Raw genomic sequence first — 128,480 nt, 5'->3', positions numbered from 1 at the left:
CCCGGCCAATATGTCGGCGTCAATATTTTCGCCTTGCATCGGAACCCGCACGTTTGGGAAAATCCAAATGTAAGCCATTTTTATCTAGCATCTGATTGCTATTGCACGACGCTCTGTGTCGTGTACTCTTTGCAACTGTGACGGAAAATTGCATAACAAAGAAGATAAGGAATTTCTGTATTAGAATGTTCGCTTTAAGATAGGGTGCAATATTTTCCTCTCGGAATTCTACCTGCGACATGTTTTTGCCTTACCAATTATATTCGTATTCTGATACCAATATCCGATATTTTGAACGATTAGTATGTCTATACGATCCGATTCCACTTGACGTCGTAATTATTTTCGAATAAGCAAAATATAAAAATGTATTTCTTTCACGTTTTTAGGCCAAAATTTGGTTTAGCGTTAAACAGTTACTTGTGGTTAGTAGGCCTACCGCTAGTACTCTAATACGCAACTAGTATTAGTAATACATCACCGGTGGTATGTAAGCAAAATTACCCAACGTGTGCCAATGTTATATATTCTATCTTTCCATAACAAATCGACGTAAAATCTGCGTCGACATCAGTCGGATCGAGGTTTTTTATTAGGCCTTAACAAATCTGAAAAACCAATTACTACAACCAGACAATAAAAACCTAAAAGAGAACCATTTGTATTTGAAAAGGGGCAAACATGGCAAGGTTGAAGAGGTTTATGAAGTGGGTCTATTGATACGTCAGTATTTATGTTTTTTGTAGTGTGTTTTTCTTATCTTAAAATGCAATGTTTGTTTCTTGAAGGAATTTGATCCTGAACGTTTCAATAGCGATCGATCGGCTAAAAGATCGTCTTTCGCGTTCATTCCTTTTTCCGCGGGTCCACGGTAAGTTAACTCCATTCTAAACATTTTAACTTTTTGTTTTTGTGGCAAGCAAAATATGACAACCACCTTGTTCCGCTTCAACCGACCTTTTATTGCTTGTTATTCCAATTCTTTGCTAATGTAAAAATAACTACCTTGTTACGCGGCTGCTATAGTGTTATCTCGGCAAAAAGCGATTGATAAACGGCTGACTTAGACACATAAATGAACTTGTTTCTTTATCCACCTATACATTTTTGCTGTAAATTTTAAGTGACCAACATTTTTCCGTTGGCTTTCCCGCGTAATTTTGTATAGGTTTTGAGTTGCATTTTTATTGTTTTGTAGCAACTGCATCGGCCAGCATTTCGCCATGCATCAAATCAGGGTAGTCCTTGCTCAGATTTTGCGAAGGTTTGAAATCTATGTGGATTCAGATTGCAAAGAGCCCGAAATTACCCCAGGGACTACGTTGTCGTCGAAAAATGGCATCCAAGTGAAACTCCGACATGTTTGATCGTCTGTGGAAACGCCCTTAACCACACATTTACAATGTTTGTCAAAGTAGATTAATCCCATTAGGATTGGCTCGGTTTTACAAGCCTTCACATATTTACAGTAAAACTCTTTTAATTCCGCTTTATGACGCCATTAAGTTGATATTTGTCTGTTTCGATAATTTAAATGTGTTTTCAGTTCGATTTGTACACTTCCATTTGAGATGCCTCTTAAATTATGAATAAATCAACACTGTTTTGAAACATTTTGGCATTATTTTTGTTTTAAGTTTTAAATGCATGAACCTTGTAATACAAAACCAACAATGTTAACCCAAACTTGTTTTAATCATTAAAACTGATTTAAAGACTCAAATTGAACATGCGGGAAACCATTGTTTGATTTATTTTATTGCAAACGTTTACATTACATTCGTTTTAAACGTGCCATGAATAAAACAACAGTATCTGATGTAAAGAAAGATACACCCACACAAATGTGTACAACATTGTGATCTAATGGCTTCCGGTGTACAAGTTAAGAAAGTTTTTATTAACTTTTCACTGGAACAAATTACTGGACAAATCAAAGTCACGCATGTGCAACAATTAAGCATCCCTCGGGTTTTTAAACAGAGCATTATTAAAGCAATTAAACAACTAACATTTGTTTTCAGTGCGATGCTCATCAGCCTGTAAAAATAATCAGACTGATGATGTTGTTTCGATGCAACAAGCAACGAAAAGAGTAAATGTGATGAGATTTGTTTCTAACTAAACATAAGTCGAAAGGTTTAAATGGCGTTCCTATGAGAAGGGTATTTGTTTTGCTTTTAACCGGTAGGGCATATATAATAATGGTTGGTCTACTTACAACTTTCGGTATTCTCCAAAGAGCTACAACAAGTCATCAAATATACCTGACGAGTGACTATAGTCTAACGCAGTGATTCTCAACCTTTTATGGCTTGCGGCACCCCTCCGAAATAATCAAGAGATTACGACACCCTTACAAGATTTCCATAGGTAAATTTTCCATAGGTAAATCACTAGAATGTCACAATAAACGGAACTGAAACAACACACATCAACTCTACACAACGTAGAACGCTTTAATTGATTTTATTCCACTGTATTCTTTCACGAAACGTGGTAAGAGTTGCGAAAAAATCAGATTCCCAAAGTTTTCAAATATCTCTCGGCACCGTTAAGCATTAGAAATTGCACCCCAGAATGCCGCATCACTCCAGTTAAGAACCACTGGTCTATCGCGTTCATTGACATTTTCTGTAGCAAGGCGTTTTGTGATTCTTGCTTTAAAGCGTTGGCTTTACTGAGCACGAGTAAACCTGTCCACAGCAGTTCTCTTAGTTTATCTCTTAAACCCACATTTCAACAGACTGTTTTTTTAGTATTATGTTTGTAGGAGCCTCTGATCGTTTGACCTAAATGCCCCGAATCTGCCCTTGAGAGTCGACTCACTCTGATTAGTTGTCAAAAGGACTGCCAAGTCCCATTTTATGATTAAACGCTCTATGTCTTCGAGCTGGTGACGTTGAAGAAACTAAAAATATCGTATTGAAAAGGGGAAAATGCGTCAGAAGTTTAGAGACAACTTTGACGAGTAATGCGGCCATTAAATGCGCAAAACATTGTACCAGCCTAAAGGTTTCTGCCATCATATAAAACAGCGCACGAACGTCAATGCATACATTCAATTTTAACCAGCGTCGTGAGAGCAAGTGTAAAACTAGCTTATCGTTGGCAATTGTCTGTTTTTTTTAACAAGAACGATATACATCGCCATGAGCAGTATTCGTGCGCCTATACTTTTGCTTGTGACCTTCGCCGTAGCTGTTATCGGCACTAACTTCATAACTGTAAAAAGTAAGTGAAAAATGTACGTTGCCCTACTTGTGGTTTTTGGGAATTAAGTATAGGGATAAGGCGGTTAGAGTTAGACGGATAACTGTTTAACAGTGACGTTGTCAGGTACGAACTATAATATACAGAAGGTTTGTTTAGTCGCAAAACGTTCAACTGACATCATAATACAGACAAAACATTTTAACTGGGATGTCAAGAATCAACATTCAGTTGGCATATATTTGATATACTGTTATCGTCGAGAAAACCGTTTTGCACGCAAATTATCGAATGCCAATATAGCAAAGTCATAATATAAAGCAAGTGTTTGGTTTCGCGTTTAATGAAAATGTGGTAGTCTAGAAATTTGCGAAAACTTAGAGATGACCAAGTAAATTAACGAATTGCCTGTATTTTCAGAACTGTCGGATTTTCCCTGGAGAGAGTTACGAGCGTTCAACTTCAACTGCAAGGTATGAGTTTTATTTTATGAAGAGTCAATTTTAAGTCCGCACAAACTTTTCGTTACTTCGAAATCGAAATTTGCCAATTCAAGAAAGACGGGATTATGACGTTGGTGTTTTAATGGTTTGCGACATACTTCGTTTATTTGCAGGAACAGAGTTTTTTCTGTAGACGTTCGTCCCTCGGAGGAAATCAGAACAAACGTTTTTGGTAAGATAAACTGTGAAACAGTTTTAGGCAACGGAAGTGGGCCTAAATAAAAACGTTGATTTTGTCCATTAGTATTTAATTAATAAAAAGAGTACCATGCTGCCAGTAAACACTACTATGGTGTTTGGGTTAACCTATTTGAAATGACAGTTACAGGGTCGAGAACAAAAGCACGGCCTTTGTGAAAGGACTCACCTAAACTTGAACTGTGCGAAACTTGTTTAAATGAAAAAAAAACATGTCCTACACATTAATTAGATTTAACAGGTCTTCGGTTCAAACTAAAAAAAAACGTTTCAAAGGCTAAAGTAAACAAAGCAATTAGGTATAGACTGGTTAAAATCTAAATTCGCCAAAAGTAAAAAAATACGTATTCCAATGTTTTGCACATGGACTGTTAATTTGAAAGTTTAACTTATATCTAATGTTATTAGTCAAGAAAAAGTGAACGAACTTATGGAATTTAGGAATGTTTTGTATATGATAAAGCCTATCTTTTATATATGATAAAACCTATTGTGGTTTGTTGTGTTGAATTTCTTGACGCCTATTCGTTTGCAGCTGCGAGGTGGAAGGCATTCGTCTCAAGTGCTCGTGCGCGAAATTTTTTAACGGAACTTGGAATTGTCCCAGATGGAACTAATAGTGCATTCGACAATCATTTGATAGGGACGTTGTTTATCTTTTTTGGTAACTTATTACTTTTTCGCCGGATGTCCTAACCTATAAAAAATCACACCGACGACGAATTGCAGAACGATATTTACAGTTACGCGATTTAAGCGATGTTTTCACGAGGTTCTTAAAACACGCAAGGTAACAATTCGTTTCGCATGGTGTAGGAATAAAATTTAACCATTTATTTGTTTCAAAGCTAAATAAAAAACTTCTACAACCTTGCGCAAATCTCGTCTGTTCATTTTAGCATTTGTTTCGCAAATGCTATTGCTTCATAAGCATGTCGTTGGTGCATTTCGGCGAGCAACCCATGTTCGCTCGTTGTTTCGATTCGCCTTCCGCGTCAATTTGGCAATTTATTTACGTCGCAAAATCGCGCCTGTTGCGCATTTCGCAATGAAATGCGTTTGCCCTTTGCGCCCGTATTTCATTGCTCGCGGTAAATACAATAATATCCCTTTGGAAATGGTTTCATGCCTGGCAGTCAGTGCTCAGATGTTGATCAGAACAAAATCAATAGAATGTGACAAAATGTAACCACTTTGTCCTTTGTGTAGAGAACCAAAATTAAATGTTTTGCGTTTTTGCATATTGACACAACGTCGTTAAACAAAAGTTATTTTTTTATTTTATTTAGTGCACTTACAGATCTCAACATTTAAATTTAACCTTCTGTAAAATATTAAAAAGTGTGACCTGACCATTAGGAAATATTGTATGGAAATACTTTTTAGTTGAATATATCTAATCAATACAGGGCAGACTAGATAAAACATAATAAACTATAGGCGAGTCACTTACATTCTTTCAAAGCAAGGTTTATTAGCTGATACCTATAGTTTAACAATAACAAACAACACAGTATCTCAATGGTTAATTTTTACCAAAAACAAGATTTCACCAAAAATATGAATCACCAAAAACACTCGTCTTGAGTTGATTTTGACCACTTCTTATGTAAACTAACCATGTTTGAAACAGAATAAATGATAGGTCTAGAGGAATTGTTTAGTTCATTTGGAAGCGCCGCCTTAATATTATAAATCGCTAAAAAAGAATGCCTCACCTATGCAAAACATACGCAACCTAACAAGTATTTAACTTGTTCCCAGCCTTTTTTACACAACCTTTTGAAAAAAATAGAAAACGCCATTCTTATTAAAAACTGGTGTATAAAGTACCCGGTAGTTAGAAATTTAGAATGATAAAATGATATAAAAACAAGACACAACAAACATGATAGTACATTTATTGGTTATGACATATTTTAGTGGTAAAGGGCCAGCCGCATGTCGTATTGAATATACAATGCACTGCGCTGCTTTGTCTTTACTAATAACATTGTTGAAAACCCACATTCACAACGTTATGTTGATGGGAAAGGCAACAGCAATGGCATGACAATTCCATTAGGGTACGAATTGTTTAGTTTTGCCCAAAATGTGGTCAAACTATCTTTCTCAAAGCTCAAACGAGTTGCCGTCTCTTCTCTCAGCTTCAAGAGTTCATTAAATTTTAATTGATCTCTTTTATTATAGTGGAGTAGACTTAAAAAAAACACCTAGGGGCCATAGCCCACAGGTTGGGAACCCCTGATTTAACTGATCCGACGGTGTACATAAGCGTTCTATAATAATTAAAGATTTTATAATAGGTAAACTTACCTTAACAAAATGCTTTATAAACGTAATTAAAATAAAAGGCTCTAGTCATTAAAAGCTAGTCATTAAACTATAGTCTCTCCGGCCAATAGGTTCCTTTAAGTTTCACATTTTCAACGGATCAAATTTTACAATTCAACGCTGCAGTTGCTTACCTTATATTAGCATAAAAACGTTTAGCTATTTATGGATTTCACTTTGTAAATGATTCCGTAACTACGATAAACAATTATAAAGTGGTTCTTCTGACAAATATGTATTCAGCGCCGACGTTTCGATTACCTATACGGGTAATCTTCTTCAGTCCAATAAACTTGTAGCTTTACAGAAAGGTATATATACAGTGAGTCAAAAGACAAAAAACAAGGTGGCAAAACAAAGCGAAAAAAGGAATCAAGGCGTGAATAACAGGAGAACGTGATAACCGGCCGCAGCCTTCTACTGCACAAAAATTTATAGGAAGGTGCAAGAAATGTATCTTGCTTAACGTTCATGGTTAGCATGATTGTGTATCGCCAAGGATTCTAGGAAGACACGGCGGTGGTAATCTCATTCTCGAGTTACAATAGATGCACCTTCAAAGTCGATGTCATGACGTTGCTTTGTCGCGTGACTGGACAAAGCAGATTTCGACGAATCGTGTTGCCGGACATCTTGTATTGAATGCTCGTCCCGTCTCCCCAATGCACACTGCGGGTCATTCTGCACAGGGAATGCAATAAATCACCCACCTTGTGTTGAATATAGCCACGGGCTCTTTGGGTCGGGAAATCATCCTACCCAGGACCCAGGGTCTGATATTTTGTTACCGCCACTGTCAAACCAAATTCACGTAAAACTCTGTTAAATTTGGAATGTACAGTATCACAATCAATCCATCCGTTTGGCGTCACAATAACAAACAGCACGCGAAACGGATAGATTGATGGTGATACCCGAGTTCAATCCAACGTGCACAAGTGCAGTAATAAATTTCGAACATACCAAAAACTGTAACTTTTAAAGGTGGAATACCATATTGTGAAAAATTTTCCAATAATGTATTTATATGTTTGTCACCCCTATGAGTGAATTTCTGAATATACATCTTATTTTAGTTACATAATTGGGTTTGTAAAGGCTGGTTCACTTTTTGGCCGGAGTTATACTCTTGGGATATATTGGTGGCAGCAGGCTTCAGGTCGCGCACCCCGCATCTTTTTCTTTACTGATACAAGCTTTTTTCCTACTCTGAGCGACAAAATCGCGCTATTCTTTATCGATTGAACCGGCGTGGCCAAGAATAATCGAATTGTTTCGCGCGCAAATGACGCGTCGGTAATGCGCGCAATGCTGTCCGCAATGTTGTTAGCGCGAAGCAAATTGAAAGCAGCCGCGAATGCCACGAAGGGCGAACCTTTTCGCACCTCGTTTTGTCGCGACGGATGATTGAGGAGGGTGAGGCCTTATTAAAACCTATAGAGCGCCGGAAATGTCGCTAAACCTGAAATGTGTTTCGCTGCCATTTGGGCGCTGTCAACGAGTCACGCACTTCAGTATAACCTGACATGAATAGGCCCCTTTGTGTTGTGCTTTGTCTGAAATTTTTTTGTGATACCAGAAGAATCGCATTGTACGTGCAAAGCGTTAACAGCACTCCAGAAACCAACAAATAAAGAGAACATGAAATTACTTAATCTCATTTAGCTAATAACAGCACTACCATATCAGCATTTTGGGGAAAACTATCTCAAAAATCTTTTATTTTGGGCAAACTTATCTCAAAAATATTTTTTGGTACTGGTGTTGCATATTTAAAAATCACGATTTCACGTAGCACTATTTTTGCAAAGTTGTGACATTTTTAATCTCAAAAAAATGTTTCAAAATTACACCTGGATGCTTTATAGAGAACAAATATTCTAACCCAATTCAAACATTTAAAGTTTTATAATAATTCACATGCCAAAATTGTTTGACGTTATGCCAAAACACGTAAGAAGGTCATGACCTGTAATTAATTTTTTGAAAATCTATTTCCTATAATTTATTTATCAAATCGCCCTGAATATTAGTCACTTATGGTTTAGATTTTAAACGTTCACAGAGTTAACATCAAATTCGTAAAGCCTTTTTGTCTATTTGTAAAAAGGCTAAAACAAAATATCGCTTATTTTAACATGTTCGAACGATAATTAAAAAAAATAACTTGATAACTGCAAATGATGGAACTCTGCAAATCATTTGGAGGAAGAATTTTGGTTTTAATCCATTGATCCGTTTGCCTTAATGTACATTTGTGTTTAGATTTGTTCAATGTTTTATTTTGTTAGAAAGACGAAGGTAAAACACTCATTGGAACACAACATCTGAAACCATATAAATGTTTTTAAGGCATTTTGGTCGAATTTGTCTGTTACAAATTTACGCCCAACTGCCAAAACTGATGTGATTTAGGATTCCTACATCATTCAGAAACAACAAGGTTAGTATAAGATATACATTTGTTAACCTAAATACAGCTTCTTGAGATACATATTTGGAATAGCTATAATAATCAAGCATTGGTTTCGTTTGTTTAGTTCGTAAAACAACTAAGCATGGCGCTAAACAATTCATGAAAACAAAATATAAAAAATAGTGTTAAACAAGAAAAAAGTTTTAAAAGTGCATTCAAGAAGCGTAACAAATGCTTTCTACAAACAGACAATTCCTTTTTGATTGTATAGCTATTATCGGATCAGAGCCGACACCCGATGCCAAATTGTATATCTGTTTCTCGTCCAATAATCGGGCAGTATCGGTACTGATCCCGTACCAAAATAAAATGGGTATTTTATCTCTGATTTGCGATCCTACGCAGAAATGAATTACAATTACCAGAGGATCTGTTTTTTTAATAACAATACGCAAAAATTTTCCACCTTTGAAGGTGAATTCATTAAAAAAGGTCAACAACTGAAGGCAACAAAACCTAGAACGCGAAAGAATATTTTGACTAAAAAAAATGTCTAAAAAAATACCTTTAAACGCTTTAACGTCCTATATTTTGTTTATCTGGACGATACTATTGACGTCATTTTCAGCGGATCGCGGTACATTTGATTTAAAATGTGAGTATCCGTGTCGAAAAAATCAATATAGGAAATCTCGTTTTGCGGCGTTCATCGTCTACATTGGATGGTTGTTGTAGCCAACTGACGTGGAATAGCTCGGGGGGAATTGCCCAGGTGGTGCTTTATCGGCCGTGTAATAAGGGTTGGTTGGGGGAGGTTGTGGGGGTGCACTCGGCGAAGACGCGTATCCGTAGTTTGTGTTGGCCGCTGGTGCCGGAGCTGTGTGGATCGTTGCTGGAGCCTGTGGCAATTTAATTCAAGATCAAATATTGAAAAAAAATTTAACAATTCTTGACTAATAAAGTTGTTCCCCTGCACTAAGATCATAAAAATAAAGAAGTGACAACCAGGCTTGATTCTGACGAATTCCTTCAAAATAGCATGTGCCATTAAAACTTCTCATACCGTCGTATTTTAAAGTGTTGCAACTATAGCGGGTTATGAAATTAGGCCATCAAAATGATCACTTTGGATATTGTTATACGAACGGATTATTTTGAAGAATAGAAAAGGTAAGAAATACTTTAAAACTTTTGTTCACAATAACAAGTTAATGCCTGCGACGACTGTTATTTGTGAAAAATGGTTGACGATATAAACACTGGTACGACAAGTGGTTTACTAAGCAGCCCAAATTGTGTATAACTGCGAAAGTAGCATGTGATAAAAAAAGGCAGTTAACATGGTATGGTTGTGGTAAAGACCATAACTTAATTTAATGAGTTTATGGAAAGACAAATGTTTATGTTGTTTGCGATATTATTCGATGACATTTTTAGTAACAATTGGTCTTCTATACTTAGTGTCTTCCAGAGGAATAATTAGGAAATCTGTTGCTGACCATTCCCGTTAACTAAAAAAAATATTTCGGTTTTCATAGCGAAGTATGTTTACTTCTGTTTACCCGGCCAAGTAAAGTTAATCTGCACAATTCTTATTGAATGCACAAATACGTTCTTATATCATCGTTTAATGCAGAGGTTCCCAACGTGGGCGGTACCGCCCCCTTGTGGGCGTTGGCGAGTTCCAAGGGGGCGTTTTGAGTCTTTTCATGATTTGGGGGGCGCTGAACGCACATAAGGGGGTGTTACATGAAAGTTCTTATATCAAAATTTGATAAAATGTTCACATAAAAAAAGTAACAAACAGCACTGTAGGACGTAGGTAACTTTTAACCTTAAATGGCTACTTCCGTACTGCGAACTTGTAGTAGTTTTCCGACCATTGTTACGTAATAATTGGCTTTCTTATGTAAAGCTGTTGGTTGTTGGCGCGTTTCACCGTTTTATACGCGGCAAAATGTTTGTATATTTAAAGTAGGGGTCGCCAATCTACGGCCCTCGACCCGCCGCCTCTTTGACAACTAGACACGAGTCCATTTTAAATACTTTTTGACTATTTTAACTTAGTACGGGCGAAAAATTTTCGCGCTGCGCGAATGATCTTTCTACGTCCAGTTTGTTTACGTTTTGATGCTGTCTTTGGACTAGATCAGCGCTTCTTTACCGTTGGGACGTGGAAGGCTGCCAAGTGTGTCGCGGACAAACGGAAAACGTATTCAAAAATATTAGACATATATTTTTTAACGGTAAATAAAAACTAGCAGGAAATTTAAAAGAAATGCCGTTATACCCCAAAAAATCGCGCTCGCTTCGATCGCCAGGTGCGCCCGGACTTCAAAACATTAACAAACACTATTACACTTTTCATTATTAGTATGGATAAAAAAAATCCGAGGCCCGCCTGATTCACAGTTGTTCTAACATTTTTCTAAGTTAACATTTTGCGCGGCCCACAGAGACATTTATGAGTTTGGTTGCGGCCCGCGACTAGAAAAGGATTTGAAGTCTTGGTGCAGAAAGATATGAATTTTTCCTGGTAATGACATAACCTGGTGAAATAATGTATGTATAAATTCCAATAGTGAATGTATGTTAGGCAACCTAAAATATCACTGACAGCTTATCGAATCGAAAGTGAAGACAATATGATGTTAGACAACGATTAATATAATACTTTACTGTAAAGCAAGATGAGGGGGGCGATATGAAATAATATTGAGCCCAAGGGGGCACTAGTGTAAAAAAGGTTGGGAAACGAAAAATTTTGTTCATGTAAAATTTGTCACGATTACTCAGCTCAAGGATTATTTGTACAAGTGTATTTTTTACTATTTCAAGTGTAAACTGTCACTGAAGTAAATAGTAATAGTTTTATGTTCTTACCGAACGTCCAACGGAAGCACCGCTCTTCCACTACCTGCAGCACATGAAGATGATTGCAAGCAAAATCAAACCCACCACGACGCACACCACAATAATTGTGATATTCGTGGATTGGCCGCCGGCATTGGCGGTGCTGTTTCGGGGTACGGTAAAAGCAATGTTGTAACACTTGCCAAGAGTGGTTAAGTCAACTGGAGGTGTACCGACTTTTGTAAGATCGACCTGATCCGGGGTGCACGGCGGGGGTGTCGAACTGAAAAAGGGGAGCAGGTTGTACGGTTAAAACAGAAATCGCTGTAAAACCATGTATGTATCGAAACCGCCAATTTTGTCAAAAGTCGAAAGAAAATATAGCAGATACCTACTACTTTAGAATAGTAGGATATTTTGAATTTAATATTGAATATAGTTACATTGCCCCAAATTGTGCGTTATAGCGGCATACTAAATTCCTAGTGTGCATTTGTCACATGGTCATTCTATATTTTATTATTTTGTTTAGATCCTTCGTGACACAAATATGTCAACTTCAGGTTGAATAAAAAAGCGTCATACATTGAGGCCAATTATTTATCCCCAAACAGGCAGAAAAAAATACCTTCGTGTTTTGTATGAATAAATGAAATTGATTTTATATCGACTTTCATCCAGATATTAACAGAATTTAAAATGAAGCAACAAAGCTTTCCTTTTTAGAAGAAGTAAAAATCCCCGCCTTTATGTTTAGTAAAAAATTATAATTAAAAATCAGTACAGTGGAACCGCGATCTTGATAAATATTTTATATGTGAAACAATAACTGTTTTACTACCACAAGGGTGTTATACTAGAAACTATTTATCAGGGTTGCCTATGCAAACCTAATTAGTTTTGGCCTCGTGGATAATCCGGAAACCTGGAAGTAACATGAATGGTTATAAAACAGTGGCTGTCTTAGTTGGAAGAAACAACAACTTCAAATGTGACAAAGCGTGTATTTCTTACCCGTCAATTAGGTATTGGTTTTCGCACGGGTGAAATGCTCCATTATAGGTGGTGCATGGACATGAGCAGTTAGTGTAAGCAGACGATGAGCAGGTTGGCGTCTGGAACAAAAAAATTGAACTACTATCTAAATGAACTCCATGTAATTAAAAAAAAAATTTTTTAAAAAGCTAACGCAGCTTTGCAAACATATATTTTAAAGAAGTTACTTACATCCGCGTTGTATGATTGAGTGCATCTACAACTTGATATGACAAAGTTCGAACATCGCTTTGAAGATTTGTCGACCATGAGCATAAGCGCGTTGGTGCCCTCTACCGGCTTCAACTCGAAATAATAGCAGTCGGGGTAGAAGGTCCGACCGATGTACGTGCTTTGGTTGGCAGAAATCTTAAACAAGCGGCAAGTTTTAAAAATACCAAGATATGATAAAAAGTCTACATTGTAAACGAACAAACTGTAAGATACAAAATATGTAAATTTCATTCAATTATTTTTAGTTCGAAATGAATATCAACCTATCGTTTTACTGTGATCTGTGGTCGAAACACATTATCCATGTCACCGTGTGTTACATAAAATACTTAGCAGATCCCTGATTAATATACGAGCGTTTTACCGTAAAGGTTTTTTGAATCAGGCCGTTTTCAATATTAGAGCATTGAGCCGGCTTCAGAATGTTAGCGGCGAATAAGGCGGCGGCCAGGTTTTTGTCCTCTGCAGCGATATGTCTGTTAAATGCTGTTTCAGGAGCTTTCAGGAAAGAAGGCGAAGCAATCACGAATCCGGAGTGATCAATCACCAAACACCTGCCGAACGAAGAATGTTTGAAATAATATGTTTAATAATAAAAAAGTTAAGGTTAAAGTTTTAGTGATCGCACTCACGAGTATCGACTTGTTTCGTTGCAGAATGGATAGAGCTGTGAGAGAATCTGGATGAAGTATGGCGTCACAATGTCAACTCCCATTGCTCCAATCAGCTTATCCTTGATTGGATCATGGACACCACCTTGTCTGTTTTTTAGTTTTAGTAAATGTGTTATTAAACAGCAACATGAATAAACAATACAGCCAAAAATGTTGTACAATTTGGATAGATTATATTATCAAGAAACTACTGAAAAATGTTTTTGTTTTTAAATAGGATAGCAAAACAGGAAAAAAGTAAAACTGTCAAGAGTAGGCGCGAATTATAAATGCGTTTTATTGCATCAACTAGCAGCTGTGGCTACTGGGACACATTATTATATTGTTTGGCTTATCGTGAGGGTCGCGGTGCATTTCGCTTACCTTCCCTCAAACAGAGCTCGACAAAGAGAGATCACACTGAGTGTACTGGCCGCGTCACGGTACGGTGGAGTTACAACGTACTTGTCACGGTTTGCTAGCGTGTATTCGTACCTGGATTTAAAGAAATAATTTTTATTGACTAAAACGATAAACACTCGGGGGGGCATAAAGCAGGATATGTTTGATAATATAGGCTGGGTTATATCTCAACGTTCACAGCAAATTGATAAGTGGCTACTTTGACAAACAAAAGTTGAAACACAGTGAACCTTTCCAATATTATTTAGACTTTCCTGTCTTGGTCAAAGTCAGTCATTAATAAAATCTAGTCATTTAAAAGAGAAATATGTATTTCGCCTTAAAATAAGGCATCATCGCCGTCTCTTAATTAGAACGAAGACCATGGCAGGACAGTCTGAAAATATTTGCTCCCTTATGAAGTCATTGTCGTCATTTACGTGTACGGGCGGCAAATATATCTTCATTTTTTACACATCAGTTTGCCACACTGACACCTTGCTTCCTAAAATCCTTTAGATTATTATTGATGAGAATCAAGCCTATGAATTAACTCACCAGGATCGCGTGGTTGGATCAAAATTGCTGGGCAACTGAGTCCCCGGAAAGATGCGGATCATGCCTTCCTTTGTGGCTACGTATCTCCAGAAGACGTTTTTACTCAAGTCGTCCTCATCAATCTTCTTCCAAAGTTCCTCTGCTTTGTAAGTGGCCACCACCTCATTTTTCACGCCAGCCTGACATGTAAAATTAGTGATTTCATAATTCACTTATATAAATCTACAAAACCAAACGGGTAGGTTATATTCCATGCAGTGATGCAGTGATGCAGTGATTATTTTCCAATTGAATAACATATTTTAGTTTTACAATTGATAAAAACTAAATAGACTATTTTGTTTTAATGAAAAAAAATTGATTTTTTGGTAAGAGTAAAAAGTATTCTTAAAATTATTCCTTTTAAAAGGCTTTGAGAGTGCAAGCCAGACAGTAATTGGAGAAAGGTCACAGCTGCTATAGATTTGGAATAGGCATTAAACGCTTTTCATAACGATGTACCTAAGTTAAACGAACCGACAACCGCATACCTTTAAAACGGTACTACTCGTCTTTCCCTCCATGTAGTTTTCCATTTTTGTAACGTCATTTACCGTCTCAGGAACAGAAATATATTGCTCAGGGTCTTTGAAGGCCCTCGCTGCCAGAGCAACTGAGCTTTGGTCTGCAGCAAAATGATAAAAGTTGAAGAAAAACTCAACAACAGATTGTTTATTTTGTTTCAAAGCTAATTGTGGCCCGATAAATTTTCTTAGGTCCTAAACGTTATAAAATGCACATTGTGACGTTTTAAGGAGCAGACATACATGTTGGATATAACATAGCGAACAGTGAGAAATTTTGGCAGATCCGAAAAGCTATTAACATTTTGGCTTTTGGCACCATATTGCAGGAACGTACTGTATATTTCGTTTCAGTCATGGCATAATCACGCCGTTCTACTGGGAGAGGTTACCCGCCGTCCCTCAGCCACGTGCTCTGTAGTCACATGTCTCTAACTATCTATTGTGCTGTGCGTTAATCTTATACTAATGTAAATAAGCGACTACTCCAATAAATGCTCGACCTAACCCTGATATGATAAATATACTTATGTCCTAAACATTACATTAGATATAACAGCATGCATTTTGTTATTACTAATTTCGACAAAATCCATGTGGGAAAAAATGTTTAAGCCGAATCAGGCGTGGAATAATTGACTTATTTCCGCATTACATGCATTGAACACTCTAACCCTTTGAGCAAAAGTTGTTTCCATGATAACACTGTTGCTTAGGTTGAACCAGGTCGAGTCGATGATATAGAAAGGAATCTGAGGGAAGAGAGCCGAGATTTTGAAGCAAGACTTGTTGATCGTTGTCAGCCAAAACCAGGCAAAGCGAAAATTCAGTTCCTGAAATCTAAAAACATCGATATAATAATTCAACAGCATGGCAAACCAAAATACCACGTTGGAAGTCGTAAACAATTTTGTACAACGATAACAAACCCAATATTTAAGACAAGTACCGGTACGCCAAAATAGAATTAAACCGATACTGAAAAACTACAAACCCGAAGATTTACAAATGTTATACGTTTCACGATTTAATGGCAGCAATATATATATATGGCGAAACAACAACCGTCAAAAATTATTGATTTTCAAACCTGTTTCCAGTAGTATGTGGATTGCACTCGAACCTTCCTCACCGGATAATTTGTGCTGTCGCCTTGGGGAAGTATTCGGGTGGACATGAAGGTTTTGTTACCTGACCCGCCGCTGAATAGGATTAAACATGTTGTAGAACAGGGGTCGGAAATCTTTTCAATTGAAAAAGCCATAAAAGCCGAATATTTTTTGGTTGTATTTCCATGAGAGTCTTGTTATGTATTTCAACATCTAATTCTAAAGTAAACGCGAAAAAGTACTGTGGCTAAGTTTGCAAAACTTCGGTTACTGAGTTTCATCAAATCGGCTAACAGCCACGAAAAAACAGACCGAGAAAAATTTTGCTATTACCCATAGTTTGAAAGGGTTCATGGTCGCGTGGAGTTTTATTCAAGTGTTATTAAACTTGTTAAAAAAATACAGTTTGGAAGGAGTCATGGCCGCGTGGAGTTTTATTCATGCCATGATAATAAATGATAGCTCAGATCTATTTGCGAGCAAGATTACTTTATCATAAGAGCCATATGACGGTATTCAAAGAGCCCTAAATGGCTCGAGAGCCAAAGCTTCTCTACCCTTGTTAAAGAATGAGTGTACAATTTAAAACAATGAACTGCGGTAAATTAACTTCGTGAAACATTGAACTGCGATAAATTAACTTTTGTTGCTGGATCCCGGGCTATAAATATGGTTAATTAGGGACCCTTCAATATATTTGAATGTGTTCACGTATGAATGGGATCTGACAAAACGGTGACTCGTCAGTATATTGTGTATAATATAGCCTACGGCCCAAATGAAACTTCTCAGTGTAGCATAACTTGTATGAAAAATGCTAGGCGATAATTGCCCAGGTTTGCAAGACGTTATGCCTTTCATTTCTTCTACCAGTTATTATATCCTTTCATTGGACGAACTTTATCTTTTATTGGGCAAACTTTGGAACTTCATAAATCTTTGTTTTCACATTCTGTTTTCTGACAGCTGTACGTTACCAGGCCAAACTGGGCGCAAAATAGGTAAAAAGCCAACAACAATGTATTTTTGGTTTTGCACTGTTGCTATGAGGTATCGGTTCCTATTTTATAATTTCTGATAAACCTACATAGTTACACGCGTTGCAGATAATAGTGGAGATAATTCAATAGTATTTATAATGGTTAAATCATTTCGTGTTTTTGTGGGTAAATTATTCGACATTAAAGGTTTTGTGGCGCTGGGTTAGCGCAAGGTTCGAAATATTAAAACATTCGTAACTTTTATTGGCTTCCTAACCAAACTCTAATACTCGTTTACCTCTTCATTGATGAAAATACAGAAAGGAATTGCGGGTCCGACTCAAATGCGGTTACTTCGACAAACAATGGTTCGCCCGTGGTCACGGTGGGAAATAAGGGATGGTTGATGACCAGACCTAAAATTCAAGTATACTTATCTAATAAATGTATCGTAAAACAAAACTGTCAATACCGAGGTGATTACTAAAATATATATTTTAATATTATACAGTTTCACTTAATTTTTACATGTTTACATAAATGTTAGCTAAGCAGTGATTGACTGACAGCCACCCGCTGCTTTTTTAGATTCCACTAGTTTTGGATTCCACTAATATAAATTGAAACCTATAACGGAACATGTGTTTCAGAATTTGGAATTTACTAATAAGTTAAAAACGCAATGTTAGTTATATGGCACTTCTCATGCCACTAAGATAAACTTAGAAACCCATGAATGTCGATAACGAGTTATGGACGATATAAAATGAAATCTGTTAAGCTACGTACGGTGGGCCTGCAAATTTACTGTAAAATCCTAAACAGTTAACAATTCGAAAACTTAGGTCTCAGGAACATCTTTCCTTACTATAAGCATACATTACCTTTCTTATTAATAACAAATGAGTAAAAGAGTTCAGTTGGTTTAAAGAAACTTGATTCGGCCAACAGCTCTTCGATAGTTATGTCCACTGCGGCAACTCCTATTAGATTGCTTGTATAAACTGGCAAAGCTGCCGTGATCATCAACCCTGGTAAAACAATAATAGAATAGACTAATAGACAAAGTAAATTGCCTGGATTTATCCTGTACAATGAAGTACAGGCCTACAAAAATGCAAATATTTAATAAAAACATTTCCTAATATTGGTTGATAAATAATAATAATCAAAAAAATAATATGACATTTCAATACATTATTCCATTACCTAAACCCCAGCCATCAAGATAAGGTACTGTCCACACTGGTTTTGTAATTCGCTGTCCTTGAATTGAAAAGAAATTGTAATATGACGCCATTTTATTTCGCAAATTCGAAGGTGTTGAAATTGCTGTATATTGGCTTTGCTGCAAATAGCACGGAAATAGTTATTAAAATCATCTTTATTTAATGAAATCAAAACAATAACCCAATGTTTTAGAGAAACCCGAACTTTAACTTGTTAAAAAGCGGTTAACTCCAGCATGACCTTACAACTTGTGTTTAATGCAATGTCCGAATTTTCCTTCTTTGATTAGTATTTAAATAAAAAGTTGTTTGGCGATTAGTACAATGAAAAGCATAGGATAACTTTTATTCGTTAACTCTATTTTATCAGACTTGTAAATTATTTTTGAATAAATGTAAAATCATAAAAGTGTTTCGAGATAAACTTTATATCTCAGATAACTCACAAAAAAGTGACATACGTTACAACAGTGCAAAAAATGAATGAAAATATGTTCATTTCAGTAAGCAAAACGTTTTTTTGAGATATTTCAATAATGAGCGGTTTGGCATTTAATACGTCACGAAACTTAGATGAAATACGGGTTACAGTTCAATACAATCATTCTCTACATTTATTAAACGATTTTTTAGGTTTAACGCAACTCTTATTGTTTCCGAACCGTAACTTTTTAATCGGTTTTGAAAATAAATTTAGTCGAACCGGAACTGAAACGAAAGTTTTAAATTCACCCTAATCGAAAAAATTTAATAAATGAAATTTTTCTATACATATATAAAATTAGGAAAATAATGCAACAAACCTTCATTTTTTTTAATAGAGTTTCAGATCCTATTTTGAGTAAATTTAGCCTACCATGGTCTTTTATAAATAACAATATATTCTATTTTTACTTGTGGTCGAAATGAGTAATAGTGCAACCTAACGTGTTACGCTGGAGTCACCTGCATTTCTTTATTGAATTTTTTTTACCACCATCAATTCAAGCTATAACAGACATCAAAGATGAAACAAAATATCCATTATGCTAAAAACTTTCAACAGATTATCATCAAAACAATGGAATAGTCAAACCTTGTTATCGGATCCAACCTCTATCTCCGTGGATTTTGCCATATTCTGCAAAACTGTTGAGTCTGAAAAAAATTTAACTATATTTAAGACAGATGAAATAAAATACCGTACTTTTGTTTACTTTTAATTAAGAAAATTCAAAACGTTTAACTTATAAAAGAAATAAATAACAAAAGTTTATTTAGAGGGTTGTAAAAAATTTAACACATGGGATGTTATGCCACACGTTTGAAAACAAAAATAAACACGAACCTACGCCAGATCCAAGACCATACGTCATTATAATCACTGAATTGTTAAGGTTCCGGTTCCTATAGGTTATGGTTTGGTAAATGTTGCTTGTTGAATCGCTTGGTTTCCCGTCCGACATAAACAGCATAACCTTATCTGCTGTAACAAATTGCGCTATTAAGCAAAATCGTGAATAGTTTGAGAGGAAGGTTATCCTAGATGACACGTTACCTAAGCTGGTCCATTGCGAAAATATTTTACGAAATTAGGGAAGTTTCTGTCTCAAATTTTTCTTATTCTATGTAATTCAGTATTTATTGCTTTTGTAAACAAATCATTTTACTGAACGTTTTTTTAAACATTTTTTAACACGGTACTTTCATTACCAGACTTAGTAATACAGTTGTTTTCAATTATCCTGCACCACTTAACGTATGCACACCATATCTTCTTTAAATGATGATGAAATTGTCCAAACCCAAACGCAACCCCGAAATCCCCAAACCACTGCTATAAACAGTTACATATAAATCATTAATTTTTTTTTATTTTTAGTTAATTGCCGGCAGTTGATTTTTTGTCCTTTTTGTTAATTGTTTGTGTTGCTAATTAAGTGTTAGGGCCTAATAAAAAAGTTTGGGTTTATTAGGATTTGCAGTTAGTTTCAATTTATAAACGCACATATTCTGTTAACTTCCGGATGGTGTTTCATTTGGTGGAAACTTATGGAAAAATTAATGAACCCTGAATTATAGAATAGGCTAATCCCTAAAAAACTTAATAATAGGCTACGCATTAGGCACAACAAAAAGCAATTGATGTATCAAAAAATAGTACGCTCTATAAACCATCTATTTTAGGTTTCACAAGTTTTTTCAATAAAAAAAATCCGGAAGTAGTTAATTTGAATTTTTTGACGCATTGCACAATAAGCCCTTGCTTTGTTGCACTTATAACCACGAAATACGTTTTGAATATCAGTCACCCGAATGAAAGGGATAACCATATTAAAACTTTTGTTGTTAATTTACACTTATTTCAACACGAACTTGTTTATATAAACGTAAAAAAATTGGTGAGAGACGTTTAACTGTATTTTAATTAACTGTTTTGTTCCTTGACAAATTCAGGTTATTTTCTTATCGTATTCATCTAAAAACGTATATATTAAAGCATTGTTTCTGTCCCATGACAAATCATGTTGTACACAGCCCAGATTTTTATCAAACTATTTAACAAAAAAGTAAAAAAAGCTATAGGCAAATTTAAAAGTTTTGCTAAAGTATTTATCAAAGAGTTATGAGGCACAATATTACTTAAAATTATTGTTATCCTTTTTTGGACAATTTGAAAAATTATTGATAATTTGAAGAAACTCCTCCATTACAGGCAATCTTTCTTTTTAACAGTTTGCCCGGAAGGAAATTGTGGAATTCTATACATTGTCACCAGTGTAGTCAACAGCCAAAACCATAGTGTAAATTATCCATTAAATTGTCCAACCTTCAGTGTCGTCTTTGACCAGATCAAAAAATGTGAATGCTGCTTGCAATGCTGCCACAAATCTTGTTCCACCTGAAATATATACAGGAAAGTTTTAAATTTGCATGACAAAGTCTATCAAACGTAAATATTGTTTACGAGACACTATTTCCAGCATTACATAATTTGCAGGTTTAATAAAACGTTACGATAGACATATTTATACAACAAAAAATTAGAGTTAAATAAATTCCAATGATTTGCGGACAACATTGAAGTTTACCGCTTGGATAAATATCGTCGATGTGCTCTTTAACGAGCTTTTTGTTCTTTGGCGTTGCCTGGGCGAAGCTTGTTCTGTAACAGGTGCCGTTTGGGATCTCACTGGCCGTGAAGAGTTCAGCACTCGACGAAAAAGCGATAAAAGCAAACTTAAAAAAATTGTTTTCATTAAAGCATTAAATTCAGCTATCTGGCTTAAATGTATACATCGGAATTCAAAGTAACGCATAATAACGTTAGGTTTGTTTATTTGACACATTTAGACTGGCATCCATTCAACGAACCCAGAAACAAACAAAAACAGTTAGGATTCATTAAAAATACAATAGTTTTGTTTATTTTTACAGTATTTTTACATTAACACAAGTATGATATTCATTTACACAAAAATCAAGTATGTACAGTATCCTACAACAAACCTTGTCATAGGGATTTAAAGTGTCTATCACTGTTTTCGCAGCTTCTATTGCAAGTTTCATGTACGACACTCCTTTATATTCTTGACTCATTGAACCGCTTCGGTCTATAACGATGACAACTTGCTTCGGTATTGGAACATTGGCTTGCACGTACCACGGTCTGCATCAGGAAAACAAATATTTTGTTAGAAAATACATCTTCAAATTTGTTTGCCAAACGATGCATGGTGTGTTTCAAGGCTTTAACCCGGACGAATGCCCTATAAAGACAGGTCGTATCACTTTTAACATTTTATCGTTCACAATTTAAACAAGTTCCGGCAGTCGGAAATGAGAAAAACACTTCTAAAAATTTACAATAGAAAAAACAGAACATTTTTACGACTGCAGCAATAAAATGACCTGAAAATTTGCTTGATGTAGCAATCCTCATTAAAAGATATCAAGCAAAATTATATTTCCTAAATCACCATTAGACCTGAAGCGATTGTCAAAGTTTCCGCATTTCGTCGCTTTGGTGGCGGGAAATTGTGTTGTGACGCCCTGCTCACTTCCGAAATACTGCCACTTCATGGAAGGGACGCTGGCAAGATTGTCCATACAAGCCCTGCTGAAACCACTTTGCAATCTAGTGGACGAGCTCGGTGCGTTGGACGAAATCAACTCACAAACTTGAGAAGTCGAAACCTGAAAGAAATGAAACTACTGTCGTGCTCTATGGTTATTTACAGGGGAGCACAACCCCTGTGATATTCTAAAACTTCATTTTATTGAATTTGCTGACATACGGTGTCCTTGCTTACTTTTACGTATTAGATTAAAATAAAGTTAAAAATTCCAATGGTGTTGTTACGTTGCAAAAACAACGCATTACACAGCACTAATGCATTGTATCAGTATTTAATATGATACTTATTTAATGTCTGGGGTAAGAGAGTAAGGCGACGAACCAATACGAAAAGGGGCTGTGGAAAGAAAAGTTTTGAAACACTGATGTATAAATTATTTTACAATGAAGGTATGAAGCAGTCTTTACCAGCCCAAACGAGAAATTTTGACCACTAAGTAATCTCACGCTTACAGGTTGTTTAAATCGCGTATCATGTTCCAGTTGTCCTGATGGTATTAGGCAGCATTTATAAGAAGGTGAGCTCGTTCCACTGTACGACGACCGAACTGCAGTTGCCAATTTCTTCACGGCCTCTGTCCGGCTTTGAAACTTGCGCTCGAAAGCGCTGCTCATCTGAAATTTGGAAATAAATAGCAGCGAATGAAATGGTGACACTTGACAAATTTTAACTGTCATTCTTCTTTTAAAACTCCAAAAATTAGTAAAACCAAATTTGTTTTTCGCAAATTAGCAATGTTGTTTTGTAGATCTGATTAATATCGAAGTATAAATTTTACCTAATAGGGCATTTATCAATCAATGCGAGCAACTTCTAAGAAATACAACAATTATGTGGATTATTATTAGAGATATCTGATAGAATTGTATATGAGCCGATACCCGATTCTATAAGTGGTAGTATTGACATTCATTCGACACCAGTACGTTCCGCTGATCGATTACCAAATAAAAGCTGCATTTCGGCCGTTGCGGTCCAATGCATATAGCTGTCTACCTTTCCGAGGATTTTCGCCGTAAATTATAAGATTACGAGAATACTAACAATAACAATACGCTTTTTATGCTTACGCAATAGCCTAATATCTTTAAAACCTTTAGGTTAACGTTAACCTATTGTCATATTAAGAACTTTGCTTACTTTATAACAGTAATGACAACTTTGGTAGGCTATGTTATCGGACGGTTGTATTTCACTGTCAAAATTTCGTATCGGACATCCCTAATCAACATGTTAAACGTTAGTGGATGGGAAACAACGTCACTGTTAACGCAATATGTTCACCAATAACCCATTTTATGTATAGCACTCAACTACGATTAAACGACAAAAGGCAATGACTTCTTGCCATCTGGCACGCCAACAAATAAAAGATTTCCCAATTTGCGTTTACTGGCATCAAGTGACTTTTTCTTGTTGAGGTGTCAGTTAAAAGGTAGAGATAAGCAGGTTGCTGATTTGCTGATGAGTGCTTAACTGCTGGAGTTTCGCATGACTTGCTGTCGATCAGGTTACTTAAGCAACCAAACCAACGGTTCGTATCTGACGTTTGCCTAAACTCAGTTAGCCATGCGGTTAATTTGTGAACAATAACGTCCTTTTGGCTTAGGGCAAGTGATATGAGGTGTTAGGGTTGATATTTCTTCACATCAAAGTCAAGAGGCAAATAATATAAGGCTATCACCCACTGTAGTTTTATACAATTGAAACCTTATTTAACGTCCTGTCTTGCAAATACGATTTAACTAAATTGCTTGTCATTATCACTACATTACGCATTTAAAGAAAATGCCTACAACTTGGTTAGAGGTGAGTCATCTCAGATTAAATGCGGACGGTACTATTGTGTAGCCTAGAATGACGTACCTATTTTTAACTGCGTCAGGTAAATGTTCATGTTTACAACCTGCTTTGTTGTTGCGTTGGGTTACACGGTAGGCCTAAAATAAAAATCCACTAGGTATTGTCGCCTGTCGGTAAATTTCAATTGATAAGCCAGCAAAAAAAGCTTTCAACGCAAACCAGATTAGGGCAATGTTAAGCAACAAACACAGGGCATATAAATTATTTAATCACTTCACGTTAGCAATGCTTTAAACATATTTCGCCCTTGGAGTTATAAACAAGCACATTTAGGACACAAGATGTTTACTAGTTTAGTTGCAGAAAACTATTTTTTTTCCTAACCACAATTAATTAGTTAAAAAATAGTTTTTGCTTGTACTTACCGCGTTTAGCAAATCAAATCCCAGCAGGTCAATGCGGTCGTAAGGCAAAGTATCAAGATAATTCTGAAATAAAACGCGTGCATAAAATATTTATGGGAACAGTTAACATCTAACTAAAGGTGAAAAATAAATGTCACCAGGACGAACAAACACATCTCAACTCAAACCAAAAGAGCAAAAAATTAGGCATGATAGCGTATATAGGTAACTATCGCATAATTGAAGCCCACCTGCAATTCTTTAAACTTCAGTGATTGTTCAGTCAATTCTTTGACCTTTGTGGACAACAGGTTGGGATCAGCCTGACTTATTACAGTCGTGGCAGATGCAAACCCTGTTAGAAAACAGATGAGCAGTGCAGCTTGCGCCCGTGCAATCATTAGTCTGACAATCGAATTTTGCAACAATAAATAAATATAAATAAATAAAAAATCTATAAAACAAAATGTGTTTAGAATCATGCGTAAAGCGGCAACGCAGACGACAATGCTAGCTCCAAAGAACTTCTACATGCTGCCTGAACGCACAATCCTTGAATGAGCGTGTTTACCAAAATTTTGGGTGATATACGTTGCTCGTGACATGCGTAACCGTGGGGAATCACCCACAAAAACGCAAAACAGTCATGGGCACTCAGTTGTAAAGTTCTAAGTAGTTTTCCACTGTCGCCCTGATTCAGGCCGAAATATCTGGGTAAACTTTCAGGTTTTTGTTGAATTTAAAAGGTTAATGGAAACACACATATTTAGGTGAAAAAATATTTTTATTTTCGATCTATTCGCGAGATTAAAGCTCCATTCAGTAAATATTGCCGTTGCCACAATACTGAGGAACACATAATTAATTAAGAAACCCTTGTTTGTACAGGTTTACAACTTAAAAAATAAATATGCCTAATAATGAACTGTATAAGTCCACTGTAGCATTATTCGTTCGATATTTTGGGCAACCCTTTAAAAACAAAAATACTTTTTATTCAAAAACACTAATGTCGGCCTTTTACATCGATTGAGATTCTTAAATAAAACGACAACTGTTCGCTTTAAAGTTCATTCTCCACATTGTAGCTTGTGCTGTATAATTGCTGGTCGCTCGCCAGTCTGTAACAGGGACAACTGTATAACCACACTGCGTGTACACTGCTTTGTTTATGCGTGCTTCTGATTGCTTTGTTTATGCGTGCTTCTGTATTTTTACATTAACACAAGTATGATATTCATTTACACAAAAATCAAGTATGTACAGTATCCTACAACAAACCTTGTCATAGGGATTTAAAGTGTCTATCACTGTTTTCGCAGCTTCTATTGCAAGTTTCATGTACGACACTCCTTTATATTCTTGACTCATTGAACCGCTTCGGTCTATAACGATGACAACTTGCTTCGGTATTGGAACATTGGCTTGCACGTACCACGGTCTGCATCAGGAAAACAAATATTTTGTTAGAAAATACATCTTCAAATTTGTTTGCCAAACGATGCATGGTGTGTTTCAAGGCTTTAACCCGGACGAATGCCCTATAAAGACAGGTCGTATCACTTTTAACATTTTATCGTTCACAATTTAAACAAGTTCCGGCAGTCGGAAATGAGAAAAACACTTCTAAAAATTTACAATAGAAAAAACAGAACATTTTTACGACTGCAGCAATAAAATGACCTGAAAATTTGCTTGATGTAGCAATCCTCATTAAAAGATATCAAGCAAAATTATATTTCCTAAATCACCATTAGACCTGAAGCGATTGTCAAAGTTTCCGCATTTCGTCGCTTTGGTGGCGGGAAATTGTGTTGTGACGCCCTGCTCACTTCCGAAATACTGCCACTTCATGGAAGGGACGCTGGCAAGATTGTCCATACAAGCCCTGCTGAAACCACTTTGCAATCTAGTGGACGAGCTCGGTGCGTTGGACGAAATCAACTCACAAACTTGAGAAGTCGAAACCTGAAAGAAATGAAACTACTGTCGTGCTCTATGGTTATTTACAGGGGAGCACAACCCCTGTGATATTCTAAAACTTCATTTTATTGAATTTGCTGACATACGGTGTCCTTGCTCACTTTTACGTATTAGATTAAAATAAAGTTAAAAATTCCAATGGTGTTGTTACGTTGCAAAAACAACGCATTACACAGCACTAATGCATTGTATCAGTATTTAATATGATACTTATTTAATGTCTGGGGTAAGAGAGTAAGGCGACGAACCAATACGAAAAGGGGCTGTGGAAAGAAAAGTTTTGAAACACTGATGTATAAATTATTTTACAATGAAGGTATGAAGCAGTCTTTACCAGCCCAAACGAGAAATTTTGACCACTAAGTAATCTCACGCTTACAGGTTGTTTAAATCGCGTATCATGTTCCAGTTGTCCTGATGGTATTAGGCAGCATTTATAAGAAGGTGAGCTCGTTCCACTGTACGACGACCGAACTGCAGTTGCCAATTTCTTCACGGCCTCTGTCCGGCTTTGAAACTTGCGCTCGAAAGCGCTGCTCATCTGAAATTTGGAAATAAATAGCAGCGAATGAAATGGTGACACTTGACAAATTTTAACTGTCATTCTTCTTTTAAAACTCCAAAAATTAGTAAAACCAAATTTGTTTTTCGCAAATTAGCAATGTTGTTTTGTAGATCTGATTAATATCGAAGTATAAATTTTACCTAATAGGGCATTTATCAATCAATACGAGCAACTTCTAAGAAATACAACAATTATGTGGATTATTATTAGAGATATCTGATAGAATTGTATATGAGCCGATACCCGATTCTATAAGTGGTAGTATTGACATTCATTCGACACCAGTACGTTCCGCTGATCGATTACCAAATAAAAGCTGCATTTCGGCCGTTGCGGTCCAATGCATATAGCTGTCTACCTTTCCGAGGATTTTCGCCGTAAATTATAAGATTACGAGAATACTAACAATAACAATACGCTTTTTATGCTTACGCAATAGCCTAATATCTTTAAAACCTTTAGGTTAACGTTAACCTATTGTCATATTAAGAACTTTGCTTACTTTATAACAGTAATGACAACTTTGGTAGGCTATGTTATCGGACGGTTGTATTTCACTGTCAAAATTTCGTATCGGACATCCCTAATCAACATGTTAAACGTTAGTGGATGGGAAACAACGTCACTGTTAACGCAATATGTTCACCAATAACCCATTTTATGTATAGCACTCAACTACGATTAAACGACAAAAGGCAATGACTTCTTGCCATCTGGCACGCCAACAAATAAAAGATTTCCCAATTTGCGTTTACTGGCATCAAGTGACTTTTTCTTGTTGAGGTGTCAGTTAAAAGGTAGAGATAAGCAGGTTGCTGATTTGCTGATGAGTGCTTAACTGCTGGAGTTTCGCATGACTTGCTGTCGATCAGGTTACTTAAGCAACCAAACCAACGGTTCGTATCTGACGTTTGCCTAAACTCAGTTAGCCATGCGGTTAATTTGTGAACAATAACGTCCTTTTGGCTTAGGGCAAGTGATATGAGGTGTTAGGGTTGATATTTCTTCACATCAAAGTCAAGAGGCAAATAATATAAGGCTATCACCCACTGTAGTTTTATACAATTGAAACCTTATTTAACGTCCTGTCTTGCAAATACGATTTAACTAAATTGCTTGTCATTATCACTACATTACGCATTTAAAGAAAATGCCTACAACTTGGTTAGAGGTGAGTCATCTCAGATTAAATGCGGACGGTACTATTGTGTAGCCTAGAATGACGTACCTATTTTTAACTGCGTCAGGTAAATGTTCATGTTTACAACCTGCTTTGTTGTTGCGTTGGGTTACACGGTAGGCCTAAAATAAAAATCCACTAGGTATTGTCGCCTGTCGGTAAATTTCAATTGATAAGCCAGCAAAAAAAGCTTTCAACGCAAACCAGATTAGGGCAATGTTAAGCAACAAACACAGGGCATATAAATTATTTAATCACTTCACGTTAGCAATGCTTTAAACATATTTCGCCCTTGGAGTTATAAACAAGCACATTTAGGACACAAGATGTTTACTAGTTTAGTTGCAGAAAACTATTTTTTTTCCTAACCACAATTAATTAGTTAAAAAATAGTTTTTGCTTGTACTTACCGCGTTTAGCAAATCAAATCCCAGCAGGTCAATGCGGTCGTAAGGCAAAGTATCAAGATAATTCTGAAATAAAACGCGTGCATAAAATATTTATGGGAACAGTTAACATCTAACTAAAGGTGAAAAATAAATGTCACCAGGACGAACAAACACATCTCAACTCAAACCACAAGAGCAAAAAATTAGGCATGATAGCGTATATAGGTAACTATCGCATAATTGAAGCCCACCTGCAATTCTTTAAACTTCAGTGATTGTTCAGTCAATTCTTTGACCTTTGTGGACAACAGGTTGGGATCAGCCTGACTTATTACAGTCGTGGCAGATGCAAACCCTGTTAGAAAACAGATGAGCAGTGCAGCTTGCGCCCGTGCAATCATTAGTCTGACAATCGAATTTTGCAACAATAAATAAATATAAATAAATAAAAAATCTATAAAACAAAATGTGTTTAGAATCATGCGTAAAGCGGCAACGCAGACGACAATGCTAGCTCCAAAGAACTTCTACATGCTGCCTGAACGCACAATCCTTGAATGAGCGTGTTTACCAAAATTTTGGGTGATATACGTTGCTCGTGACATGCGTAACCGTGGGGAATCACCCACAAAAACGCAAAACAGTCATGGGCACTCAGTTGTAAAGTTCTAAGTAGTTTTCCACTGTCGCCCTGATTCAGGCCGAAATAACTGGGTAAACTTTCAGGTTTTTGTTGAATTTAAAAGGTTAATGGAAACACACATATTTAGGTGAAAAAATATTTTTATTTTCGATCTATTCGCGAGATTAAAGCTCCATTCAGTAAATATTGCCGTTGCCACAATACTGAGGAACACATAATTAATTAAGAAACCCTTGTTTGTACAGGTTTACAACTTAAAAAATAAATATGCCTAATAATGAACTGTATAAGTCCACTGTAGCATTATTCGTTCGATATTTTGGGCAACCCTTTAAAAACAAAAATACTTTTTATTCAAAAACACTAATGTCGGCCTTTTACATCGATTGAGATTCTTAAATAAAACGACAACTGTTCGCTTTAAAGTTCATTCTCCACATTGTAGCTTGTGCTGTATAATTGCTGGTCGCTCGCCAGTCTGTAACTGGGACAACTGTATAACCACACTGCGTGTACACTGCTTTGTTTATGCGTGCTTCTGATTCAAGCCAACTTAAATGTCGCGTAGATTTGGTAACGGTTTGTCAAAGAACAACTTAATATTAATAACTGAATATTGGTTTCTGTTGAACACTAAGCTCAAAACTTTGCAATCAGTAAACAAGGTTTTGATTAACCCTTGTTCCTCAGTGTTTTCCTACGTGATACAGCGTTTATGTACGCGGTGCAAGGCGTCATTTCCGGACACTAACCAACTGTTGCAATGTCCACAATAAACGGCATACACATCAGCGTTACGTCTAATAGGTAACACAACAGAGTTGATTGGTTTCCCTCGGCCAAATGTCGCCTTCTACCTAATGCTTCGACAATACTATTTCTTAATTATCCTTACGGGGAGCATTACTGTATAGCTGGCTAAAAGATTAGCGCCACGCAAATGTTATCTAACGCAACCAATGTTTAGTGCAAGACCCCGAACTGTATTTTCAGACAGTAAAAACATGTGTCAAACAAAATTTTTTTTTTCGGCCACATAACAAAATTAATGTCACTAAAATCAATTTACTTTGGCAGTGATCAAATGCTATATAAGTTTCTGTATTAGGCTTTGTAGCAGATTAACAAGCACAGTGTACATATGTCTGTAAATTGTTCGCAGTGTTGCAATACGTGTGTTACGTTTGTCATTAAAGCAAAGTGGTACTAGTAGTTTTCCACGTCACATAATTCCGCTCATTTTGTGCCCCCAGGCAACTTTTCGCTCAAAGCAGTTTCATTTCCGCTTTTTATAAATTTTTGCCTTGACTTTGAATAACGCTGTCGACTTACTGACATAAATCTGCAATAATTCATCTAAAACTTACTTGCAGCGGTAAACTCTATAGTTTTTATAGTTTAAAAGGCCTATTTTTTAATAGTCTTGTGTATTTTGTATCACATTTTTCTAATCGTGCGTCTTATTGCCCCTCGATAATTAGAATTTGAAAAACTTAACAGTATAAAGGCGTTTTTGCTTTGCGCGAATCGATAAAATCTTCATAATATAGCTTTTGTATTGAAAGTAGCATTTCTCTAACCTATATTTTACCATAATAAACGAACGGAGTAGAAATGAACAAACTGCGTAGAGATAACTTCTTTCTAGTTTCACGTTTAAAAATAACTTTGTTACGTCAAATTTTGATGTTTTAAAAAAACAAAAAACAACAGGTCTGTAAAACAAAAATTTTTAGAATAAACCATATACAAGGCGGCACTTCATAGTAATCCATTCTAGCTCCAAACACTTCTATATCCTGCCTGAATGCACCATCCTTGAATGTCTGAAAATTTTGGGCTGATATGTGTAGCTGTAGCACATAAAACGCGTCATTGGGGGGGGGGGGGAATCTCCTACTCAAATGCCTGAATTGAATGCTAAAGTTGTAAGTAGTTTTCCACTGGGGCCTGCTTAGAGCAGGACGAACCAACCCAAAACATTTTCAGATTCTTTACAAAACTTCATCCAAAAGGTTGCGAAAGGGTAAACTGATATGCGGAAAAATGTTGTTTTTGCGAACTTCCGAATTTCGTCAATCCAATTATTATCTATAGACGTTGTGGTAGTAAAGGTGTGTTGATGTTTTTGTAATAATCGGCAAGATGGTATCATGTTTCGATTCATTGTTGTTACTTCTATTCTTCCCCTTGTTGGGTGTGCCACGTTTATTGACGCGTTGCAATGCGTCATTTCCGGGAAAGCCACCATCTGGTCGAGTTACTATAAAAATTGAACACACATAAACAAAAGCAACCAATACCTGGTTAATTACAGGACAAAGTTTAGTGTGAGCCAGTTTACATGGAATTACAATCTTAAGAGTTAATTTACTGTGGTAGTTTGATGCAATCTGAAATGCTTGCTTGTTTAGCATATTCATCTATACATATGTAAATTCCCGCCTTGCCTTTGCATCTTATATATACACACAAACACAAGTAACCATTATCGTTTAAAGTCATTTGGTGTGCCATTTGACATGTAAGCAACGTGATGCTATAGTTTTTTTTCGGTTAACCCTCAGTTTAGCCGACTAAAGGCATTTTATAAAATGCATAAGCTAAATTACATAGCGAATTTAGTGTCGCACACGAATCATACATGACGTTTTGTGTCGTCATCAGACATCGTGATGTGGCCACACACTTTGGTAGTGATCTTGTGATCAACATCAGCGCGTTGCTTACGTACTGTTATCAGTATTAATAGCAACATTATGAAGTATTGAAGAATGACGTTTGTTCTATCATGGTTTATAACAGTGGACCTCGACCATTTTTTCTTAATGGTGTGGCTGTTTTGGATGTCCCGCCCAAAACTTCTCATTTCAGCGTATACCTTAATTTAAAACAAATATGCAACGGCAGTATATAATTACGCGCCTCAGAATAAAAAGCAGGGGAGGGTAATAGGACCAGGATTAGTCGTTTATCATGAAATTGGGCGGCTGTAGTACACCGAAAAGCCATCGCAGACTCACCGAATCTGTCGATCAACGATGCAAGCAAGGCTACATAAACGATTGTCAACATAACGTATAACGGCCGTTATCATGATGCCACACACCCGGATGCTCGCATAATGTCACATATCCCGCCGTTCGCGTCAAATATACCGTCAATATTGTTGCGTTATCGCTTATATGTCGGTGTACATTGCTCGTATATAGAAATAAATTAAAAGTGTGTATATTTTACATTTAGACGCCTAGTAATGCGACATCGGTTATGACTAAACCCCTTCTATAGGTAAGTCTCCTTAAACGTTTTTAGCAAACTTCATGTACTTATCTAAAACGTATCACTGAATATATTACATATATTATAGTTTTTTCCCACGCCTGTAAATCCCGATCATTGAACCCATGTATTGACTATTTTGTGACAGGGGCGGCAAATGACGGACAGAAAATACCTTGGAGTGCCGAGTCAAAAAGGTGATTTGAAATACACATCATAGTGTGATTTATATTGAAAGAAAGCTGAATTTTTCCTTGTTTTAACAAGTTGGAATAGGTGGGGATGCCTTGCAGATGTTTTACTTTAAGATAACATTTTAAAACAAAGAAATAACTCAAAGGCCTATTATTGCTTAAAATGTGTTATGGAAATTGCTTCGCGGGCTGGCCCACGGCTATATTTTACCCAGGTCTTATGAAACGAACGTCGGTATAATTTATTCACGTTTGGCTAAAGCAAACACTAACCGAACTTTGCGTAATAATCGGTTTTCAACTAAAAACTATTTAACACCTTGTGAACTATTTAACACCATGCGAAACTTTTTTAAACCTTATTTGTTAATCCTCCCTTATTTTAGTTCAAGGCATCCGGTGTACTATACATTGTGTACAGTTTGTATGGGCTGGTGGAACTCCAGAAAAACTTGATCACAGAATATACGCATTAAAAAATATTTTGTATCCGTTAATTGCTACTTGTTGGCCCGTGTCTTGGGTTGATTATATATAACCCCTGATCAAACTAACCGCAACGATATAGTTCAAAAATACAATTGCTTTACATATTCTTTCAAATTTGACCAATGAGGTAATTTACCTTTTTCTGGTTATAAACGTTGTGATTGATCGCTTATCGTAACTGAGTTGTGCAAAAGTGGGAAAAACAAAAGTACAAGCAAAATCACATACTTGTGGATTAATCAACAAGAAAAAAATGATTTCCTGGGGTAATAAATTTAGGAATCTGCTTCGTTCGATATAGGTATGCTGTACATGTTGGTATTCCAACGCATCCAAGTTACAGCAACCTGAAAAATGTCTAACAATAGCTGTTTTGTTATCGCTGCACTCGGAAAAATTGTATTGGAAAATTTCTGGAAAGTGATAACGCCTAGGGCGGAAAAACCTGATTGCGTTATGCGTACGTGTAAAACTCCAAGTCCAGGTATTTAATAATAATCTACCGTATCAAAAATAATTCCAGGCATAAGTAATACAAGCGTGCAGAATGATCAGGAAAGTGCAAGTTGCATTGTTAGTTTGTTTTTTAAGTGGATTCGTCTGTTCTTCCACCTTAATATCCCGAGCCGATTCGAATCTGCTAGCTAACAAGGTCAAGGAATTGACTGAACGTTCGCTGAAGTACAAGGAAATGCATGTAAGTTACACTTGATTTCGAAACTAAAGTAATCAGTACGCTTGCTCAAAGCATCAAAATAAAAGGCAGGTAAATATGCTCTGTAAGTCAAATCAGCTCAATATTTTCTTCACGCTTAGACCTGCGATCAGTGGCTGGCTTGATTAGGTTTTTGTAGCTTGCAATAGTATATACATTACAGTTTAAGTTTATAATAAAACATGGCTTTAAAGGTAAATGTATCCTGAAGAGATACAGCCTTGCATCTGTCATATTCGCGTCGCAAATCTTTAGCATGTTTTTATTTTTTCAGGATTATATGGAAACTCTGAACTTCAGTGGTTATGATTTACAGGGTGTTGAATTGCTGGACACAGTAAGTGCATACCAAACCAAGTACGGTAGGTTTTTTCCAACCCTGAGACCTATGTAGGTTATATCAAGTATAGTCGAGCAGCATAAGCAGATCTCGTATAATATATATAAGCAGATCTCGTTCCCTTCCCTGGACTTTTAAAACGCGATTATTAGTATTATTTGTTAAGTGTAGTATGTATTACCAATGGAGGTTAAAATTTATATATTAACCATTGCCCCCAGTGGCGTATCCAGGGAGGGTTGATGGGTTCTTACCCTCCTTTTTTTAAGTGATATTATCGTTTTTTGTTCTTGTTTGTTACGGTTTAACAAACTGTTCGAAGCGACGTACTTTTTAAGTAGTTGGGTCACGCGCCTTCATCTAATGAGAAACCAAAATCGAGCGCAAAACGCCAAACTTGGCAGATATCTCTTGGAAAATATGGATTAATTAAATCATTTCGTGCTGCTTTCCGAACTAGCCCAATAGAAGCCTAAGGATTCTAAAACATTTTATTAAAGAATCTGTATACGTTTTAGTGTAGGCCTACCACATAACTTGTTTGGCTAACATTAAGTAAAATAACATAGCAGGGAAATTGAAATATTGTACAACAAATTATTTAAATAAAACGTAAATCTGCTAGCGTTGTTTAAAGACAATTTAAAATATGACACAACCCTGCTTCATTAGGTTAAAGTAACTATCCAAATGTAATTTACATTTATAAGTGTCGCCTGGTTTAAAGATTTTTGAATTGTCGACGATAAAATCTTTGTATTGCACAACATTTTAGGTGGAACTAACTACCTCGTTGCACTAAACGCAGCATTCGATTTTTTTGAGTTTGGCAAAAGCATTAAAAAGGGTAAGTTTACTTTTAAAAGACATTTATTTTCAAAATATTTTAGCGCAAGTATTGTTGACATCTTGTTATACGAAATATAGATATTCTTCACATTTCAGTCTCTTGCGTTTAAAACGTCTTTTTCACAGCGGATAAAGTCATACTGTTTATGTCGGACAGCCAACCAAACAACGCGGTTCAGGATATTTACAACACCATTACCACAAGAAATGCCAACAATTCAGTTCTGATACTGACATACGGTCTTGGAAATAGCTTTGGTATGACAATTTGTTTTTTCTCAACTTTGTTTCCCATTATTAGTTGTTCTCCTACAAAACAACTCTCAGTAATACAACAACATTACAAAGGTTATAAATGTGTAGATTTATCACCTTCCATGTATTCTTTTTTGAAACGTTTTGTCGTACTTGCCACACACCAAGCAATAAACTTTTATTAGTATTTATTCGTTTAGTTATTTTATTAGTATCAGCAACCCCCAATGTCAATTGCTATATTTTTTGTTACAATGATTTTAAAAGCTCATGTCAAGGGACGGGGGGCATATATCTGCAAGTGTATTAATATCGCTTTTGAGTTCAGATATGAAACTATATTGTTGTGCGACACCCCTGGAAAATTTAAAATGAGGCACTACTCCGTCACTAAGCAGAATTTGAACCATCGATTGTCGTGATAATCCACACAACAAGTCGAAAATCTTGCAGTGCCAATAATCTTTGGTTTGGAGCCGGGATTTCGAGCGGACACGTCTTTAAGCTCTAAGTATTGAAGTGCTGCGGCTCGCGATTCGTAGTCGATGTGATGTAATTTATTGTTTGGTTAAGATCTAAGTGCATCTGCCACAAATTTGTTTTCTTTCTGCGATGTGCTGTAGGCTGCATCCGTACTTGAGTTGGCATTTGTAAAAATATGCCGTTTTCGCTTTAAAGGTTTGTGGTCGGTAAATGCTGTAAACCTACGCCGTTCGGAAATGTACCCGAACATGTCGGCCATCAAGATGGCAGGAATTGAATTTCTTCGGTTTTAAAACTCCACTAAAATTCTTCGGTTTTAAAACTCCACCAACATGCTGTTGCAGAACGCTACCAATAACTTATTTTCGGTACATCCACTGTAAGTGCTGCTTCCGAACTAGCCCGAGGGTTTATTACCGAAAAAGCATTGGCGAGAGCGTGCATGGCTGCAAAATGCGCATTACACTGGAGCGCTCCAAGCAAGGGTGTTTTGGGAGGGTTTCAATCGTTTGCGATTCATAAAATGTTGTCATAACGTTGACATGTGAAAATATAAAGCGATGATAAAAATGATCATTATTACAAATTCGTGCAGTCCTTGAACAACGTACAAAGATTTCTAGATAAACAATTTTTACACTTAGAGAAAGTGATGCTGTTTCCTTCTTGTTGATGTCTTTGAAAGTCAAATTATGGAATTCCGAACATGTATTTGTTTGCCATATTCACTAACTAATGTTGCACGGAGAAACAGTTGTTGCAAATTTTATGTGTATTAGGATAGACGAGCTAGTCACTATTATAAAAGACGACGAATATAAGGTCTTCCCAAACCGTATTCATGAGTAGCTGAAATGTATTTTGAGCTTGAAAATGCTTATAAATTCAAAAAACCGATGGACGTTTTGATTGCTGTTTTTAGAACTCTTTTTGTCCCTGTAAGTTGATGATAGCCGAGCACTAGTTTATTTGTTGACAATATATTTCCACCAGACAAAAGCGCATAAATATCTTCAAATGACCAATCCGGCTATCTCGTGTATACTGGGTTCTGGGAAGGATTTAAGTCGACGAAAATCCTTACAAAGGCCCCGTCCACCAGATGAATGTAATGACGATCAACAGCTTGAAGAACGCCAACTGATTTTCATATCAAACATATTGCAAAGTTCAGATTTTAGTATGTGGTGCTCCACATGTCAAAGTGTGCTTCCAGTAAATTGTGGACTGCAAGTCTGAAAAACTCTATTAGTATGTCACTGTTGCGTTTCAGCTTTATTAATGTGTTTTACCATTTGTTATTGTGTTCAACCCTGAAGGCGCTTGTGACGATGTGTCCATACTAGTGACAATGTAAAATTTGCGTCCAAAAAATATTGAGTGCTGCGCTATAAGGATATCATGCAGCTCCTCAAAGATGGTACTTTCATTTGCTATCAACAAATAAGATCCTTATTATTCATGTCGACGCTTGTCTTGTTGGCTCAATTCAATACTTCCGTGGACCAGAAAATTGTAGCAAAAAAAAGAAAATTGTAGCCCTAAGGTTTTTCAAAAACTTCCGGTCGCCGACTTGATCGTGCACGTTATATGTGAAGGGGATATATGTTGTTGATCTTTTTACGAATGCTACTGTGGTACAAGCAAATAGCTTTATTTTATTTGTGAGGTTTTCCGAAACGACGAAGTAGTATCATTATAAATTATTCGTTTCAGAGAGAAATTTGCTTCGGCCTGCTGTAACCACATGCAATGGTTTACAGTCCAATGTTAACATTTTCAAATAACCAGCTTTTAAATCCCGTCATCTACGTGCATTACTTACCTTGTTACAAATGTGATTTGTAAGAGTTTCGGGGTGACCAGTAAGGCGATGACATTTATTACACGACCGCCGTCCGGTCGTATGCCGCCGCAAAAATACCGCACTATAGAACCGATTAAAAAGGCACGATAAAAATGAGAAAACGGCACCCAAGGAGAGCTTCAATAAATCCTGTTTGGTAAAGTGTGGCTACGCCTACACATATCATAAGGCAAAACTCTTAATGCGTTTTAAATATCAACCGTGTGGAAACTGCTTATTTAAAATCAGTGCCTAATGGAAGATAACAGTGCCATACTGCCATTCTTTTCAGATCCGACCACTTTTGTATAAAATGGCGCGAATGACAGAAGCAGAGGTTGATGTGATTTAGGATTCCTACATCATTCAGAAACAACAAGGTTAGTATAAGATATACATTTGTTAACCTAAATACAGCTTCTTTAGATACATATTTGGAATAGCTATAATAATCAAGCATTGGTTTCGTTTGTTTAGTTCGTAAAACAACTAAGCATGGCGCTAAACAATTCATGAAAACAAAATATAAAAAATAGTGTTAAAGAAGAAAAAAGTTTTAAAAGTGCATTCAAGAAGCGTAACAAATGCTTTCTACAAACAGACAATTCCTTTTTGATTGTATAGCTATTATCGGATCAGAGCCGACACCCGATGTCAAATTGTATATCTGTTTCTCGTCCAATAATCGGGCAGTATCGGTACTGATCCCGTACCAAAATAAAATGGGTATTTTATCTCTGATTTGCGATCCTACGCAGAAATGAATTACAATTACCAGAGGATCTGTTTTTTTAATAACACTACGCAAAAAGTTTCCACCTTTAAAGGTGAATTCATTAAAAAAGGTCAACAACTGAAGGCAACGAAACCTAGAACGCGAAAGAATATTTTGACTAGTCTCAAAAAATACCTTTAAACGCTTTAACGTCCTATATTTTGTTTATCTGGACGATATTGACGTCAATATAAGAAAATCTCGTTTTGTCAATATAAGAAAATAAAATCAATATAAGAAAATCTCGTTTTGCGGCGTTCATCGTCTACATTGGATGGTTGTTGTAGCCAACTGACGCGGAATAGCTCGGGGGGAATTGCCCAGGTGGTGCTTTATCGGCCGTGTAATAAGGGTTGGTAGGGGGAGGTTGTGGGGGTGCACTCGGCGAAGACGCGTATCCGTAGTTTGTGTTGGCCGCTGGTGCCGGAGCTGTGTGGATCGTTGCTGGAGCCTGTGGCAATTTAATTCAAGATCAAATACTGAAAAAAAATTTAACAATTCTTGACTAATAAAGTTGTTCCCCTGCACTAAGATCCTAAAAATAAAGAAGTGACAACCAGGCTTGATTCTGACGAAATTCTTCAAAAATAGCATGCGCCATTAAAACTTAAGCTTCTCATAACCTCGTATTTTAAGGTATTGCACCTATAACAGGTTATGAAATTAGGCCATTAAAATGATCACTTGGGATATTGTTAAACGAATGGATTATTTTGAAAAATAGAAACAGTAAGAAATCTTTTTTTGTTCAGTAAAACATTTAATGCCTGCGACGACTGTTTTACTGAAAATTGTTGACGATATACCGGTATACACTGGTACAACAAAAAAAAGTTGGAAAGTGGATTTATAAGCACCCCAAATTGTGTATAACTGCAAAAGTAGAACGTGATAAAAAAGGCATTCAATATGGTATGCTTGTGGTAAGGACCATAACTTAATTTGATAAGTTTATGAAAAGACAAAGGTTTATTTTGTTTACGATATTATTCGATGACATTTTTAGTAACAATTGGTCTTCTATACTTAGTGTCTTCCAGAGGAATAATTAGGAAATCTGTTGCTGACCATTCCCGTTAACTAAAAAAAATATTTCGGTTTTCATAGCGAAGTATGTTTACTTCTGTTTACCCGGCCAAGTAAAGTTAATCTGCACAATTCTTATTGAATGCACAAATACGTTCTTATATCATCGTTTAATGCAGAGGTTCCCAACGTGGGCGGTACCGCCCCCTTGTGGGCGTTGGCGAGTTCCAAGGGGGCGTTTTGAGTCTTTTCATGATTTGGGGGCGCTGAACGCACATAAGGGGGTGTTACATGAAAGTTCTTATATCAAAATTTGATAAAATGTTCACATAAAAATAGTAACAAACAGCACTGTAGGACGTAGGTAACTTTTAACCTTAAATGGCTACTTCCGTACTGCGAACTTGTAGTAGTTTTCCGACCATTGTTACGTAATAATTGGCTTTCTTATGTAAAGCTGTTGGTTGTTGGCGCGTTTCACCGTTTTATACGCGGCAAAATGTTTGTATATTTAAAGTAGGGGTCGCCAATCTACGGCCCTCGACCCGCCGCCTCTTTGACAACTAGACACGAGTCCATTTTAAATACTTTTTGACTATTTTAACTTAGTACGGGCGAAAAATTTTCGCGCTGCGCGAATGTCTTTCTACGTCCAGTTTGTTTACGTTTTGATGCTGTCTTTGGACTAGATCAGCGCTTCTTTACCGTTGGGACGTGGAAGGCTGCCAAGTGTGTCGCGGACAAACGGAAAACGTATTCAAAAATATTAGACATATATTTTTTAACGGTAAATAAAAACTAGCAGGAAATTTAAAAGAAATGCCGTTATACCCCAAAAAATCGCGCTCGCTTCGATCGCCAGGTGCGCCCGGACTTCAAAACATTAACAAACACTATTACACTTTTCATTATTAGTATGGATAAAAAAAATCCGAGGCCCGCCTGATTCACAGTTGTTCTAACATTTTTCTAAGTTAACATTTTGCGCGGCCCACAGAGACATTTATGAGTTTGGTTGCGGCCCGCGACTAGAAAAGGATTTGAAGTCTTGGTGCAGAAAGATATGAATTTTTCCTGGTAATGACATAACCTGGTGAAATAATGTATGTATAAATTCCAATAGTGAATGTATGTTAGGCAACCTAAAATATCACTGACAGCTTATCGAATCGAAAGTGAAGACAATATGATGTTAGACAACGATTAATATAATACTTTACTGTAAAGCAAGATGAGGGGGGCGATATGAAATAATATTGAGCCCAAGGGGGCACTAGTGTAAAAAAGGTTGGGAAACGAAAAATTTTGTTCATGTAAAATTTGTCACGATTACTCAGCTCAAGGATTATTTGTACAAGTGTATTTTTTACTATTTCAAGTGTAAACTGTCACTGAAGTAAATAGTAATAGTTTTATGTTCTTACCGAACGTCCAACGGAAGCACCGCTCTTCCACTTCCTGCAGCACATGAAGATGATTGCAAGCAAAATCAAACCCACCACGACGCACACCACAATAATTGTGATATTCGTGGATTGGCCGCCGGCATTGGCGGTGCTGTTTCGGGGTACGGTAAAAGCAATGTTGTAACACTTGCCAAGAGTGGTTAAGTCAACTGGAGGTGTACCGACTTTTGTAAGATCGACCTGATCCGGGGTGCACGGCGGGGGTGTCGAACTGAAAAAGGGGAGCAGGTTGTACGGTTAAAACAGAAATCGCTGTAAAACCATGTATGTATCGAAACCGCCAATTTTGTCAAAAGTCGAAAGAAAATATAGCAGATATCTACTACTTTAGAATAGTAGGATATTTTGAATTTAATATTGAATATAGTTACATTGCCCCAAATTGTGCGTTATAGCGGCATACTAAATTCCTAGTGTGCATTTGTCACATGGTCATTCTATATTTTATTATTTTGTTTAGATCCTTCGTGACACAAATATGTCAACTTCAGGTTGAATAAAAAAGCGTCATACATTGAGGCCAATTATTTATCCCCAAACAGGCAGAAAAAAATACCTTCGTGTTTTGTATGAATAAATGAAATTGATTTTATATCGACTTTCATCCAGATATTAACAGAATTTAAAATGAAGCAACAAAGCTTTCCTTTTTAGAAGAAGTAAAAATCCCCGCCTTTATGTTTAGTAAAAAAATATAATTAAAAATCAGTACAGTGGAACCCCGATCTTGATAAATATTTTATATGTGAAACAATAACTGTTTTACTACCACAAGGGTGTTATACTAGAAACTATTTGTCAGGGTTGCCTATGCAAACCTAATTAGTTTTGGAAGAAACAACAACTTCAAATGTGACAAAGCGTGTATTTCTTACCCGTCAATTAGGTATTGGTTTTCGCACGGGTGAAATGCTCCATTATAGGTGGTGCATGGACATGAGCAGTTAGTGTAAGCAGACGATGAGCAGGTTGGCGTCTGGAACAAAAAAATTGAACTACTATCTAAATGAACTCCATGTAATTAAAAAAAAATTTTTTTAAAAAGCTAACGCAGCTTTGCAAACATATATTTTAAAGAAGTTACTTACATCCGCGTTGTATGATTGAGTGCATCTACAACTTGATATGACAAAGTTCGAACATCGCTTTGAAGATTTGTCGACCATGAGCATAAGCGCGTTGGTGCCCTCTACCGGCTTCAACTCGAAATAATAGCAGTCGGGGTAGAAGGTCCGACCGATGTACGTGCTTTGGTTGGCAGAAATCTTAAACAAGCGGCAAGTTTTAAAAATACCAAGATATGATAAAAAGTCTACATTGTAAACGAACAAACTGTAAGATACAAAATATGTAAATTTCATTCAATTATTTTTAGTTCGAAATGAATATCAACCTATCGTTTTACTGTGATCTGTGGTTGAAACACATTATCCATGTCACCGTGTGTTACATAAAATACTTAGCAGATCCCTGATTAATATACGAGCGTTTTACCGTAAAGGTTTTTTGAATCAGGCCGTTTTCAATATTAGAGCATTGAGCCGGCTTCAGAATGTTAGCGGCGAATAAGGCGGCGGCCAGGTTTTTGTCCTCTGCAGCGATATGTCTGTTAAATGCTGTTTCAGGAGCTTTCAGGAAAGAAGGCGAAGCAATCACGAATCCGGAGTGATCAATCACCAAACACCTGCCGAACGAAGAATGTTTGAAATAATATGTTTAATAATAAAAAAGTTAAGGTTAAAGTTTTAGTGATCGCACTCACGAGTATCGACTTGTTTCGTTGCAGAATGGATAGAGCTGTGAGAGAATCTGGATGAAGTATGGCGTCACAATGTCAACTCCCATTGCTCCAATCAGCTTATCCTTGATTGGATCATGGACACCACCTTGTCTGTTTTTTAGTTTTAGTAAATGTGTTATTAAACAGCAACATGAATAAACAATACAGCCAAAAATGTTGTACAATTTGGATAGATTATATTATCAAGAAACTACTGAAAAATGTTTTTGTTTTTAAATAGGATAGCAAAACAGGAAAAAAGTAAAACTGTCAAGAGTAGGCGCGAATTATAAATGCGTTTTATTGCATCAACTAGCAGCTGTGGCTACTGGGACACATTATTATATTGTTTGGCTTATCGTGAGGGTCGCGGTGCATTTCGCTTACCTTCCCTCAAACAGAGCTCGACAAAGAGAGATCACACTGAGTGTACTGGCCGCGTCACGGTACGGTGGAGTTACAACGTACTTGTCACGGTTTGCTAGCGTGTATTCGTACCTGGATTTAAAGAAATAATTTTTATTGACTAAAACGATAAACACTCGGGGGGGCATAAAGCAGGATATGTTTGATAATATAGGCTGGGTTATATCTCAACGTTCACAGCAAATTGATAAGTGGCTACTTTGACAAACAAAAGTTGAAACACAGTGAACCTTTCCAATATTATTTAGACTTTCCTGTCTTGGTCAAAGTCAGTCATTAATAAAATCTAGTCATTTAAAAGAGAAATATGTATTTCGCCTTAAAATAAGGCATCATCGCCGTCTCTTAATTAGAACGAAGACCATGGCAGGACAGTCTGAAAATATTTGCTCCCTTATGAAGTCATTGTCGTCATTTACGTGTACGGGCGGCAAATATATCTTCATTTTTTACACATCAGTTTGCCACACTGACACCTTGCTTCCTAAAATCCTTTAGATTATTATTGATGAGAATCAAGCCTATGAATTAACTCACCAGGATCGCGTGGTTGGATCAAAATTGCTGGGCAACTGAGTCCCCGGAAAGATGCGCATCATGCCTTCCTTTGTGGCTACGTATCTCCAGAAGACGTTTTTACTCAAGTCGTCCTCATCAATCTTCTTCCAAAGTTCCTCTGCTTTGTAAGTGGCCACCACCTCATTTTTCACGCCAGCCTGACATGTAAAATTAGTGATTTCATAATTCACTTATATAAATCTACAAAACCAAACGGGTAGGTTATATTCCATGCAGTGATGCAGTGATTATTTTCCAATTGAATAACATATTTTAGTTTTACAATTGATAAAAACTAAATAGACTATTTTGTTTTAATGAAAAAAAATTGATTTTTTGGTAAGAGTAAAAAGTATTCTTAAAATTATTCCTTTTAAAAGGCTTTGAGAGTGCAAGCCAGACAGTAATTGGAGAAAGGTCACAGCTGCTATAGATTTGGAATAGGCATTAAACGCTTTTCATAACGATGTACCTAAGTTAAACGAACCGACAACCGCATACCTTTAAAACGGTACTACTCGTCTTTCCCTCCATGTAGTTTGCCATTTTTGTAACGTCATTTACCGTCTCAGGAACAGAAATATATTGCTCAGGGTCTTTGAAGGCCCTCGCCGCCAGAGCAACTGAGCTTTGGTCTGCAGCAAAATGATAAAAGTTGAAGAAAAACTCAACAACAGATTGTTTATTTTGTTTCAAAGCTAATTGTGGCCCGATAAATTTTCTTAGGTCCTAAACGTTATAAAATGCACATTGTGACGTTTTAAGGAGCAGACATACATGTTGGATATAACATAGCGAACAGTGAGAAATTTTGGCAGATCCGAAAAGCTATTAACATTTTGGCTTTTGGCACCATATTGCAGGAACGTACTGTATATTTCGTTTCAGTCATGGCATAATCACGCCGTTCTACTGGGAGAGGTTACCCGCCGTCCCTCAGCCACGTGCTCTGTAGTCACATGTTTCTAACTATCTATTGTGCTGTGCGTTAATCTTATACTAATGTAAATAAGCGACTACTCCAATAAATGCTCGACCTAACCCTGATATGATAAATATACTTATGTCCTAAACATTACATTAGATATAACAGCATGCATTTTGTTATTACTAATTTCGACAAAATCCATGTGGGAAAAAATGTTTAAGCCGAATCAGGCGTGGAATAATTGACTTATTTCCGCATTACATGCATTGAACACTCTAACCCTTTGAGCAAAAGTTGTTTCCATGATAACACTGTTGCTTAGGTTGAACCAGGTCGAGTCGATGATATAGAAAGGAATCTGAGGGAAGAGAGCCGAGATTTTGAAGCAAGACTTGTTGATCGTTGTCAGCCAAAACCAGGCAAAGCGAAAATTCAGTTCCTGAAATCTAAAAACATCGATATAATAATTCAACAGCATGGCAAACCAAAATACCACGTTGGAAGTCGTAAACAATTTTGTACAACGATAACAAACCCAATATTTAAGGCAAGTACCGGTACGCCAAAATAGAATTAAACCGATACTGAAAAACTACAAACCCGAAGATTTACAAATGTTATACGTTTCACGATTTAATGGCAGCAATATATATATATGGCGAAACAGCAACCGTCAAAAATTATTGATTTTCAAACCTGTTTCCAGTAGTATGTGGATTGCACTCGAACCTTCCTCACCGGATAATTTGTGCTGTCGCCTTGGGGAAGTATTCGGGTGGACATGAAGGTTTTGTTACCTGACCCGCCGCTGAATAGGATTAAACATGTTGTAGAACAGGGGTCGGAAATCTTTTCAATTGAAAAAGCCATAAAAGCCGAATATTTTTGGTTGTATTTCCATGAGAGTCTTGTTATATATTTCAACATCTAATTCTAAAGTAAACGCGAAAAAGTACTGTGGCTAAGTTTGCAAAACTTCGGTTACTGAGTTTCATCAAATCGGCTAACAGCCACGAAAAAACAGACCGAGAAAAATTTTGCTATTACCCATAGTTTGAAAGGGTTCATGGTCGCGTGGAGTTTTATTCAAGTGTTATTAAACTTGTTAAAAAAATACAGTTTGGAAGGAGTCATGGCCGCGTGGAGTTTTATTCATGCCATGATAATAAATGATAGCTCAGATCTATTTGCGAGCAAGATTACTTTATCATAAGAGCCATATGACGGTATTCAAAGAGCCCTAAATGGCTCGAGAGCCAAAGCTTCTCTACCCTTGTTAAAGAATGAGTGTACAATTTAAAACAATGAACTGCGGTAAATTAACTTCGTGAAACATTGAACTGCGATAAATTAACTTTTGTTGCTGGATCCCGGGCTATAAATATGGTTAATTAGGGACCCTTCAATATATTTGAATGTGTTCACGTATGAATGGGATCTGACAAAACGGTGACTCGTCAGTATATTGTGTATAATATAGCCTACGGCCCAAATGAAACTTCTCAGTGTAGCATAACTTGTATGAAAAATGCTAGGCGATAATTGCCCAGGTTTGCAAGACGTTATGCCTTTCATTTCTTCTACCAGTTATTATATCCTTTCATTGGACGAACTTTATCTTTTATTGGGCAAACTTTGGAACTTCATAAATCTTTGTTTTCACATTCTGTTTTCTGACAGCTGTACGTTACCAGGCCAAACTGGGCGCAAAATAGGTAAAAAGCCAACAACAATGTATTTTTGGTTTTGCACTGTTGCTATGAGGTATCGGTTCCTATTTTATAATTTCTGATAAACCTACATAGTTACACGCGTTGCAGATAATAGTGGAGATAATTCAATAGTATTTATAATGGTTAAATCATTTCGTGTTTTTGTGGGTAAATTATTCGACATTAAAGGTTTTGTGGCGCTGGGTTAGCGCAAGGTTCGAAATATTAAAACATTCGTAACTTTTATTGGCTTCCTAACCAAACTCTAATACTCGTTTACCTCTTCATTGATGAAAATACAGAAAGGAATTGCGGGTCCGACTCAAATGCGGTTACTTCGACAAACAATGGTTCGCCCGTGGTCACGGTGGGAAATAAGGGATGGTTGATGACCAGACCTAAAATTCAAGTATACTTATCTAATAAATGTATCGTAAAACAAAACTGTCAATACCGAGGTGATTACTAAAATATATATTTTAATATTACACAGTTTCACTTAATTTTTACATGTTTACATAAATGTTAGCTAAGCAGTGATTGACTGACAGCCACCCGCTGCTTTTTTGGATTCCACTAGTTTTGGATTCCACTAATATAAATTGAAACCTATAACGGAACATGTGTTTCAGAATTTGGAATTTACTAATAAGTTAAAAATGCAATATTAGTCATTTGGCACTTCTCATGCCACCAAGATAAACTTAGAAACCCATGAATGTCGATAACGAGTTATGGACGATATAAAATGAAATCTGTTAAGCTACGTACGGTGGGCCTGCAAATTTACTGTAAAATCCTAAACAGTTAACAATTCGAAAACATTAGGTCTCAGGAACATCTTTCCTTACTATAAGCATACATTACCTTTCTTATTAATAACAAATGAGTAAGAGAGTTCAGTTGGTTTAAAGAAACTTGATTCGGCCAACAGCTCTTCGATAGTTATGTCCACTGCGGCAACTCCTATTAGATTGCTTGTATAAACTGGCAAAGCTGCCGTGATCATTAACCCTGGTAAAACAATAATAAAATAGACCAATAAATAAAGTAAATTGCCTGGATTTATCCTGTACAATGAAGTACAGGTCTACAAAAATGCAAATATTTAATAAAAACATTTCCTAATATTGGTTGATAAATATTAATAATCAAAAAAATTGTATGACATTTCAATACATTATTCCATTACCTAAACCCCAGCCATCAAGATAAGGTACTGTCCACACTGGTTTTGTAATTCGCTGTCCTTGAATTGAAAAGAAATTGTAATATGACGCCATTTTATTTCGCAAATTCGAAGGTGTTGAAATTGCTGTATATTGGCCTTGCTGCAAATAGCACAGAAATAGTTATTAAAATCATCTTTATTTAATGAAATCAAAACAATAACCCAATGTTTTAGAGAAACCCGAACTTTAACTTGTTAAAAAGCGGTTAACTCCAGCATGACCTTACAACTTGTGTTTAATGCAATGTCCGAATTTTCCTTCTTTGATTAGTATTTAAATAAAAAGTTGTTTGGCGATTAGTACAATGAAAAGCATAGGATAACTTTTATTCGTTAACTCTATTTTATCAGACTTGTAAATTATTTTTGAATAAATGTAAAATCATAAAAGTGTTTCGAGATAAACTTTATATCTCAGATAACTCACAAAAAAGTGACATACGTTACAACAGTGCAAAAAATGAATGAAAATATGTTCATTTCAGTAAGCAAAACGTTTTTTTGAGATATTTCAATAATGAGCTGTTTGGCATTTAATACGTCACGAAACTTAGATGAAATACGGGTTACAGTTCAAAACAATCATTCTCTACATTTATTAAACGATTTTTTAGGTTTAACGCAACTCTTATTGTTTCCGAACCGTAACTTTTTAATCGGTTTTGAAAATAAATTTAGTCGAACCGGAACTGAAACGAAAGTTTTAAATTCACCCTAATCGAAAAAATTTAATAAATGAAATTTTTCTATACATATATAAAATTAGGAAAATAATGCAACAAACCTTCATTTTTTTTAATAGAGTTTCAGATCCTATTTTGAGTAAATTTAGCCTACCATGGTCTTTTATAAATAACAATATATTCTATTTTTACTTGTGGTCGAAATGAGTAATAGTGCAACCTAACGTGTTACGCTGGAGTCACCTGCATTTCTTTATTGAATTTTTTTTACCACCATCAATTCAAGCTATAACAGACATCAAAGATGAAACAAAATATCCATTATGCTAAAAAACTTTCAACAGATTATCATCAAAACAATGGAATAGTCAAACCTTGTTATCGGATCCAACCTCTATCTCCGTGGATTTTGCCATATTCTGCAAAACTGTTGAGTCTGAAAAAAATTTAACTATATTTAAGACAGATGAAATAAAATACCGTACTTTTGTTTTCTTTTAATTAAGAAAATTCAAAACGTTTAACTTATAAAAGAAATAAATAACAAAAGTTTATTCAGAGGGTTGTAAAAAATTTAACACAGGGGATGTTATGCCACACGTTTGAAAACAAAAATAAACACGAACCTACGCCAGATCCAAGACCATACGTCATTATAATCACTGAATTGTTAAGGTTCCGGTTCCTATAGGTTATGGTTTGGTAAATGTTGCTTGTTGAATCGCTTGGTTTCCCGTCCGACATGAACAGCATAACCTTATCTGCTGTAACAAATTGCGCTATTAAGCAAAATCGTGAATAGTTTGAGAGGAAGGTTATCCTAGATGACACGTTACCTAAGCTGGTCCATTGCGAAAATATTTTACGAAATTAGGGAAGTTTCTGTCTCAAATTTTTCTTATTCTATGTAATTCAGTATTTATTGCTTTTGTAAACAAATCATTTTACTGAACGTTTTTTTAAACATTTTTTAACACGGTACTTTTCATTACCAGACTTAGTAATACAGTTGTTTTCAATTATCCTGCACCACTTAACGTATGCACACCATATCTTCTTTAAATGATGATGAAATTGTCCAAACCCAAACTCAACCACGAAATCCCCAAACCACTGCTATAAACAGTTACATATAAATCATTAATTTTTTTTTATTTTTAGTTAATTGCCGTCAGTTGATTTTTTGGGCTTTTTAATAATTGTTTGTGTTGCTAATTAAGTGTTAGGGCCTAATAAAAAAGTTTGGGTTTATTAGGATTTGCAGTTAGTTTCAATTAATAAACGCACATATTCTGTTAACTTCCGGATGGTGTTTCATTTGGTGGAAACTTATGGAAAAAATAATGAACCCTGAATTATAGAATAGGCTAATCCCTAAAAAACTTAATAATAGGCTACACATTAGGCACAACAAAAAGCAATTGATGTATCAAAAAATAGTACGCTCTATAAACCATCTATTTTAGGTTTCACAAGTTTTTTCAATAAAAAAAATCCGGAAGTAGTTAATTTGAATTTTTTGACGCATTGCACAATAAGCCCTCCCTTTGTTGCACTTATAACCACGAAATACGTTTTGAATATCAGTCACCCGAATGAAAGGGATAACCATATTAAAACTTTTGTTGTTAATTTACACTTATTTCAACACGAACTTGTTTATATAAACGTAAACAAATTTGTGAGAGACGTTTAACTTTATTTTAACTGTGTTGTTCCTTGACAAATTCAGGTTATTTTCTTATCGTATTCATCTAAAAACGCATATATTAAAGCATTGTTTCTGTCCCATGACAAATCATGTTGGACACAGCCCAGATTTTTATCAAACTATTTAACAAAAAAGTAAAAAAAGCTATAGGCAAATTTAAAAGTTTTGCTAAAGTATTTATCAAAGAGTTATCAGGCACAATATTACTTAAAATTATTGTTATCCTTTTTTGGACAATTTGAAAAATTATTGATAATTTGAAGAAACTCCTCCATTACAGGCAATCTTTCTTTTAACAGTTTGCCCGGAAGGAAATTGTGGAATTCTATACATTGTCACCAGTGTAGTCAACAGCCAAAACCATAGTGTAAATTATCCATTAAATTGTCCAACCTTCAGTGTCGTCTTTGACCAGATCAAAAAATGTGAATGCTGCTTGCAATGCTGCCACAAATCCTGTTCCACCTGAAATATATACAGGAAAGTTTTAAATTTGCATGACAAAGTCTATCAAACGTAAATATTGTTTACGAGACACTATTTCCAGCATTACATAATTTGCAGGTTTAATAAAACGTTACGATAGACATATTTATACAACAAAAAATTAGAGTTAAATAAATTCCAATGATTTGCGGACAACATTGAAGTTTACCGCTTGGATAAATATCGTCGATGTGCTCTTTAACGAGCTTTTTGTTCTTTGGCGTTGCCTGGGCGAAGCTTGTTCTGTAACAGGTGCCGTTTGGGATCTTACTGGCCGTGAAGAGTTCAGCACTCGACGAAAAAGCGATAAAAGCAAACTTAAAAAAATTGTTTTCATTAAAGCATTAAATTCAGCTATCTGGCTTAAATGTATACATCGGAATTCAAAGTAACGCATAATAACGTTAGGTTTGTTTATTTGACACATTTAGACTGGCATCCATTCAACGAACCCAGAAACAAACAAAAACAGTTAGGATTCATTAAAAATACAATAGTTTTGTTTATTTTTACAGTATTTTTACATTAACACAAGTATGATATTCATTTTCACAAAAATCAAGTATGTACAGTATCCTGCAACAAACCTTGTCATAGGGATTTAAAGTGTCTATCACTGTTTTCGCAGCTTCTATTGCAAGTTTCATGTACGACACTCCTTTATATTCTTGACTCATTGAACCGCTTCGGTCTATAACGATGACAACTTGCTTTGGTATTGGAACATTGGCTTGCACGTACCACGGTCTGCATCAGGAAAACAAATATTTTGTTAGAAAATACATCTTCAAATTTGTTTGCCAAACGATGCATGGTGTGTTTCAAGGCTTTAACCCGGACGAATGCCCTATAAAGACAGGTCGTATCACTTTTAACATTTTATCGTTCACAATTTAAACAAGTTCCGGCAGTCGGAAATGAGAAAAACACTTCTAAAAATTTACAATAGAAAAAACAGAACATTTTTACGACTGCAGCAATAAAATGACCTGAAAATTTGCTTGATGTAGCAATCCTCATTAAAAGATATCAAGCAAAATTATATTTCCTAAATCACCATTAGACCTGAAGCGATTGTCAAAGTTTCCGCATTTCGTCGCTTTGGTGGCGGGAAATTGTGTTGTGACGCCCTGCTCACTTCCGAAATACTGCCACTTCATGGAAGGGACGCTGGCAAGATTGTCCATACAAGCTCTGCTGAAACCACTTTGCAATCTAGTGGACGAGCTCGGTGCGTTGGACGAAATCAACTCACAAACTTGAGAAGTCGAAACCTGAAAGAAATGAAACTATTGTCGTGCTCTATGGTTATTTACAGGGGAGCACAACCCCTGTGATATTCTAAAACTTCATTTTATTGAATTTGCTGACATACGGTGTCCTTGCTTACTTTTACGTATTAGATTAAAATAAAGTTAAAAATTCCAATGGTGTTGTTACGTTGCAAAAACAACGCATTACACAGCACTAATGCATTGTATCAGTATGTAATATGATACTTATTTAATGTCTGGGGTAAGAGAGTAAGGCGACGGACCAATACGAAAAGGGGCTGTGGAAAGAAAAGTTTTGAAACACTGATGTATAAATTATTTTACAATGAAGGTATGAAGCAGTCTTTACCAGCCCAAACGAGAAATTTTGACCACTAAGTAATCTCACGCTTACAGGTTGTTTAAATCGCGTATCGTGTTCCAGTTGTCCTGATGGTATTAGGCAGCATTTATAAGAAGGTGAGCTCGTTCCACTGTACGACGACCGAACTGCAGTTGCCAATTTCTTCACGGCCTCTGTCCGGCTTTGAAACTTGCGCTCGAAAGCGCTGCTCATCTAAAATTTGGAAATAAATAGCAGCGAATGAAATGGTGACACTTGACAAATTTTAACTGTCATTCTTCTTTTAAAACTCCAAAAATTAGTAAAACCAAATTTGTTTTTTCGCATATTAGCAATGTTGTTTTATAGATCTGATTAATATCGAAGTATAAATTTTACCTAAAAGGGCATTTATCAATCAATGCGAGCAACTTCTAAGAAATACAACAATTATGTGGATTATTATTAGAGATATCTGATAGAATTGTATATGAGCCGATACCCGATTCTATAAGTGGTAGTATTGACACTCATTCGACACCAGGACGTTCGCTGATCGATTACCAAATAAAAGCTGCATTTCGGCCGTTGCGATCCAATGCATATAGCTGTCTACCTTTCCGAGGATTTTCGCCGTAAATTATAAGATTACGAGAATACTAACAATAACAATACGCTTTTTATGCTTACGCAATAGCCTAATATCTTTAAAACCTTTAGGTTAACGTTAACCTATTGTCATATTAAGAACTTTGCTTACTTTATAACAGTAATGACAACTTTGGTAGGCTATGTTATCGGACGGTTGTATTTCACTGTCAAAATTTCGTATCGGACATCCCTAATCAACATGTTCAACGTTAGTGGATGGGAAACAACGTCACTGTTAACGCAATATGTTCACCAATAACCCATTTTATGAATAGCACTCAACTACGATTAAACGACAAAAGGCAATGACTTCTTGCCATCTGGCACGCCAACAAATAAAAGATTTCCCAATTTGCGTTTACTGGCATCAAGTGACTTTTTCTTGTTGAGGTGTCAGTTAAAAGGTAGAGATAAGCAGGTTACTGATTTGCTGATGAGTGCTTAACTGCTGGAGTTTCGCATGACTTGCTGTCGATCAGGTTACTTAAGCAACCAAACCAACGGTTCGTATCTGACGTTTGCCTAAACTCAGTTAGCCATGCGGTTAATTTGTGAACAATAACGTCCTTTTGGCTTAGGGCAAGTGATATGAGGTGTTAGGGTTGATATTTCTTCACATCAAAGTCAAGAGGCAAATAATATAAGGCTATCACCCACTGCAGTTTTATACAATTGAAACCTTATTTAACGTCCTGTCTTGCAAATACGATTTAACTAAATTGCTTGTCATTATCACTACATTACGCATTTAAAGAAAATGCTTATAACTTGGTTTGAGGTGAGTCATCTCAGATTAAATGAGGACAATACTATTGTGTAGCCAAGAATGACGTACCTATTTTTAACTGCGTCAGGTAAATGTTTATGTTTACAACCTGCTTTGTTGTTGCGTTGGGTTACACGGTAGGCCTAAAATAAAAATCCACTAGGTATTGTCGCCTGTCGGTAAATTTCAATTGATAAGCCAGCAAAAAAAGCTTTCAACGCAAACCAGATTAGGGCAATGTTGAGCAACAAACACAGGGCATATAAATTATTTAATCACTTCACGTTAGCAATGCTTTAAACATATTTCGCCCTTGGAGTTATAAACAAGCACATTTAGGACACAAGATGTTTACTAGTTTAGTTGCAGAAAACTATTTTTTTTTTCCTAACCACAATTAATTAGTTAAAAAATAGTTTTTGCTTGTACTTACCGCGTTTAGCAAATCAAATCCCAGCAGGTCAATGCGGTCGTAAGGCAAAGTATCCAGATAATTCTGAAATAAAACGCGTGCATAAAATATTTATGGGAACAGTTAACATCTAACTAAAGGTGAAAAATAAATGTCACCAGGACGAACAAACACATCTCAACTCAAACCAAAAGAGCAAAAAATTAGGCATGATAGCGTATATAGGTAACTATCGCATAATTGAAGCCCACCTGCAATTCTTTAAACTTCAGTGACTGTTCAGTCAATTCTTTGACCTTTGTGGACAACAGGTTGGGATCAGCCTGACTTATTACAGTCGTGGCAGATGCAAACCCTGTTAGAAAACAGATGAGCAGTGCAGCTTGCGCCCGTGCAATCATTAGTCTGACAATCGAATTTTGCAACAATAAATAAATATAAATAAATAAAAAATCTATAAAACAAAATGTGTTTAGAACCATGCGTAAAGCGGCAACTCAGACGAAACAATGCTAGCTCCAATGAACTTCTACATGCTGCCTGAACGCACAATCCTTGAATGAGCGTGTTTACCAAAATTTTGGGTGATATACGTTGCTCGTGACATGCGTAATCGTGGGGAATCACCCACAAAAACGCAAAACAGTCATGGGCACTCAGTTGTAAAGTTGTAAGTAGTTTTCCACTGTCGGCCTGATTCAGGCCGAAATAACTGGGTAAACTTTCAGGTTTTTGTTGAATTTAAAACGTTAATGGAAACACACATAATTAGGTGAAAAAATATTTTTATTTTCGGTCTATTCGCGAGATTAAAGCTCCATCCAGTAAATATTGCCGTTGCCACAATACTGAGGAACACATAATTAATTAAGAAACCCTTGTTTGTACAGGTTTACAACTTAAAAAATAAATATGCCTAATGATGAACTGTATAAGTCCACTGTAGCATTATTCGTTCGATATTTTGGGCAACCCTTTAAAAACAAAAATACTTTTTATTCAAAAACACTAATGTCGGCCTTTTACATCGATTGAGATTCTTAAATAAAACGACAACTGTTCGCTTTAAAGTTCATTCTCCACATTGTAGCTTGTGCTGTATAATTGCTAGTCGCTCGCCAGTCTGTAACTGGGACAACTGTATAACCACACTGCGTGTACACTGCTTTGTTTATGCGTGCTTCTGATTCAAGCCAACTTAAATGTCGCGTAGATTTGGTAACGGTTTGTCAAAGAACAACTGAATATTAATAACTGAATATTGGTTTCAGTTGACCACTATGCTCAAAACTTTGCAATCAGTAAACAAGTTTTTGATTAACCATTGTTCCTCAGTGTTTTCCTACGTGATACAGCGTTTATGTACGCGGTGCAAGGCGTCATTTCCGGACACTAAGCAACTGTTGCAAGTCCACAATAAACGGCATACACATCAGCGTTACGTCTAATAGGTAACACAACAGAGTTGATTGGTTTCCCTCGGCCAAATGTCGCCTTCTACCTAATGCTTCGACAATACTATTTCTTAATTATCCTTACGGGGCGCATTACTGTATAGCTGGCTAAAAGATTAGCGCCACGCAAATGTTATCTAACGCAACCAATGTTTAGTGCAAGACCCCGAACTGTATTTTCAGACAGTAAAAACATGTGTCAAACAAAATTTTTTTTTTTCGGCCACATAACAAAATTAATGTCACTAAAATCAATTTACTTTGGCAGTGATCAAATGCTATATAAGTTTCTGTATTAGGCTTTGTAGCAGATTAACAAGCACAGTGTACATATGTCTGTAAATTGTTCGCAGTGTTGCAATACGTGTGTTACGTTTGTCATTAAAGCAAAGTGGTACTAGTAGTTTTCCACGTCACATAATTCCGCTCATTTTGTGCCCCCAGGCAACTTTTCGCTCAAAGCAGTTTCATTTCCGCTTTTTATAAATTTTTGCCTTGACTTTGAATAACGCTGTCGACTTACTGACATAAATCTGCAATAATTCATCTAAAACTTACTTGCAGCGGTAAACTCTATAGTTTTTATAGTTTATAAGGCCTATTTCTTAATAGTCTTGTGTATTTTGTATCACACTTTTCTAATCTTGCGTCTTTTTGCCCCTCGATAATTAGAGTTTTGAAAACTTAACAATATAAAGGCGTTTTTGCTTTGCGCGAATCGATAAAATCTTTATAATATAGCTTTTGTATTGAAAGTAGCATTTCTCTAACCTATATTTTAACATAATAAACGAACGGAGTAGAAATGAACAAACTGCGTAGAGATAACTTCTTTCTAGTTTCACGTTTAAAAATAACTTTGTTACGTCAAATTTTGATGTTTTTACGACGTCATCTCTAAAAAAATGTCATGGCCACCTACAAACAAAATTAAAATCCAAATCCAAGCAAATTAAACGCGTGTCGTGTTTGTTTTGTCGTTTATTTTATTAACAACTAACAACGGCGCAGAGAACGCAAATAATAGCAAAGAAAATAGTACTAGCAAAGACTTTAAACAGAAAAGATTGAACTAATGTAGTTAAACGCTCTGCAAAATGACAGTTTATTTGGCAATGCAACTTGGCGATTGTTAGTTGCTGTCTCCACTTTCGTTTTATTAACTTAATTTAGTGGGGCAAAGTGATTCAAATAACAACAAGAGCACAACGTACAAGACAAATAAATGTTTACTGATTAAAACTGCATTACACAGTTGGATGAAATGAGCCACGAACATAGGCGGTTTGAATTATTGAGTCATATAATTTTCATATAATATAAAAGTGTTGTAAACTTATGTAGCTTAGAGTTCTAAACATGCAAATTTCAGACAAAGACGTTAACGATTTGGATACCGATTCTTTTCTCAACAATAAATAGATTACTTTAAATTATTATTCGCTATATATTTACCGCGTTAAGCAAATTAACCCCCAGCAGGTCAGTCCGGTCGTAAGGCAAAGTATCCAAATAATTCTGATAAACATGCGTGCATAATATACTTACAATAATAGTACGTTTTTCGCTGTCGTTGTGGTATAAATTTAAACCTTACCTACATTTATTTCAGTGATTGTTCAGTCAATTCTTTGACTTTTGTGGACAACAAGTTGGGATCAGCCTGACTTATTACAGTCGATGCAGATGCCAACCCTGTTAGAAAACAGATGAGCAGTGCAACTTGCGCTCGTGCAATCATTAGTCTGACAATCGAAATTTGCAATAATAAAAAAAAAACAGGTCTGTAAAACAAAATGTTTTAGAATAAACCATATACAAAGCGGCACTTCAGAGTAAACCATTCTAGCTCCAAACACTTCTATATCCTGCCAGAATGCACCATTCTTAAATGTCCGAAAATTTTGGGCTGATATGTGTAGCTGTATAGCACATAAAACGCGTCATTGGGGGGGGGGAATCCCCTACTCAAAGGCCTGCATTGAATGCTAAAGTTGTAAGTAGTTTTCCACTGGGGCCTGCTTAGAGCAGGACGAACCAACCCAAAACATTTTCAGATTCTTTACAAAACTTCATCCAAAAGGTTGCGAAAGGGTGATATGCTTAGCGGAAAAATGTTGTTTTTGCGAACTTCCGAATTTCGTCAATCCAATTATTATCTAGACGTTGTGGTAGTTAAGGTGTGTTGATGTTTTTGTAATAATCGGCAAGATGGTATCATGTTTCGATTCATTGTTGTTACTTCTATTCTTCCCCTTGTTGGGTGTGCCACGTTTATTGACGCGTTGCAATGCGTCATTTCCGGGAAAGCCACCATCTGGTCGAGTTACTATAAAAATTGAACACACATAAACATAAGCAACTAATACCTGGTTAATTACAGGACAAAGTTTAGTGTGAGCCAGTTTACATGGAATTACAATCTTAAGAGTTAATTTACTGTGGTAGTTTGATGCAATCTAAAATGCTTGCTTGTTTAGAATATTCATCTATACATATGTAAATTCCTGCCTTGCCTTTGCATCTTATATATACACACAAACCCAAGTAACCATTATCGTTTAAAGTCATTTGGTGTGCCATTTGACATGTAAGCAACGTGATGCTATAGTTTTTTTTCGGTTAACCCTCAGTTTAGCCGACTAAGGCATTTCATAAAATGCATAAGCTAAATTACATAGCGAATTAGTGTCGCACACGAATCATACATGACGTTTTGTGTCGTCATCAGACATCGTGATGTGGCCACACACTTTGGTAGTGATCTTGTGATCAACATCAGCGCGTTGCTTACGTACTTTTTTCAGTGTTAATAGCAACATTACGAAGTATTGAAGAATGACGTTTGTTTTATCATGGTTTATAACAGTGGACCTCGACCATTTTTTCTTAATGGTGTGACTGTTTTGGATGTCCCGCCCAAAACTTCTCATTTTAGCGTATACCTTAATTTAAAACAAATATGCAACGGCAGTATATAATTACGCGCCTCAGAATAAAAAGAAGGGGAGGGTAATAGGACCAGGATTAGTCGTTTATCATGAAATTGGGCGGCTGTAGTACACCGAAAAGCCATCGCAGACTCACCGAATCTGTCGATCAACGATGCAAGCAAGGCTATACATAAACGATTGTCAACATAACGTATAACGGCCGTTAGCATGATGTCACACACCCGGATGCTCGCATAATGTCACATATCCCGCCGTTCGCGTCAAATATACGGTCAATATCGTTGCGTTATCGCTTATATGTCGGTGTACATTGCTCGTATATGGAAATAAATTAAAAGTGTGTATATTTTACATTTAGACGCCTAGTAATGCGACATCGGTTATGACTAAACCCCTTCTATAGGTAAGGCTCCTTAAACGTTTTTAGCAAACTTCATGTACATATCTAAAAGGTATCACTTAATATATTATATATATTATAGTTTTTTCCCACGCCTGTAAATCCCGATCATTGAACCCATGTATTGACTATTTTTTGACAGGGGCGGCCAATGACGGACAGAAAATACCCTGGAGTGCCGAGTCAAAAAGTTGATTTGAAATACACATCATAGTGTGATTTATATTGAAAGAAAGCTGAATTTTTCCTTGTTTTAACAAGTTGGAATAGGTGGGGATGCCTTGCAGATGTTTTACTTTAAGATAACATTTTAAAACAAAGAAACAATTCAAAGGCCTATTATTGCTTAAAAAGTGTTATGGAAATTGCTTCGCGGGCTGGCCCACGGCTATATTTTACCCAGGTCTTATGAAACGAACGTCGGTATAATTTATTCACGTTTGGCTAAAGCAAACACTAACCGAACTTTGCGTAATAATCGGTTTTCTCTTATTGCACGTTCAACAATTCCTTTGCTGCACCTTCGGTTGGATAATACATTTGAAAGCATTTATAACTTTAATACCCCCCCCCCCCCCCAATATACTTAAAAAATAAGTTTGTGAGGCATTTTATAAGATTCTTTCCTTCGCTATATAACAAAGTAGTTTTGTAATTACTCGTTGAGAGTAAAAGCTAGTTGACCAATATTATGGATCTAATAAATTTTCTTTACTCATCCTGAACGTAGATTTTTTACACGTATTGCTATACAAAATGTGGTACGTTACCAATGTGTGAATTGAATCAGGTATGAACTTTGTTTTTTGATCGTTTTTGAATGTCAATTACCACAGACAATATAGCCTACGACATTATAAAAATATAATTTAAAACAATATAATGATTTTAGGTTCCTACATTTCACTATTTAACACCATGTGAAATTTTTTAAACTAAAACTATTTAACACCTTGTGAACTATTTAACACCATGCGAATTTTTTTAAACCTTATTTGTTAATCCTCTCTTATTTTAGTTCAAGGCATCCGGTGTACTATACATTGTGTACAGTTTGTATGGGCTGGTGGGACTCCAGAAAAACTTGATCACAGAATATACGTATTAAAAATGTTTTGTATCCGATAATTGCTACTTGTTGGCCCGTGTCTTGGGTTGATTATTTATATAACCCCTGATCAAACTAACCGCAACGATATAGTTCAAAAATACAATTGCTTTACATATTCTTTCAAATTTGACCAATGAGGTAATTTACCTTTTTCTGGTTATAAACGTTGTGATTGATCGCTTATCGTAACTGAGTTGTGCAAAAGTGGGAAAACTAAAAGTACAAGCAAAATCACATACTTGTGGATTAATCAACAAGAAAAAAATGATTTCCTGGGGTAATAAATTTAGGAATCTGCTTCGTTCGATATAGGTATACTATACATGCTTGGTATTCCAACGCATCCAAGTTACAGCAACCTGAAAAATGTCTAAAAATAGCTATTGGAAAATTTCTGGAAAGTGATAACGCCTAGGGCGGAAAAACCTGATTGCGTTATGCGTACGTGTAAAACTCCAAGTCCAGGTATTTAATAATAATACACCGTATCAAAAATAATTCCAGGCATAAGGAATAAAAGCGTGCAGAATGATCAGGAAAGTGCAAGTTACATTGTTAGTTTGTTTTTTAAGTGGATTCGTCTGTTCTTCCTCCTTAATATCCCGAGCCGATTCGAATCTGCTAGCTAACAAGGTCAAGGAATTGACTGAACGTTCGCTGAAGTACAAGGAAATGCAGGTAAGTTACACTTGATTTCGAAACTAAAGTAATCAGTACGCTTGCTCAAAGCATCAAAACAAAAGGCAGGTAAATATGCTCTGTGAGCCAAATCAGTTCAATATTTTCTTCACGCTTAGACCTGCGATCAGTGGCTGGCTTGATTAGGTTTTTGTAGCTTGCAATAGCATACGCATTACAGTTCAAGTTTATAATGAAACATGGCTTTAAAGGTAAGTGTATCCTGAAGAGATTCAGCCTTGCATCTGTCATATTCGCGTCGCAAATCTTTAGTATGTTTTTATTTTTTCAGGATTATATGGATACTCTGAACTACAGTCGTTATGATTTACAGGGTGTTGAATTGCTGGACACAGTAAGTGCATGCCAAATCAAGTAGGCTTTATCCAACCCTGAGACCTATGTAGGGTATATCAAGTCTAGTCGAGCAGCATAAGCAGATCTCGTTCCCTCCCCTGGAATTTTAAAATGCGACTATTAGTATTATTTTTTAAGTGTAGTATGTATTACCAATGGAGGTTAAAATTTATATATTATCCATTGCCCCCAGTGGCGTATCCAGGGAGGGTTGAGGGGTTCTTACCCTCCTTTTTTTAAGTGATATTATTGTTTTTGTTCTTTTTTGTTACGGTTTAACAAACTGTTCGAAGCGACGTACTTTTTAAGTAGTTGGGTCACGCGCCTTCATCTAATGCGAAGCCAAAATCGAGCGCAAAACGCCAAACTTGGCAGATATCTCTTGGAAAAAAGGAATAATTAAATCATTTCTAAACATTTGGTTTGCGCAATTTCGTAATGTTAACTTCACATAGAGCAACAACTATATTCAACAACTTATTAACTTGGAAATATATTTAAGATGAGTAACGCATTGAGGAAAAAATTTCAAAGACTGACAAAGGCGCTAAGGAATTTGGAAAAAGCTGTACAGGAATCGTTCTCTGGTTTGACATCGGATGAGTATCAATGTTGCCAAATTCCTTTAGGAAAACTGGAATACAACCCTAAGTTTCGACGAAATGTAAGTACCTGATCTTGAATGAGATAAACTATTGTACTGTATATCATATGTGGGTTCCTTTAACACTTTTCCATGTTATTTTAGGTGTAATTCTATTTATCGAAATTATTCAAAAGTTATAAGATAATTTGTAATAGTCTAAATCGTTTTTTTTTACAGCAAACTTGACAGTCGTGAGTCGCAACGAAGGCTATAGTTGTAGTTTGGGAACAACATCATTCTGTATTTCAGGTTTCGACTTCTCAAGTTTGTGAGTTGATTTCGTCCAACGCACCGAGCTCGTCCACTAGATTGCAAAGTGGTTTCAGCAGAGCTTGCATGGACAATCTAGCCAGCGTCCCTTCCATGAAGTGGCAGTATTTCGGAAGTGAGCAGGGCGTCACAACACAATTTCCCGCCACCAAAGTGACGAATTGTGGAAACTACGATAACCGCTTCAGGTATAAGGATCCATGTTTTTCTTTGTAGGCCTATATACAGTCAATTTGATTGTAAAGTAGGAAAAACTTGTAAATGTTTCCAGTAATTCGTTGTAATCGGTCGCGAGCAAATATAATACTCTCTAAATATTTAATTTCTTCGTCGAGCCACGATTTGGTTCATACTGGTAAATTAAAGAAAGAGCTAATTGTTGCGTACAATTATTTGCCATCCACTTTCTTAAAAGCATATATAACTTATCAAAACGAATGTAAGTGATTAGCAGTTATTTATAGTTTGGTAATGTTACTTCTAATATAATTGGAAAGATTGGAGAGCTCTAGTTTTTTATTTAAATTTAATTTCATTTGATCCCTACATCCACTTGCTTTACAATATACTTCAAGCAAGTATTAACTTATTAGCAGAATAAATACAATATTTCAAGATAAAACAAGAACAATTTTATCCTTCAACTTTCAGGTCCTGGTACGTGCAGGCCATTGCCCCCAAGCCCAAACAAGTTGTGATCGTTTTAGATAAGAGTGGTTCGATGAACCAGCGGTTTGGTAGAATAACGTTTATGGAGCATGCAAGAAGAGCGACAAAAACAGTGATTGACACCCTCAACTCTTATGACGAAGTACGGTTTAATGTGAAGTTTTTGCTAAAACACGTTGTTACTAAGACGGCCTTGTACGACAACACTTTTGTTTATTATATAGATATAATGTTTGTACAGTTAGTTTGCCCTAATTAGAAAGAAAACCACTGAAACTCTTTAATAAAAAAATACGTTAGTGTTCCGGATTGATCGAAATATCTCCTTAGACGTAAATTTTGTTTCATTCTTTTTACTTTGTTTTAAGTTTGCATTGGTCGCGTTTTCCACTAATGCAGCATTGTTTACGGACAACCGCATTCCCAACGGCACCTGCTTCAAGTCGACCTTCGCCCAGGCCACCCCACAAAACAAAAAAAGGGTGAAAGAACATATCGATACAATATACGCCATTGGTAAGTTTTAATCAAACTAAAAACAGATCTTTAGTTTTTTCCGGTGACATTGTTTCCATATTGTTTCGCGTTTATAATACATGATTGTCCAACACAAGTGGGTATAAATGGAACTTATTTATTTTCGATGTGTTTTATTCACCATTTTCTTCCTCGCATGACACACGGCATATCATGAACGATAATAATAAATTCACCCTGCTTAAAAGTAAAACGCTATGCGATAATTTGAACTTCACAGTAACTTTATACATGGGCCTTCGTTTGTGGCTCGTATCCCATTTTTTAAAGTTCGTTTTGTTCAATAGAAGCCTTTTCGGTAAAGGATCCTAAAACATTTTATTAAAGAATTTGTATACGTTTTAGTGTAGGCCTACCACATAACTTGTTTGGCTAATATTAAGTAAAATAACATAGCTGGGAAATTGAAATATTGTACAACAAATTATTTAAATAAAACGTAAATCTGCTAGCGTTATTTAAAGACAATTTAAAACATGACACAACCCTGCTTCATTAGGTTAAAGTAACTGTCCAAATGTAATTTACATTTATAAGTGTCGCCTGGTTTAAAGATTTTTGAATTGTCGACGATAAAATCTTTGTATTGCACAACATTTTAGGTGGAACTAACTACCTCGTTGCACTAAACGCAGCATTCGATTTTTTTGAGTTTGGCAAAAGCATTAAAAAGGGTAAGTTTACTTTTAAAAGACATTTATTTTTAAAATATTTTAGCGCAAATATTGTTGACATCTTGTTATACGAAATATAGATATTCTTCACATTTCAGTCTCTTGCGTTTAAAACGTCTTTTTCGCAGCGGATAAAGTCATACTGTTTATGTCGGACGGCCAACCAAATAATGCGGTTCAGGATATTTACAACACCATTACCACAAGAAATGCCAACAATTCAGTTCTGATACTGACATACGGTCTTGGAAATAGCTTTGGTATGACAATTTGTTTTTTCTCAACTTTGTTTCCCATTATTAGTTGTTCTCCTACAAAACAACTCTCAGTAATACAACAACAATACAAAGGTTATAAATGTGTAGATTTATCACCTTCCATGTATTCTTTTTTGAAACATTTTGTCGTACTTGCCACACACCAAGCAATAAACTTTTATTAGTATTTATTCGTTTAGTTATTTTATTAGTATCAGCAACCCCCAATGTCATTTGCTACATTTTTTGTTACAATGATTTTAAAAGCTCATGTCATGGGACGGGGGGCATATATCTGCAAGTGTATTAATATCGCTTTTGAGTTCAGATAAGTCGAAAATCTTGCAGTGCCAATAATCTTTGGTTTGGAGCCGGGATTTCGAGCGGACACGTCTTTAAGCTCTAAGTATTGGAGCGCTGCGGCTCGCGATTCGTAGTCGATGTGATGTAATTTATTGTTTGATTAAGATCTAAGTGCATCTGCCACAAATTTGTTTTCTTTCTGCGATGTGCTGTAGGCTGCATCCGTACTTGAGTTGGCATTTGTAAAAATATGCCGTTTTCGCGTTAAAGGTTTGTGGTCGGTAAATGCTGTAAACCTACGCCGTTCGGAAATGTTCCCGAACATGTCGGCCATCAAGATGGCAGGAATTGAATTTCTTCGGTTTTAAAACTCCACTAAAATTCTTCGGTTTTAAAACTCCACCAACATGCTGTTGCAGAACGCTACCAATAACTTATTTTCGGTACAGCCACTGTAAGTGCTGCTTCCGAACTAGCCCGAGGGTTTATTACCGAAAAAGCATTGGCGAGAGCGTGCATGGCTGCAAAATGCGCATTACACTGGAGCGCTCCAAGCAAGGGTGTTTTGGGAGGGTTTCAATCGTTTGCGCTTCATAAAATGTTGTCATAACGTTGACATGTGAAAATATAAAGCGATGATAAAAATGATCATTATTACAAATTCGTGCAGTCCTTGAACAACGTACAAAGATTTCTAGATAAACAATTTTTACACTTAGAGAAAGTAATGCTGTTTCCTTCTTGTTGATGTCTTTGAAAGTCAAATTATGGAATTCCGAACATGTATTTGTTTGCCATATTCACTAACTAATGTTGCACGGAGAAACAGTTGTTGCAAATTTTCTGTGTATTAGGATAGACGAGCTAGTCACTATTATTATATCAATATAAAAGACGACGAATATAAGGTCTTCCCAAACCGTATTCATGAGTCGCTGAAATGTATTTTGAGCTCGAAAATGCTTATAAATTCAAAAAACCGATGGACGCTTTGATTGCTGTTTTTAGAACTCTTTTTGTCCCTGTAAGTTGATGATAGCCGAGCACTAGTTTATTTGTTGACAATATATTTCCACCAGACAAAAGCGCATAAATATCTTCAAATGACCAATCCGGCTATCTCGTGTATACTGGGTTCTGGGAAGGATTTAAGTCGACGAAAATCCTTACAAAGGCCCCGTCCACCAGATGAATGTAATGACGATCAACAGCTTGAAGAACGCCAACTGATTTTCATATCAAACATATTGCAAAGTTCAGATTTTAGTATGTGGTGCTCCACATGTCAAAGTGTGCTTCCAGTAAATTTTGGACTGCAAGTCTGAAAAACTCTATTAGTATGTCACTGTTGCGTTTCAGATTTATTAATGTGTTTTACCATTTGTTATTGTGTTCAACCCTGAAGGCGCTTGTGACGATGTGTCCATACTAGTGACAATGTAAAATTTGCGTCCAAAAAATATTGAGTGCTGCGCTATAAGGATATCATGCAGCTCCTCAAAGATGGTACTTTCATTTGCTGTCAACAAATAAGATCCTTATTATTCATCTCGCCGCTGGCTCAATTCAATACTTCCGTGGACCAGAAAATTGTAGCAAAAAAAAAGAAAATTGTAGCCCTAAGGTTTTTCAAAAACTTCAGGTCGCCGACTTTATCGTGCACGTCATATGTGAAGGGGATATATGTTGTTGATCGTTTTACGAATGCTACTGTGGTACAAGCAAATAGCTTTATTTTATTTGTGAAGTTTTCCGAAACGACGAAGTAGTATCATTATAAATTATTCGTTTCAGAGAGAAATTTGCTTCGGCCTGCTGTAACCACGTGCAACGGTTTACAGTCCAATGTTAACATTTTCAAATAACCAGCTTTTAAATCCCGTCATCTACGTGCATTACTTACCTTGTTACAAATGTGATTTGTAAGAGTTTCGGGGTGACCAGTAAGGCGATGACATTTATTACACGACCGCCGTCCGGTCGTCTGCCGCCGCACAAATACCGCACTATAGAACCGATTAAAAAGGCACGATAAAAATGAGAAAACGGCACCCAAGGAGCTTTAATAAATCCTGTTTGGTAAATTGTGGCTACGCCTACACATACCATAAGGCAAAACTCTTAATGTGTTTTAAATATCAACCGTGTGGAAACTGCTTATTTAAAATCAGTGCCTAATGGAAGATAACAGTGCCATACTCCCATTCTTTTTCAGATCCGACCATTTTGTATAATATGGCGCGAATGACAGAAGCAGAGGTTGGTCCCGAACACAAGGTAAGACTTATACAGAAAACGATTCTGTCGCCTGACAAAATGTTTAACGTGTTAAACAGGCTATGGTACAACAAAACCTACATCTGGTGAGAACAATTTTTGTGTTAGCCGACTTCGAAAAAATTAAGGATAAGGAAATACATATACTAAGGCGAATATAGTACAAACAGGATAATATATAAAGTTATACAGAAAATTAACATAACCCAGCACTGTTTTGGTACAAAAGCAAATTACAGCTTAAAGCGCTTAATTAGCTTATTTGTAGTCGATTGTCCGATCAAACTATAGCGATAAAACAAACTAGTAAAGATAAATCATGGCAAAGAATACTAACGTGGGATAATTAAATTCATTATTACGTAGCCTAATACCACAACCCCAAACGTCTGCTGAACCTAAAACTTAACAAAATTCTCAAAGTGGGAGTGTATCGATTTGTTCCTCCAATAAAGTTACGTCCAGAACTTAAAGATTGTTATTATATTTAAAGCTACATTTTTTGTGGATTTATTTTTTACTGATATTTAAAGTGTTCGCTGTTACCTTATCAGTTTTAATAGTTCTAAATGCCAAAATGTGGTATTTTTGACGTAAACCACCTATTTTTCCTAATTTTAGCAACGACCGTTCTCTTTCAAAATCGATATGTTCTTTACATTTTTGTTTTCTAATAAATAATAAAATTGGTCTTCCGAACGCTATACTTTTTGGGCAGTTTACTTAAAATATCTTGTCATACTATTGCTTCATCTAGTTTGTGTTGTTAAAAACAAATTAAAAAAACAACGTGTGTGAAAAAATAATTTTATCAAAAAGTTGTTCGTCTATTTTGGCCTTTATTTGCATTTTAAAATTAAAATGTTTATTAATTATATTTATCCAAAACTTTGGGAGTTCAACGATTTTATTTGAAAACTCCTACAGAAGGGGATCTTCACAGGCATTCGAACGCCTTCAAATTTGCGAAATCAAATGGGATCATATTACAATTTCTATTCAGTTGAAGGACAAGGCTTTGCGGAGCCTGTTTGGACAGTGCCTTATTTAGATGGCTGGGGACAAGGTGGTAGATTTGCTTTATAATTTTGTGAAACTTCTGTTATACAAAAATTTTCGTGCAGGGGTGTTACAGAATAAAACTAAAAAAAAATCTACCGCACGAATCTGCTTACCCATTGTTGAGTAGATTTCGTGCGGAGTAATGCAATGTAAAACTAAGCAAATGCGATAGTAAATAGCTGTTATTCGTTTAATTCACGTGTTAATTGTTAACCGGATAGTGGATAATCCATTTTTTACCAGGTACCGTGATCACGGCAGCTTTACCGGTTTATACAAATAGACTAGTAGGAGTTGCTGCAGTTGATATAGGCATCGAGGAAATGTTGTCCGAATCAATCTTTTTTAGGCCAACTGAACTCTCCTACTCTTTCGTTATCAATCAAAAAGGTGAACTGTACATTACAGCATATGGAGATAAATTCTACCAGATGTAATAGCTAGATGCTTACCGGCATGTCAATTTCTACAGAACCTTAACATATAAAGAATATGTTGTCACAGATTACCTACCTTAAAGTAAAAACTTTTAGAGGGTATATTTTCTCGATCCTACTGTGTAAACTATAGCATAGACAAAGAATTTAAACTCCATCTGAATTAAAAAATCTTTATAGTAAATAGCATAAAATATTAGTCTAAGATAAAAGATTAAACAGGTGACACAAATTTTCAGTATGTTCTGTGGCTTTAAATTTCAGGTTTATTAATTGCTCACCCTCTATTTTCCACGGTGATCACAAGCGAACCATTGTTTGTCGACGTAACCGCATTTGAGTCGGATCCGCAATTCCTTTCTGTTTATGCTTCAATGAAACGGTACATGATTAACTATTTCGTTTACTTAATTGTTTTTCTCAAGTTATTTTATCGCAGTCAAATTTTCAAACTAAATACTTCAAAGCAAAGCCCTTTAAATGTTTAATTCGATTATAAATTAAACTTTATTTTAGGGGTGAATCGGGGAGCAAAACCTTCATGTCCACCCGAATACTTCCCCAAGGCGACAGCACAAATTATCCGGTGAGGAAGGTTCGAGTGCAATCCACCTACTACTGGAAACAGGTTTGTAAATCTTTCTGTTTGGGTTCGAAAGTGTTTTATTTACTGTATTAAAATACGTAACGTTCAATCCGATAACGTATTTTTAGCGTTGATTATAAACTACGGCAAAATTGACCAAAACAAGATCGTGTACAAATTCAACAATTTCCAGTCTTTTCGTTTTTCGGCCGTGATTTATATCACTTTTTCTTCATGTTGACGAAGTAAAGAAAAAAAAATCAAAAAAATTATGTAATCCTAATTATGTTTTAAGATTCCGGGAACTGAATTTTCGCTTTGCCTGGTTTTGGCTGACAACGATCAACAAGTCTTGCTTCAAAATCTCGGCTCTCTTCCCTCAGATTCCTTTCTATATCATCGACTTGATCTGGTTCATCCTAAGCAATTGTGTTTTCATGGAAAGACTTTGTGCTCAAAAAGTTCGTTCAATGACCAACATAAACTAATTGCGAATATATCGAGAGACGTTGGGATCAGAAGAATGCTTTCTACCTAATTCGTCTATACAGTGAAATGTTGTTTACTCCGTTGTAGAAATACTGCGCGTTTGGCATAAACTTCGATGTTTTGTTTCCAAATATGTAAAAAACGAATTTATTCTCACAGCTCTGGATAACTTAAATACAGTCATCATTAGCAAAAGCAAAGTACCCCATTATTTATTTACTGAAATTACTTTTTAGGTTTGCTTCTTGGATGTTTAGCCATTGGTCTAACATACAAAACCAAATTTCCGTACTTGAAAAAACTATTTTAAAATAATGATAGGGCACATAACTTGGATGGGGTTATGTAAACGTTTTTTAGTTTTCTCTCTGTTCATAGATAGAAGTTCAGTTGCTCTGGCAGCGAGGGCCTTCAAAGACCCTGAGCAATATATTTCTGTTCCTGAGACCGTGAATGACGTAAGACAAATAACAAGTTACTTTGAAGGAAAAACAACAAAAACCGTGTTAAAGGTATGGAGTGTTTTTATTTTTTAGATACTTTTTTAAAGGTAAAATGAAATATTTAGTTTATATCACAGTTTTTGGCCAAGTTAGTGGTTAACCCGTCATAAATACTTTTCGTCAGAGGGCTATTAACGCTGTTATACTATTATTTATTACATAGGATGCTCTTGATAAATTGTCTCTTGTCAGGTTGGCGTAAAAAACGAAGTTGTTGCAACTCTTAAAGCGGAGGAACTTTGGAAGAAGGTCGAACATAACGATTTGACTGAAAACGTCTTCTGGAGATACATAGCGACAAAGAAAGGCGTAATGCGCATCTTTCCGGGAACTCAGTTGCCGAGCAATTTTGATCCAACCATGCGATCCTGGTGAGAAGGCGTAATTTTCTCCAATAATCTAAAGACTTTTAGAAAACAAAGTGTCATTGTGAAAAACTAAATGTGTAAAAAATAAAGAAATCTTCTGCCCGTACATGTAAATGGTGACATTGACTTTATACGGGAGCCAATCTTCTTCAGACTTTTCTGTCTTGGTCTAAGTCAGTCATTATTAAGTTCTAATCATTTAAAAGAGAAATATATTTGGCCTCAAAATAAGGCATCAACAGTCTCTTAATTTGAGGAAAGTCTAAACAATATTTACAAGTGTCACTTTGTTGCAAGTTTGCTTGTCAAAGTACACTTATTAATTTACTGTGAACGTTGAGATTACACCCAAGCCCACTTTATCAAACATATGCTCCGACTCGGTTGCCGAACAATTTTCACCCAACCACGCGATCTTGGTGGGTTGAAACATCAGTACATTTTATTGATTTATTCTATGCCAAACGATCCTGATTTCTTATAGTTTTAAGTTATGCTATGTCGAATTGGACTATTTGCCTGTGTTTTAATATTAGGCTTAAAACATTATATCTTCATCTATCTGAATTACTAAGAAATATTTAGTAAACAGTTACAATTCTGAAAGAGAAATTGAACGCGACTGGTTTTGTAAGAGGAAATTATTATCTAAATTCAGCTTCATATCTTTTAAATACAGGTACGAAACTACGCAGGCAAACCGTGACAAGTACGTCATGACGCCACCGTACCGTGACGCGTTGAGCGGACTGAGTGTGATGTCTTTTTGCAGAGCTCTTCTCGAAGGAAGGTAAATAAGTATAACGCAAATTACAGTACTTGCACACAATTTTTTTAACACAAGGACTCTTAAGAAAGGCACTCTATATACGAATATTACACATCAACTGTTGAATGCCCAATCATAGAATTGAGTTAAATCGTATAAATTTTCTAAACCAGTGTTGGTCACCAACAGGAGTCATATTCTTATTGGTTCTGAACAAAATTCTCTGAATTTGAGAAAATTTAGTAGGCAGTACATAATATATTAATTAAATTCCAAATCGATTATTCTGTTATATACTTTGTGTTTTGCTTACTTTGACCTTACTTACTAAAGTCCAGACAAATTTGGCCGTCAAGTATTGCTGTTAAAGTTATGCTTAGTATCTTGGTTGCCGCGACAAAAGGTATAGAAACGAATTCTGAAAACAACAAACAACCACTAAATCTAAAGCAAAAATACGTGAAAAAGTTTTGATCAGTTTTTCGTTCATGTATGTATACAACCGATGAAAATAGCCCTGGTGGTATCCGAGATCCAGTTAAGAATAAGATGTTTGGCGCTATGGGAGTTGAAATTGTGACGTCATACTTCTTTGAAATCCTTACCGAGCTCTATCCATTTTGCAACGACACAAGCCGATACTCGTAAGTACAGTCCTTCATTCTCGTCAAATCATAACTTTAACATGTAACTTTGAGTCCATATTAATAACGCCGCAGTTGTTTGGTGATTGATCACTCCGGATTCGTGATTGCTTCGCCTTCTTTCCTGAAAGCTCCTGAAACAGCATTTAACAGACATATCGCTGCAGAGGACAAAAACCTGGCCGCCGCCTTATTCGCCGCCAACATTTTGAAGCCGGCTCAATGCTCTAATATTGAGAAAGGTTTCATTCAAAAAACCTTCACGGTAAACAGTGTTAATCATATTTTTAGAAGTATGCAAAGGCTGTTCAGCTTAGCAACCCAAACTATTGCATACTGAACCATTTTAAAAGGACTTAGTTTTTTGTAGTTTTTTAGCATTTTATACCCATGGGTCTTCAATAAACTTCTGTTTATTTTATTCAAGATTTCTGCCAATCAAAGCTCGTTCAGTGGCCGAACGTTTTACCCAGAGTGCTTTCATTTCGAAGTTAAACCCGTAAAAGGCACTAATGCACTTCTCATTATGGTGGACAAAACTTCTAAGCTGTGCTCTAACTTTATGACTCCAGACTGCTATTGCAGGCACAATTCATTTGTAAGTGTTCTTTAGAACGGCAGCAAATTTTTTTCTGCAAACTGTATTATGCAATAACAATTGAACATCGCATATTTTTGGAGAACATATACGACTAATTTATATGTAGGCTACGAATAATTGATTAAACGTCTTTGTGGTTTCAACTATTCAGATTCCGACGTGTCCAACCAATCATTTTACATGTTCTTGTCCATGCACTAAGTACAACAAAGCTTTCAATCCTTGCGAAAATCAATACAGGATCAACGGGTAACATTTATTTGTGCTTTTTGTTAGGAAATATGTAAGAAGCCTTTAGTTCTTATTTCTGATTTTACCCAAAATAATTTTTCGTTTTGTTGGCAAATGAATAAATCAACTCATCAGAATAACTTCTATATCATCCCGGTATACAAATCCTAAATACAAAAATAATTATTGATTGACATGGTTAACTCAAGTGATCGTCTTTGTACCTTGACCTAACAAAGTTTTACTCTAATTTTTATTTTCAGATTAACGCCACCACCATGCCCTCCGCCTAAACAAATCTTAAATAAGATCAAGCCACTCACGGTTGACCTGAACACTCTTGAAAGGTGCTACAACGTCTCGTTTTAGTCAACTTGGAAATGCATCGGCGAAATTTAAAATTATTATTGTACAGTTTTTGTTACTTTATTAGACAGGACTTAAAACGCTAATTACAGAAAAATATTGATGCGTACTACTAAATAAATTTATCGCCAAACTAACAGTTTATACATATATACTTTCATTTAAAGTTAAAACTGTAAATACAACTTTAATTTTTTTTTAATATTCCTTTTATAACATAAAAATATCTCGGTTTAAAAAAATTCAATAATATTATGATCGAAAGTTTGGTTAAGTACAGCTGGAATAATGTACTCATCCAAAATAAATGTTACTTTTGAAATAAACCGAACGATGGCTGTTCGAGCAATGACGATTTGTTTACGAAAGTATATGTGTGTCTAACCAAGGGTAGGATAATTGACATTGTGTGAAAAATATATTTGACCTTTCAGCGATATATTTGAAAATTAATTAAATTTTATATTTGCATTTGCAAACAGCCAAAATCAGAAACCACTACGTTTTTCAAAATATAGTTAAATTTTCGATCTAGTTTTTTTTTTATTGGTTTAAGGACAATCAGATGGTCTTCATCAGCATTATGTATATTTGTACTGATTTTAAGGGGTTCTAGTTAGTTGTATTGCTTCCCAGGAGGCGCACCAGGATTTTTGTTTAGGAGTATGAACATATTTAGAGGTGACATTACAAAGTCACGTCATAGCGTTACATCCTAAATCGGTTAGTCTTCGAAACACCTGTTTTTCTTGACCGAACTCATGCGCAAATCGGAAGGTAAAATGCAATCGCGAAACAATGCATTTGCGGTACATAACAAAGGATGTCAAAAAATATAATAAAGTGGGGACATGGCCTGCTTTCCTCGCCCCACCGTGATGCACCCCTGTCTCTCACTTATAACAACCGCGTTCCAATTAAAACCCACCACTTCCCGAAACCAGATATATGCAGTATGCACGACTAATAAACAAATAAAATAAAACCATATTGATATTTTCAGTTGTACAAATAAAATATATTTCAGTTGTACAAATAAAAGCCTATTTTATTACGAATATTCAGTCAACTGTTGCAAACCTGACTGCCTTCATACATCCAATCTTTACTAAAAGTCTAAACAATAAGAAAAAGTTGTGAATTGCCAACGATAAGAAGGTGTCAAAGTAAAACGTGAAAAGATAAGAAATAAAACAGGTGAAATGCAAGGTGTCGCAAGAGTGAAGATAAGTAGCAAAGCAAGTGAAAATGCAAACAACGCACACAAACGAATAAACTTGAATAAAAAAGATTCTGGTACATTTCCGTTATGTCACGGAAAAAGGTTTTTGTTTTCGGCTCTATGTGTACTTTATATATTTTTCGTGAAGAATACAAGAATAGATAAGTATTTTTGTCTATTTTAATAACGCATCTGTACAGAATTACGTGTTGTTTTGCTTTAAATATATTTCACGCGAACAGCACTTTCTGAGAGGACTGTTTTGTTAACTTATTTCATATAAAATGGCTTTTACACTTTTTACGTGGTTTTTGTGCAGCGGTAGGCTACAGCTTTGAAAAATATATCCTAGCAAACTGTTTGCTAAAGGTATGGATTTGTACACTGGAAGTTTGTTGGATACAAAGCAAAACTGGCACAGCAGGGTGATTTGAATTAACATTTAAGCTATCACTTTTTGCTTTTGTAACGGCGACCTATAAAGACGTGTGCATTTCCGTCTGTCTTCTTTTCACCATCGGCTTAAACTGGGTTTTTGGGTTCATTCTAACCAAATTGTCTTCTAAACCCGGGACTACAGTGGTCGTTGTTTTTAGCGCATCTAACCCAACACAAAGGGCGGAAGATAAATCGTTTAATTAAATTATTTTTGTATATGTTGGGAAATGTAACACGTGATGCCTAAAATACAAATTTAGATATTGTAAAGTTACACTTCATATTTTATAGACACTTTGTTTTGCAAACAAGGTATAATCACCTAATTTGTTTACAACGCCATAGGCGTATCTTAGGAATGTTGTGTAGAAGATCTCTTCTTTTTTGTAAGGAAAGCTTCACGACTTAGTCTATTATCTTAAAACATTTTTTTTTCTTTTGAGGGTTCAAGCACCTCAGGGTTGGTGGGGTTGGCAATTTGTTGAGTAAAAAATCTCTATCGAGATTCCAAAAAGTAACTTGACTTGAACTAAATGGGTTTAGGATTGTTCATATTCCTAATATTTGTGGTAAGGGATTACTAGACACGGAGTGATATATTTTTGAAGCAGATTAATCAAAAGGCTAATGTGTTATTTCATTGCAAAATAAATTGTTTTAAATAAGTGTTGTCATCGGGGTAATGGCTGCCTATTAAAGTCACTGCCTGGGGTGGTAGGCTGGACAAAGTGCTTCGTTTTAAATGCACGGCTTTAATTTTAAATTCCATCAAAATTAAGTTTGGATTTGCATCCGCCAAAATTTCAACTGTACTTCATCTTTAAATGAAAGAAATATTTCACGGGCCAGTAGAATGCATTCTGTTGTCCGTAGTTTGGTGAACCCGGATTTAAAGCAACAATTAAGGGTTTAAGAATGTATTTGTTTTATCTAGGTCACCATTTGCTGAGTGTAAAACCATCAGAAAGCAGCATTTAAAAAATATTTGTTTACAACATACTTCTGGCCTGCCTTGCTTGCACTACAATTCTGTTCAGGCCGACTGATTTCAGTAAATCTTTCCAAAGACATCTTGTATCTATCTCTCTATTATATAGGCCTATGGGTGCTGTTATCGTTGATCAGTACGACTTCACAAACGGCTTGATCACAGAATACGTATTGTGTATATTAACGTTTTAGTTGCACAATAAACCTTTATTTATGTCAGTCAGCATCTCGAGGTATTTATTATTTTTGGAAAGCAAAATTAGTATTAAAAATTGCGCTTATTCATCTATGCACTTAAAACTATCTGTGTTAAATTTGAGTTAAGGTCTGTAACACGGACTGCTTGCTTTTAATGCTGCCGTGCAATGCGGTGTCAGCGTTTTTCGTGCCACCAATCACTTCCCGCTAACGCTTACTGATATGGAAGTGTCAATCAAATGTTTGGACGAGCGGCTTATGTGAGTAGTATATAATGCTGAGATTTAGCAATTTGCTTTATTGCGTTTAGTTGCAAAATTAACATTGTATCTTAATACGCGCTGGTGGTACTGGTAACTCAAGGTCTTGCAGCTTTATAGGCCAATATTCGTCAATGTTACGCAGAGCGCAATTGTCACTAATGGCTACGCGTTACTGGATGTAGTAACTTTGTATTCTTTGTTTTACTTTTAAAAGACGCTTTTTATAAGGTATAACTAAAATAAAGGCATCAACAACAAGTAGTGTTTTTTGTAAGCTGCAAATAGGCTGCCACAATAACTAGCAAGTATGAAAATTACAAAGTATTTTAACTACTGTATATGCAAATGGCATTTCTTTTGAGATTTTTTCGATTTTTGTTTGACGTTGAATTCATGGGATTGCGTTAAAAGGTTTATTTATTTATATTTTGCAAATAAAAATATGTCAAACTACCAAAGCGATTTTATTACGACGGAACTGAAAAAAGAGAGCGACGATGAATTTTCTGATGATTCTGTTGCGATGATTGCAGATTGGTCACAAGAATATCATGTGGGTGAGGGGTCTGATTGTGAAGGACAGGGTCACTTGGATCAAATGAAACGGCTGGAATACAAAAGAACGGATCTTACAACTGTAAAAAGAAAATACCAACAAAAAAACAACAACATTGAGTTCCGTTGTCACATTTGTGAAAAGTTGTTCACAAAGCAACATTTGCTCAATTACCATTTTTCTAGGATTCATTTCAAAAAACTTAAATGTGAGTTTTGTGGAAGGATTTTCAGGATAATTTCTACACTTGAAATTCACTTGAGAATTCACACTGGAGAAAAACCATATAAGTGTAAAGATTGTGGAATATGTTTTAGCCGGGCTGGAGACGTTAAACTTCATCAAAGAACCCACACTGGAGAAAAACCATACAAATGCAACGAATGTGGAATAAGTTTTAGCCGGACAGGAAATCTTCAAAGACATATCCTAACTCACACTGGAGTGAAACCTTACAAATGCAAGAATTGTGGAAAATATTTTAATCGGGCATGGAATCTTAAAATTCATGAAAAAGCTCACACTGGGGATAAATAATATGGAAAGAATTATTGCAAATAATTCATTTCTTGTGATCTCGGAATGCAGATATTGTGTGATGGAACACATATTAAAGTAAAACCCGTATTTTATTTTATTTCAACTACATATATGCTGGCTGATATTTTGCTAACATAAGAGAGATATCTTATCTGATTAAATTTATCTGATTTAAAATTGTTTTTTTTTTGTCGTATTTTTAAAGTTGTTGAGATAAAGAAGTCTTATATAATCATTTTTGAGAAACATTTTTTCTAAATATTCAACTGTGATTTAGTGAAAGATGTTTCTTTATTTGAATTTTTTGCTTCTTTTCCAAGGGCTAATATTTAAGAAGAACATTTTAAAACGCTTTTGGTAAGAAAAAAAGAAAATTCAATTTATTTCATGTTTAGCACAAATCGTGTTATCATCTTTCAGGCTTAACTTTCTTTACCAATTCCGTGGGTATTAGAAGCGAGTTTTAAACGTAGTATAAATTGTGTTTGTCTCTCGCCTCTATTAATAAAGCACAGAACTAAAGAACCGAACAGTAATTTGTTAAATCACAAACACAACTATGTTAAGCATTTACTCCAAGGCAGACTTTTAACAAAAGGCATTCTATAAAAGTAGAACTTAAACATTCTATAAAAAGTTAAATCTTTAAAATGATTTACCACAAAATACAGTTAAGCAAAGTTGTTATTCTCATTCGGCGATATTTTCTCGGAGAACTTAAGTTTAATACTCCTTTATTTTACACAACACCAATGTACAAACTATTTATTCCCTGCATACGAAATATCTGTTCACCTTACCACGTTTTAGTCATGAAATCCCGAGTTTATTTAATTGTCGTGTATTAACAATTTTTTTTCAGAAAATTTAGTTAAGATAAAAATATTTAGGTTTCGTATTCCAAGCATAACACAACAAGTCGTTTTGTAGTTCAAACACAGAAAATACCAACTTTGCTTCTGATATCATTTTATAAATAAAATTCTAATATTATCATTAGAAAGATAAAGAATATTTAAAAATTCAAACACTTCATATAGTTCATTTGAAAATACCATTATTCAAGGCAAAAACAGAATAACTTACAACTTGAAAAAGTCCAAATAATATTCACGTTTAGCGACTAATATCCAGCCACATTTGGCAGCTAAATAAGTATTTGAAACAAATTTACACGATTGTAAAGGAGACGCATTTTCTTCTGCTTGTCCTTATGATTATAACGCATTGGTTTGATGGTAAAGTGTGTAATATCTCAGCTTGATTTTCCTTTTATCTGTTTATATGATATAACCGCTCTAATCTGTGCATATGAGACAACCGCTTTAATCTGTTCTTCTGATACAACCACTTTAATCTGTTCATATCAGAACCGCTTTAATCTGTTCATATGATACAACCGCTTTAATCTGTTCTTATGATACAACCACTTTAATCTGTTCATATATTAAAACTGGTTTAATCTGTTTATATGATATAACCGCCTTATTCTGTTTATATGATAGAACCGCTTTAATCTGTTGATATGATATATATAAAAATTTGCGTATTTGACAAAAATACTAATTAAAAGACTGCATTTTATAAGCGTAGAACGTTCGCGTAAAAGAGATGTTGCATAGTCCCCAATCGCTAAATAACAAAGACGTTATCATTTCGTGCAAAAAGGTTTAATTAACCAGATCAATTTGGCTGAAATTGCAACTGGGTTTGGACCACCCTGTTCTAACTAATGCGAACGATTCGCTGAAAGCAGGTAGCAGGCCTACAGCATAATAGATGCTTTATGATGTCAGAATAGACATCATAAAACACGCTATATGGTCGAATAATAAAGCATAACTATAAAGACAATAAAGATGACAGATAATGTTTAAAACACAGACTAATGTTTAAAAACTTAAAAGGCTAATTCTCCTTGCGGACCCTCTGAAATTGCTGTACGGACCCCATTTGGTCCGCGGACCCCAGTTTGGAAACCGCTGTGATATAACCACTTTAATCTGTTAATATAATAAAACCGCCCTAATCTGTTTTTAAGATATAACCCCCCAAAAATGTTTTTTTTTTGTAATCTCGTTAGAGATTTTCTATACTCAACACTATTTTAGGATGACGCGTAAAATCGTAAAAGAAAAGAGATTTTCTACTCAGCAATCCTAAGATGCGCCTATAGCGTTGTAAAACGAATTAGGTGAGTTGCAAAACAGAATTTGCATAAAAATAGTGTGTAACTTTACAATATCGAAATATGTGTTTTAGCCATTACGTTTACGATAATATATATATACGGCTAAAGTATCGGCGCCCGTGAAAGCTGAACGGCTTAAATTAAACGATTAACCAATGTAATGTAATATAAAAAGAATTTTTTTAATTAAAGGTTTTTTTCAAGTTTGTAAGCATTTATAAACAAAATATAGTGCACTTATGTTAACACGAATATATTCAAACAGCGCAAATACACTCCAGCGCAAAATAGGTACTTGGTATTAAGTTTATAGGCAATTAATAAAATACGCGACCATCTACAATCATATAGAAAAATAATTAAACAAATATCTCCACCTCGTATTTAGTCAGATTTAGTAAAAACAACGGCCAATGCAGCCCCATACTTAGAAAACACTACGCTAAGAATGAACCCAAAAACCCAGTTTAACCCGATGGTGAAAAGAAGACAAACGGAAATGCACACGTCGTTGTAGGACGACCGTTTCAAAAGCAAAAAATGAATGCTTAAAATTTAATTATTGGGCGGGACAAATGCAATTATAACAGAAGTATAAGAATGGCCATCTATCAGGCAATCTTACCGTCACAAACGCTTACCGGTACCTTTCTGTCTACTTTGCAAATTAGATTTGCTATCTCATCAGTAAAATCGGATTATTAATACGTCATGCTTTAAGGGCTCATCAGCACGCTTTATACTGATATAAGTAACTGGGAGGAACACTGAGAGTGTGCGGTCATGTAAGGAAGTTGGGAGTGTGCATGTGTCGGTTTAATCTACCAATTTTTACATTACGTTTTTATAGTAGGGAATGTAGTTTGTCTTGAAAGTTTAAACACGGCTTCTTCTATAGTAGACGTGGGTGTAAAAATATTCCTGATGCTTTCTGTTGTGTATGTGGGCCAAATATTACCCACGACCCAATCGTAATCCAAAAGAAGATGGTGTTTCGACACTTCACATACAACTCTGATTGATGTAACAGTTAAGAACGATAGTGATTTATTTAGTACATAGTATTTTTTCTTCTTTATTTGTATGGGGTTTTGCGCGAACGCACACCCTGCTAACATAAATTATAAGGCCAAGTTATGCGCATTTGGTGTAATCGCAAGAGTCAGCCAAGCCGAATTACAATGGCAAGGCCTCGCCTTGGGCCAAGCGCCTACGTGATAACGGTTAAAGACCCCCGTCACGTCACTTCCTAAGTTGTCGTGAGACAAAATAAAGGCTCCGGGTGCGTTTAATGGATATCAGATTCTTACCCTTGTACGAGATGAAGAATTCTTTAAATAGAAGTACCAAGAAGGTAGCCGCATGGCTATCTTTTGTGGTTGTTACAAAAATAATTCTTGGTAACAAATAAGCAGATACCTTCAAAGCTCTGGTTAATACAATGCTGTTGCAGGAATTCCGTGATAGCAAGGTGAGTCAAATCTAAAGCAAAATAAACACTAAGTCTGTCATAGGACATGAGCTAAAGCTTTGTGCATGAGCTAAAGCTTTAAGTATAGCATATAAGTAATGATGTAGGATGTGTCATTGCGTGCAGTTGATTATAAGGACATATTCACGCTTCATCCTTTTGTAGATCTCGTGTGTATCTTAAGGCAGGATTTATAGGCGCCGCTAATTTGTCCTCTTGGCGTCGGAAGAAAACGAAGGATCAAGGCTGGCAGCTTTCATGTGCACTTCATACACCGATATGAATAACGTCAGCTGACAATAAAAAACGGCGTCATACTTAAACTGGGATGCAATATATAAATGGTTTTATTGAAATCGAAATCATAGTTTTAGTGTTTGTATTTATCGTGGTATACACAGTATTGCGTATTGCATTATTTGTTCTAAAATATAATACTTTAAAACAGCGGTTCCCAAACTGGAGTCCGCGGACCAAATGGGGTCCGTACAGCAATTTCAGAGGGTCCGCAAGGAGAATTAGTCTTTTAAGTTTATAAACTTTATTCTATGTTTTAAACATTATCTGTCATCTTTATTGTCTTTAGTTATACTTTATTATTCGACCATATAGCGTGTTTTATGACATCATAAAGCATCTATTATGCTGTAGGCCTACTACCTGCTATCAGCGAATCGTTCGCATTAGTTAGAACAGGGTGGTCCAAACCCAGTTGCAATTTCAGCCAAATTGGTCTGGTTAACTAAACCTTTTTGCGCGAAATGATAACGTCTTTGTTATTTAGCGATTGGGGAGTATGCAACATCTCTTTTACGCGAACGTTCTACGCTTATAAAATGCAGTCTTCTAATTAAAATTTTTGTCAAATACGCAAATTTTCGCGCTTCGCGCACACCAGTTTTCCCAGTCTCATGACATTCGATTTTATTTGCGCGCAAGTTCGACGACAGAAGCAAGTTTCTGGAGCGTATCCGTCTTTCGATGCTACTTTGTGACGTTATCTTTAAACATTTCATGCCTCGACCAAACGAAAAACGTTGACCCGCTCCTGATACGCATTTAGCCTACTTTATGTGGACCGCAAAGAATTTGCAAGAAATATTGTGGCCCACGATGCAGTCAACCGTGGACCACCCTGATTTAGAAGGTTGTTACATTAGAAAGAATTGTGACTACACTAGTGCACTACAAGAAATATGGGTCAACTGACCCTTGAAATCTTACAGGGCCGCGAAATATCAAAATAATTGCAACGGGTCCGCCAGGCAAATTTTTTAGAAAAGTTTGGGAACCGCTGCTTTAGAAAGACACTAACCTTATTCTATAAGGAATAAAGGCCTTATTCTGCCGAATATCCCAGATGTAACTCTTTTGATTACTCACCACAAATATTAGGAAGAGATAGAATTCTAAAAGCAATATTGGAATTGTTATAATTAAGTTCAAGTCAAGTCAGGTTTTGTAATCGCGATAGAGATTTTCTACTCATCAAATTGGCCTGTGTGAATATATTTAGGGCGACACGCTTTCAGTACCTGCGACTGTGAAAGCTGAAGTTTATAAACTACGTTAAATGCAATCTAATATTAACTGTCTTAGGTGGTAAGCTATCGACAAATTGCTTCATTATAAATGAGTGACTTATTAACATTCTCTGTTTAGGGGATATGTGGCAATTGTAATTAAACGTGAGGTAAAATGTAGACATTGGTTGGTATACGAAAATAAAAAAGTAATAAAATAGTGATCAGTAAAGGCAAATAACAAAAAGTGTGAATCTTGCAATAAAAGTGCATTCAACGATAACGATTAAAGTCCTATTTGCTGAAGGAAAATTCATTTTTGGTTATGGTGATCCAAGAGCAACGGCTACTTGGCATAGTTATTGTAACCAACGTAGTCAGAGTAACTTGGAGGGAGAACATCAGGTGGTTAGGCTATATACAGGTGGGAGGTGGTTTCTGGGAGGAAGTTTACGAATACGAATGTCCGAGATTAGAATTGGACGAAGCTGTGTGAAAATTTTGCCAAGAATTAAAAAAAGACTACCGGCCGCCGACATTTTACAGTTTGTAATTGAGCTACACCCTGCTCTAAAATCTTTAACCCTGCACTAAACTATTTTACCCTGCACTTAATAAAATCAAGTCACAATGCTGACATGTTATAAAAATAAGAATTTAAAGAATAATCCATCAAATTCGAGATTTGTCTGTTGCTTGGTTCCCACCAACCATTTTTTTACTTTTTAATTTGCCGTAAAAAACGGAATCATTTAGTGATATGCGATGGCTTTAGGTGTACTCATTTAGTCCTATTTTTAATTTTATATTTACGCGGGACTCTAGTTAAATGCTTGATAACGTCCAGCTATGATGTATTTTTGTGACGTTTTAATTATAACCCAAATACTGCTGGATCTGGTGAGTGTTTGGCAGTGATGTAATGACTTAAAGTGCACTTAAGTCACTGTTTTCAAATGACGTGACTTGACTTATGTCATTTGGGCAAAATAACTTTACTTGATTTAAGTCTTTTGAGCATATGACTTGACTTGATCAAGTCTTTTAGATAAATGACTTGGGTTGAAATTAAGTGTTTTCATTAAGGATTGTTTTGTAAAATTGGGTTATTTATTTTAATTTTTGCACATAAAACAATTTGCTTGCCCTTTGTTGCCTTTTGGTATTTTTTAGTTAAGGTATTTCTCATATCGGATGATTTTACCTAATTGTTTAGCTTAACGTAATTTTTTGTAACAAGGACTTGGTTTGGAATTTACTTGCTTTAATTATGACTTCTCTGGGACTTGACTTCTAATTTATTCAAAAAAGCTTAACTTGGACTTAACTTATTTGGCATATGACTTGACTGGGACCTAAGATATTTCGAAATGACTTGGTTAGAACACTGCTGTTTGGAATCGTTCCGATTTTAAGCTTTAAAACATAGTGAGCCTAAGTTTGGGCATTCTTTGTGCTGATACTAAGTATATAACTTGTGTCCTACAATGCTCGACATAATATGTTAATATCCAATATATGCAAGCTCGAATTTGGCATTAAGAGTAAACTGTATGTGGTTCCTTTCTTCTGATATATCAATATCGTTTAGTGGTTCGTGTAACAAAATAGCAATACAACTGAGTTTGCAAACGGAAAAAGGTTGGGTCGCACAGATGTAGATTATCGTTCCAATAAAACAGACATTTACGTCTTAAGTAAACAGCTTTATTACTTACATTTATTAGTTTACATTGACAAAACGTAGATACAATTTAAGTAGTGATCACGCGAAAAGGATTTGATATGCACAAATTGCTAAATGGCATAAAAAAGTTGTTGTCAAACAAAGTTGTGAGGTTTGTTTCATTCCAAAGCTGTATGGCAGAACAACCACCCATGGTATACCAAGTAAAATTTCGTCTGTAATTTTATAATTATTTATTTTATGTTAAAAACTTCTTTAACTTTTGAGCTGGATATGTGTTAAAATATACAACGACGCCTATTGTACCACAAAAATGTTTAATAAAATTATTTGAAAAAGTACTATATATGTTTCATAGTTAGTTAGCCTAAACTGTTATTTATTAGCACCGGTATACCCCCGATGTTAGAAACAGAAAACATTTAAATAACGAATAAACAGAAAGTATAGCGCGAAAATTTTATTTCTAAAATTGCTGAAACGTGTATTAGCTAGAACCCTAAACAAAAACACTGGGCTACTACCCAAAGGTTTTAGAAATTTACTTCTCCTAAAAATGTAGGAAAAACGTTTTAATGTCGGTAAATTTGAACGTACTGAATCTACTGATATTCAAATAATAATAAAACTGAAAGAATATTTTTGGAAAACTTACAAAGCTACATTAATTGTCGACAAATTGACAGCAATTGTTAAATTAAGTTTATTTTGTTGGTTCATTTTCCTAGTAAACAAATCCTAAGCAAGGTGTTCCAAAGGTTACCAAGTCAAATCACAAAAGACCTTATTAAAAGTTAGACAAGTCATGTTTAGAGTAATTAACGGAGCATGTTAAGTTGATTTAATCAAAATTAATTTCAAGCGATTTAAATAAGTAGACTTATTCAACCCCAATCAATACATCGCCAAATATGTGGAAAGGGTTAGATGGGCTCTTCAAGCAAACCATACTTAGAACGCTGAAATCACAACTTTATTACAGTTATGGTATATTATATGAATAAAATTCCACAGAAAAATGCAAGAAGTTATAAGCAGCCACTTCGTCATATTGTTGTTTACACAGATAATTTTTGCTTTATCGCTGTATCACCGTTTTAATATTTCGTCATGGAAATTTTTCTGTAAAAAACATCAAATGCCGATCTAGCAAGATTTTGCAAAGACATCATTTTTCACTGAGTCAGGCCTCGCCGGCTCATACGAACATCCGTTTAAAGTTAACGCATGTTTTGAAATTCGCCTTATTGTCAACTATCCGGTATTTTTTAGAATCGAACGCCAGTTACGTCGCAATGTAGATCGAAGCGCTTTTGTTCAAGCCATATTGGGACAAAAATATTATTTCCGTCTATAAGAGTCGAGAGAAAAAGGTTTAGACCACGCCTTGTTATCACGTGATATTTTGTTAAGTATTATAAGAATTAATGACGTAAATACTTTGTCCAGCCTACCACCTCAGACAGTGACTTTAATAGGCAGCCATAACCCTGGTGATGGCACTCATCTAAAACATTTTCTTTTGCGATAAAATTAACACATAAGTCTATAAGCTCTGCCTAAAAAAACGAATTTTAATATGTTAGAATTTTGAAAAACATTAAATTAGGAGATGGCCCAGTGTAAAGTGAGCAAAATATGCAAAGTGCCTTTTGCTAAAGCAATATACACACTATGTCCGCTGCTATACATGATTGCGAGATCAAAGCTAAATCTCTGTGCGAGTATACGTAATAATGTAGGATGTGTCATCGCGTGCAGTTGATTATAAGGGCTGTGTTCACGCTCCATCCTTTTGTATTGTGTCTCGCGTGTGTTTAAGGCCGGATTTATAGACGCCGCTGAATAGTGCTGTAAGTATCCTCTTGTCGCCTGGGAGATAACGAAGGATCAAGGCTGGCAGCTTTCTTGTGCACTTCATACACACCTCTGTGACCGGAACTGTAAAATAATATGAAGTCAGCTGACAAGAGCATCAAAAGCGACATGCTTAAACTGAGACGCAAAATAAGAAACAAGTTTCAAGTCGAAATCATCGTTTTAGCTGTGCCTTCCATTTATTGTTATATATGCAGGGCTGTGCATTTTATTTTTCTCTTAAAATATAGTAGGTACTTTACAAAGACACTAACCTCAGTGTGAAAAACGACAAAGGCCTTGTTCTGCCGAACATCCCTGAAGAAACCTCATTTCGCGTCTCCTGATTCCTCACCACAAATATTAGGAAGAGATACAATCCTAAAAGGCATTATTGGAATTGGTAAAAGTAAGTACAAGTCAAGTCAGTTTTTTTAATCCCGATAGAGATTTTCTACCTCAACAGTTCTAAAACGCACCAATCTTATAAAAAAAAATCTTATTTGCGCTAAATTTAAGTAATAGACCATTTCCAAACACGTGCAACAATATTTATGCAATAATCTCCACCTTACAATCCTAAAAGGCATTATTGGAATTGGTAAAAGTAAGTTCAAGTCAAGTCAGTTTTTTTAATCTCGATAGAGATTTTCTACCTCAACAGTTCTAAAACGCACCAATCTTATAAAAAAAAATCTTATTTGCGCTAAATTTAAGTAATAGACCATTTCCAAACACGTGCAACAATATTTATGCAATAATCTCCACCTTGCAGAGAGTTAGAAACGGTGAAGATAATGGCCAAAGCAGTTCCAGATTTGCAGGATAACCCACTAAGAATGAATCCGAAGACCCAGGTCAAGCCGAGGGTGAAAAAAAGACAAACGGAAAAGCACAAGTTTTTGTACGACGAGCGTTTCTGCAATAGAAACAAACGATTATTTCAAATTATTAGGCTCCCGGAACACAAAAACAAAGAATATTTCAATTGCGAAAATTTTATTAATTCTGCTTAAGTCTGCCAAACAGAATTTAGTGAATCAAGGACTTACTGTTTCGATTGATTTCGAGCACAATGTATGTCTAACTATCAAGGAATACATGACAAGATTAGCGGCCATAGCGGTCGCCGTCGGAATAATGACAAAGAAAGGAATATCTCCCACCACCATCCAGCACCTGTTAAAAGCGGACAGTCAAGAAATAATATATCCAGTCAAAATCATACTTCTATGCTTAGTTTTGAATTTCAATTCAACAATCTCTTTCAGTGTTTTATAAGCAAATCGTTTTGTAATAACTTAAGTCCCGGTAAAGTCATTGTGAGATAATTTTAGTTCAACTGAAATATTTTTGAATAAAAAAGCAAGCCAAGCTCCAGTACCAGCCATCATTTGTTCAAGTCAAGTTCCAATCAAAAAAACAAGTCAACTCCGAGGAGAGTCCTTGTCACCAAAATAAAACATCAAACCATTAAATTTGTAAAACTGTTTAAATTTTGCAGACTCGTCCGATTATGAATATTAACTAAACAAAAGCATAACAAGCGAATGATTTGATGTGCAAAACTTACTACAGTAGTCCATTAAAAATTTGCCTAGCAAAACTACCCTAGCCTATTTTAAGTCATTTACTTAAACGATTTGAGTTAAGTCAAGCCATTTGAACACAGTACCTTACATATATTTAAGTCATGTCAGTGACGTCATTACAACACTGCACACTCATACTTAATCAACTCATAAAACGCGTAATATACTTATCTTAGAGTTTAAGAAATACGAGGATGTGAAACCTACTCGTTATCGTTGCGAATGTATCTGCTAGGGTCTGATCCAGCTGCTCCTGCAACAATTGCTCCGGGGATAATCCAACCAACAATTATGCCAAAAGTAAAAATGATTCTATTGGTCAGCTGATTGTGGACAAAAATAGGCTACACAAAGTAAAATAATGTTGATTAGAAGCAATTAATGATATAAAAAACTAGATGGATTTATTTACAGATTGTGCATTAATATTACCTTGAATCAAAATGGTTGGAGGTTTTAGTTAAACATAGAAACAATCAGTGCCTTACTAGCATGTTGAAAATGAATATGGAGATATTCTAACTAACAGTTCAGAAATTTACCTAACTTCTTCAAGGGTTCCGATAATTTTCTAATGGCTATAGTAACAAACTTATAACTTATCCATTTAAGTTTACATTCCATATGAGTGAGGAAAGCTTTATTTTCATCTTAATTTGGTGTCAATAATATCAAACGTGTTAATTCACCGGCAGTTAGCCGTAGAGGCTAAGTTGGTATGATGGTATCCCAAAAATGAAAAAAACATATCTGACTGCTTTTTCCCTAAAAAGTAAAAAAGAAAGAAAAAAAAAAAAGAAAAAAAAAACTATACGTCTCAATATTACCTTGATTTTTTATTAAATAGAGTACAATTCAGAAAACAATGCTTTTTGTCAACTAAAGTTAACGTGAGTACAATTGTAGAAAGGTTGAACAATACTCGTTACCCGCAAGATCGTATAATACGGGCGAGTCTTGCTTCCTATATGATCGATACCGAAAGCGTCTTTCCATACTCACGAAAACTACGGAGAGGAAAAAGGTCACTCCTTCCACGAGCATCCAGCCGAATGTGGCGAGCAGAGAGTAGTGGAGGAGAACGCCTATGCTCTGGCACGCAAGGGTGTGTGCCTTGACGGCGGGGGCCTGACTGGCAATGATGAAGACGTCTAGGAGAAGCAACGCGGTTGCGTAATTGACCAGCAGCACCGCGCCTCTCAGTCTACCTCCGCTTCTCGTAGTTCTGCGCGTTACGAGTTAAAAGCAAATCTTAACTATTGGTGTATACCGTGATCGTAAACGTCAGCTCATTAACTTTTGGCTAACTTTTGGATTAAAAATGGAACTGTAATGAATTTGCAAGTTTGGTAAAATTAACCGTACATCAACAGTTTATCGTAATCAAATGTTTTACGGTTTCTTTCTTTACCTTTCAAGCAATTACCTGTTCCTACACATAGATAGGAAGTTTGGAGTAATGACGAGGATTAAGAGTACAAAATGAATAGGTATCGCTGCCATAAACGTTACTGCTGTGTTACTCAAGGAACATTTCCAAGCAAACATATCTGGTTTGATTTATTTTGTTTTTAGTCAAAATATAAAACAATTAAAGTTCGTCAGTAATGGCAAAATTGGCATAAAAACGCACTAAAACGTAGCCTATGTCAATTTTCCGGCATTGACGTTTAAAGAAAAAACTGAAAAGATTTGCACTTAGCTTATGACTATCAAAACTGATTTTAAGGGTATTGGTACATAAATAAAGAAGTCTCCAGCGTTTTTTTGGATTTATTAATCGTTGTTAGCTTACATTTTTTTTATAGAAAGTAGCCAATAAGCTATTGATGGTTTGCTAGTAACATTAATTTGGTAAGCTATTAAATAGTTACAGTAGGTTCTAAACTATTCGAATTCTTTTATCCACGTTTCTCCACGTCCAATATCTTACGGGACTAAGAGGAACACAGCGATAGTAAGGAGAAGAAAAAATGCCGAAATTGAACTTCCGACCGTTGTGATTACTCCGGTGGCAGATCTCGATATGGAGCACTCTTCAGATGCCAAGCTCTTTAATAAAATAAACATTGGGATTTACACAATTTTCAGTTGGATGTTGACCCAACACGTAAACTACGTAAGCCCCGGTTTAGTTTATAGTATCTGGGAGCGTACTCATATTGCGAAAAGAGACCATTTAGGCGAAAACTATTCTTTGCCAAGCAAATTACAGAACTGCAATAAAATATATTTTCAAAAAAATTCCTAATTTTTCTTATAAAGCATCCCAAAACTTGAGTTGCACCGTTACCGACATGGGAAAATAACGTTATCCAACATGTTTGCAATCTCAAAATACTTCGATGTACCGTCGTTTAACCCAACTTTAACCCGAAAATTCCTCGAAGTTTATCCCGCTTAACGACTTCAATTGCTAAAGCAGAAATATTTGCACCGGAAGTGTTAGCTTTAAAAATATTAATTAGGTAATATGTCCAGTTCTTTTCATTATTGACGACTTAGTTTCTAAATACTGTGATACCTAATGGCAAAAATCCATGATCCTGCTAAGTACAAATTTAGCGGCAAGTTTGTTAGAAAGCAATGCTAAATTGCATTACAAAGGTGGTTTATTATTATAACAAACACTTAAATTAAGTTACCCAACCCTTTATTGGGTTTGATGTATGTGGATGGTCTACGTCTTATTACAGAAGAGATCCTCCCGAAGCATACTTAGTTACTCACAAAGAGTGCTGCAAAGCTGGTGGTGTGCGATGATCGGCATTTAATATAATCCGTCGTTCTGTTTACTGTAGATATACCCTCGGTAGACCACCTGTTGGTCAAAGTATCCCAAAAAACGCATCTTGCGTTGGCAACATTTTCCTAGAAGAAAAACGTAATTCACCTAATGACTTTGACAGTTTACAGAAAATTTCAGGAAAATAGAAATTAATATATTTTTATTACTCTAAGATAAAACAAGAGTACTGCGTGTAATCCATAGGTGCGCAATTCAAGCGGTCGGCTTGGGCAACATCATTTTGGCAAAAGAACCTTTTAACTAACTAAAATTGGTTTCACTAATTTTCTAAATTTTTTACCAGGACGTTTCAAAATACGCCCCAACAGAAATATGCCATAAGAATGTGTACTTTCTGGCGTCGACTCGGGATTTTTAGTTGGGTAAATTTTATCCGTTGGCAAAATGGCAACAAACGCCTTTATATCGTTGAAGTTGCCCAAACTTTCATTTTATTGAAGGAAATGAGACGCACGGTGCCAATGGATAATACGATTTTCTAGAAATTTATTATGACAACTTAAAATTACGGTACATAAAATTTGTTTCCGAGCGTGAAAACAAATTGAGTTCAAGTAGTTAAATAGGACACAAATAAAGTTTGGTGGACATGGTCACGTAGCCGTATGGATACGCTCCTATTTTCTCTGTCATTACAAACATATCCTTGTCCCCCCAAAGTTTTCCAGGCCCCATGGGGCGCACGCCGAGTTAAATGTACTCAATCGTAAAGCATAAAGTAACAAAAAAGACTTTATGAACAACGTCTGAAGCCAAAATTAATTCAAAGGCTTTACGGTGCATATATATTCTGTAAAAAATAGTTTGTGATCTTAAAAATACATTAACAAGTGGTAAAGTCTTTAACCAAGTCCATTTGTTTTTAGATCAGCCGAACAAAATAGTTCTTCACAGGCAATACATGGAGTGCTAAATCCACAAAAAAAAATAAAAAATAAACTGTTAACAGGTTTACCCGATCATATACAAAACGCAAAGTAACAGCTTCGGTTGAATTTGTAGAAACAACTAAGCCGTTTCTGTACAAAGTAGCAGATAGGACGTTGCGTGAAACATAATCTTCGTTCGACCTTATTGGAAATACCTCTTTGGACATTGCATAAAAGCCGATCCGGGTACCTAACGGCATATGGTGAATTTTAAACTAAAATAAATATTAGTGTTGAGAAACACATAAGCGTTTACACTAAAACTTCCATTAAGCACTCTTAGTAAGTGTCGAAAATAATTGTTAGGGTCCGTTTAAGTTCAACATATATAGTACTTTAAATACATCATAGGAGTCTACCCGATGTTCAAAGTACCGTTAAGTTTTTCGATAAAGTCTTTTGTAACTTGAATATACGATGTTGTGTTTGTTGGGGGTTGGCTGGTGTTAAATAAATTGTACTCGGTGACCTGCATTCCATTGGAAGAATTTCCAAGACCCAATGGAGTGGGGTTTTCTATATTAAAACGGTTCAATTTTTTTAATAAATCACCAAACTTTTCATTTAAGGCAATGGAAATAATTCATGTTATACTGATTCTAAGTTAATGATTATTGACGACCAACATCTACCTGGTATATTCACTATGACCACTATTAAATTTTTAGATTTTACAGTCTGAAAACTTTTTCCAGTAGAAAGAGTCAATTTAGCACCGATATCATCGACAGAACGAAGAAATCTGAAATACATATGGAAACAGTTTAAAACATTGTGCATCATTTATTTTCGAATGATACAAAAAGACAAGCTGATTTATTGCCGAACGTGTTTTTGACTAAAAGAGTAATAGATGCACCAAGTTTTGTAAATAAATGCAACCAAAGTTTGTAAAAAACATTTAAAGCAACTTACGTTCTTGCATCACTTTGATTTAATGAACTTCCCAGTATATTAGATAAATTGCCAACAAATTCTTCTGCTTGCTAAAAAAAAAAAAAAAAAAAAAAAAAAATTAAAAAAAAAATTACGTTGGGTATCAGTATACCTAAACATATATAATGCCATGGTTTCATTAAAAAGTATTTTATAATGGAGTTTGTGAAGAAATATATTTAGGTAGAAAACGGTTATCAACGAAAACACACGTAAAGACCTAAAATTCAATAATATGCAAATCAGAATTCTTGATTTATTACAGTATGAAGAACAGTGACATAACCAAAAAGACCTAAATAAGATGGAAATCGCCTAAATAACGCATAAAACTACGGGTAAAGGGGGTAGGACGATTAAAGCCACTGGTCTGCCAAAGATATGATATCGTGCTTTCGGCGCCGCTCTTCTGGCAACGGACGAACGTTGAAGGTTAGAATTAGGGTAACGGTTGAAATGTTTTATATAAAGTGAGGGATGTAAGTTGGTGTTAGGTAATAGATTACTTACATCGTGGCAAACAAATTGAGGTTTTGTTCCCATTGAGGTCTAATTCAAACTATTAGGAATTAGTGCTTATACTTAGTTTTCGCATTATTTTTACAATGTTAGTAAAAATTTGAAAGCCCATATCGAAATAGGTATCATTTCCATCGTTACGAATATCTATATCGAAACGTTGAAAATGAAACCTACTTCTGTTATATCCACTCTAAACTGTAATAATTGTATACGGCTCGTAAATGCAAACTTGTGTCATATAGAATTTTAGTTAATGCATCCGTAAATGTTCATGATCAACTACAAACAGATAAAAAACGATCGAAGTACTCACGTTTAGTGTAATAACTTGGGATTGATTGATCATTACGAAAATATCAGGCAATGACAGACTCGATGAATTGTTAAGGGGATTTGGTGACGTAGTAGAATTTGTGTCAGTTGTTGGATCTGGTGACGTAGTTGAACCTGTCATGTTAGTTGAATCTGATGACGTTGTAGAACCTGTTATGGTTGTTGGATCTGGTGACGTAGTAGAACCTGTTAAGGTTGTTGGATCTGATGACGTAGTAGATCCTATTATGGTTATTGGATCTGATGACGTAGTAGATCCTGTTATGGTTGTTAGATATGATGACGTAGTAGATTCTGTTATGGTTGTTGGATCTGATGACGTACTAGAACCTATGTTGGTTGTTGGATCTGGTGACGTAGAAGAACCTGTTTTGGTTGTTGGATCTGATGACGTAGTAGAATCTGTTATGGTTGTTGGATCTGGTGACGTAGTAGAATCTGTTATGGTTGCTGGATCTGGTGACGTAGTAGAACCTATAGTGATTGATGGAACTGGTGACGTAGTAGATCCTGTTATGGTTGTTGGATCTGATGACGAAGTAGATACTGTGGTGGTTGTTGGATCTGATGACGTAGTAGAACCTGTTATGGTTGTTGGATCTGATGGCGTACTAGAACCTCTGGTGGTTGTTGGATCTGGTGACGTAGTAGATCCTTTAGTGGTTGTTGGATTTGGTGACGTAGAAGAACCTATGGTGGTTGTTTGATCTGGTGACGTTGAAGAACCTGTTATGGTTATTGGATCTGGTAACGTAGAAGATCCTTTCATGGTTGTTGGATCTGATGACGTAGTAGAACCTGTTATGGTTGTTGGATCTGATGACGTACTAGAACCAATGGTGGTTGTTGGATCTGGTGATGTAGTAGATCCTTTAGTGGTTGTTGGATTTGGTGACGTAGAAGAACCTGTGGTGGTTGTTGGATCTGATGACGTAGTAGAACCTAGTACGGTTGTTGGATCTGATGACGTAGTAGATCCTGTTATGGTTGTTGAATCTGATGACGTACTAGAACCCATGGTGTTTAATGGATCTGGTGACGTAGTAGATCCTTTAGTGGTTGTTGGATCTGGTGACGTAGAAGAACCTGTAGGGGTTGTTATATCTGATGACGTACTTGAACCTATGGTGGTTGTTGGATCTGGTGACGTAGTAGATCCTGTTATGGTTGTTGGATCTGGTGACGTAGTAGATCCTGTCATGGTTGATGGATCTGATGACGTAGTAGATCCTGTTGTGGTTGTTGGATCTGATGACGTAGTAGAACCTTTCATGGTTGTTGAATCTGATGACATAGTAGAACCTATGGTGGTTGTTGGATCTGTTGACGTAGAAGAACCTGTTATGGTAGTTGGATCTGGTGACGTAGTAGATTCTTGAGTGCTTGTTGGATCTGATGACGTAGCAGATCCTGTTAAGGTTGTTGGATCTGATGACGTAGTAGATGCTCTTATGGTTGTTGAATCTGATGAAGTAGTAGATCCTGTTATGGTTGTTGGATCTGGTGACGTAGTAGATCGTGTTATGGTTGTTGGATCTGATGACGTACTAGATCCTGTTATGGTTGTTGAATCTGATGACGTAGTAGATCCTGTTATGGTTGTTGGATCTGATGACGTAGTAAAACCTGTTATGGTTATTGGATCTGGTGACGTAGTTGATCCTGTCATGGTTGTTGGATCTGATGACGTACTAGAACCTATGGTGGTTGTTGGATCTGGTGACGTAGTAGATCCTTTAGTGGTTGTTGGATTTGGTGACGTAGAAGTACCTATGCTGGTTGTTGGATCTGGTGACGTTGAAGAACCTGTTATGGTTATTGGATCTGGTGACGTAGAAGATCTTGTCATGGTCGTTGGATCTGATGATGTACTAGAACCTATGGTGGTTGTTGGATCTGGTGACGTAGTAGATCCTTTAGTGGTTGTTGGATTTGTTGACGTAGAAGAACCTGTAGTTGCTGTTGGATCTGATGACGTACTAGAACCTATGTTGTTTGTTGGATCTGGTGACGTAGTAGATCCTTTAGTGGTTGTTGGATCTGGTGACGTAGAAGAACCTGTAGTGGTTGTTATATCTGATGACGTAGTAGATCTTGTTATGGTTGTTGGATTTGATGACGTACTAGAACCTATGGTCTTTGTTGGATCTGGTAACGTAGAAGAACCTGTTATGGTTGTTATATCTGATGACGTAGTAGATCCTGTTATGGTTGTTAGATCTGATGACGTACTAGAACCTATGGTGGTTGTTGGATCTGATGACGAAGCAGATCCTGTTGTGGTTATTGGATCTGATGACGTAGTTGAACCTATCGTGGTTGTTGTATCTGATGACGTAGTAGAACCTATGGTGGTTGTTGGATTTGGTGACGTAGTAGATCCTGTTAAAGTTGTTGGATCTGATGACGTAGTAGAACCTGTTTTGGTTATTGGATCTGGTGACGTAGAAGAACCTGTCATAGTTGTTGGATCTGATGACGTAGTAGATCCTTTCATGGTTGTTGAATCGGATGACATAGTAGAATCTATGGTGGTTGTTGGATCTGATGACGTACTCGAACCTATTGTGGTTGTCGGATCTGGTGACGTAGTAGATTCTTTCATGGTTGTTGAATCTGATGACGTAGAAGAACTTATGGTGGTTGTTGGATCTGTTGACGTAGGAGAACCTGTTATGGTTATTGGATCTGGTGACATAGTAGATCCTGTCATGGTTGTTGAATCTGATGACGTAGAAGAACCTATGGTGGTTGTTGAATCTGATGACGTAGAAGAACCTGTGTTGGTTGTTGGATCTGGTGACGTGGTAGACCGTGTTATGGTTGTAGGTTCTGGTGACGTAGTAGAACTTGCTATGGTTCTTGGATCTGGTGACGTAGTAGTTCTTTTTATGGTTGTTGGATCTGATGACGTATTAGATCCTGTTATGGTTGGTCGATCTGATGACGTAGTAGATGCTGTTATGGTTGTTGGATCTAATGACGTAGTAGAACCTGTAGTGGTTGTTGGATTTGGTGACGTAGTAGATCCTGTTAAGGTTGTTGGATCTGATGACGTACTCGAACCGATTGTGGTTGTCGGATTTGGTGACGTAGTAGACCCTGTTATGTTTGGTGGATTTGATGACGTAGTAGCTCCTGTTATGGTTGTTGGATCTGATGACGTAGCAGAAACTATGGTGGTTGTTGGATTTGGTGACGTAGAAGAACCTGTAGTGGTTGTTGGATCTGGTGACGTAGTAGAACCTGTCATGGTTGTTGGATCTGATGACGTAGTGGAAGCTGTTATGCTTGTTGGAACTGATGACGTAGTAGATCCTGTTAAGGTTGTTGGATCTGATGACGTTGTAGAGCTTGTTATGGTTGATGGATCTGGTGACGCAGTAGATCCTCTTATGGTTATTGGATCTGGTGACGTAGTTGATCCTGTCATGGTTGTTGGATCTGATGACGTACTAGAACCTATGGTGGTTGTTGGATCTGGTGACGTAGTAGATCCTTTAGTGGTTGTTGGATTTGGTGACGTAGAAGTACCTATGCTGGTTGTTGGATCTGGTGACGTTGAAGAACCTGTTATGGTTATTGGATCTGGTGACGTAGAAGATCTTGTCATGGTCGTTGGATCTGATGATGTACTAGAACCTATGGTGGTTGTTGGATCTGGTGACGTAGTAGATCCTTTAGTGGTTGTTGGATTTGTTGACGTAGAAGAACCTGTAGTTGCTGTTGGATCTGATGACGTACTAGAACCTATGTTGTTTGTTGGATCTGGTGACGTAGTAGATCCTTTAGTGGTTGTTGGATCTGGTGACGTAGAAGAACCTGTAGTGGTTGTTATATCTGATGACGTAGTAGATCTTGTTATGGTTGTTGGATTTGATGACGTACTAGAACCTATGGTCTTTGTTGGATCTGGTAACGTAGAAGAACCTGTTATGGTTGTTATATCTGATGACGTAGTAGATCCTGTTATGGTTGTTAGATCTGATGACGTACTAGAACCTATGGTGGTTGTTGGATCTGATGACGAAGCAGATCCTGTTGTGGTTATTGGATCTGATGACGTAGTTGAACCTATCGTGGTTGTTGTATCTGATGACGTAGTAGAACCTATGGTGGTTGTTGGATTTGGTGACGTAGTAGATCCTGTTAAAGTTGTTGGATCTGATGACGTAGTAGAACCTGTTTTGGTTATTGGATCTGGTGACGTAGAAGAACCTGTCATAGTTGTTGGATCTGATGACGTAGTAGATCCTTTCATGGTTGTTGAATCGGATGACATAGTAGAATCTATGGTGGTTGTTGGATCTGATGACGTACTCGAACCTATTGTGGTTGTCGGATCTGGTGACGTAGTAGATTCTTTCATGGTTGTTGAATCTGATGACGTAGAAGAACCTATGGTGGTTGTTGGATCTGTTGACGTAGGAGAACCTGTTATGGTTATTGGATCTGGTGACATAGTAGATCCTGTCATGGTTGTTGAATCTGATGACGTAGAAGAACCTATGGTGGTTGTTGAATCTGATGACGTAGAAGAACCTGTGTTGGTTGTTGGATCTGGTGACGTGGTAGACCGTGTTATGGTTGTAGGTTCTGGTGACGTAGTAGAACTTGCTATGGTTCTTGGATCTGGTGACGTAGTAGTTCTTTTTATGGTTGTTGGATCTGATGACGTATTAGATCCTGTTATGGTTGGTCGATCTGATGACGTAGTAGATGCTGTTATGGTTGTTGGATCTAATGACGTAGTAGAACCTGTAGTGGTTGTTGGATTTGGTGACGTAGTAGATCCTGTTAAGGTTGTTGGATCTGATGACGTACTCGAACCGATTGTGGTTGTCGGATTTGGTGACGTAGTAGACCCTGTTATGTTTGGTGGATTTGATGACGTAGTAGCTCCTGTTATGGTTGTTGGATCTGATGACGTAGCAGAAACTATGGTGGTTGTTGGATTTGGTGACGTAGAAGAACCTGTAGTGGTTGTTGGATCTGGTGACGTAGTAGAACCTGTCATGGTTGTTGGATCTGATGACGTAGTGGAAGCTGTTATGCTTGTTGGAACTGATGACGTAGTAGATCCTGTTAAGGTTGTTGGATCTGATGACGTTGTAGAGCTTGTTATGGTTGATGGATCTGGTGACGCAGTAGATCCTCTTATGGTTGTTGGATCTGGTGACATACTAGAACCTATGTTGGTTGTTGGATCTGGTGACGTAGTAGATCGTGTTATGGTTGTTGTATCTGATGACGTAGTAGATTCTGCGGTGGTTGTTGGATCTGGTGAAGTAGTTAAATCTGTGGTGGCTGTTGTTGTTGGTTTTAGGGTCGTCGAACTTGGACATGGTGTTGCCATTTCTAGCACATTGTCAATTTTACTGTTGCAAGTTTTTGTGGTTGGACAAGTAATTTGACCTGAAATGTATAAATTGCGATTTTTTTATTTGCGCATCTTGTTTTGAACATGAATTTGATTTTATTACCTTTCAAAATGATGTTTTGTTGGTTTTGCATTTCATTGGATACTCTCGTATAGCAAATACTCAACTCTGCAAGGTAAATGTGATCTCAGGTTAGATTATTATGTTGATGCAATCATTAAAATATTACCCTTTGTGAGATACACTCACCAAATGAAAATGTTGAATCTCCAATGATCTCACTGGCTTCTTTTTTGTATTTCCTTTTTTTTAAATATTGAAATCGTATCAAACAAATAAATCATTTTGATAAGACACAAAATCATGCAACACAATATTTTCTATTTTTAGTAAATTTGTAGTATATTCTATTGTTTTTTAATTTAATTTTTCTTCGTAAAGTACAGTACATTTGATTAGCTTTTCAACACAGACTGCGATATTACTTGTGATACAAATTCTGCACGCGCAATATTATTGCGTAAATTGTGTTAGAAAACTTGTAATGGTGGTCTTATCAATTTATTCAACTTGTATGATTACATTAGGCAGCCCACGTTGGGCGTCCCAGCCACACTTTTCGCCATATTTGACGAAATGCACAGGAACACAGCAAAATTTCAAACTGCGTGTTCAACCTAATCGATCAAATATTTTTTGTTTTTAAAAACTAGTTTTGTAAATTTACGTTAGACAAAAGTATGTAGTACGTTCAGGCCTTTTAAGTTTGCTTCAATTTCTTAACGACGTTAAATTGTCAGTTTTAAGGCATTATACGGTGTTCCGATTCTCCAATTAAAACTCGAACGAATTGAAAAACAGCTTAAAAGAAATTGTTACCCGATGCTTAAACGTAACGCAAAACCCCAAGTGACTAAAGCAGTTGCAGTGGCACTGGTTTGTTAAAGATTATATTTGAGGACCGTACGTTAACTATTTAAACAACTGAAACCAAACCAAGGCAAATCAATTGAACGCTTCTGTTTTGATTTAGGTTGTTGGTTTACATTTGTTGGAATACGGCGATATTTGGAAGTCTTTTTTTTTAAGTATGAATGACTTACTGTTCTGATAGTAACGTGTTTAATATGGCTCATATGCCACATAAAATCTATATTATTTTTAAGAAAATTAAAAAAAAAAATGCTATGGCAAGTTATTACCATAAAATACAACGAAAATTATAGTTTTTGAAAAAGAACAAACAATCTGTGTGAACATTTTTACAATTTTGTTACTTACACTTCTATTGTTGAGAAAATGTTTCCAAGAATATGATTTGGGTTTGACTCAATCTCGACAGTTAATTTCTCTAAACAAATAGTAATTGTTAGAGATTCATCAATGCCTTGCTATTTAAGAAAAGTTGTTGTTCCGAGATACTCCTGTGCACCGAAATTTGCTTGTAATACCTTAAAAGATCTTAAAACTGTTTATTTATTAAAACAGATAAAACATAAAATCATTTCCTAAAATCTTTCAGAAATATATATTACCCCTATAAGGCATCGTCAGTTTCTTATTCAAATAGAAGTGTTTCAGCTTAATACCTTAAAATACACAAACAAAACTACCTTTCGGTACTTTTAAAGCTTTTAAATCCTCCGAAATAAAAACCTGGCTAAGTGTTTTAAGTCTAAGACCACTATGTGCCTGTGTCTCGTAAAGCTTTTTACAATCAAATAAAGTCTCGTAAAACGTTTAATTATAATTATCTTACCTTGGCGATTTGCTTCTACGTGGGCCACCAATATCAGAATTGTGAAACAAGAAAATAAAGAAGCATTCGCTTTGCGCATTTTGCATGTCTTCAACAGCGACATGGCAGTGTGCATCGGTTATCCAGTCATCGTTACGGTAACATCTAACATATAGTGCTGGTAACTTAGCAGGTCAATATATATAGTGCGCCTATTCGGGGTGACAGGTTAACCGTAGCAGGCCCCGTCGCGACTGCTTTTTGTCAGCGTTGGGAGTTTCCTGCGGTTTCTCTTGAAGGGGAATTCGCCGCGGCAAGTTAAAAATACTCTTGTATAAAAACTCTTGCGTTATAAGGCCCGGGTTCTTTTCTACGCTTTGATAGAGCGATTCCACATTCCTATTTTTGTTACTGGGCTCCCGTTAGAGCTGAATTGCAATGGTGCATCACAGTACTAGCCATTTCTTACAAAAACGTAAAAAAACGGATAAATTTCGTTTTACGTTACAGCCTAAAGTGGTTGAAGCCTGATTTGTTTTAAGTGTATCGTCCACTTAATCTTTGTATTTCGTTTTGCATAACTTAGCTACGAATTTGCTTTAATCACAGTGACCGTTGCCACAAAAATTACTAGGACCCCAGTTTTGAGTTTAGATTATAGGCACATAGTTTAAATCACGGATATACTTTACACTTTTTCCCAACCAGTCGTTCGCAGCACGCGAGCACCTTTCCGTAATTTGTGGTCATAGTCTATAGATTGAATTGGACCATCAATGTGATCTCAAAATCCTTGTTTCTTTATTATTTTATCCGCTAGGTCCCTTGTTGCACTCAACTGATCTATTTAAAGTGTAAAACTAAGTTAATCAGAGGGTTACGACGGCCAGTTGCAAAAACTTAAAAAGGTCAGACTTTCTTAAATACAGGTAAAATATGAATTTAAAACTAAAATACTGCTTATGGATTTCGGGTATTATAAGAACATATTGCTTATTCAATCCTTGACAGATGGAAACTTTATATTTATTGCGCTACGAAGACATTGATCAACGTTTAAAATTACGTGGCTGTATTATAGTTAATTTGGAGAGTTGGGCTGCGTTATATAGTGCAACAGGCCAAATTTTCCGATCTGATAGCAATGGCGTATATATTTATTTAGTGCCTTTGCGGAACTCGGCGGAACACGTACGCTAAGTTTTCAGAATGTAATATTTTCGGAAGTGATGCCACTACTAAGATCAAACAACGCACAAACCTCATCTATCTAGCAGACACACACAGCTGCATCTCATATTTACGTAAGAGCTACGAATTGTTTTCACATTCCCTGTATTCGTTTTAGCAACACAGCGCACACACTTTAGGCAAAAAATATTAATAAATTGTAATATTTACTTTATTAAAACAGTAATATTTACAAAAATGACTACTATTTTATTAATATTATTACTAAAAGTGCATATCTTGCTAATTTTTCTATAAACGCTAAAAAGAGCAAACGGCCAAACAAAAAAAAAAACGAATTGCATTGCATTCTAAAAATGTCAAATTTTTAATTTGTGGTCGTAAAATGACCGATCTGGTAACCCCGGTTGGACAGCAACTTTTGCGAACAATAATTAGTTGAATATTATTATGTCATAAAAATATTATTAACGGAGATGCTAATACGTCTACATCTCTTCTTGTCAGTTAAGGATTTGAGGCGTACTGCAGTCAAAGGCAGGGCTTCGAAATCAGACTTATATTAAAACTCGATGGAGTCAGTTTATTACCCTGCAGTCATAGTAAGGCTACGTAAGAATTCTTAACTCGCGATTCCCGGGTCCGACGTGCGCATGCGCAATACGAAATCTAGATCTATATGGTGGAATGTTTTCGAAACGCTTTATGTGGCTGAGTAATATGTAAGACACGATTATGAGTGGATTCCTACATACTGTATACACCGTCTTTTAGTTACGTGGACGGAATACAGGTTATAGAGTCGGGGATGGAACCGGACTAATCAGAATCGGCAAATTTGACCAAGGTCGCACTCGAATTCATTCATTTTGCCGGATTTAACTTCGGGATTCGGACTTGAGTTGTTTTTGACCGTTTCCGCAACCCTGCTAGAAACTGAGTCAATTACAAATGAGCTGTTTTATCTTTGGAGCACGTCGAAGCGAAAGTACGACCTGGAATATCTAATATGTGGCTTAAAATCAACAAAAAAGTGAGCTTCTCCCGCAGTGTTTGATTTGCTTGCCATCGCTTTCAAATGACATAAACCAGAAAACGATCTCCGCCGGATTCTATATTCAGTATGTTTTGTACATGAAATAGTAGATATTAGATTGGAATTAGATTTTTCTCGAAGGAAGAGGTACGAGTCGCAATTATTTTAAGTTCACGTGAAAGCAAACACGAAAAGGGTGGGAATCACTGCTTTACATACGGATACAAAATTGTATAATTGGAAAACCAATAAGCGTAATACTTTTACCGAAAAAATATTATGAAGCGTCATACGAAATCTTTTTAATAGAATAAATTTCCTGTTTGTTTAATAAAACATCTTGTTGTGCAAAGTTGCCATTTTGTCACACAGTTGCACAACATACAAGTATACACTCACCACTATGTACTCCCGCAATTATCAGATAACAAGCATGCTTTTAAATAGTCTTTAGACTTTTCAGAAAAATATTTAAAAATATTTGCTCCCATTTGAAGTCATTTTCGTCTTTCACATGTACGGGCGAGGAAATATCTTCATACTTTACTCATTAAGTTTTCCAACAAGCATGCTTATATCACTTACACAGGACACGAGCTCTAACACTTCAACAACGCTTTAGATAAGCGTTATCGTGACTAAGGTTTATAAGCAAGCCTAATGATCAGTTTTATCTGCAAAAAACAAAACAAATTGCCCCACATTTTGGTACAGTATAATTTGTTGTCGATTTGGAGCGACAAAAATGAGAATTTTTTTCAACATTGTGCGTATAACCTTACTACAAAATCATTGAACCCTTAGCTTTACACACACACACCCTTTATTAAAGGAGAATATAGCGTACTGTCACTGTCAGTAAAAGCAGCACATTTCCAATGGATGGTAGCAGAGACATAGCACCACAACACAGGGCGATCTCTTTGTAACTGCGTGGCTGAAGCAAATTGGTGGCATTAAACTCGTTTGGAAAACGAAACTTGGTTGTATTGGTGATATGGCTCCTGAAGGCGTTTGGGCAGTCACTTTTCTCTGTAACAAGAAAGCTATTTATAGCAAAGTAAAACCACTACAAAATGCAAAATGAATATATAGGTCGGTGTCTCAAAAGGTATACAAATGGGCAACCCAAATGTAGATTTTGTTTCAAAACAAAACACGAATATGGTAATGCTGTGTCCTGATTGGTTTTAAAGAGTTTTTATCCCGATAATAGTTTTAATTAGTTTTCGTGTGAAATCAAGGCGCTGTGTGGGTTTATCGGTTTGGGCACAATTCCGCTGTAGCTAATCTGAATTACTTTTCCAAAGCTGTTGGCGTATTAGTCGAAAAGGTGTGACGAACAGCTAATTCAACCTGCTTTGTTGGCTCTAGCACAATCCTTATTACCCTAATATTATATCCCTAATATTAAAAAAAAAGTTCGCATTAGTCCGTAATTATGTATCGCATCTCCGTAGGTCAAAGGAGCAGCAAAAAACAGTGTTGTAATGACTTAAATCAGTGAATAGAATTAACTGCACTTAAGTCACTGTAATGGCTTGATTTGACTTAAGTCTTTTGGAAAATGACTCGACTTGGACTTAAGTTAAATAAAGAGATTTTTATTAAAATGTATCTTAAGTTTTGCACATTAAACAATTTTATTGTTGTGTATTGGGTTTGTGTTATTTTTTAGTTAAACTGTTGCGCATTATCGGCGGAGTTTACAAATTTTAATGGTTTAACACTTGAAATTGACTGGCTTGCATAATGACTTGACTGGAACTTGACTTGGGTAACCGATTAATTGGGACTTGGACTTGACTTGTAATTTTTGCAAAAGACTTGACTTGGACTTAAGGTATTTTTCAAATTACTTGACTGGGACTAAAGTCATTTAAAAACGACTTGTTTACAACACTGGCAAAAACACACAATATGTGGACAGATATGAGTATTGGATTATGCCTTTAACGAAAACAAGTTTGTTCCACTTCAGTAGTTTTTTTTTAATCATACCCTTTTATCAGTTTAATAGTAAAATAAGAGAAAATTAAAAAATGTAGTAGGAAAGGTAATGTATACTTAACTGAATCAAAAACAATTCATCAGGCACTTACTGGTGTGTTGGGATACGATCAAGCAATCGTACATTGTGTCGTTGTTCAAAGGCAAAATAAAGGCTGTGTGAAGTCGGTTGCCGTTGACGTTAAAACGTGGATCGAGGTCACGTGACTGGTAATACCTGAAAGCATCGATAAGAAATCGCACGCACCTTCTAAAGGGTTTCGACCAAACGCCCATAAATAATTGATATACTTTGCTCCTTGCTATGTGGGTTTTTGAATTATTTAAGTTGATATGACTAAGAAAAGGAAACAAACCCAGACTAAGCACGTATTTGAATTGCAAATTTTATTGAAATGTGCTATTTGGGCCTACAAACCGTTAAGAAATAATCAACGCCCTGATCTAAATACAAATGTTCTATGTATGTTTTGCGCAGAATATATTTGGTAAAATTTAACAAATTTGCACCTGTCCCTTATAACATTTGTAGTTGTACTGAAAATTTAAGGTTTTTCTAGTTTGTTAGAATTTTTAATAATGAAAGCGTTTATAGTAGATTATTGTTTCATTGTTTAGTTGTGCAACATGGTAGCGCTTACAGTATAACAACTAAGAACTTATTTCCAGGCAGTTTAGCATAAACGAAAGTGGACGTAACGACGAAGAAATGCCTTTTCGATCTGGATGCCGAGGAGATTTAATTTTAGCTGCTACTTACAAATAATCCGACGCAAGTTCGGGCGTTGTTCTGTGAGTGCGGAATCGCGGCCTCGTCGTATAAAGAACACCAGCCAAGACGACCGTACTTGTCAGTGCAAGCCTTGAACAAATAAACGGTTAAATTATAAAACTATGCAAAACTCCAACTGATTTAAAAATACGTTAAGGACATGCGTCGGAGTGTAGGTTGGGGTCTTTGACAGTATTTGACTGCCATTAACACATGCCAAGTATATAGTACAGTAGACCAATTACGTTGGTCTTGAATGGTTATCGATCGGAATAATAAACAAAATATCGGACAACATTAGTCTAAACTTGTTTACAGTCTGTACTGTATACGTGACATCGGAAAACATACACAGCATACTCTATATTGTTGAAAAGCATGTTAAGCCTAAACAAATAGGCAAAACAGAAAACTAGCAACTGAAGTTAGTGTCAAGGTAAAACTTGCTTTGTCTTGAAGCTGCCACGTTTCTTTGTCTTCTTTTTCATTTTCTTGCGTTTGTCCCAACCGCTCGACGGACCCGCCCTGTTTATTTTATTACTTTTGCTTTTTCCGCTGCTTTTCTTGCTAGTCCCCTTCGGATCATTTTTGTTTTTGCCAGCCTGGCATACTTCAGCCAGCAAATATAAGCAAAAGACTATAAGCAACAGTGTTAAGCCGATGCGCATGATAGCGTCTAGTTTTGCTGGCGAGTAGTTGTGTAACTGATGTAATAAAATATCAAATAAATTGTAAGATCATTTTATTTTTATTTCTTAATTATACGACAAGTTTTCGTTTTGCGAAGCTGAGGTTAATTTACAGCGGATTTCACACTTTGTCTTATTCCATACACCTGCTCTAAACTATAACTTGGTGATTTTATTACGCTTTAAGCCTGTTTAACACTAATATCCGAAAATGGAGTAGGCAGTTCGCCGTAGTTTAGTTGTTTGCTATTCATTGAGCGGATTTAAATGACGTTAATCCACATAACCATAGCGGTCCAAAATTAATTTTTTAACGCGGCTATAGCAATTTTAGGAACAAAGTAACTGACTGAAAAAGTAAAAGCGTTTATTCCTAGCTTAATAAATATCACCTATCGGAATCGGAATTTCTAAATCCCTTTATAATTTCTGCAATATCCTGCCTTTGATATGAAGTAATTTAAACCGACGACATTTATAATTTTGCAAACACATTCGATACCATTCGCATTTTAAGGTTAATTTCGAAAGACCTACTTCAAATTCAAAAATGTAAAAAATCTGACCTGGGAACCAGAACGTCTGCTACGTGAGTCATCCGTGTGTCTGAGCACGGCAGAATTTCACCTGAATCCAACGCAAGATGAATAATTGAAAACCTACAAGTTTGATCGCAGAACCGTAATGGAATAGAACGCTGCAGAATTTTATTTTCCTGCTGATCTCGGAGCAACGAAATCGATATGTCCAGATAATGTTTCGTGACGCGGTGGTTTTAAACGGATTTATAATCGCAAATTCTATTTTAAAGTACGGCAAACTTTTGTTTAAAAAATATAGTTGGAAACAGCCTATAATGTTTTGCAATATTGACGTTCAATAAATTTAGTAGTAAGGTGTTAACTCACTATAGGTAAGCCTAGACGCATTGATTTCGCGCAGCAAGCGATATTTGAGTTTCTTATATTGACTTATGTTTAGATGAATGTTGTTATATATAACCATCTTTCTTTTGTGTAGACAGCTGAAAAATTATTTAAACTTTAAACAGTAATATTTCAGAAGTGGATAATAAGCCATGGATAATATACGTTTAAATTTATTGACAACTCAAACATACAAGGAAACTACGTTTATAGCAGGTGATACGAAATTGAAGACTTGCCAGATTGCATTATGGAGACCGTTTACTTGATTAGCAAGCCTTTTTCAGTAAATGGTAAGAAAGAATTTTAGCAAGGATAATGATCTTTTATATACGGAAAGCTCATTAGGCACGAAGGTCTGCGCAGATATCAGCACTGTTTATTCATAAATAGCGAGTATACGCAAAGCTTTTGTTAATGCGAAGCTAACGTATTACGACCAACTTAGACGACCTAATAACTAACACCTCCAAATAGCGATCTCACACAAATCAACTCATGGAAAAGGCTACTTAATTTCATTTTAACAGCCAGATTTAAATCAAACCTCCAAGACAAGTTCAAGGGTTGAAAAGATATTTATATGCAGTTCACAAATTTGAAAGAATGTGAACTTTCACAGACATGCAAGTAAATTGTTGCGATCAAAGCAAACAATATTTAGTTCTAACAGCCGTTAGATTTAACTGACTAAATATATTTCACGGGTAAATGTGGTTAGCTGCTGAGCAATCATAGGGACCCGAATAAATATATAAACTGGATAAGCTTAAGGGTTAATTAAGCGAACGTCTTAAAAACAGCTGGCAACTAGACATTGCAACCTTAAAGCGCAGTTGGTATCACAATCACAAAACAAAAACGCACTTTCAAGCCCAACATACAATAATACCCCCGTTTCTTGAGGTTGAAGCGCGACTAAGTATCTGAGATGACGTTTGAAAAGGTGGGGAGATGTGGGACCAGTGAGTCACTTTTTACGTTTATGCATGCGCAGGTTTTGTTTGCCTCAATCAACGTTAATCTATCCTTCAACATAGCACAACATTTAAGGAGAGAAAAGTTGTTTATTTTGCATGACCAAAAATACTACTCTTGTGAAACATTGGTCCACACCCATGGGGACCATTGGTTCAAGGGTTGGGGACCATTTGTTCACAACATCTTATTGAAGAAAAATAACTCAAGCATCGTCTAATACAAATTCAACTTTCGCCTGCATTATTTGCTAATATATTTTTAGGACTATTAACATGGTTTTCCAGTTCAATATATATTTCTAGCAAACCAAAAGAAAATTAGGAAATTACTATGGCCCATTTTATAGACAAAATTGACCTCATCGCAAGGCTACCACCAACTTCTAATTTTAGAGCTGCCGTAGAAGATGGTAAGTAAATTATCTCTGTGATTTGTTTACTCGGTAGGCGAACAACATTGCTGAATAACTGATCCACTTGTCCCCACCGGGTTGTGAACCATTGGTCCCTATGGCGGCCATTTGCACTTAGCATGGCCTGAATTAAAACTTGACTAGCTTTTTAGGTTTACTATTTGCCATCACCTAACTAAAATGGAAGTATAATTTTTACTGTTAAACAACATTCCGTATGCACTTTGCTCTAGTACAAAATACAAATTCTAGATGTGAAAGTTTTACTTTTTTGCCTTAAAAATTGTTTTATTATCTCAAACTTACACAGATTTCCGTCTTGTTTGAAAACTTGTAAACAAAGATGGCGTTGCATCTCGATACAACATCCGAAATTTCAAAACATTAATTTAAAATGGAAAGAGGAAAAAACTCCTGAGTCACTGGTCCGTAGGATCCACTCGTCCCACATATTCCATATCGCGTTGAGGGATAATAATAGTGCCGTAATTCAAATAGAGTTAAATAAGATATACCCGAGTTCTAGAAGAAAAACTTATAACGTTTCAAACGAGTAAAAGTATTGCTTCAGCAAGAAGTCGCGCAGCATAACAGGTTCACAAGTAGTAGGTACAGACACAAGGTAACGTTTTGGGTCTACATCTTTTCTGTTGTTTACATAACAAGTATTCAAAATAGGCGGTCGACCAGAAGAGGATAACTGTCGCCCTATTTGCGCTCAGTAAGCACAACCTGAAACTCTCTAGGCGGAAGAACGATATTGCTACTGCCAGGAACCATAGATGGCGCTCCATTCACCGACTCGATGTGGAAGTTCCTGATGATCTCCACGAATAGAAAAAGGACTTCGGCTCTAGCCAAGCGCTCGCCCATGCAAAAGCGAAATCCGGCGGAGAAGACCATTACTTTAGGTGAAAACACGAACCTGCCTTGTTCGTCGATGTGCCGGTGGGGGTTAAACACTTCAGGTTTTGGCCACAGATCGGGATCCATACAGGCGCCGTAAAAGTTTGCAGTTACCTTGGTGTGGAAATGTACAACAATATTATGTGAGGCCGGGGAGAGCAAGATAGGTTTAACCATTTAAAAAAATAAAAAGTTTTTCTGTTTTTTTCGCTCAAGGACGTGATAAATAGAAGGATATTGCCACACCTGTGTTCCCTTGGGTATGTCGTAGCCAAGCAGTTTTATGTTGGAGGCGGCTTTGTGGTGAGACATGGGAGCAGGTATACGAAACCTTAGAACCTCTTGTAGAAACGCGGAGGTAAGTGGCAAGTCTTCCTTCATCGAAAGTGAAAACTTTTCTCCTGGTTCTTTTTAAAAATGTGAGACAAGGTTTAACCTTTTACACGAACCATTATCTTTATTTTCGAACTTCGGTCTAAACTCTAAATTGTTGTCAGGCATGTATAAAATATTTCGCATTTTAGGATCATACGATGGGTTATTTGAAATAATTTAAGTTACTCTTGTACCACATTTTTGTTTTTTACTGGAAAGCCAGAATTGTTATTGTTTGTTTGTACTTTAAATTTGATCCATCCTGTTGAATCAAATCATTATTATGCGAAACAGAGAAAAAAATAGTTATGCAAGCTTATTGAACCGAAATGTATTTGGTGGCTGGTGTTTCGCTTAAAATAAACTAAACACAAAATAAACTCAAACCAAAGTTAATGCAAATACACTTAAGTTAAAGCTCCACTTACTCAAAACATCAAGGATCTCTTTAACTATAGGGTGGTAATATTGTGGATGGTTTAGGAGCAAGATTAGGCACCAGCAGAGATTAGTGGAAGATGTTTCTGTGCTGGCCACGAAAAGATCTCGGGTGTACACCTTCAGTTGGTCGTCCTAAAAATGCAGTGAACAACTAGTTATTTTTAATGTTTAGCTACGGTTTAACCGCACATTTCAGAAATGTTGCCAAAAAGTTTTGGATATAGTTGTGCACAACTTTGAAATGTCTTTTTAGCTTTCTTTTGCGATTTAAAGTTGTTTGTCGTGAAAAATAAGTTTGCCCGTTTTCCGAAAACTCGAAAAAAAATTGGGGAAAACCTTTATAAAAACGAAAGCAAACGACAACAATTCATTTATTTAAGATGTCACTATAAGAGCTGTCCAAACGGGGTAATTCGCCAGAGACCCCTGAAAACCGTCTCTCACCAAAAACCTATTCTAAATATGGCGCATCAATCATGAAAACGACGACTAGTATCGCAACTAGTACTGCATCACAGGTACTTAATTACCACAGATATTTGATCACCTAAGGTATTGGATCACCACAGGTATTTGATCACCACAGGAATTGGATAACCACGTGAATTGGATCAACACAGGTATTTGATCACCACAGGTATTTGATCACCACAGGTATTTAATTAACACAGGTATCTGATTGTTCCCTTTGCTTGTTTTGAAATAACAAAATTAGTAAAATACAGAAGTCAACCTACGGAGAAAGAGGTTTCTTGTTCCTGCGTTCTGTTGAGCTGTTCCTTAATATAAGCTCCCAAAAAGTCGGTTGCATTTTCCGGGTCGAAATTCTCCTTTCGTTCGTCAACAAACTCCTGAAACAAATCTGTTGCACAGTACAAAAGAATAAATGTTGGTGCTTAATGTATGTTGGCATGCTATCGGATAAGCCAATGGCTCCCAAACTTTTTGGCTCGCGGCACACTAAAAATATCTTAAATATTTCGCGGTACACTTTTAACAGAACAACAATAGAGTCATTTTTACAATCGCCCTTTAACACACGACAAACTATATGTATGTCTCAATATGAATAATTCGTAATATGTAAGGCGTATTTAAGTCTCTGCCTATTGGTAATACAAATAACCTTTCCAAAAATACAAATAGTTTCGCCGCACACTTGACAATCTCTCCCTGGGATAAACTATACGTACATGTCGGTATATCAAAAAAGTAATCATATTCACATTTGCTAAGATTTTAATGAATAACCATATCGAAGACAAACATAAAAAATAAACATGTCCTATGTGAGATTTTTTAAAGTGCATTAAATATAAACAAGCAGGTTCAGTGTTCACTGTTCATTTGACGAAGTATTTACAAAATCCGCAGACTATAAGTTTTTGTTATTACTAGGAGGAATACGTTTCGTTTTACTAAAGTTTCCAAGGCGACAAGGTTGTTGCATAGCTTGTAAACAGGTTAATAAATATAATACGTAAAATGAAGTTACCCGAAAGTTCACCAAGATAGGATTTGACAAGCTGATTGGCCTTCTTAAATGGAGGAATATAACGTAGATTCCAAAAGAGAATAAGAAGCATTGTTTTGTAGGCCATTTTCGGCTCATAAAATCTAACACACATTTTTCGTTAGGTTTAAACAAAAAGAGTAAAATATACCTTATGTTAGATTGTTTTTGTTATGGAATTGCAGTGAGGTACAAATGTGTACAATTCGATTATTTTCTTGACTATGCATTAGTTTTTACTCCAATGTATGTTCAAGTATACATGTTGATTAGCTGTATTGTCTTTCAAATTATATTTCAAAAAAAATTTCTCCTTTTGAAGAAGTATTTTAATGCATTTTACAGGTTATATTTTAGGAAGCCTACGTATTCCGTAAAGCAAGCACTTACACTCTATTCAGAACTGTGAACAAACGTTTAAATTGAGGATTTGATTCGTCGACCCGCTTTCCCAAAATCACAAGAGATGCGACGTTCGAGGTAGATAAAGAAATAACAGGCTGCGGATAAAAAATGTTTATAGGTGGTTTATGACAAACCTAAAAAAAGAAAATTATTTCAACCAAAGGGACATAAGTACAGAAAAAATACATTTTTCAAACGTAACTAGTAGAAATATAGACCAATATTTTCTAGTAAATCTACCAAAATACATTATCTCCATAACTAGACGTTTACATAAACTGTTTTTTTCCAATCCCATTTTTATTTAAAATAGTTACTTTGTAATTATGGTTCTTCAAAGTTTTAGTGGTTATTACGGTCGTCTTCTTATGCTCATCAGGATTGGTTACACTAAACGCTATTGCGTACAATTCATGTCCTTAAGAAGGTTGTGTAGTTTGTCAAAACGTTGTAGGCTCAAAATAATTAGAATAGAAACTATCTCAATTACATAAAACTAATGTTTGATTATTTGTTACAAAGTATATTTTACTAACATTAATAGTGAAAGGGGAACTCCCCTTCTTACGAAGGGCCTCGATGAGCAGGGATGATTCGCTCAGCAAAATATTTTCCATTTTGTTTTTTTCCAAACCACCCCTGCAATTGTTTCAATAAATTTAATGAGATACACTTGATGCAACATTTTAATGGTCATTTGCAACGATCAGCATTTTACCATTAGAAGATCGATATAAAATAAAATCAAAAAAACATTTCATACCAGTTCAAAAATATATTTTGGAACAATTTTGCGAAAGATGTACATTAATAATAAACATAATTTTACTAACTAAAATACGGTTTCATGGAGTGAAACATAATCAACAAGCTTTATAGGTACACATGAATTGCCGGAAACTAAATGTTAAATAAAACACATGTTCTCACTTTTTGAGGATTTGCATTCCGAACTGACGCTGCTTCCTGTATACATCACTGTCGTCGACAAACATGATCCCCAAATCGTGTGAAACCTGCGTGTAGACAGCCAAATTTGGCCTTCCAGTGAGCTCGCTGGATTGTTTGACGAACGCCTGGATGTTTTAAATGATTTGTGTAAATGACAGGTGTGGTGATCACACAACTTAAAAATGGGTGTATATTTTAGGCAAACAGTCGTTTTGCCTAAAAGTACATCAAATTATGATTTATATATTGCGTCGCATTTCCACTTTTATTATATTGAAAAGGTGCGACACTTATATGGTATGCAATACTAATACAGTGCTGTTACCAATAGGAAGACCCAACTATTTAAGTAAAATATAAGCATGTATAAAAGAAGAACATATAGTATGGTAGCCTTAGCTCATTTGTCTTACTAATGCGTGATAAACTTAAACGTTACAAATTGTTAAACAGCAAGGTGTCTTGCAACATTGGCTAGGGTGCAAGCTGTAGTCTACCGCCAAAACCACAAACAAGTAAACTATAATAGATACACGAGAGTGATAAAAACAATTCCAAGCACTTCGTTACCTATACTGGGGCAATTATCTACCTCATAAATGGCATCATATGTGTTGAGTACCACAACGTCTTTTGATCCCAATCGAACGGACATGATAGGACCGTACTTTTCCATGCTCCATTTATTGAAGTCTTCGTGGGGAAAATCGCTGCAGTAAGGAAGAACGCCAAGGAAGGGTATTCCTCTGGCACCGGGTGGGAAATTGTGGTGGGGCCTTTTCCACCAGAGGTAAAAAGCCGCCAAGGCACATGCAGTTAGCGTGCACCACGTTGTTACAGAAAACAGATAAACAATGGCTAACATACTACCGGCTCTGATAGGTTGGCAAATATAAAGAAAAATTGTATAGCACTACTACATTTGCGCAAATCTATACCATCACTGTGCTTATTGGAGTGGTCATCATAACAAGCCGTTTCTATTGCATGTGATCACATGTAATAATCACATCAAACATTTCCAAAACACAACATTCTCCAACACAAAATAAAGCAATTTAAACGCATTCTGGCATAAAGGAAATCTTAGTTTTGTTAGATAACGTTCACGGAATCGAGGACAACATGAGAAAAACGCCAAGAAATTTTTGAGTGCGCAAATAAATACCACTTGTCTTTGTGCAAATTTTGAACTATTGTTAAATGACCTAAAATTATGGCGTATTTTGTTAAGAGAAAATTCTTGTTAATCCACTTCAATATTCGGACGCCAGTGCTGAAAGTTTTGTTTGCAACAATGTTTTTATTTATGACCGCTGCGGTCGGTGTATACGACATACGCTATCGCACCATATGAACCATTACAACGTTGTCACACAGGAAGTGCTGCATTATAAATTGTCACGGCACAACGTTTCTTACGTAGTGCTTTGTCACGATGTAAAGTCTACAGGGCTTTGAGCTAAACCATGCTGCTTATTTCTTTCTTAACATTTGCTGAATAAAATCGCACATTTTCTAGTTACCCAAGAATGGTTCCTACATTAGTGAGACATTTACCATGCCGATGTTGCACAGTTTGTAGCTGTTAACCTGATAAGTTATAAGTTGAATTGTTATAAAACAAACAATTGGGAAGTTAGTTGAATCCACAATATTTAATAAACTTTTATACAGTTTAGTCGTATTCAAACAGTACCTTTCTTTTATCTGGCCCACTAGGTTTGTAAATAAATCTCATTTTATGTTTTGAAGGCATACGCTACCGTGCTGCCAAATTTAACAAGTACAATTTATAAACCTTGTTCAAGAATGTAGCAATGCGATTTTTTCTGCAAGTCTTGCTTGTGTTCATTTTAGCAATGCGTTCTGGTACCATCCGTTTCGTAAACAACTAAATACACTGCGACTGACACTAACTTCACACTAACAACTGACCGTTTGCTCGGCTTTACGCGAGTAGCCTTTCATGCATGAACGTTCGTTGCTCGAGGCACTGAGTCAGAACCGTTGTCCACAGCGCCGATGACAGAAAGGCCAGTGATGACGCAGCGTTATATATTTAGTCCACGAGTGCACGTGTAAACGATTTAATATATATTATGTATATATATTGATATTTGGAATATATATTTATATCTATTACGCGACTTGTTTTGTTCTTTGTGTTTTTTTGTGCAAAATGTTGGATAGTTTTTTTAACAAGTCATCGAAGTATCCATCTACGTCGTTTTTGGTGATGCCCCTTTTATTTACAGCAGCTGATCCAACCAAGGCTAAAATACGCTAAATTAAAGCATTGTTTGTGTTACGTCAAGAATGTTCGGGGAAAGGGCAATAATCGTTTATTACCGACGTAAGTTTGTTACGCAAAATAATTTGTTTCGCATTCAGGTACCACAGACTATACAATTAATGCAAACAGTTGCGATTAGAGGCAAGCATTGAATAAAAGTCACACCAGGATCATCTCACATGTAAGTAGAACGAAATTGGCGCATTGTATCAACGGGCTGTTGCTCAACAATTAGGCGATCTTGCGACAAAAAAGATACAGACTTATGGAAAACGAAGCAAACGCGTTTACTAATTGTACGATATAAAAGAGATTGCAAAAAGTACACCTATATGAAACACAACTAAACAAACTTAATGTAGCTCATGCACAAGTCGAACGACAATTAACGCAAATAAAGCACAGTATCCTCTCTTGAGAAGATTTAGTAACGCAAATGTCCCTGCCAGTTATGGAAATTGACATTTTATCAGGTTGAGGTATAACTCAATATTACTATCCATGGCAAATCTCAATACGATTGAGACGTCAGAAGAAAAAGCGATGATAAGATAAACACTTAACCGTTTTATACTACGGTGTATTTCCGTAGGCTGCAATACTTTTTCTGCCCTTTTTCGAGTGTGCAAACAAAAGAAACAACACGCACTACCATTTCACTTTGTATGGATTTAGGTAAGGTCAAAGTCATTCATCATTGCTGGTCATTAAGCCGAGCAGTAGTCAGGTGCGACTCTGATGGTAGATAATAGTATATAATGATATGGCTGGATTTTGTCACTTTATTCTACGTGCGTTTAATTAATTGAGCAATAATAGTGATTTAGCTCAATTGTAAACAGAAGTGCGAAGCATAAAAACACGTGAGTAAAACGAACTTTATTTTCAATCTCACTAAACTTACAAGGTTCTATCTATTTTGGCTCTAAGATGGATTTTTCACCCAGCGTTCAGGATTATTTTTATTCAAATAAATTTTGGTTCGGATGATTTGTAGGTCATAAGTATATAGGTAACTATTCTACAAGTTACCTTGATAGGGAAAGTAACAATGCGGGTTAAAAATGCGATATTCAATCGGATACACAAATACAGGGTACCGTTGAAATTTGCTCTCGTTAAGAAATGATCTTCGACCTAAAGACGTTTAAACACCAGTTTTGTAACATTCTAAATTGGCTATAGAAAAGCGAATAAAGCATTATTTGAAATAGGGCCTAAATAGACGAATGTAAGTTGCAATAAGTCTTATTTCAAACTAATACCGTCTTGTTAAAACACTAAAAATACAAATTCCATTAAAATACCCATCGGATTTTAGTGCAGCTAAAAACGTAACGAGGCCTATAGAGCGTGGACAAATACAAGCCCCCGAAATACAAATTAAACCCTTCGGAATAACATTAAACAATATTTGTCTAACAACAAACCTAATAGCTAACCAACCCTCGCCCTAACTCGGTCGTCCTCCACCCGATCCAAATGATATGAATGTTATTTCAACAATTTATATCTTATTTCAATGATTTTGTGTTTTGTGTTTGATAATACTTTTTGCACATGGTTTATAAGGGTGATCAAGGTTTACATTTATAAAGTATAAAAAGTTTTACTACTTTTTTGCAGTAATTTTGTCGTTGCTATTGTTGCTGTTTTACATTTCTACCATTGTAGTAATCGTTTACTCTATTTACAGTATATAATGATCATTAAAGGTAATCGCTTAAAGTTAGTATTTGTGCTGCCTTCAATAAATATATATCTAAGACCGTTATCGCAAAGCAAAACAATAGTTGGAAACCTGAGTTCCCTCGGGTATGTCGTAGCCCATCAATTTGACGTTGGAGTTGGTTTTGTGATGAGAGATAGGCGCCGGAATACGGAATCTCAGCACCTCTTGTAGAAACGCGGATGTCAGCGGCAAGTCATCCTTCATCGAAAGGGTAAACTTTACTCCGGATCCTTTGAAAAAAATCAACGCAACGATCAAATAGTTTATTCACACAACTTTATAGTATTTGCATGTAAACATTTTACTTGTCAGGATCCATGGGCAATTAAATTTGAATAAGTAAATATGTTTTATCGTAGCAAAAATATTAGCTAATATTCTACTACACTTACATATTTTTGCTGCTGGAATCGGTTATTTGTTAATCGCTTGTCAGCATCAGTGCCATCAAATGTTGTGCAAGTAATTTGGGCCTACATAATATTTTACAAAATACGCTTCGGTATCTTCGAAAAAACTATGCAGCCAAAAATATATGTCATCTGTGCCGTGGGAATTTAATTCGTTCGTTTAACAAACCAAACACAGCACATCGTTAACAAACCAAAATTGTTTGAATCTTAACTTAACGTCACTCTCACCCAACAAGCCTAGTATCTCGTCAACTATAGGTTGGTAATATTGCTGATGATTTAGGAGCAAGATTAGGCACCAGCAGAGGTTGGTGGAAGATGTCTCGGTGCTGGCCACGAAAAGATCTCGGGCATACACTTTCAATTGGTCGTCCTGAATATGCAGTTGAATCGTAGAGCTTTTCAATTTTTGAAAAACGATTTGTATACTCTCACAATATATGTAATTGTTTTTTTGTAAATTGGAAACAGTGCTGTTAAAGTGATGTAAAATGTAAGTGAGGTATTTTTCTGTAGCAATTTTAGTGTTGTTGTGACCATCCGTTTGTATATGTTTTAACCTGGATAATTACGCATATTTAGGTAAATTTAGCTTAACTTGAACATGGTGCCTAGAAGTTGGAAAAATGCACAAGTTTCGATAACATATAATATGTATAGAAAATATAATCAACAAAACGAAAAATTAAACAAAGGAATGCATCTGGACATTTTTCTGTATCCTCGAAAGATCATTGATTTAGAGAAAGTGTGATAACTATTTTCTAAATGATTACCTGACTGTGCGTTTCGCAGCCAACAGATGTTGTTATAGGGTGTTTTGCAAGGCGCCCAACATACCATCATTTGTTTATTCCGCCTGTTCGTTTTTTGGTAATAGGGCAAAAACAATAAAAGTAACCTACTGAAAAAGAGGGATCTCGATCCAGCGCTCCATTAAGTTGTTCCTTGATATAAGCTCCTAAGAAGTCGGTTGCGTTTTCCGGATCAAAGTCCCGCCTCCGTTCGTCGATAAACTTTTGGAATAGCTCTGTACAAAGCGTAGGCCTAAGTCAAAACAATTAAGAATGCAACCCAAGTATACGCAAAATAAAATATACCCTGCTCTATAGGATGGATTTCGAAAAGCCTATATAGAATAGATATAAAACCTATAGCAACTCGCACTAACGAAATATATAATAGCCGAAAAAAAAATGCAAATTCTTACGAACAGATCAACCAAGAAGGTTGATTTTTCGATGTAAGTTTTGTGTCGGCAGAAAAACTTGTAAATAAAACTTTTTTTAACGTATATATATATAACAGGCACATTTAGGACAGCGGCGTAAAAAGCAAATAATAGAAACGAAAATTACCCGTCATTTCACTAATATAATTACTGACAAGCTGGTTAGCCTTCTTGAAAGAAGGAATATGTCGAAGATTCCAGAACAGAATAAGAAGCATTGTTTTGTACGCCATTTTTGGTTCATAAAATCTTAACAAAATGTTTGGGTTATTTATAACTACTATATGAGTGCTTAGTAGAAATAAATGTAAACCATAGTGATTCTACTAAAATATAAAAGTACAGTGAGTTTAAGCAGAAGATTGGTTGGACTAACCCATTGCTATTTATTGTTATTTGTATGGATTTATATGCATTAAATCTCTTACCTGTTTTTATTTTTTCATTTATAATATGATCCTTAGGAAATTAGTTACATTCTTCACAACTAACCTTATGAACGGTTTACAATTTATCTTTGACAATAGCTACTGTTTGAAAGTCCTTAGTAAAAGCACCTACACATTATACAAGAGTTTAAACAATCGTTTAAATTGAGGATTTGTTTCGTCGATCCGTTTTCCCAAAATCACCAAAGATGCAATGTTGGAAGTCGAAAGAGATATCACAGGCTGTAAACAAGTAACCAAATGTGATGGTATCACTTTTACGTCACATCTAAAACCAAAAAGTTGTTAACCCCAAAGTCTGAGAAATTGTGTTGAGCTTTACGCATTAATATAAATAATTTTTTTATTAAGATTACTGGTTACAAAATAGGTACATATAAAAAAATATACGCAAATGCTTGGCCTTATTTTCTTCTTAGATCATTGAAAAAATAACATAATACATTGGTGTTAGTTTTTCCGATATCAGTTGACATTTCACCAACATTTAAAATAAATGGGGAGCTCCCTTTCTTTCGAAGCACTTCGATAAGTATCGATGATTCGCTCAGCAAAATCTTTTCCATTTTTGCTTTCTCCAAGCCACCACTGCAATCGTTGAAGTTTTAATTACCATTTTTAGTACGCTAAATTTAAAATTTTGAACATTTTTAGTTTTACATTGAGCGATAAATCATTAACATTTTCCACGGTTTTCCGAATCCCTAATAAATATAGCGTTAGTATGAAGCATCCTACCAACCAACTACGCAACATTTTTAGTAAATATTTTTGTGTTTAGAAGTGTGGTAATTCAAAATAAGCATCTTTATTCAAAACAGTAATGAACGAACTCAACCAATACCAGAGACTTTATTAAGCTAACGTGTTTGAGCGAGTAATATCAGGCATATAAAATCTGTGTCACGAAATGAATCAATGTACATAAGACACGCGGAGATATATAATCAACCACATGTTCTTACTTTTTGAGAATTTGCATTCCGAACTGTCGCTGCCTTTTAAAGGTATCACTGTAGTCGACAAACATAACTCCCAAATCCTGTGTCTTTTGCGTGTACACGTGTAGATTCGGCCTTCCGGAAAACTCGCTCGACTGCTTGACAAATGCCTGCAGTTAAACATGAATTGTACACGTTGTTGGGTATACATCATCACGAAACGAAAATGCATGGTATGTATTTGGTCTTCATTTCAGACGGATTTTGTATGAAATACGGAGATCAAGTATATAATTTAGGTAAGGCTAACATATTTTTTGTGCAGCTGTAAAATTTAATATTTGCTTGTTAACAAGGCGAGCTATAATCTCCTTAAAATAATAAAACGTGCTGTTAGTAAATGTATGCGACCAGTTAAAATGTCCTCCTAAACACTACTATAGCTAGGCGAAAATATACCTCATATATCGCATCGTATGTGTTGAGCACCACAATGTCTTTTGATCCCAATCGAACAGACATGATAGGGCCGTACTTTTCCATGCTCCATTTCTTGAAGTCTTCGTGGGGTAAGTCGCTGCAGTAAGGAAGAACGCCAAGGAAGGGTAGTCCTCTGGCACCGGGTGGAAAATTAGAGTGGGGCCTTTTCCACCAAAGGTACAAAGCCGCCAAGGCACACGCGATTAGCGTGCACCACGTTGTTACAGAAAACAGATCCAATATGGCTTCCATACTCTACTATATAGTAAAGGTTATCATTGGTTCATCAACAAATATACAAATAAGTAATTTTATCCCGAATCAGCACTCCGGCGTTAAAAATCAGATAAAAGGGTCATTTAAACTAGTGGTTGGATGTAAATTGTTTTCAGCAAATTTATTTTTCCTTGCTGTATTCGTACGTTTAGCGATAACCACAGTAAACCACTTCCCATTTGGCCAAACAGTTTTCAAAAAGCTAAATGGTTGTCAATCTAAGACAAAGCAGTGCAACGTGTTTTGGCCCAGGGGCTTTTATTTTAGTTGGTAAAAAGTTTACGTAAAAGTTAAAATAACTTGACCATTGTAGCATTGAAAAATACTGTAAACTATAATTTAATACTATGGCATTATTTTGTGCCGGGAAAACTTATCCGAGATCCGCTCCTTCTGTATTATATACGCGGTTAGTGTTGGTCTTCTTAACTGTAATATTTAGGTTAGTTGCCGCGTTTGTATGACATACACACACATGACTGACCATGGTAACTTGGTCAAACCCGTAAGGCTATACCGGTATTTATAAAATCGGACATAACGGTATTTGCTTTAAGTCATTTCTCGCAGTAGGTCATTTGTCTGCAGATAGAGATGTATGGGCTGTATAAAACTAAATCGTTTCATTTTAACACTATATTATTTTATCACTGTCCAACAAAATTGAAATATTTTCAAAGACGTTCTCTAATTCCTTCAATTAATCAACTAATAAACAAAGACCATGCTGCAAGACAATGCTGCAAGTACCTATCGACCCAAATTATATAAGCTGAACTTGTAAATCATAGACTTTTAAGTGTGCCGCCCAATTTACAAGAATGCAGATTTTAGGGGTAAATAGAACGATTTAAGAAGTTTTGAATTCTTTGGTTTTAGGAAGGAACATAAATAAGATTATTTTCTTTAATCCTATTGTACGACACTGAGAGTGACCTACATTTATAAAACACAACTATTGAAGTCCATTTTAAACCCTTGTTTAAATCTGTTTTAAAACAACTGTTACTCCGTACTTCACTTCTAAAATTTATATAGTGCGCTGAATTGAACTTTATTTAACATACTGATACTGGCAAAGATGAACTACACTTCACTGGTAGACATCTGGTTTGGCTTGAAGCCAATGGCACAGCACAAAAGTAGCTCGAGGCACTAAATTGAATTTGTTGCTCCCCGGTTGTGCCACGAACTGTGGAACACTCAGAAATGTCGATTTACAGATGACTCAGCGTAGAAGCACTTTTTATGGCCCATGAACCAACGCAGCACCACATGTTAATTGTGTTAAGCCAAGAATTTGTGGCATATACATATTTATAGCTTTGCTACAGCACGACAAAAAGCCCTTACACACAGCATGTTGATTTTATAATCTCTGAAAATTGTAACAAACCAAATATCTACGACTGATCAAAACTATTTTCCAAATTGAAATAAACACTTGTGGAAAGATATGTGCCGTGGGCAAGCGGATATTTCAATTTTTGAAAGTGGGATCAAAGTTCTTTGTACCCGATAGTACCCGAACCAGTGGTTGAACGGGCCCTTATGCTAAGTTAATTACTGTGATAACCCATTTATAGTATAGTCTTTGCTTCATAAAGAAAATTGACACAAATAAAAAGTAGCCCAATTGGACATAGAAGGGCGGATCCAGGATTTTTTTGGGGGAGAGGATCATAACATTTTTTAAAAATACCAACACAAAGTTGTTTCATAACCAGAAGTTGAAGCGTTTAATGTTCATTAGCTGATGCGTCGATCAAACAGACGCAGCGCAACACCACACACGATTAGAAACACACAGTAGCCACGTGAACAACATGCAACCATGCAAGCCACAAAGTCTTTAACCTGCTGTTCTGAAGCGAAATCCTGTAAAAATATATAACTGAAGTTATCTATGGCGTGCATAGCGGCAAGCACAGAAACTTGCATGTATTTGTTTCAAGTTGCCAAACTATTACGTTTGAAGCACACAATATTGCTCATTATATTGGCATACTTTAAATTGACAAAAAATGCTAATCTAGAGTATATGATTTCATGCAGTACAACATGCCGACCATGCCGTGTATGTGCACGGTGCGTTTTGGTGGAAAATATTTGCTTAAAACAGGTATAAATGTAGTAAAACATAAACAAACGTTCGATGGAAAGGCAAAAAAAAATCGAGAGTTTATATGGTAAAAGTTGCAAAAACATTAGATATAGAAATCCAAGTGAGTCTTTCGCGCTCGCTTTCTAAGCCATCACACAAGACAGGGGTTCTTAAACTTTTTTTACCGCGGAACCCCTAAAATTTTCTTTCATCTCGTGTGGACCACTGTAGGCAAAAAAAAGTATTTTTAATTAAATTGATTTCTTTAATAAATTGGTATCTTCTTAAATAAACACTAATATTTCAATTAGACCTTCATGGAACCCCTAAAACTAGTTCAAGGACCCCCAAGGGGCCCATGTAGCCTACCCCAGTTTAAGAACCCCTGAAATAAGAGCAAAAGTTTGATGACCATTTATAAACAATTACGACAATTCTAAAGGTTCAAGTTAGGCAAATCACCTGGATTAATAATTACCTTATTTAGTAATAATAATTTCCAATAAAAACATATCCTTTCTTCCCTCTTTTAATATTACAAAATTAGAAAAAGATTTAAAAATTGTAAATTTGTGAAAAAAAAGACCTATAGTGATACAACAACAAGTTGTTTAGATTTCTGTTTAACAGAAACAATTTTGATACTAAAACCGGTTAAAAACTTTGCGGTGCTTTAATATTTCTTTTTTGAGAGCTGCGGGAACCAGAAAAGCTTTACATCTTAACCGTTGTTCATCGGCGACGTGAAGCCTTGTCTAAATAACCAGGATATTAATATATAGGCCTAAATGTTCTGCGTTTCTGTAGAATTTTTTCGTATTGACGATTGCAATCCTGACTGACATGAGAAAAACATTATATTTGTAAGTACTGTGGGATGTGTTATTGGCTAGGAGAAAACACCAAGGACTATAGGTTTCCTGAAACAAACACCTTCTGCTAAGAGTTTATGAATGTTTATATTGTATGAGGGCTTGAAGTCAAAAACTTAATTTCGTTTTGTACGAGATGATGATGTTTAAAACAAACACAGTGGAAACAACCACGCAACGCAGATAACTTGCTGTGTGCGACTGCGACTTAATCAAATTTTATTATCAAGATAACGTTAAACATTATGCATGTTTATAACTAACTTGGTAAAGGATTCCAAAACATATACATCAACCTCCGAAAAATGTGTTTAATTGGTTAAAATTTTCATTTTAATCTCATGTTTTAGTATTATACCCTTATGTGGTTGTGCTGAATCAATGGTTCGGAACCACAAACCTAATAAAACCACTTGTTTCTGTAAATGAGATCAAGGTGTTAATTTGCTTTCAGCATAGGAAAGTTGCGCATATACAAACACAAAAACTTTTCGTTATTTTTTTGGCTTTTTAGTAACATCAAAACTCAAAAAAAGCAAATAAAATAAAAGATTAGTATTATTTAGAAATTTATGATTGTCGCAGGATTTGTGCCTTAGCTAGGCCTATAAATATTGTTATGTTTAAATGTGATCTGATCGACCGCAAAAAAAAAAAAAAAATTACGATGTAAGTTTCAGCTATATGTTTCAGACAGCCGAGCTGGTAAAAATTATGCTTGCGTTTAGCCATTTGGCATGTGTTAATGGTACACCAATAGTTAGATGCCGCTGCAAAGATTTCGCATAACACAACACAAAGACACAATTTTTTTGGGGGGGTTTTAAAGCGCCAGAATGGAATACAAAAAATTGAAGCCTTAACCTACCAAACTGGGAAATATTGACCCTTAATTCAATACCAAATCTTTTTTGCCCATTAATTGTTAATCAACCAGAGTATAGTTGCATGAAAGTAAGCAGCCTACATATGCAAAGCGTTCAATATGTTTTTTTGTTATTTTTTCGGTATTCAATACGACAACTTCGACTAAAATTTTGTGGGTCCATTAGGAATAAACAGGAAGAAAGCTGCCATGATACGGCAACAAATGTTTATACTAGTACGGTATCGAAAAAGCTTATAGTTTAATCGTGCCTATAACCATTTTCCTAGTAAAAGCGTGAAAATGTAATATGTTACAAAACAATATTTTCAATTACATTGAAAAGTTATTTCAATTGTTGTTTAGCATGGCAAAGTTTGAAATCGGAGTCCTATAGACAGGTACCAACCTGAATCAGTAACTGGGTTAGGTTACTTTTGTAATCCACGGAAAATTATAAAAGAACGACCGCAACTGCGTTATGTCTGTCGACTTTTGGCGCATGCATGGAATTTTCCATTCTCTTCGGGTATGACGCAAGGTGTGCCAATGTTTGTACATGAAGCCGCAAAAGCACACACAGCGATTATGCAGCGTTACTTGCGTCAACACTACGTTATGAATGGATTCTAGTTACTGACATAACGGGTACACTGCGCTTTTAACATTGTCGCGCTAAGAAGTGCATTACCCGACACCGGTAAGTGGAAATTAACACTTGCACCGAAAGCTAATTAGACGCGTTTGTAAAGGCAATAAGATCAGCCTTACACGAGAAGCACAGTTATATGGTAGCAATTGATCGTCAGGAAACTATAAATCAACGGTTTAAAAGTTCAATATTATAATGAGTAAAAAATACAGTCGAAATGTCAAAGACTTAAAAAATCTAAACCTGTGCAGTACGAAAAATTTAAAATTGTGCAGATCTTTTTTGTTTTGTTGTGAATCCGAATAAAAGTATCTAAGAAAATTTATTGTACGTCGTGCAACTTATTTGTTTTTTCGAATCCTATAACAAGATGTCTGAACACTTTCAGATACCGTCGTTAGTCATCAGGTACCGTCGTTTTATAGTTAAAATAATTCACTAGGCTGCTGATAATTGCATTAACATGCCGAACGCCGACGTCGAAACAGCATCAAAACCGCCGGGAGGCGGCGACGCCGAAAGTCCAGGATACGCCATCGACTTCAGCGTTGTCTTGAAGAAGATTGGAGACTTGGGCAAGTACCAGATATTGCTGGTCGCCCTGGCCTACTGGGTCACAATCCCGAGCGGAATGACGCAGGTGGCATCGGTGTTTCTGGCGCCTATCCCCGACCACAGGTAGGCTAAAACAAACAAGTGGTTAACGTTCAAATTTAACCAACGCTTATAAAAGGTTATTGCCCTATCATACTGTCCGTTGTCTTGTATTGTGTTAACTTAAATTGATGAAAATTGGTTTTTGGTTGTACTCCAATTATTACATTGAAACAACTCGAATTTATATGGCTCAAATTTGTGGTAGAAAGATTCCGTTTAGCCTTAGAAATTGGGATAAATCATTTTACTGGAAATTTGAAATAAACTTGATTTAAAGGTGGTATCTTCGATCACTTTTGTATAACAGACTTTCATCTTCTCAGATCGTAAACCAAAACGTTTTGTCCTAGGTAATTTCAATTTCAGCTTTAAATAAGCAAAACAATGTTTGCTTTTAGCTAAGTTTATTGATGTTAATGATATGGGTGTAAAATGTCAATTAAGGATGTTAGGTTTAAAATTTTCCATTTTCCTACACATTTTAGAAGGCAGCCATAGAAACGCAGGTGTAAAACTTTACTCATCAAACATTAAAAGAGTAAAAAATCATAACTGTACAAATTATGCATTATTATAAAAAGGCTTATTGAAATTAGTCGGCCAGATCAAGATTTCCGTGCAAGCAAGGCCAGACTAGAAAAAACAACTCGCCTGCGGGGAGGTTCGAAACTCACGATCTCCAGTCGGAGGGACCGTCGATCTACCAACTGAGCTTCGAAGTGGAAGCTGGTCGAGAAAAATAAACGTTGTCAAATTAGGAAAACTTGATAAATAACATAGGTAGTCAACGAAACAAATAATTGTTTATGCGTTGTTTGTCGACAACGCATGTTAAACATTCGCATAAAGATAGGAGAACAGCTACTGAAATACAAAGAACCCTCTATAAACAAAGTAGGATAGTTTGGTTTACAAACTTGACCCAAGCTTCGCGGAAATCGATTTTGTGGTCAGCAATGATGCGATAGATTTTGCATGGGCGATACATCTGGCAAACGACCTAATGTGCAAGGGTTGAATTTCTCGTGCTTTTGCCGTCGACAACAAGTGATTCGCGCCCTCTAAAAATGTGACCACTTCCAGGTGTGCCCTGCCTCCTTTAGATAACAAGACCCTGTATCCCGATCTGGACGAGGAAGACTTGCGGAATCTCACTTTGCCAATCTCCAGCGTTACCGAGGTTACACTTTTTTGGCGAACGGAAACGTGACACGATACGTAGCACTTCGCGGTGTCTTGGCGTGCATGGCGCGATATGAACGTAGTCTTGGAAGGGTCGTCCTAATTTAAGATTTATTTAACGTCCATCATGGCATGGGAAAACATCAAACACTTTATCAAGACATCGACCAACTGTATATTAAAACAGTTAAAAAAAAAATTATGGCCTATTTCGATTTTCGAAGATTTAATAGTGTCCAAATCGTGTACTGTTTAAAATGGATCGCATGTCAATATCAATACTATGAGGCTAAACCGGCTTTAACAAAACAATTCGAAAGTCAATAATTCCACCGAGATGATAAACGATGTTGTTCTTCTTGTAGCATAAAATTGATTAATTTGTATGACTGAGATTGCTGTTAATCTGCATGTTAATGAATCTTTAGTAGAAAATTCTACCGCTTAACACGTTTTCCATTGATTTGCAGGACTACGATCAGTGCCGCAGGTACAACTACACCCTAACAGACTGCACGGGAGGTTCGCTAGACTGTATTGCGCCTTACCCTCCAACAAGCCCGGAAGTGGTTTCGATCAAGTGCGACAAAGGATTTTGGTTTGATACTAGCGTATACACCAACACTGTAACCAGCGAGGTGACTACTGACTTATTGATTTTCTTCTGTCTTTAGTCGCTTTTGAATGAACACATTATCCATTATTCTTAATTATAACTATATCTATAAGAGCATTGCGCAAAAAAGTTATCTATTTTATCATTCTGTATTGCAGTGGAATTTAGTGTGCGACGACCTGATCATCGGAACGACTGTTACGGCGATATACTTCTGCGGAATTCTCTTCAGTTCCGTGATTGGAGGCAACGTTGCAGACATGTGAGTGCGCCTTTAAGGGGTCCGTTTTTTAATTACAAAATAAAAAAAGAATTGACAAAAACCGGAACCAGATAACCACCTATTATCAACTTTCATGAACTTTAGTTGAATAATATATCATTACTGCGCACATTTGTAGGTCGTAGAAACGCATCTGAATACAGCAACCATTAGTTTTTATTAATAAAAGTGCTGTCATAGAATATGTAAGAATTAAAACTGTTATTATCTTTATCATCCGATATTTTACAAAGCCAATGACACTTTACCCAAAATGAATATATGCAATGTATTTTTAGGTATAATAATCTATAAATATAACATTCGCCGTGTTTTAGCATTGGAAGATGTCCCACCATGCTACTGAGTCAAATCGGGATGATTGGTTTCGGTATCGGGTGTTCTTTCGCGCCAAACCTTGTTGGATTCGCTGCTCTTCGGTTTTGCATTGCTCTTTTCCTACAAGCTGGCTATATCGCTTGCTTCGTATATGGTATGTTATTAAAGCCAATACGTATGTTTTAAAAACATTAAATACGAAGCATGAGAGATCGCTACATCCGACCTCGTTATAAAAACATTTAGGTTTAAGTATGAATGTCAACCTGGTTAATCAAAATTAGTTACTGTCGATGCGTTAACCCAGTTAATAAACCTGTAAAAACCTTTTTGGTGAAATGCTTTAGGCTATTTAAATTAACAATTATTGTTTCATGGCAAACATTGAACGTAACAATGTGACATTGAGTATTTTCATACAAAGCATGTAATTTTGCTCACAACAATAATATCGGAAATTCATTTTATTTTTTATTACAATTCAGTTTGATAACATTTTAATACGTTGAATCTTTCAACAATATGTTGATGTAGGACTGTGGTTGAACAATTCTGTTTACCAACCAGTTTTCATATCAAGTAGTTTCGAGACAATCAACATGTTGACTTGAAGCAACGTTTTTCATGTTTACACGCGACGGTGCGCAGTAAGCTTTTGTTT

At 36.0% G+C, this 128,480-nt stretch overlaps 7 protein-coding genes, 1 long non-coding RNA gene and 1 other non-coding gene across 11 annotated transcripts in view; 3 read left to right on the top strand and 6 right to left on the bottom strand.

Moving 5' to 3' along the window:
* Positions 1–3,096: 3,096 nt before the first annotated feature.
* LOC146137925 (uncharacterized) lies at positions 3,097–4,939 on the top strand. Its single transcript, XR_014501441.1, has 4 exons — positions 3,097–3,234; positions 3,634–3,686; positions 3,830–3,888; positions 4,450–4,939. It is a non-coding gene; the product is annotated as an uncharacterized LOC146137925 (long non-coding RNA).
* A 6,615-nt stretch (positions 4,940–11,554) lies between these two features.
* Positions 11,555–25,084, bottom strand: LOC146137924 (VWFA and cache domain-containing protein 1-like). Of its 2 annotated transcripts, none has more exons than XM_083394855.1 (22): positions 24,857–25,084; positions 24,627–24,689; positions 22,851–23,012; positions 22,248–22,456; positions 21,770–21,929; positions 21,352–21,499; positions 21,090–21,161; positions 19,608–19,745; positions 19,356–19,417; positions 18,261–18,399; positions 17,936–18,082; positions 17,350–17,467; positions 16,053–16,164; positions 15,637–15,802; positions 14,930–15,063; positions 14,400–14,578; positions 13,824–13,934; positions 13,419–13,547; positions 13,151–13,340; positions 12,745–12,921; positions 12,532–12,632; positions 11,555–11,800 (listed from the first exon to the last, which is right to left on the bottom strand). In XM_083394855.1, the coding sequence occupies exons 1-22, from the start codon at positions 25,004–25,006 to the stop codon at positions 11,578–11,580; spliced, it is 3,090 nt and encodes a 1,029-aa protein (XP_083250981.1). In that variant the 5' UTR covers positions 25,007–25,084; the 3' UTR covers positions 11,555–11,577. The 2 variants fall into 2 exon arrangements, with proteins under 2 accessions (XP_083250981.1, XP_083250982.1); XM_083394856.1 differs by having other exon boundaries at positions 19,608–19,742.
* Positions 25,085–25,551: 467 nt separating this feature from the next.
* LOC146137923 (VWFA and cache domain-containing protein 1-like) lies at positions 25,552–29,201 on the bottom strand. Its single transcript, XM_083394475.1, has 6 exons — positions 28,974–29,201; positions 28,744–28,806; positions 26,968–27,129; positions 26,365–26,573; positions 25,880–26,046; positions 25,552–25,577 (listed from the first exon to the last, which is right to left on the bottom strand). The coding sequence occupies exons 1-6, from the start codon at positions 29,121–29,123 to the stop codon at positions 25,552–25,554; spliced, it is 777 nt and encodes a 258-aa protein (XP_083250601.1). The 5' UTR covers positions 29,124–29,201.
* An 11,828-nt stretch (positions 29,202–41,029) lies between these two features.
* Positions 41,030–54,560, bottom strand: LOC146137922 (VWFA and cache domain-containing protein 1-like). 2 transcript variants are annotated; one of them, XM_083394841.1, is made up of 22 exons: positions 54,277–54,560; positions 54,047–54,109; positions 52,269–52,430; positions 51,666–51,874; positions 51,188–51,347; positions 50,770–50,917; positions 50,508–50,579; positions 49,030–49,167; positions 48,778–48,839; positions 47,682–47,820; positions 47,357–47,503; positions 46,770–46,887; positions 45,474–45,585; positions 45,058–45,223; positions 44,351–44,484; positions 43,829–44,007; positions 43,253–43,363; positions 42,848–42,976; positions 42,580–42,769; positions 42,174–42,350; positions 41,961–42,061; positions 41,030–41,296 (listed from the first exon to the last, which is right to left on the bottom strand). In XM_083394841.1, exons 1-22 carry the CDS (start codon positions 54,505–54,507, stop codon positions 41,032–41,034), a joined length of 3,213 nt encoding a protein of 1,070 aa, XP_083250967.1. In that variant the 5' UTR covers positions 54,508–54,560; the 3' UTR covers positions 41,030–41,031. The 2 variants fall into 2 exon arrangements, with proteins under 2 accessions (XP_083250967.1, XP_083250968.1); XM_083394842.1 differs by having other exon boundaries at positions 49,030–49,164.
* Positions 54,561–60,077: 5,517 nt separating this feature from the next.
* On the top strand, positions 60,078–72,671 carry LOC146137921 (VWFA and cache domain-containing protein 1-like). Its single transcript, XM_083394474.1, has 22 exons — positions 60,078–60,082; positions 60,517–60,622; positions 60,915–60,977; positions 61,875–62,083; positions 62,547–62,706; positions 62,933–63,080; positions 63,704–63,775; positions 63,904–64,035; positions 66,551–66,612; positions 67,540–67,678; positions 67,918–68,064; positions 68,376–68,493; positions 68,628–68,739; positions 68,993–69,158; positions 69,565–69,698; positions 69,882–70,060; positions 70,737–70,847; positions 71,342–71,470; positions 71,546–71,735; positions 71,898–72,068; positions 72,223–72,320; positions 72,566–72,671. Exons 1-22 carry the CDS (start codon positions 60,078–60,080, stop codon positions 72,669–72,671), a joined length of 2,757 nt encoding a protein of 918 aa, XP_083250600.1.
* A 7,479-nt stretch (positions 72,672–80,150) lies between these two features.
* Positions 80,151–80,315, bottom strand: LOC146137920 (U1 spliceosomal RNA). Its single transcript, XR_014501525.1, has one exon. It is a non-coding gene; the product is annotated as a U1 spliceosomal RNA (small nuclear RNA).
* Positions 80,316–102,614: 22,299 nt separating this feature from the next.
* On the bottom strand, positions 102,615–105,367 carry LOC146137919 (uncharacterized). Its single transcript, XM_083394230.1, has 4 exons — positions 105,301–105,367; positions 104,842–104,943; positions 104,174–104,298; positions 102,615–103,103 (listed from the first exon to the last, which is right to left on the bottom strand). The coding sequence occupies exons 1-4, from the start codon at positions 105,339–105,341 to the stop codon at positions 102,898–102,900; spliced, it is 474 nt and encodes a 157-aa protein (XP_083250356.1). The 5' UTR covers positions 105,342–105,367; the 3' UTR covers positions 102,615–102,897.
* Positions 105,368–108,569: 3,202 nt separating this feature from the next.
* Positions 108,570–120,246, bottom strand: LOC146137918 (cytochrome P450 2U1-like). Its single transcript, XM_083394473.1, has 16 exons — positions 119,974–120,246; positions 119,539–119,684; positions 119,055–119,161; positions 117,799–117,923; positions 117,122–117,266; positions 116,550–116,710; positions 113,996–114,045; positions 113,045–113,198; positions 112,432–112,577; positions 112,038–112,140; positions 111,487–111,596; positions 111,079–111,200; positions 110,321–110,445; positions 109,571–109,715; positions 109,014–109,174; positions 108,570–108,881 (listed from the first exon to the last, which is right to left on the bottom strand). The coding sequence occupies exons 1-16, from the start codon at positions 120,244–120,246 to the stop codon at positions 108,570–108,572; spliced, it is 2,385 nt and encodes a 794-aa protein (XP_083250599.1).
* A 4,980-nt stretch (positions 120,247–125,226) lies between these two features.
* LOC146137917 (organic cation transporter protein-like) overlaps positions 125,227–128,480 on the top strand; it is a 9,706-nt gene continuing 6,452 nt past the window's right edge. The window contains exons 1-5 of the mRNA XM_083394472.1: positions 125,227–125,441; positions 126,504–126,600; positions 127,073–127,240; positions 127,377–127,480; positions 127,819–127,973. Coding sequence (XP_083250598.1) covers positions 125,227–125,441; positions 126,504–126,600; positions 127,073–127,240; positions 127,377–127,480; positions 127,819–127,973 — 739 coding nt within the window. The remainder of the gene's footprint in view (positions 125,442–126,503; positions 126,601–127,072; positions 127,241–127,376; positions 127,481–127,818; positions 127,974–128,480) is intronic.

The sequence above is a fragment of the Ascidiella aspersa genome, chromosome 7, assembly GCF_963924565.1.
Source record: "Ascidiella aspersa chromosome 7, kaAscAspe10.2, whole genome shotgun sequence".
NCBI classification, from domain to species: Eukaryota; Metazoa; Chordata; class Ascidiacea; order Phlebobranchia; family Ascidiidae; genus Ascidiella; species Ascidiella aspersa.
The sequence above is the reverse complement of the archived record's forward strand: the minus strand, read 5'-3'. Positions and strand labels throughout refer to the sequence as shown.

Excerpts from the sequence above, each read along its gene's own strand:
- LOC146137924 (XM_083394855.1), bottom strand. The coding sequence starts at position 25,006 with ATGATTGCACGGGCGCAAGCTGCACTGCTCATCTGTTTTCTAACAGGG. Across the intron at positions 22,457-22,850 it reads ATACGCGATTTAAACAACCT|GTTTCGACTTCTCAAGTTTG; the intron begins GTAAGCGTGAGA and ends CATTTCTTTCAG. Across the intron at positions 21,930-22,247 it reads AACTTTGACAATCGCTTCAG|ACCGTGGTACGTGCAAGCCA; the intron begins GTCTAATGGTGA and ends TTCCTGATGCAG.
- LOC146137923 (XM_083394475.1), bottom strand. The coding sequence starts at position 29,123 with ATGATTGCACGGGCGCAAGCTGCACTGCTCATCTGTTTTCTAACAGGG. Across the intron at positions 28,807-28,973 it reads TGAAGTTTAAAGAATTGCAG|AATTATCTTGATACTTTGCC; the intron begins GTGGGCTTCAAT and ends GTTTTATTTCAG. Across the intron at positions 25,578-25,879 it reads TCCCTATGACAAGGTTTGTT|GGTTGCCCAAAATATCGAAC; the intron begins GTAGGATACTGT and ends TTGTTTTTAAAG.
- LOC146137922 (XM_083394841.1), bottom strand. The coding sequence starts at position 54,507 with ATGGTTCTAAACACATTTTGTTTTATAGATTTTTTATTTATTTATATT. Across the intron at positions 47,821-48,777 it reads AGGTTGGATCCGATAACAAG|CAAGGCCAATATACAGCAAT; the intron begins GTTTGACTATTC and ends TGCTATTTGCAG. Across the intron at positions 46,888-47,356 it reads ATTTGTTATTAATAAGAAAG|GTCTGGTCATCAACCATCCC; the intron begins GTAATGTATGCT and ends CTTGAATTTTAG.
- LOC146137921 (XM_083394474.1), top strand. Across the intron at positions 69,699-69,881 it reads CAACAAAAACCGTGTTAAAG|GTTGGCGTAAAAAACGAAGT; the intron begins GTATGGAGTGTT and ends GTCTCTTGTCAG. Across the intron at positions 70,848-71,341 it reads AGAGCTCTTCTCGAAGGAAG|CCCTGGTGGTATCCGAGATC; the intron begins GTAAATAAGTAT and ends CGATGAAAATAG.
- LOC146137919 (XM_083394230.1), bottom strand. The coding sequence starts at position 105,341 with ATGAAAAAGAAGACAAAGAAACGTGGCAGCTTCAAGACAAA. Across the intron at positions 104,299-104,841 it reads GAACTTGCGTCGGATTATTT|GTATTACCAGTCACGTGACC; the intron begins GTAAGTAGCAGC and ends CGATGCTTTCAG. Across the intron at positions 103,104-104,173 it reads GATCGTATCCCAACACACCA|AGAAAAGTGACTGCCCAAAC; the intron begins GTAAGTGCCTGA and ends TTCTTGTTACAG.
- LOC146137918 (XM_083394473.1), bottom strand. The coding sequence starts at position 120,246 with ATGGAAGCCATATTGGATCTGTTTTCTGTAACAACGTGGTGCACGCTA. Across the intron at positions 117,924-119,054 it reads CCCATTTATTTTAAATGTTG|AGCTATTCCAAAAGTTTATC; the intron begins GTGAAATGTCAA and ends CGCTTTGTACAG. Across the intron at positions 110,446-111,078 it reads CTATCTTGGTGAACTTTCGG|ATTTGTTTCAGGAGTTTGTT; the intron begins GTAACTTCATTT and ends ACTGTGCAACAG.